General features: G+C 46.4%; 3 protein-coding genes across 4 annotated transcripts; all 3 read left to right on the top strand.

Moving 5' to 3' along the window:
- The first annotated feature begins 26,334 nt into the window (after nt 1-26,334).
- On the top strand, nt 26,335-49,361 carry MMP2 (matrix metallopeptidase 2). The gene is made up of 13 exons (XM_042919779.1): nt 26,335-26,531; nt 29,131-29,357; nt 30,301-30,449; nt 31,491-31,619; nt 31,855-32,028; nt 34,738-34,911; nt 35,756-35,929; nt 37,587-37,742; nt 38,934-39,069; nt 41,179-41,315; nt 42,415-42,574; nt 46,875-46,984; nt 48,456-49,361. Exons 1-13 carry the CDS (start codon nt 26,376-26,378, stop codon nt 48,557-48,559), a joined length of 1,986 nt encoding a protein of 661 aa, XP_042775713.1. The 5' UTR covers nt 26,335-26,375; the 3' UTR covers nt 48,560-49,361.
- Nucleotides 49,362-51,526: 2,165 nt separating this feature from the next.
- On the top strand, nt 51,527-120,343 carry LPCAT2 (lysophosphatidylcholine acyltransferase 2). 2 transcript variants are annotated; one of them, XM_042920866.1, is made up of 14 exons: nt 51,527-51,844; nt 64,357-64,496; nt 67,570-67,787; nt 69,937-70,049; nt 72,237-72,297; nt 73,207-73,265; nt 74,531-74,565; nt 77,628-77,682; nt 87,463-87,545; nt 90,184-90,309; nt 92,088-92,241; nt 112,364-112,462; nt 116,065-116,200; nt 120,023-120,343. In XM_042920866.1, exons 1-14 carry the CDS (start codon nt 51,674-51,676, stop codon nt 120,205-120,207), a joined length of 1,635 nt encoding a protein of 544 aa, XP_042776800.1. In that variant the 5' UTR covers nt 51,527-51,673; the 3' UTR covers nt 120,208-120,343. The 2 variants fall into 2 exon arrangements, with proteins under 2 accessions (XP_042776800.1, XP_042776801.1); XM_042920867.1 differs by lacking the exons at nt 72,237-72,297; nt 73,207-73,265.
- On the top strand, nt 96,238-105,084 carry CAPNS2 (calpain small subunit 2). The gene has a single exon (XM_042920868.1). The coding sequence runs from the start codon at nt 103,212-103,214 to the stop codon at nt 103,965-103,967; it is 756 nt and encodes a 251-aa protein (XP_042776802.1). The 5' UTR covers nt 96,238-103,211; the 3' UTR covers nt 103,968-105,084.
- Nucleotides 120,344-121,896: the final 1,553 nt, after the last annotated feature.

Raw genomic sequence — 121,896 nt, forward strand, 5'->3', positions numbered from 1 at the left:
AAAATCAAACAGGTTTAGCAAGGTATTTCTCAAAGCTCTCCTTAAGCTAGCAATGACCCAGGGTCATCCTGAGGGACTTAAGTGCTGGGCTGACAGGGAGGGGGGTGGTAGGAGGGAGATTCTCAAAGAAGCTGAAACTTTAAAACTTTGTGACAGGCGGGCTCTGCATTAAATTGTCCCACTGTGACAGTCGTACGTTTGTGTTGCTCCGTGTGTTATGCTACACAAAGCTAAAAGCCTCTCTCATATTGTGGGTCAAGGGTTTTTCAGCTGGGTGGTTGGAAATGGTTTTCACAGATCTGTGAAGCACGGATGGTAACGCAAAGCCTCAGAGTGTCCATGGGCAACAATGTAGCGGGGACTGTATGTGTTCGTGTAGACAAATTGGATCCGCCACTTGGGTGAGCGCCAACTGTGGGAGCTCCACACCCCTTGCCTTTGGAGACCTGCTGTCCTCCTCTGCTGTCTGTTACATTCAGCCCACCTATGTGTTATTTTGGGGAGGCTGGTAAGAGCTCAGCAGTTGCTGGGGATCAATTTGACTGCTTTCTCCAAAACAAAACAAACACAACCTCGCATAACTTGATTGGCTCAGTGTGGAAGATCAGAGTCTAAGGAAACGAAGGAAATGTCTAGAAAAGACAGGGGGATAAAATCCTGGCGACTTCTTCTAATACCAATATTGGTGACTTAGTAATTACCAACGGATGATCAGTAAAAGGGGAAAGAGTTTCCTATCAGGGTCTAATTAGTTTCATTGTCTTTTCTCCGAGTTCCATTGTATTCCACGCTACCCATCCATCGGCTGCCGGTTTTAATTAATTTTGCACTGCATTCAAAGGTTTTGCTTTTGTGCCTCTCTGTTTGATTTAAATTCCTTTTTGCAGATAAATAAATAAATAAATATCAAAGCTAATGAGGCTCTGAAGATTTGAGATGTAAATATCATATGCAGATTCTTTTTTGGGTCCCAGCTCAGCGGAAGACCAAAAATAACACTTGGAAGTTTGATTAAGAAATCTCAGGCTCCCCTTTCCACGGCTCCCTCCAGACAATCTTTCTGCTGGCAATTTCAGTTATTTGACAAAAAAAATCATGCCCTTCACACTCAAAATCCCAGAAGCAAGTTCCTTTCAAGAGCTCAACCGGGCATAAGATTGTGCTAAGCTATTACCTAAGATCCATATCCCGCTGACTATCCTGAGAGGGTTCTATCTACGTGTGTGTGTTGTGTCCACACACACTCACATATCTTTCCTACACACACTCACAAATGCACGCACCACAGACGCGCACACTCACACACAAGTTCTGCACACACAGACGCACACACATTCTCCCACACGTGTGACACCCGTATCATGCTTTGGCCAGGGAAGGTTTCCCGTTTCAAACTTATGTCTTCAACATCCCCCCCAAAGACACCTCTGCAGGACATCCCGGGGGCGGGGGGGGGGGGGGGGGGGGGGGGGGGAGGGGCCCTCCCCCCCCCCAGGCGCACACAGGGCTGCAGTTATTAAACTGTATCCAAAGCGCTCTTGCATTGTGCAATCTGCTTCCACCCCCGATATTTGTATCCTTTACCAAGAAAGTCTGATTCATTTCCCAGAAATGTTCATCTGCTATTAATCTTTCAGGATACAGTGAGTGTTGTGATATTTTCAGATATTGTTTTCGGGTGGCGGGGGGAGGGGAGGGCGGATTTCGCCGGGCTGTCCCCTGGTAGTTTGTGAGATTACTCAGTGCTTATAAGCAGCTCAGAATTGTGTGACAGCATTTCCATGCAAGGGACTTACAATCATGTTTCATTAATTCGACGTGAATGAAGCCTCATTTCTGGCCTTGAGGAGCTTAAGATTTATGTGAAATTAATAACAGAACAGATGTCTTCACAATTTGGTTCCTCTGGAAAAAAAAAAAAAAAGGAACCTGATTACTTTGAAAACTTCAATGCTTTTAAAATGCAGACCCAGGGAGTTTTTACTCGGGGGTAAAGAGTTATGCCTTGAAACTGTCCACATCGCAGAACTAAGTGGAATTTAAATGTTAGATTTATATTAAATAGTCTTAGTCCCCATTATGACATATAATAAACAACAGCTTATTACTTTCATTAATAAGATGTGTTGGACATTTAAACTAAAGCTTCCGAGATAAAGCCCGCACCTCATAAGCGGGAGACACTGGGGAGGTGTGAGAAATATACAAGCAGCCTGGTTTTTAGCTTGGTTTCTGATAATTTAATCATTGATTCCTCCTAGGAAAACAAAATGCATCTGTACTCACTCGAAACTCACCGCTTTATACAGGAGTTGAGTCATCTCCCACCGACAACGTGTGCCGGGGGCCAAATGCTCTCCATTTCACAGGACATTTTAAGTCTTGCCTCTTTATTTTATTTTTTCCTCTTTTGCCTGAGATCCTTTTCCTTTATCTGGGCTTCTGGAGGACTACGTGCCTCTCCAGCTGAATTTTAACACTCCTCGGGGCTCCAGTGTGGCTGCGCACCAGTGGGGGCTGGGTTTTCACTTCCCAAAGTCCAAAGAGGGCGAGTGTGTTGGAAAGATCCCCCAAGGGGAAAAGGCCAAGGGGCAAGGGGGCGGAAGTGAGAGGGCTGAGAACCCCACCCTCTCTCTGCAAAGCAGGGTAATGAGGTTTGCAGGGGGTGGAAGGTGTCAAATGGCAAAGCCCAGAGTTAACTATTAGGTTCCAGAATCTGTTCCCTGTAAAGCCCTGTGATAATGGCCTTTTTCTCTATTCCAAACAACCGTGAGGCCTGGAACCTGGGACCTTGTCCACTTTCCCCACGGAGAAAACGAGAACCTTGAGCCAAATAATCCGAAAGCCCCTCACTTTCACATGTTCCGTCTACTCTGATTGTTGGCTTTTTGCTGGTCGGTCCTTGTTCTCTTTTCTTCCTTCCCTCCCAGGTTGGGGGGGGGTCCCCCAGTCCAGTCGTCTCTGCTGATTGACCATCCGACGATGGTCCAGAGCTCAAAAGGGATGTGACTTGCCCCAGCAGTGTCTAAGGGTGTGTGGGCTTGGGCAAGACGCACGATGTGCTCGGCCCTCTGTCCAAGCTATGGTTGGTAGCTCACAGCTCGGGGAGACGGAGGTAGCCGGGAACGACTCGAGGAGCCTCCCCGCAGGCCGCCACAGCCCTCACCACCTCCTATGAAAAGAGGATTGTCCAAACTGTCTCTACTCTTGGGTGGTATCGGATTGTGAACCCACAGCAAGGGGCAGGCTCCGTGCAAGGGAGCAGAGGCCACTGTCACCCCAGGGGTGCATACCGATGGCGCTGTGGGGCAAGGCCAGACCTTCTACCCCTTCCAGGAAGCCAGAAATGTGGGAACACTTTTATGTGAAAGCTTCCGTGTTTCGAGTAGAGGTCACTACAAGGCCACCAGCCTTTATCTGAATCTGTCGGGACCAGACATATTTCAGTACTCAGAAGTTTTCAGGTTTTAAAAAGATTACACAACAAGGGGCGCCTGGGTGGCTCAGTCGGTTAAGCAACCGACCCTTGGTTTTGGCTCAGGTCACCATCTCGTGGTTCGTGGGTTCGAGCCCTTCATCGGTCTCTGTGCTGGCAGTGCGGAGCCTGCTTGGGGTTCTCTCTCTCCCCTCCCCACTCCTCCTGTTGACTCTCTCTCAAAATACATAAAATAAACTTGATTCAGAAAAGATTATACAACACGACTGCCATGTATTATATGATATCCCCAAGTGGGCTGTGGACCAAAGTGACACAAACTCATTAATACTTCTGCATCACAGGACTGGTCACCACTTCCTTCCCTCCATGGGGCCCCAGGGCAGGGAAGCCCTCCCCACCCCAGCAGGTCAGGAATGTCTTCTGGCAGAGCGGGGCAAGCGTGGTTGAAGTCTTGTGACCCAGTTTCCTTAGAGCCAGCCCCGCTCCCTTCAGGGGACTCACACGAGCCACTAAGCTTTCGGATTCCTGAGTCAAAAGGCACATGATGATGACTGCATCATTCAAGACTAAGTCACTGGGCTCTAAGCGATGGAAAGCCGAGTCAAATAAGCTTCAGCAAATAATGGCGGTAGCAATCAGGTTCACTAGCTCACGTGACTTATGAGTACAGAGGTGGATCCAGGTGATCTGACAAGGTCCCTAGGATGCAGTTTCTCTTATGTCTCTGCTTCACTTTTGATAGTGTTGAGTCCAATCAAATGGATGTCTTCCTCATGGTGACAAAATGGCTGCCAGAAGCTCCAGTCACTCATGTTTCTGAGGTTGGGTGCTCTGATTACTGATTACTTCTGTCCAGAAATCTCAACAGCCATTGGGCATCTCTCCGGCTCTGATGGAGTCACTTGCCCATTGCGGAGCCGATCCCAGTGCCCAAGGTTGCAAGTCCACCTGGACCTGGGGGTGGATTCTTCTCGGCCCAACCTGCCTGGACTTGAGAGTGGGGGATTCTGAATGGAGGCTGGGGCTGGGGGCAAAACCACAGATGCCTGTTACCATGGTGACCTACGCGTCTCACCGAAGGGATTAGCAACCTGCTCAGGTCAGCAGAGGGGATAAGAAAACTGAGGGAGGAGAGACCTGGCCAAACACCCAGCAAGGCACGGGCTAAACAGGGACTCTGACCCGGATATCTCAGTCTTGGAATCTCATGGCTACACCACCAGGGCTGAACTGTCAGGCCCCCAACCGCCCCAGGGCTGCTCACCAGAGCCTGCTCCAAAGCCTTCTTCCCACTGTGTCTTCTCACCCCTCTGGCTGTGGGGAAGAAATGGGAAGAAGCCAACACTCTAACAAGCATGCGCGCACACACACACACACACACACACACCGTAATGAGGGTCAGAGCCCTCCTGCAGCAAGTTTGCTCTGAAGTAGCCATAATTTACCTTCTTTTCCCCTCTTGGACCTCCCACACTCAGGACCAGCCTCCCCTGACTCTGGTACGGAGTTAGCACTCAACACACATCACTACTGCAATTATGTTGCTGTTGCAATTATTATTATTATTATTATTATTATTATTATTATTTCTAGTTCTATTGCTTACTCTTCTTTGCACTCTCCTTGGCCAAACCTATTTATTTGCCCCGAGGCACACATAATTAAGAGCAGGGGGAAATACGAAAGGCAGGGCAGGAGGACCAGAGAGTTGGTGTTTTTAACAGGAGCCAAAGCCTGAAATTGAGCAAAAGGCAGGAAAGCCCCGCTAATTATAATTGCGTAGGTCTTTGCAAGGCGCAGAGTGCTTCCTCATCCATCACCTCATTAGATTCTTTAAACAAAATTTTTTTTTAATGTTTGTTTATTTTATTTTTTAATGTATGTCTAGTTTAATGTTTATTTATTTATTTAAGAGACAGAGAGTGAGTGGGGGAGGGGCAGAGAGAGAAGGAGACACAGAATCCGAAGCAAGCTCCGGGCTCCTGGCTGTCAGCACAGAGCCCGACACGGGTCTCGAACTCAGAAGCTGTGAGATCACGACCTGAGCTGAAGTCGGACGCTTAACCGACTGAGCCACCCAGACGCCCCTAGATTCTTAAACAGAAAGATAAAAACACTCTGTAAAGTGAGGTCAGGAGGGAAATTTTTCTCTATTTACAAATGAAGAAACTGGCCCCAACCCTCAAAGATTTTCCAGGTATGAGATAGCAGAACGGGAATAGAACCTGAGACCTGGTTCCAGTGCTTTCCTGCTAACTATGCATGTGTATGCATGAACGCACAGGCGTCCACACAAGTGCATGCTGTTGGGAATACAGACACACAGAGATCCACATAAACAGAAGGATCTAAAAGTCTGCAAAGTAACAAACACTCATAGCGTCTTACATTTCTGATGTCTTGACTCAACTTAGCATAAAAGTATCAAAAGCTGCCTGGGCTGAAGTTCTGTAAGCCCTTCATAAACCCCATTCCCCACCTACCCCAACATTTCTGCTTCCAGCTTGTCTTCTGTCACCCCCCCCCCCAGACCACCGCACAGACCCCCTACCTTCCTCCCACCCTTAAAATCTCAATTGTGACCTTTTGCTGGTAAGAACTCTATTCAATTTAGTTAGCATTTGCTGATCATGTTTAAGAGGTAATTCTTTTTTTTTTAAATTCATTTATTTATTTTGAGAGAGAGACAGACAGACAGACAGACAGACAGAAAGTGCACGCGGGGGGAGGGACAGGGAGAGAGGAGAGAGCAAGATCCCAAGCAGGCTCTGCACTGCCAGCGTGGAGCCCGATGCGGGGCTGGAACTCGAGAACCATGAGATCATGACCTGAGCTGAAGCTGGATGCTTAACTGACTGAGCCACCCAGGTGCCTAAGAGGTAGGTCATACTGGGGACCTGGGTGCCTCAGCTGGTTAGGTATCTGACTGTTAGTTTCCGTTCAGGTCAGGATCTCACAGTTCGTGGGTTTGAGCCCTGTGTGGGGCTCTGCACTGACAGTGTGAAGCCTGCTTGGGATTTCTCTCTCTGCTCCTCCCCTGCTCTCAGCCTCTCTCTCTCTCTCTCTCTCTCTCTCTCTCAAATTAAATTTAAAAACTTAAAAAAAAAAGAGGTAGTTCTTATTGTCTCCATTATACTGACAAGCAAACAGAGACTCAAAGAGTTTACGCAGCCTCTATGGAAAACAGTATGGAGGTTCCTCAAAAAATTAAAAATAGAACGACCATATGATCCAGCAATGCCTCTGCTGGGTGTTTTTCTGAAGGAAACAAAATCACTATCTCAAGAAGATACGTGCACCCTCACATTTACTGCAGCATTATTTACAACAGCCAAGACAAGGAAACAACCTGTGTCCATTGACACATAAATGGATAAAGCAAATGCAATACACACACACACACACACACACACACACACACACACAGGAATATTATTCAGCCATGAAAAAGGAAACCTTGCCATTTGCAACAACATGACTGGACTTCGAGGGCATTATGCTAAGTGAAATAACTCAAACACAGAAAGACAAGGACTGTATGATCTCATTTACACGTGGAACCTAAAACACCACAAACATATAGAAATAGTGAATAGATTGGTGGTTGAATAGTGAATAGATCGGTGGGCAGTGGGAGTGAGCAAAATGGGTGAAGGTGGTCAAGAGATTCAAACTTTCAGGTATACGATAAAGAAGTCCTGGGGATGTAATGTACATCACGGCGACCACAATAGTTAACAACACCCTATTGTGTATTTGCAAGTTGCTAAGAGAATAGATCTTGAAAGTTCTCACCACAAGAAAAAAAATTGTCACTATGCGTGGTGACGGATAATAACTAAACTTGTTGTTGTCATAATTTCCCAATATATACATATATCAAACAATTATGTCGTCCACCCAAAAGTAATGCGACCTTGTACGTCAGTAGTATCTCAAAAAATAAATAAAAACAATAACAAAAAACCCACAGGGTTTAAGTCACTTGCCCAAAGTTGTATAGGTAGACTAAGCCATTGCTACCTGTCATTCTCTGGGCCAAGTGGCCTGGCGTTTGTTTCCACCTAATTTTTCTCTTTTTGAAACTGAGAAGGCTGGATGTTCGGGTCCTAGTCTTATAAAAAGTGGGAAGAGAGTGGTGTCCGTTCTTTTCAGCCTGAGGTTGTGAGGAGTCTGGGGGGAAGAGGAGAAAAGCAAAGAGAGAATAGTGCTGTTAATTAATATAGAATTGGTTCCGACACGTTTCTTCTTGAGCTAGAGCCTATATTATCAACCATTCTCGAAAGAAGAAGTTCCAGCATCCAGCCAGAAGTACTGTGGATGCAGATGTGGGTGCCGGTCTATATGTAGACCCAGATCTTCTGTTTTAGTAGGTTATACATATGTAAGGCAAAAACGAAAACAACGACAGCAGCAAAAAACACTTCCTAATCACGAAAGATATCTTTCACATACACTAGCCAGCTACCCAGTTTCTCTCCTCAGAGACGGTGACCTTAGTTTCTCACGAGTCCATCCAGAAAAGGTGACGAATGTACCAAGAGACTACTTACTCCTCCAGAACCTCCCGGAACAAGGTTTCATCAAATTTTGTGGTATTTGCCACTCTGACCAATGAAAAACAGTATTTGATTTTTCTTGACTTGCCTGTCCACAGTCTTAAAATACATTTCTGTTCAGTCTATGGCTTTTTCTTATTGATTTATAGGAGCTCTTTGTATATTCAGTAAATTCGTCTCTGTATGATAGGAGACGCAAATATTTTTCCATATCTAGATTGCTTTTAATCTTTGTTTTTTGTTACGCATCCTTAAAAATACAGCCCAATTGGTCAATATTTTATAGCTTCTGGTGTTTCAGTCGTATGGTGAAAACTCTTACCCATCCTGAGATTATTTGAAAGTTCCCCTTATCTGCTTCCAATTCGTTTTCATATTATTGAATGTATAAAACCTCGCACTCATCTGGAATTTATTTGGATACAAGTTGTGACGTAGGGGTCCAACTGTACATTTTTTCTCGATGACGACGCAGTCCTTCCAAAGACATCTATGAAATTAAGCCAGCTTTCCCCTACCTCTTCAAGACTCCCAAACCTTGGTAGCAGCTTCGGTATTCCACATGTATTTCGTTGTTTGGAGGCTACATAATTATTTCGCAATGACAATATCACTCACAATGCTTGTGGGAGCCATCCTCCACACGGTGTAGGTGATGCAGCCAAAACACTTTTGATAAGGAACAAGGGCCGTGGGCATACGCCAACCAGAAAGCTACCGCAGACCGATGTCGTCAATAAAAACGCTGTGGGACTACTTCCACATTGCGAACCTCTGTGTTCGGGTGTTGGCCAGGAAGTGGAAAAATCTGAATACTAGAGCAAGATACAAAAGTGCATAGAACAAAAACTCACACGACGTGAGGGTTGAGGAGGTTCTCGTGTGGGAGTCAATTCCTAGCACACCTGGATTCACCCCCAGCTAGGACAGCTTCTGGGACCTTCTGTTACGTTAACCCCGTAACTGCCTTCTCAACTGGAGGTCACCTCACCAGCAACAATGTTAACTCCTGGGACCTCCTTCCCACGGGGTAAGGCCTGGGGGTCCTTTAATCTTCTTAGAGCAAAATCGACTGAGTAAAATTATGATTTGCTATGGCTGCACTTAGCCAATAGAAACTCATAAACCGTCTTAACATCATAATGCATTGTGAAGAGGAATCACTCAGTGCCAGGAAACGTATGAGAACCCCAGGCCTCCATTCATCTAGCTTTATGCTAGGGCAGCATATTAAAGTGATTTCAACTTCAGAGCAGAGCTCCCCAAAGAGTGCTCCAGCCTTAATTAAAATGTCAATGAAATACAAAAGTGCATAGGGGACGTTCTCAGAAATCATTCCCTTTTAACTTCCGGCTGGCTGGCTGTTCCTTCCCTTGGCTGGCTTCGCCGCTGGGTACCCGACCCACCGTTCTACTCTGCCGTGGGGGAGCCCTTGTCTGGACGCTTAGCATCCCCGTGGGAGACCGGAGGCAGGTGGGCTGCAGGTTCCTGCTTGGGGCTTCTCTGTCTCTTGAACTGCCTGAGTTGGAGGCATGGATTAGGAGTATCTGGGTGCCCGGCCCCGAACTGCAGAACAAGGAGGTGGGGTGGAAAGGTGGGGGGAAATAAGAGAAAACACCGGCCTCAGACCAGCTGGGTGTAGCATCAGTGAACTGAGGGGAAAAAGAGAGACATAGGAGGTTTTTGTTTTTTTTTTTTTAACTCAGGAATCCAAAATGCGGATACCTATGGGGCTAGACCAGTAATGGAATTGAGGATGTGGGGAAGGTGCCGGGTAGGAGGGTGTGGTGGGGACTGCCTAGCGCTAGAAATCATCGTGCCCTCAGAAGGGGCAGTTGCTAGGCAGTTTTGAGATTGTTTCCATGTGGGAGTGCAAACCTGCCATCGCTCTGCCTTCTGATTTTTTTTTTCAAGAAAATCTCGAAATCTGCATTTCTTGAATGTGAAATCTCCTCATTTTGCATTGAGTACTTATTAAATATTCAAAACCTTTGCATGGGTCAACGTATGACCAAAATAAAACATGTGTGGATGAACTCCAGTCTGGGAGGGGACTGTTGGGCCCCAGGCTTGTCCCTTCCTTAATCTCTATATCCATCCATCCATCCATCCATCCACCCATGTATCATCATCCATTGAATATTCACCAATGCCTCCAGGTACCAGCAAATACGAAAGAAACAGAAATGAGTCTAACCCCAAGTTCAGTCTTATCTCCAGTCCCATCCTGGTCCTATCCCGGCTTCAGAGAGCGGGAGGCAGCCAAATATAGTATTTAAATAATATTGTGTGTGTTTTCAGCACAGACCAGGAATTAAAAGGTGACGTTTTGTGATAGACCTGTTTTGGCTTCTAAGTTGCATAGGACCTTGGGTTACTGCCTTCCTCTCTTTCTCATGGCACAAGCTGAAGATTCTCTTATGAGACTAAATTGTCGCAGTGACCATTCCTGGTCTGGTTCGTCACCTCACGTCAGGCCCCAGGCCGACGCTAACGACATCACCTCTGGTGAGCTGGCCTTAAGAGGCTCACCCGCCTGAATGTGTCAGGACTTCCTCCCTGTGTCCTGCCTGGACCATAACCACAGGAAACGCCTCCATAATTGCTGAATTGTTGGCACTATATGCTTTTCGCCAAAGGAGAACATAGGAAAGTGGCATCCATCGTCTCAAAGATAAGTGACTTCCTGGAGTGCACTCAGAAGAGATTTTGCTCACCCGTCTGTTGGGAAGGCGGGGAGGGGGGCGCGGGGTCTTTTAATCGCTTGTGCAAGGCGGGCCCTGCTCTGTAGGTGGTGGCCTTCCTCATTGTTGCGGTGAGGGCCTCGGGAAGATGTGAGCCCTGGTGTCCCCCTCCCTGACGCCACTGACCCCTTGTGAGGGCAGGGACTGTGACTTGTCACGTCTATGTCCCCAGCGCCCAGCACAGAGACGGCACGTAGTAGGTGTGACATTTGAGATTAACTGGCCCACGGGGGGGAAACGCCGTTTTGCTGACGGGGGATTAAGGATCAGAGAAGAGAAGGGATTTGCCGGAAGCCTGTTCCTTTCTTCTGCCTCTTACCATCTTCACACACACATGCACGCACACACACGCCCTCTCAGATACGGATACACACGTACAGACCCTCATGCTTGCACAGACAGTGAACACGGGTACGTGGACACATGTACCCCTATCTTCAGCTCCCAGAGGCCACTCTTGCGGCAATGCTCGCAGGTTTCCCACGCAAGCTCACGGTCCCAGGTGGCAGGAGATGCCGTTTCCCTCACACCCCTCTCCAAGGAACCCAGTTGGTGCTTGACTGTCATTCAAGCCGCCCCTCGGGAAAAACTGTCACATGTTTAGCAAGGAATAAACCTGGAAAGACATTTACACTGATGGAGAAGAAAAAAGCTGCCATTCCTGACGTCCCATCTTCGAGGAAGCATTTACTTCTCTCGAGGCACAAGGAGGGAGCACGCACACCCAGTCGTGGGTGAACACGGCCTTGACCTCAGGCTGACTAGTAAAGCATTGGCTCAAATATGCCCGGGGTTGCAAAAATGCAACACGGCTTCTAGGCCATTCTGTATCGAGAGCTCAGGATGCACACGCACGCCTGCTTTCTCTGTGTTTGTTGCTCTGAGTTCGAGATTCCTATTTGCTTTATCTGCTTGTCTTTTCTTTTGTGTCATAGGTGGTGGGTCTACATTTTCTCTTGCACTGGTTTGGGACCTTCGAGGGTCTGTTTTCTGGTCATCCAGCCTGGGGTCTTTATTCAACTGTTTTTCCAAACATGTGGGTCTGCACGCTCTTCGACAGATAATTTGGCCATGATTTAACATTTGCCTTCTTTCAACTATTTCAAACACTCCTTTGATGGGGCTCGCTGCCCATTTTGAGAGGCAGGGATGGGGAGAGAGGCTTGGGTTTGCCCTGCCTCTGTATGAGCCTGCTGCTAAGAAATAGTGTGTATTCTGTTCACCTTATCTGTCTTTCCAGCTTTCGATCGGTAGCAGAGTGTGTGTTTCTTATATAAGAACTAACCAAATTTATTCAACAGATTACACATTAATTTTACCATCATGACATCGTACGAACAGATAATCTACCAAAAAAAACGTTTTGGATTTCTTAAAAGTGAATTTAATTATAAGTAGTAACGTGTGCTGGAGAATTATAATTATGAAAAGTCATGTTCTGTAAGTCTGAAATGACAGATTATATTTCAAAGGCTTATTGCAGAGGAATTACAGGACCCAATTTATTAGTCGTAAATTTACGATTATGGCAGCTTTGCTTAAAAAAAAAATACACACACAAGATCACGGCATATTCTAGTTGGACTTAGTGTGTCTAATCCTTTCGACAAGAATCGTATTTTGCGCCAAAAGCTGCCACTCCATTAATTTGTTTGTGAGACAGAAACAGGCAAGTAACCTTTGTCTTCTGATCCCCGCCTGGCAATGATTTCAAGTACTTTGTGGACATGTTTTGCGTCCCTCACTCCATCCTCGCAAAGTGATTAAGAAATTGACATGGATCAGAGAACAGAAATGCTGTCGTCACCGAGGAAATGAGGAGGGTTTCGTGGGTGTTGGTGGGAAGGGCGTGGGGGCGGCAGGGGCTTCCAGGCACCTGGGACGGAACCACAGGTTGTCCACACAACAAATATTTACTGAGCATCTCCTACGTTCCAGGCATCGTACTGAGTATATTCTGGGTGTTGCCTCAATGAGGCCTCCCAGAACAGCCCCTCGAGGTGGATATATTGTGAATTTATTTTACAGGTGGGGAAAAACTGAAGTTCCGAGAGATCATCAAACAACTTGCCCAAGGTAACTGGGTTCGTGAGTACTGCAGCCAGCACTGGCTATGTTGTCACCATAGCTCCTCATTCCTGGCCCATGTGGGACTCACAGGCTCACTTCAGGGGAAGAGAGTGGCGGGCAATGGCAGGAAGTGAGGCGAGAGGGCTGTGTTTATAGTACTCTTGGAGACGGCGGTGGGGGGGGGGGAAGGGAAGGAGGGATTCATTGTGCTAGGTCAGGATGGGGAGGGTGACATCCAGGGGGCCCAAAAGGATCACGCAGGACTCTGTAGACATGACCCTGAGCCCAGCCCTGCAGGATGAGTAGGTTTCTCCAGGCAGAGGAAGAACATTTCCAGCGGAAGGAACAGCCTGTGAAGTAGACAAATTCCGAAGTGTGCGAAGAAAGTTTCTTGTGTTTGCAGATGTGTGATGAGGGCTTATGGTGTAAAGGGAAGCAGGGGAGGGGGGAGGTGAGGCTCTGGGGCAGAGGCAAGAGGTAAGCCCGGCCTAGTCACGATGCAGAGCCTTCAATGCCAAGCTAAGGTGCGTAGACCTTCCCCTGTTGATAAGAGGGAACCAGAGACGGTCCATGACCATGAGTTGGTGGCACTGGGGACAGAGGTAGGCAACTCTTTTGCCTACACTTGGGTAACACAGGCCTGGAGAGAAGCCGAAGAAAGCACCCCCTATCGAAAGAGATGCCACTACGTGGCTCCAGTCCACTGTGCACGGAGAATCCAGATCTCCCAGCTGGATACGAGAAGCTAGAATCTTGGTAGATCGATTGTGGAAATAGCCCCACGTCTTTCTGGATCCAGGCCCTTTTCATGCGACTTCATAGCTCCTCCCATCATGTGCCGGGGTCTACTTTCCCACCACTGAGTCTGCTCCTTGACATCTCCTTGACTGTAACGGAAATGAAAGGACGTCTGTTCAGAGCCTTGGCTTCAGGCGGCCTTGCCTGAACCCGTCGCCCTTGTGGGAGTCTGTCTCCACTGTGAGGACAGGCCCAGGCCTGCCTGCTGGAAGGTCGGAGACCACGTGGAATGGACCATGTGGCCATCCCAGCCTGGCCCACCTAGACCAGCCCACTCCAACAGGAAAGAGCCACGACTCAGCCAGCCAGCCTATAGACTAATGACAAATAATAAATGTTTGTTACAGACGCCTGGGTGACTCAGTGAGTTAAGGGTCCGACTCCTGACTTCGGCTCAGGTCATGATCTCACGGCCCCCACCCCCCCTCCCCCGGCTCTCTTTCAAGGTAAATAACTAAACTTAAAAAAGATAAATAAATTGTTGTTTCACACCCCTGAGTTTTGGAGTCATTTGTTACGTGGTGATAGATAACTGATACAATAATTAATTCATGTTTTAAACAGCAACTTTATGCTGACATCCTTCTCCTCCTCCCCAAAAAAATAAAGGGACCAGAGACTCAGGAAACATTTCTGGCTCAACAAAGCATCAAGCATCATCAGTTCAAAGTTGCTGGGGTCGGGGAGAGGGGAGGAAGCCTCTGAACTCTTCACACCCTGCCACCTGCTCTGTCCTTCCCACAGGAGGTCATGCTGACTGCAGGGGCCACGGTGGCCTCAGTGACCCCCACTCATGCACAGCCACCGGGACCACCTGTGCACTCAGCAGGCCCCATCCAGCCATCTCTCCCTCAGCCCCGACCCCGGGCTCCATATATCTGGGGCTGTGACACCCAAGAGCTCTGAGCCCCAAGATCTTAAACTGAAATCTCTCCCTCCTCGGATACAACATGGTCCGAACACTCTGAACACTTGGGCAGGCTGCGTCCGGTCCTCCAGCCACCCCCACACCCCCGTGTCTACAAAGCTCTTACTCCAGAGCCTGCATCCCTGGCTCAGAGGGCAGAGATGCCCAGAGGTCGAGGCGGGATCCTCTCGAGCTGGATCCTACAGCTAGATCTTTCTCTGTCACCAAGGCCTTGCTGTTGTGTGAATTAGAAACAGCCCCCTCCAGGCAGACGCCCCTCCAGCAGCCACAGGCAGACACGCATGTCAGGTCTTGTCTTAGCCGGACGTAAACCCCACTCGACACCCCAGCCAGGGCCCTTGGTTCAAGGCTAAACGTGACCAACATCAGAACTTGAATCAGCCCAGGCTTTCTCGACCCCTGTCCCCCAGTTTGGAAAGTTCTTCCCCCTCGTCAGCCTTCAAGGCTCCACTCCAGTGATGCCTCCTCTGGGAAGTCCTCCCTGATCCCCTCCCTTGACTGAGATTGTTCTTTCTGAAACTCTTGAAGCCCTTGGGATCCCCCCCTTCTTCAGCCTCTGCTTTGACCTGGGGGTCCCTTGGCACCTGTTGGTCACCACCCCCTCCCCACCACGTAAGCAAGGAAGGGTATTCACCTGTCAGCCCTGTGAGTGCCCAGGGGCTGTGTGGCAGGAGCTAAGAGGGAAAGGTGGTACTTGTGAAGGAAGATGTTAAAACTATCCCTCCCCTTTCTCATCACACTTATTGCCCCCCACACAGGGGCCCATGACAGTCCCTGGCCGCGAGGTGGGGAGGGGGTCCCCTGGGAATCTGAATTAAGGGGAGGCTAAAGACCTTGCAGGAGGCTGGGTTCCCTCACTCCCGCTTTGCCCCGTTGGGGGGACGTGCCTGGTGATTCTTCCCTAGGAAGACAGGGCATTGCCCACAAGGTGCACTGTGGACCCCCCCCACCCCCCGATCCCAGGCCCCCTTTCTAGCTGCCCATCTGCAATCCCACCGCAAACCCCTCCTGGATTCTGCACAGAGGCATTTATTCAATGAGCCTCCATCAGGTAAAGAAGGGGAGGTGTCAACCTGTTAGAGCTGGTCACCGAGGGGGGAAGCAAGGACTAGGCAAGTTTGATGAGTGGGAACAGGACACAGAGAAAGTTCCAGATGTGGAGACTAACTTGGGCATCAGAGTCGGGGTTCCAGGAACCCGAGCGGGCTCTGGGGGTCTCTGGGCTGAGGCAGCGAGGACAGTGGACTGAAGCTGAGCTACAGGGAAGGAGGGAGCTGTAGCCTTGGGCGGCAGAGGGGAGGCAAGCCGCATCTGTGGCCGACTGGGGGAGGGCGGGCGGTACTTACAGGAAAGGGATTTTCTGGATTCTTAGAAAAACAATAGGCAGGGCATGTAGCTGGGGCAGAAGGATTGGGGTCACCAGCTGTCTGTTTGATACGATGACTGGTTCCTGATGCTTTGGAATTCAAGGGCAGGAGGCACTTCGGGACCCTGGGTCAACCTCGGGCTCCCCAGCCCTCTCCCCAGCCCCCACCTGGGACCCACAACATGCAGGATGTTCTGATTGTCCCTTTTCCTTCCTTCTCACTTCGCTCTTCATTTGCTGGGGTGTGTGGTGGGGATAAAGTCTCAGAGGCATTTACCTGAGCCGTGAGAGACCACAGGCAGACAAACCATCTCAAAGCCATTCCTTGTCCTTTGGCTGGGCGCTTGCTGAAGGCAGGTGCTTGTTAGTTGTAGAATGGGCACAAGCCTGGGCTTCCGTGGGGGAGTGGGCATTCTGGACGGGGGCTGGTGGAATGAGGGCACCCCTGCAAGGAAGAAGCCACCGGCACGCCGCCGTGGGACCGCAGAAGGGCAGTGTCAGAGGCACCCGCGGCTTCCCATTGCCCTCGGAACACAATCCAACTCCTTAGCTCAGCCAGACAGCATGATCTGGCCCCACTGACACCCCAGATTCATCTTCCTTTATCGCCACCCTGAACCCCTAGGGTTGTTTGGGTGCAAGCAATAGAAATACACTCTAACTTAAGGGCAATGGGGGTTCTTGGGGTGATCACAGAGGTGGGGGCAAGAACCTCCCAACTGGGGCAGATGCCAAGATGGAAACACCAGTCCGTGGGGCCCCACAGCCGGCAGCGCCATTGATGTTTGTGTTACTGAAGATTTCCTGGGCATCCCCTTGGCTGAGCCTAGGTCGCAAGCCCACCTGTAGGGTAGCGAGAGGAAAGGCCTGGCCAAGAAGGCTTCAAAGACTCACTTGGCCTCTGAAGAGGGAAGGCAAGTGCCCCATTTTACCTTCCCAGCAACACTGTCCTCAGTGGGAAGGGACAGGACTCCCCAAAGGAAGAGGGGAAAGATGTTTGGCGGCCAAACCCACAAATGTCCATTGTGCCCTTCACTCATTTTGCGGCACTCATTTGCCCTTCTTTTGTTCCTCAAATATGATAAGCTTGCTGTCACCACAGGGCCTTTGCATATGCCATTCTCTCGATCTAGAACACTCTTCCCCTGGTTCTGCACATGTCTGGTTCCTTTCCTTTCATCAGGACTTTCCTTTCCTTTCCTTTCCTTTCATCAGGACTCATCAGATCTATAATGAATCCCCCTCAAAGCCCCCCCCCCCCACCGTCACCACTCATTCCCAAGTTTTCCGCATCAGATCATCTCGATGCCACCCTTCACAGGCCTTCCAACCATCCAAAATTACCTCATCTATTAATGTGTCTGCTTTTGTTGCCTGTCTCCTTCCACTGGAATGTAAGCACCATGAAAACAATGACTATGGTTAACCAGCTGTAGGTCCAGTGCCCGGCACAGGGCTTAATACGCATTTACTAGGTAAATAAGCAACTCGGAACAAAAAGACCCAGACGGGGGAGTGGGTGGCTTGGCCAAGGGTGTCCAGAGAGGAGACCATGATGGCATTCAGGGTCAGAAGCCAAGCCTCGCCTGCCCTGGGGCACTGGAAGTCAGCTGACTAGGAGCGTGGGCTCCAGAGCAGATTGCCTGGGTCAGCGCCCACTAACTGTGCCTCAGTTTCCTCCTGGAGGTGAGAATCCCAGGTGTGAAGCGGACGGCTATTTCATTACTGAACAGGTGGGGAGCGGCTACAAACACACCTGCAGAAGTCCCTTTAAAGTCATGCTTCTCAAACTTAACCTTTCCCAGAGCTTAATAACCTGCGAATGTTGTCTAAAATGGAGGCTGTAAGAAAGCATCCCCCCCTCCACCCAAATTCTGATTCAATAGCTCTAAAGTGGAATCTGGAATGTTCAAAGAGCAGCTTCCCCTCCTTTTGAGGTTCACACTGTGATTGCGCATTAATGCCACTAGATGGAGCCATGAGCCCAGAGAAAGGGTCTGACCCCGGCCGCTCGGAGCCCTGAGGCCGCTTCGCCAGAAGCGGCCACCAGATGGCGTAGTCTGTCTTCAGAAGGAGCCACACCTCCGCCGGAGCAGGGAAGGGGACCGCCCCGCCTTACGGAATAGGTGGTCTGAGGGCTGCACACACATCCTTCCCTGCTAAGGGAGCCGCAAGAAGGAGCCTTGAGGCCAGGGGAGGCCCGGTTCTATTTCAGGGTGATGGGAATTCAACCCCCTGTCCCAATCAGAACCCCATCTGCCCCTGGTCTTAGCACCCGCGCCTAGTGTAAAGACTCTGGCCTCAGTAGGCACTCAACAAAGACTTTTGCTCACTTGAACAGATACACACGCATCCATACAAGCCGACTCGGTGAGTCCTGTGGAAAACAATTATCATAAAGATAGTGATCATTTAATTATTAAGTGCCTACTGCATGCATGCCGGGCACTGTGTTAAGTATTCAATCTACACTCACAGATCCTTCCCACAGCCCTGAGAGATAGTTATTAGGAGTATTGGACAGATAAGGGGAGTGAGGCTTCCTGCAGTTAATCACATGGTCATGGTCATGGTCAGGAAGCCAGAGGCAGCACAGGAGTGTGGTTGCAGAGCAAGGGCTCTGAACCAAGGAGGGCTTCCTGGGGGTGAGTCCTGAGCAGACTCTAAAGTAGGGGAGAGCCAAGGACCGGCAAAGCGAGGCTGTTGGAAGAACACCCCTGAGCGAAGGAGAAACCAGTGGGCTGAGGGTGGTGAAGGGGCCAGAGGTGTTTGGCTGCAGGGGTGCTAGAAGCGGGTGGAAGACGTAGGTCGGGGAGCCGGCTGACAGAGGACCCAGCAGCTGCTGCAAGGGAGTCAACAGACTCACGTTCCAGCACTACATTTACATGCTGTGTGTCCTTGGTCAAGTTTCTTAACTTCTCTGGGCTCACCTTATCTCCATATTAATAGCCTGGTCACAGGTTCCCTGGGAGGACTGAGTACAGCGACCTGGGTGAAGGTGCCTGCCACAGTTCCCAGCTGCTGGTTTTCTTTCCCTTGTAATGTGGCCTGGGAAAATCCTTCTCTATGCCTCAGTTTCCCCATCTCTCCAGGGCAGCAGTGTAGTGTCATGGTTGGGTGCAAGGCTTCTGGCGTCAGCGAGCCCCAGGGGGTGCTGATGCTGGGCGTATGGCCCTGAGCAGGTATCCTCTCTGCACCTCAGTTTTCTCCACTATAAAATGGGGGCGCTAACCACACCACCTGCTTCAAAGGAATCTCCGGAAATTCCACGTCTCTAAGACACCCAGCGCGGCACCTGGCATGCTATCCGTGCACAGACTGTTCTCCAGCGGTGACCTCCCAATAAACAGAGAGGTATCATCAGACCGTCTCTAGGATCCGTCCAGATCTGACACGCTAGTTAGTTTTTCCTTAGCAAGTTCTTTTTCTCTCCTTCCTTATACCCGCCTGTCATAGGTATTCACGATCAGTGCCCCAAGTACGTGAGCAAGTTCCAGAACTTCTGGCTATGCCCCTCATCTGGGCATCCCCCTCCCCAGACCACATGCGGCCTTCCCTGCTCCAGGAAGGCCAGCCGGCCATACAGCATATACAATGCAACGGATACATGGGCTCCCCAAACACTCCTTTCCTCTGGAAGAACATCGTCCCCAGCCCCATCCCACCCAGGGGACAGTGCCTTAACCCAAAGGAACCCATGCCTCATGGTCCCAGAGACTAGGACGCCTTAGGAGCCATCCAATGGGGCACAGGGATGGAGGCTGTATATCCCTGCACCAGCCAATGGTAAATGCTGCTCCAGGAAGAGGGCGTGGCCTTGGGGGGCCGGGGTGGGGAGGGGGGTCCATGCACTTCTGCCAAGACAGCTCCCAGAGGGTTGACCGCTGGCCTGCAGCTGGGGGAACGGGTCCTCTGGGCCAAGGTGGATGCGAGCCCAGTGGTACATCCGCACTCCCACTGCTGAGGACAGTTTTCAGGAGTCCTCTCTGCAGGGAGCCCCAGCCTCCTCGAACACATCCAAGTACGGGGAGCTCACTACCTCTGGTAACGTGTGCTTCTCCTCGCCTGCTCAAGCAGCGGCGGGAATGTGGTCCCTTCCTCGCTGATGTCCTGGGACCCACGGAGGACTGCACCCCTCCAGCTGCACCCCACCCGCAGAAGCAGCTCAGGGCGGACCATTCTCAGATATCACATCCATTCCTCCGGGCGCTTTTAGGTACAAACAACAGAAAGGCGACTCAAACTGCGTGAAGTCTAAAAGGACTCATCAAATGGAAAAATCCAAGACGAGATTGGTTCCTAGTGAGGCTAGATCTGGGGTCTCACAAAGGGTCCCCAAGTCTGTGTCTTCTGTTTCCCGGCTCCGCCCTGAGGCCTGAGGCCGGCATTGCCCCCTCAGATAGAAACTGCCAAGTGGCTTCTGTGCTCCCAGGGGCTCGGTGCTCCCGCCAGCCCGGCCTGGGCCCCACGGAAGGAGGTGAGCTGTGAACACAAGAGAGAATGGGCTGAGCAGCCCCAAAGAGCGCCACGTTCTGTCCTGACCATCCCAGCCAGAGACCACACATCTGGACCAAAACAAAGGCAGAGGCTGTGGCTAAACGCTCAGGCGGAGACACAGGGGAGCTGGGCAGGGGCAGCGCCCTGGGGGAGGCAGTGACTCAGGACTCAGAGAACTCATGTTGGCGTGGTGGGGAGCGGGGGGGGGGGGAGAATGAAGGGCCAACGGGCAAGGTGGGGGCGGCAAGAAAGGAATCCAACGGCCCACTTGTCTTTCCCAGCCCAGACGGGATCTTTAAGCTGTCTGAAGGTTTTTGTGCCCATCCATCTAGTTCAAGAAAGGTCAAACGTGGTTTGGCTGGCCCTTTGTGTCTGCCTCTTAGGGAAGCAATCGTTTCAGCCTACCTCATGGACGCTTTAAGGCCTCATTCCATTTTTCCACGGTTGGGAAGTCCTGCCTGAAGTCTACCCTAAGTTTCTCCTGCTGTTGGTCACAAATGAACAGTTCTGCCCTCAGACTCCGCAAAGTCTAAAGCGGTCTGCCCTCATCTGACTCCATCCACATGGCAGGACGGGGAAACCTAGGACGGAGTCCTGGCCTTTATAAGACAAGAGAAGCCCCAGAGTTTTTGAGTCAGCCAACATGACTTCTCCATAGCCCAAGTCAGGGCCCCCAGGTGCTCATTGTGGCCTTCCCTTTTTCTCTGGGGACCACCCCACCCTTCCCTCCCCTGATTACTGAGCCCTTCCATCTCCCCACATCTAGGGAAGAAGCATTAATTAATTCAACGATCTATTTGACAAATCTTCACTGAGTACCTGCTTGGTGAAAAGCCCTATTCCAGGTACTGGGACTGCGGCTGACATTCTAGTGCAGGCAGCAAGGAACAAATAAGAAATTAAAGTAACAACGTTGGTCCAAGACAATTGTAGCTGACAGGAAAAAAATAATGCGGGGTGGAGGAGGGAGGTATCCTGTCGGGGGATGGTCAATCAAGGAGGGCTTCACAGAGGAGGCTGTATTTCAGCTGAGACCTAACGGAAAAGAAGCTTGCAGGCCCGGGGGGTGGACAGGGTGTCAGTTGCGCCTTCCGGGAGGTACGTTCCAGGATGGAGTTGGGGGTTCCGTGTGCTCCTGCAGACAGTGCCCCCACCGCCCACTCTGTCCCCTCCAGAATGCATGGCCCAGCTCTGCGCCCCTGGCTTTGCGCCGGGGGAGCCCAGTAAAGGATTGGAAGGAAGAGACCGGGGAATTCATTCCCGGACCCCCCTCCCCCCTCCCCCACCACCAGAGGGGCTTTTGGACTGTCTGCTTTGTTCAAGGCCCCTGCTCTGTGCAATTCTTTCTACTTTCTGGTTCCTATAACCCCTCTCCTGTCAACCCTCTGGGCCTGCAAGTCGCAGTCCCAGAGCTTCTGGCCCAGGTTACTGCACCACAGGCTGGCTGGCTCGCCCAGCGCTCCGCACACATGTTTTGGATTTAATCCCTTTTGTCATTAAGCTTTCTTCGAATTATCCTGGTCCAGGGGTGCCATCTGCTCCCTCCTGGGTCCCTGACTGCCGTGGAGAGGCCACGGCAGGTCATGTAGGGTTCCGCAGGCTGCAGCGAGGAAGTGGGGTTTTTCCCAGGAGTGTGTGGAAGTCATTAAAGGATTTGAGGCAGAGAGTAGCCAAACCTTCTGAGCTTCTGAGCCTGGAATCCGTAGGCCTGGGTCTGGGTCTGGGGTCCCAGCAGGAAACCCAAAGGGACCGGGATTTCCTGGCCCCAGAAAGTCCCTGCCTCTGCTCCTGCAGGGCTGTATGTGCTGGCAGCCCCCGTGTGCCCCCAAGGGTGCTTCTCAGATGTTCCTGGGACCAAGAGTCTGTACAAAATGAGGGCAGCCCATGATCTCAGGCAGAGGGTTTGATGAGTGAGTCCTACCTGGATTCTCAGCTAAGTCTTCCCCATGTCAAGTCAGGACTCTCGGGTGGCAAGAAACTCAAGACAAACAGCCGAAGAAAAACAAAACAAAACACAAAGTTAGGAAGAGAGGATGTATTGGCTCTCACAAAAAAGCTAAGGACGCCCTGGCCGCAGGCAAGGCTGGATCCAGGAGCTGACGGCAATAGCTCGGGGTTGGGGCGCCTGGCCGGCTCAGTCAATGATCTCACGGTTCATGGGTTCGAGCCCACATCGGGCTCCACGCCGGCAGTGTGGAGCCTGCTTGGGGGATTCTCTCTCTCCTTCTCTCTCTGCCCCTCCCCTGCTCTCTCTCTCTCTGTTTCCCTCTCTCAAAATAAATAAACTTTAAAAAAAAAAAATTTAAAAAGCCTCTGTCCTTAAGGGCACCTCCCCCTCTGAATGACACCAACTTCATTTACAGCTTAAAGTGTAGGCCGCATCTCAAATTTCTCCAGCGAAAGTTCCAGAATCCATTTTCATCGGCTCTAGTGGACTCACAAGCCCATCTCTGAACCACCACCCGGCCAGTGGTATTGGATCCGCTTTTTAGCCGGGCCTGGATCACGAGGACCCGGGGACCAGAAGGTAGGTCACGTCCCCCGGACCTCCTAGACCAAGAGCTGGGGAGAAGAGGCTCCCCAAAGGAAAATGAAGGGGCAGCTTCCAAAAATAAGAGAGGACAGGGCATTTGGAAGGTATAAACCACAGAGGGCCGCCACCTCCCCCGGTACCACCTAATGCTTCGTATTTCACACTGTTGTTTTTGATCTTCATCAATGCAACCTTTATCTTGACGCCATTATGCCCCAGCACCTGCAACCGAGCTCATTAAAGTTTTCCCAAATGGTTGAATGAATGACAGAGATTGATGCCCTCTCCTGGGGTCTCCTAACTGCAGCCCGGATCGATTTTCTAGGGCTGCCGTAACAAAGTAGCACACACTGGGCGGCTTAAAACCTCCAAAATTTCATCTCTCGCACTTCTGGAGGCTCAGAGGTTGAAAATCAAAGTGTTGGCAAGGGCCAGGCTCCCTCGGAAGGCTCTAGGAAGGATCCTTCCTCGTCTCGTCCAGGGTCGTGCAACCGCATGATTCTGACCTCTTACCTTGATTATATCCGCAAAGACTACCGTTGACCCTTGAACAGCTCAGGGGGCAGCCAGGGTCACCCCACCCCCCCCCCGCCGTGCAGTTGAAAAAACATCAGTATAACTTTTAACCACCACCACCCCCCCCCAATAAACTCAGCTACTAATAACCTATCGTTGACCCGAAAGTTTACCAACCAGATAAACAGATTAACACCGTGTTGGTGTTATATGTATTACATACTATGTTCTTACATAAGGGAAGCTAGAGAAAAGAAAATGTTGTGAAGAGAATTGCAGAGAAGAGAAAATACATTTACAGTACGGTCCTGTGTCTGCCTAGAAGTGGACCCACATGGGTTCAAACCCATGCTGTTCAAGGGTCCACCGTATTTCCAAAGGGGGACACACGTACAGGCACCGGAAGTTACGATTGGAACCTACCCTTTTGGGGGGACACCGTCCTACCCACGACACAGCCCCTCTACACCGACCTGCATTAGGGTTGGCTAGAAGACGTCGAGGTGACATAGCTCCAACTCTTGGAGGACGTCACGCAAAAGTAGGTCTGGCTGCTTTCCTTTCGTGGTTCTACCACACCAGCCTGGGGCTACCAGGATAACCACAACGGGTTCTTGCGGGAGAGAGTGAAAGGGGTACACAGGGATTTCATGTGTTCGCCCCCAAGTCCATGACCGCTAGAGGCGACCTGCGCTCTCCTGGCGCCCTGCGCTCTGGTCTCTGCAGGGCACTGCCACTTGTCTCTCACGGGCAGCGGCTTCTGCCAAGCAGCAGAAACATCGAGCACCTAGGCTGGACCCCAGCGCCCTTGGAATGCCAGAGCCACACAGGTCATGAAGAGGCACCGCGAAAGCTTCCCTCTGCCGGAGGAGCCCCAAAGCTCTGCTGTTTAGGCCCCAGCGTCTCCCAGAGCCTTGCGGGAAAAGGTTAAACCTTGAATGGGGCGAGCGACGTAAATGAGCAGAACTGAGCCGAGTCACGTGCGAGGCAGCAGAGAACGGTGGGGACTGTGGCAAACCGAAGCGCGTGCCTCATCTCAACCGGGCGGCTGCTATTTAGCGCCATGTGAAAACTGGCACCCAGGGTTGCCAGATCTTCGGGAATTTTTAAAAGAAACACCAGAAAGTCACATTTTTTTTACGTGAAGTTTCCCCCGTTTCAAAATGCTGCTGAGGCTGGATTCAGCCCACAGGCCACGGGTTTGCAAGCCCTGCTTTAGTGAGACAACTTTTTCCGTCTTGCCAGCTCTCCGCTTGACTCCCTGGCCGTCCGCGGGACATGGACGTGTGTCAGATGGGGCAGAGCCAGGAACAATCCCCCTCCCCCACCGCCCTGGGATTCACCCTCCCCCAAATAGCCAGGGCCTCTCCCTGGGTCCGGCTCCCTCCTGCGGGACAAAGTCCCTCTCAAGGGACCCCCTTCAGACCGAGTGCTGGCAGACCAGCAGCACAGGCCTGCCAGGCAAGCCTGAACATGCCGGGAGCCCACTGAGACCCAAGCTGCGGGGGCTTTTCCGGTTCTCAAGAGAAAGTCCAGACTTGTCACCGTGGCCTCCGAAGGCCCTCACTGGCAGACTGTTCCTGGCCCTTTCAGCCCGTGACTTTGTTCTTTACGTGGGTCCCTACTGACTGACCCCTAGTCCCATCTCTTCACCCTGCCCCCCAACCTTTTTTTAGACAGCGCCGGCTTTCTTCTCCAGGACGCCTTGCTCTCTTCCATCTCTGGACCTTTGTGTGTGTCATTCCCTAGACTGTGCCTGAACCAGCCCTCCCACTCCAGCCCCCCCCCCCCACCTAACACTCCTGTGTCTCTGTAGGTAGCTCTTCAGGTCTCAGCTCAGAAGCCCCTTCACCCAGGAAGCCCTCCCTGACCACCTCCACTAGTTTAGGGGCTGAGGGCAGGTGTTCCCACAGTCTGCTGGAGTTCTCCTTCGCACCCAATTCTCTTTCCTGAGAGAGGGAGGTGACCTTCCTCGGGGACAGGGACCACAACTGCTGTGTTTCCAAGTGTATATACCTCTAGCACCCAGCATCATGCCTGAGGCCAGGCAAATGCTTAAATATTTGCCTTAGAAAGAAAGGAAGGAAAGGGAGGGAGGGAGGGAGGAAGGAAGGAAGGAGAGGAGGGACCCTCCACTTCTGTTTCCATCCCTCTGTCTCTTTTCTTTTCTGTCCGGCTCTCTCACTGCTCTCTGTCCTCACCTCTAAAGTTCTAAAATCTCTTCCTCTGACAATCTCTCAATCTGAAGATGTTTCGGGGTTTTCCTCCCCATCTCGGACGGAGGGCAGCCTTGCCCTCGCCCCCACCCCGGGCTTCCCTCCAAGAACCGCTGCTCTCCAACCTCTGGACGTCACGAGTCTAGAGTGGTCGCGCCAGATGTCCCCCCGCAGGGGGTCCTTAGTCTTGGCGCCCGCCCGGATGGGGGTAGGGGTGGAGAGGTCGCGCACTGCCGGTGCCCGCCAAGGCCGGGAGCGGCTGGCGGCGGGGCGAGGAGGCGGAGAGAGGAGAAAAGAGGAGGAGGGCGAGCGGGGGGTGGGGTGGGGTGGGGCGGAGAGGGCCGGGCCTGAGCGCGCCCCCCTCCCAGCACAGCCAGCGCCCTCCCAGCCCAGCAGGCCACATCTGGCGGCTGCCCCCTCCCTTGTTTCCGCTGCATCCAGACTTCCTCCGGCGGTGGCTGGAGGCTGCGCATCTGGGGCTTTAAACATACAAAGGGACTGCCGGGGCCGGCGGGAACGGGCGGCGGCGCGGGGCTGGGGCGCGGGGGCCGGACCATGCGCCGCTGAGCCGGGCGAAGCCCAGGCCACCGAGTCGAGCGGCCCCTCGGAGCGCAGCGCCGCGCGGCGGAGCAGGCGCCAGCCAGGCGGCGACGCGGCCACCCGCACCGAGCCAGCGACCCCCGGGCGACGCGCGGGGCCCGGGAGCGCGATGACCGAGGCGCGAGGGGCCCGGGGCGCACTCGCCGGCCCGCTGCGGGCGCTCTGCGTCCTGGGCTGCCTGTTGGGCCGCGCCGCCGCCGCGCCGTCGCCCATCATCAAGTTCCCTGGAGATGTGGCCCCCAAAACGGACAAAGAGCTGGCCGTGGTGAGTCGCTGCGCTGGCCTCCAGGAGTCAAGTTCAGAGAAACTTCGGAGGCCGAGGATTTGGGGGGGGGGCGAGGGGGGGGTCTCCGGGTCTCCGGAAAAGCCACCCCCGCGGTGGGCACACGGCTTGGGGAGGAGCTTCAGGAAACAACTTGGGGGGTCTTTGGCTAGCTGAAAGAGGGAATCTCTTTTGCAAACCGTGGGGGATCCTCGGTAATTGGAGAAGGCCTTTGATAAACAACTTGGCAACTTTTAGGACACAGCATGGGGGGGGGGGCGAGAAACCAGCGGGGGTAGGGCAGGGAATGCTTTGGCAAACAGCTGGAAGGGACCCCTTTTGTAAATAGCAGGGCCATTGTGTAGTATCTGGGGGATCTGGCAAGGGGGCAGCTTTGTAAACAACTTTTGGACACATCTGGGGGGTTGGCTAACAGGCCCCTGGCAAGAGTCGGAGACCTTTGGCCAAAGGCCTAAAAGGGGTCTCTTCTGAAAATGGAGAATCTTTCGAAACCTCTGTAGGACTTCGGGAAGAGGGTCCATTGGCACACAATTTGGGTTAACTTTTGCACACATGTGGAGAGGAATTCAGGGTAAAGCAGAGCTTGGCCAACGTCGAGGAACCTTTGGCATACATCTGGAGAGAGGCCTTGGAGGGGATCTTTTGGCAGATATTTGGGGCAGGAGGGAAGCAGAGAGCGCATCGTTTTCACCTGGCTCAATGGACAAGTTGGTCAGGAAGGTCAAGGGTTGCACCTCGGAAAGTTTCCTCGAACTTCTCCAGAGAGGGTTGAGGACCCGAGGAGAGATCTGGCCGCCCGGCGCAGGGAGGGGCGGCGCGGGAGGGCCTGGGCGCGTGGGGCGGGGGCGGACTGAGCCTTGAGCGCCAGGAGCCCCGGCCGGCCGGAGAGCCGCCAGGCAGCCCTCCCTCCTGGCGGCGCTCCGAGCTGTGGCTCAGACGTTGTTTTGCCAGCGCGCTCACTCACTCGCTTGCCTGGCTGGAAGGGCTCCCTGACCGACCGCGGCAGCGTTACACGTTACACAAGGGGGCTGGGGGCCCCCGAGGGGCACCTCTCCTCACCTTGAGAGCCCCTGGGGCTGAGGACCCCTCCGGATGTTCCTTCCCGCTTTCCAGACATCTGCTCCTTTATTGCTTCACCTACCCCGGAAATCTCATTCTCCTTCATCCTGGTCCCCCATCCTGCCCAGGACAAGACTTTGGTCCCCTCTGGTCACCCTAGGTGCCCCTTCTCAGGATGTGATAACACCACTCCCATTTCCTATATATAGGCCTCTGTCCCAGCTGGGTAAGTGGGTTGGGAGGCCTTATATTTTTAGGGGGCTACTTTTTTTACAAGGGTCTGGAGCTGGCCGGCATGTTGATGTGGCTGTTGGTTGGGGGTGAAGGTGAGCTTTGTAGCACTGACAAAGCTACCTGGGTCCCCACACCTCCTACAGCACCTGGAAGGAAGTCCGTGTTGCCCAGAGGCAATGCAGTGGGAGGCCTGAGAAGCCTCCTCTAGACTTAGACTGGTTAGGTTCACATCAGAGAGACTCTAACAACTGACCTGCTTGGGCAAGTGACTTAAGTTCTCAATCTCACCTGCTTCCGCAGACAAGATAATAGTGATGCCTGTCTCAGGGCTAAGGGGGAAGTCCTCCTAGACACCTTGAAGGGTACCTGGCACGCGGTAAACATTCAATAAGGGATAACCTTTGTTATCATTCTCGTTATCACTAATATTATACCCTCTATTTCCCTTTCCTAACTGCTCCCCAAACAAGGTTAGGGCCCCCATAATAAGGTCTCCTGGCTGTCTTTACAACACAGATCACATATTTAATATTGCACCCACTATGGTCTGTCAGCCTCCCCACACTGGGATTTGAAGCCTGGAGACTAGAAACATCCGTCGTGTTCACCAGTTTATCCCCAATAATACTGGCACAGGGCTGGGCACATGGCAGCCGTCAAAAAAACATTTGGTGAGGAGACAAATGAGCTGGTTGGTCCCTGCGACTCCCCAGGGGTCTGTTTGGTTTAGGCCTCGGTTAGGGCAGAGCTGGCTGCTCAGATCCGGAAAGACAAGATGATTTTCTCTTTTGGAAATGACAGATCTAGGATTCGTACCCAGGTCTGTCTGCGACTGGAATCCGTGCACATAAGCCATGAAACTCCTTATAAGAAAAGCGAAAGAACAATTTCTATGTCATCAGCTGTTAGGTGAATTAAAAGAGATGACAGAGGAGAAGAGGGGCAGAGAGTTAGAGTTCCGAGTGTGGACCCAGGAGCCGGATTGCTTGGATCCGAATCTAGCTCCTCCGTTCATGAGCTGTGGGATCTTAGGCAAGTTTCTTAACCTCTCTGAGCTTTAGTTTCTTCATCTGGATGATGGGGATAGTAACAATAACCATATAGGGCATATAGTAAGCACTCAACACGTGCTGCAAGCCATGCTTTACGATGTGACTCAACCAGTGGGTCACAGAGCTGGCTGGGGAACCCGGGATTCTACCCAGTGCTGTTGGATTCCCTGACTACTTTGGTCAGTATTGTGCCACCCTAACGTGGCTGCTTGTCTCCGGGTGTTCCTGTCTTCCAGCAATATCTGAACACCTTCTACGGCTGCCCCAAGGAGAGCTGTAACCTGTTCGTGCTCAAGGACACACTAAAGAAGATGCAGAAGTTCTTTGGGCTGCCCCAGACGGGTGACCTTGACCAGAGCACGATTGAGACCATGCGGAAGCCTCGCTGTGGCAACCCTGATGTGGCCAACTACAACTTCTTCCCCCGCAAGCCCAAGTGGGACAAGAACCAGATCACATACAGGTGCCAAGGCAGGGCCCCTGGGCCGTGGGGACAGTGGGTCTCCGGGCCTTGCTTCTCCCTTCTTGGGGACCCAGGGGGTATCCAGCGAGGGGCCTGGAATTCTTACGAAATGGAGTCAGATGGACCACAGCTTGAATCTCACAATAATAGCCTTGGGGCATCAGCCAACTTAGTTTCTAGTGCTCTGAGCCTTGGCTTTCCAGTCTCCAAAATGGGGCTAAAACACAACCTTCCTAGTAGGTTGTTGGGAACTAAGCTTGGTCATAAATAAAGGGGATTTCACAACGTCCAGCATACGGTAAGAGCGTAGTGAATGCTAGTCGTTCGTCACATCGTATACACTGTTATTACAATAATACGCTATTATTATTAAGTGGGGTCGTTGGAGCAGGTGGAGGGAATTTGATGATTGGTTGCTAATTGAGTTTTATATGATATTAAAGAATTGTTATAACTGATTGTGAACTGGGCTGCGAGCGCTGCTCTGTCTGGCTCGTGCTGGATTCCAAGGGGGAGATCTCTGCCTTGTGCCCCTTAACGCGTTATTCATGCCTCCTCGCCCGCCAGCCAGAGGTGAGGAGTGAGACTTCTGAGCCAGGGCATGGAGGCATGGGCTGGGCTAGGGCTCCACAGAACCCCAAGGCATTCTGGGTGGGCTGTTCTCCCAGCAGGCTCTGCTCAACACGCACACACATATACCTGCCCGTGCATCCAGGCTCATACACGCTCGTATGTGCGTGCAGAAGTCTGTGCACCCCTCATGTGCTTAAGCACACACTCGCACACCTGTACTCATGCGTGCACATCCACACACGTTCAGGCATGGTCACTCACACAATTGCATATACACACTTGCACCTATATGTCCGTGCTCCTGTGCATATGCACACTGACATTCCTTGGTACACACAGGCACACTCACACGTGTTTCTATCTCCTCCAGGATCATTGGCTACACGCCTGATCTGGACCCCGAGACAGTGGATGATGCCTTTGCTCGTGCCTTCCAAGTCTGGAGTGATGTAACCCCGCTAAGGTTTTCTCGTATCCACGATGGAGAGGCGGACATCATGATCAACTTTGGCCGCTGGGGTAGGCAGAAGAGGGGTCAGCGGGGGGCCAGGGTGGAGACCAGGGGGGGCAGTCTGACCATTAGAGGGGCACCAGAGTCCTGAGCATAGCTTAGACAGGAGAGTAGAAGATATAGACACTGGAGAGCCACGCTGATGTGGGGGCAGGTGACATGACAGGGGAGTGTGCCCTGAAAGCAAGTGGTCTACCTGCATTGCCCAACATGGTGGCCACTGGGTACATAGGGCCGTTTAAATGTAAATAAAACTTAAAATTCAGCTTCTCGGCCACACTGGCAACATTTCAGGTGCTTAGTGGCCACAGGACATTAGTGGCTACTGAATTGAACAGCACAAAGAATATCCCCATCATCACAGAAAGTTCCATTGGCTAATGCTGGGGGGACACTGAGCAACTCTGGATGTGAGGGTGGCTCGGAAACAACGGAGCAGTGTAGACACCAGAGTCAGCGGAATAGAACCTGGGATCAAGGACACCATGTGGGTTGGCCTTGTGAACACTGGCGGTAGTGTAGACGTGCAGGGAGGGAGCGTGGACATTGTGAGCGGTGTTGTGACGTGGGTGAAGGCACCGGCGCAGGCAGCAGTGTTGACGTGTGGGTGGATGGTGCGGGCCTGGGCGGCAAAGTAGGCATGGGGGCTACTGTTGTGGATATTGGTGATGGTGTGACCTGAGGGTAAGCCCTAGGGCCAAAATGGCAGGGAACGTGCGGTAGGTGATACAGACAATGGTGTAGAGGTGGGGACAGTGAGTGAGTGGGGAGGACGCCGGTGTGGCATGTTAGTCTGTGTGTAGGTGTAACGTCGTTAGTGAAGGTCGGTGGTAGAGATACTGGGGGCCACATAGACTTGAGGGGTACTGAAGACCGTGGGATGGTGATGATCAAGTTAGGAGCCCTCTGCGGAGATGCCGTGTTCCCGGTGCCGGATGACCGTACCGGGACAGGGAAGGGGACAGACGTTAGGGCAGCTATAGGACCGTGGTCTGGGCGTGGCTGGGTGTGGCCGGGGCAGCTAGAAGCTGAGACCCACTGTGTTGCAGAGCACGGAGATGGATACCCCTTTGATGGCAAGGACGGGCTCCTGGCTCACGCCTTTGCCCCGGGCCCTGGCGTCGGGGGAGACTCCCACTTTGACGACGATGAGCTGTGGACCCTGGGAGAAGGGCAAGGTGAGAAAGTGAACATCCGCACGCCCGGGTCTCCTCCCCAGTCCTCCGCGAGCCTCGCCGTCCCTAGCAACCAGGACCGTGGCTTCCTGGGCCGCCGTGGGCACCTCCATCTGCTCCGATGGGACCGGAGAGACGGCAGGGGGAGGGAGGTCACGTAGCCCGGTGAGTCAGAGTCCCGGTCTCCAAAGAAGGGCCCAGAGAGGCTCACACTCCATCCACCCCCTGCTGCCCTCAGTGGTCCGCGTGAAGTACGGGAACGCCGACGGGGAGTACTGCAAGTTCCCCTTCCTGTTCAACGGCAAGGAATACACGAGCTGCACGGACACGGGCCGCAGCGACGGCTTCCTCTGGTGCTCCACCACCTACAACTTTGAAAAGGATGGCAAATACGGCTTCTGCCCCCACGAAGGTGAGCGTCCACCTGGCCCCGGGGTTTCCACCGCAGCCTCCACCTTCCCAGGCTCCCCACTACCCCCTGCGCTCCCCCCCACCCCCGCCAGGCCGGACGCGGCCAGTGTGCCCCACTTCATTCGTTCGTTCAGGCCCTACCAGCCTCGTCTGAGCCATTGCTGTGTCCTTCTCATCGGCACGATTACGTACGTAATCCTTGCAGGAAATCAGTTGTTTTGTTTTGCCCTTAGCAGAAATACTTGTGAAATCACAGGTTTGACGTGCTAGTTATTTTTTTTTTTCTAATGTGCATGAGAATGAATTTAGAATTACTAAGATGCCCAGTGGTCCTCCGGCCAGAACTGGGGATTCAGGGACACGAGGAGAGGCTGGGGGGGGGGGGGGTGGATCGGAAGCCTAGCAGTGGGATTCAGAGGCGGGACTCAGACACCGAGGCCGGTACCCAATCTGGCTTGGGGACACCAGCCCTGGGAATTTCAGCCATCGTTTCCAGTTCTGATGCTGACTCTTCCAGTGTGTGTGTGTGTGTGTGTGTGTGTGTGTGTGTGTGTGTGCACACGTCTGGGTGTGGGACTGTTCCATGTGCCTCTCGGGGTCTCTGTCTTCCCTTTCTTGTGTCTGCATCTCTGTGTCTCAGCAAAGGCATTAGGCTTGACTCAGTATCTTCGTGTTTTTGCTGATGCTTGTGACAAAATGTTTAGATATTTTGAAGCCATATAGAGCAAGGAGTTTCCTTAAGGGGTAAGGGTATTGACATAACACACCCAACCCTTTTTTAGTAGATCCTTCACGATGACACACACTTCATAACCAGAAATCACAAAGAGAGTGTGTATACATCTTAATTCTAGATCATATCATCTTAGTGATCTGGAGATCAAAAGCCCAGAAAACTGGAAGGGAAATGGGAGAAAATGCAAAACTTACTTTTTTTTAATACTTGGGAGAAAATGCAGAACTTAACTTTTTTTATTACTTGTTTCTTCCTCATCCCTTGAAGGCTCTTTGATCTATATATATATATATGCCTCTGTCTTTTTGGCTGTAATTTTACATGTTTGTGACTTCTCTGACCCCATTGCAACTGAACACCAGCCATCTTAACAGAGGGAAAGAAACCAAGAACTAGTTAATGGCGTTCCTGTTTACACTTTTAATACCAAAGCTCATGCGATAGTTTGTATTAAGTAAGAGTTCAAGTCATTGACCATTAATAAGTCAAATTTTTAAACAAAGATATTTTATGTCTCTTGCATTTCCCAGTAGGGATTCGAGCAGAGATAACCTTGCCATGTGTCAGTCCCTGTGATTAGAAGAGAATGCCTTGATCATGGAAGTGGAAACAGCTGTAATTCATAAGTTTGGTTTTTCCCTGCATCGGACATTAGCCATTTACTTGGTGTTTAGCCAGATTCAAGTACATACAACACGCACGTGTTCGGTCTTGGGATAGAGGTTCTGGTTACTCAGCCCCTCCTGACTGCTGAGTCAATGATTGCTTTTCTTCATCCTCGTTGGGGGCAGGATCTGAAAGGGGATGGGGGCTTCCTGGGTGGTAGAAATGCAGCTGTTGGGAGACCAGAGACAGAGGCTGGCCTCCCTCAAGGTTAACACGTTGCCTTTCCCTCTCTGAGGCCACCAAGGCGTCTGGCTTCAGTTTTGGCTCTTCCCCTGGTCTCCTTGTTTCTGGTATTGCGGGGGGAAGGTCTCTTGGTTGGGGAGAGGGGAGTAGTGAAGATATGGGACCCTGATCCTGTGGTCCCTGGCCCCCATTTTGGCCATGGTGGAGTTAATGAGGGCTGATGAGGTCACCTCTGGCGCCGTTGTGCACAGATGGTCCTTGTTACGAACTTGTGGTTTTGCTAGTTGGCAATTTCAGAGATACACCATTTTGTAGCTTTGGGGGTGGATGAAGGCATGGGGGAGCAGGGGGAAAACCCAAGACAGACAAGCCCAGACTCTGACTCCCACTCTCCCCAAATTCTCCAGGCATAACCTCTGTCTTGGGGAGGTCAGAGTGGGAGCTCGGAGGGCATATTAGAAGGTGTCTGGAGACGCCACCTCTTTTCCATTCTCCCCCTCCTTTCCTCCTCTCTCTCCTACAGAGACCACAGGAGGGCCGTCCAGGAAAGCGCCTGGGGTTAAAGGGAGGTGAAGCTTTCTCTGTGTGTGTGTGTGTGTGTGTGTGTGTGTGGCAAAGGGTGTGAGCAAGAGAGAGATGACCATGAGCAGTTCCAGAACCAGCCTTCTCAGAACCTCAGTTTCCCTTATTCTCGAATGCAAAGATTTGTGGTCCTGCCGACCACCATGGATGATATTTTTAGCAATCTGCGTGGCTTCGGCACAGACCAGGCAGAGTGGACAGTCACCTTGGGGTTGGGTCAGGGGCAGGGCTCTGGCGGCCCCATGCTGTGTGCCAGGTTTCAACCATTTCATTGGTGGGAGGAGGGGTGGCCCATAAGGTCCCAGGGGAGGGATCAAGGTGGCTGGGGAGGCAGGAGTACCCTCCAGGGGACCAGAGGAGCAGCAGTTCAGCTACCAGCATAGACGGGTTTTAACAACTTAACAATGCTGTATCTTCGCTGGTGTGAATTGGCAGGTTGGCCCCCAGCCAGCCCTGCGCCCACGCAGGTGCTGAGCTCATTCCCCGTTGGGCGGTGGGTGGCCTCTCACATTCATGCTCTCTCCGTCTCTCCCTCACCTCCAGCCCTGTTCACCATGGGTGGCAATGCTGACGGACAGCCCTGCAAGTTCCCATTCCGCTTCCAGGGAACATCCTACGACAGCTGCACCACTGAGGGCCGCACCGACGGCTACCGCTGGTGCGGGACCACGGAAGACTACGACCGAGACAAGAAGTATGGCTTCTGCCCCGAGACCGGTGGGTGTCTCCACCTCTGATGGAAAAGTCTGTCCTCTGGTAGAAAAGCTACCAGAGCCCCCTCCCCCTGTCCGGGGCAACTCATCAGAGTCCTTAGCAGCTGGTACAGCATGAGCACCAAAATCCAAACAGATGCTGATCAGAACAATAGCCAGTTAAGCCGAAATGGTGATCCCTAATGTCAGGCCAGCTCAGGACCCTCTGTGAATGGCCCACCCACTCTCAGCTTCCTTGTAATCGTTTCTCTCTCTCTCTCTCTCTCTCTCTCTCTCTCTCTCTCTGTCTCATCTTGAAGTATGTCTTCCCTGCCTTTCTTTGCTCTAGTCTGTGTCTCTGTCTTTTGGCTTCTGTTTTTCAGTAAGGACTCCCTTCCTCCCTCCCTCCCTCCCTCTCTTCCTCCCTCCCTTCCTTCCTGATTTTTACTGAGCACCTGCCTTCTGCAGGAGACACAGGTAGGTCTTCCACAGGAGCCCGCATGATGGAGCTCACTGTCTAAGTATGCTGGCCCTGTTGGCTGTGCCCAGCACCCTTTGCCTCTGGTCCCCTCCAGCCCCATCCACGGGAGGCTAATAAAGCTCTGGAATCTGGCTGCATGGGTTTGACGCTTCCAGCAGTATCTGCTCAGGCACGTTTCTTAATTTCTCTGAGCTCCAGTTTCCCATCCACGAAATGGGGGTGACTTACAGTCCCTACTGCACAGGGTTATAGAGACGTGCTTGCTCCGGTGCCCAGGGCTGAAGCGGGTGCTCCATAAGCGTGATTTGTTAATGTCCACATCGTGTGGTTCCCTGGTGGTGGCTTCAGATGCCTTACTGCCCCCTCACCCATGTCCCTTGCTCCACAGCCATGTCCACTGTTGGCGGGAACTCAGAAGGTGCCCCCTGTGTCTTCCCCTTCACCTTCTTGGGCAACAAGCATGAGAGCTGTACGAGCGCGGGCCGCAGCGATGGGAAGATGTGGTGTGCGACCACAGCCAACTATGACGATGACCGCAAGTGGGGCTTCTGCCCTGACCAAGGTACAGCGCTCCGCCCGTTGGGCAGAAACACCAGATGCTGCCCCGCCCCTGCACTGGAAACCTTCCTGGGCCCCCACCCACCTCTGGCATAGACATCACCCCCAGACACCTGTGCTTGGCAGACACACTGTTTTGGCTGAGGCCCCGCCCATCCGTGGAGATGGCGCTCTTCTCCTCTGCCTTGACCGCGCCACAGGCGGGGCTGTGACTGTGCGAAACATCCCAGTGCTGAGCGCAGGGTACCCCGTTCCAGAGAATGATTCCCCTGCAAGGCATTCCCCTCCAGTGGGGAGCTGCCTGCAAGGAGCTGGGTGGGCAGGAAAAGAGAGGAAAAACAGGAGGAGCGTCATCCTTTCTCCAACACCACCCTCCAGGTAGCACAAGAGAGTCCCCAGAGCCCCCGTGTCCCATTGGCACCCTCTTTTGCCAAGTTGTGAATGGGTGGGGGGACCTTGACAGTGCTGCCCCCAGGGCTCACAGGCTGGGGCAAGAGCATGACCAGGAGATAGGCCATGACCTTACTATGTGGTCAGTGCAGTGAGCGAGGTGTTTGGGGGCACTATGCCCACTCTAGTCTGCAGGGCCCAGTGGATTGGGCTTAAAGCTCCCCAATGGCGCCAGATGGCCAAGTGAGAGGTCTGGTCCGGGGCTGGCCAGAATTAGATCAGCCTCTTTTTATGTTACTTTTCTTCTTTTTTACTCACAATGGGGTGGTATTTGGGTAACGGCTAACCGACAGAGACTGGCCGAAAGACGTTTTCTTAACCCCTGCCAATGCCACTCTAGGACATATCCTGATACTACCTGCCCTGCTCCAGCTTCTACGTAAAGGTGGGATTCTCCATCTGCTGGAATGGCTTAAGACCCCAGAGCTATTGTGGCACACTTGCGTTCCCTAAGACTGTCATAACAAAGTGCCACAAACTGGGTGTCCTAAAACAACAGAAATGTATTCTCTACAAGTCTAAAGTCAAGGCATTGGTACGGCCACCTTCCCTCTGAAGGCTGCATGGCCCCAGTCTCTGCCTCTGTTTTTACGTGGCCTTCTATGTATCTTCTCCTCTTATAAGGACACGGGTCACACTGGATTAGGGCCCATCCTGCTCCAGTGTGACCTCCTTTTAACTTACATCTTAATTTATCTGCAAAGATGCTATTTCCATATAAGGTCACACACAGTCACGGGAGCTCAGTCTTAGGAACTGAACCTATCCTTTGGGGAGACCCCCCTCATCCTACAGCCTGCCCTCTGTCTGTGGCTAAGCCTGGGCAATCATTCCAAGTGGGAATGGTTGTCATTACTTCCCCTGGGGCAGGAAGGGTGAGCCCACTCTCTTTCCTCTTCAGAGACCCTGTAATGCAAGTTTTTTTTTTTTTTTATCAAATGGGACCCCAAGTAGAGGATTTGCAGCTGCTATTTGTTCTTTATAGCACACAGCAGCCGCCCACCATGGGAAGGGACAAAGGGACTTTGGCTGACCCGACTTGGAAGCAATGTGCATAGTATCTCAGTCCCAGAGCATTCGGGAGAAGGAAAAATCAATATGTGCCATTTGCAAGGCTCTCGGCCCTACCATGGGGATGTCCTCAGAACCCTCATCCTCCCTTGTCTCTCTCCCCTTGTCTCTCTGCCCCCCTCCCCTCCTACGGCCCTTAGGGTACAGCTTGTTCCTGGTTGCAGCCCATGAGTTTGGCCATGCAATGGGGCTGGAGCACTCTCAGGACCCTGGGGCCCTGATGGCACCCATTTATACCTACACCAAGAACTTCCGCCTGTCCCACGACGACATCAAGGGCATTCAAGAGCTCTATGGTAACCCTCCGTGTGGGGCTTCGGGATGGGGGTCTGGGGAGGTCACGCAGCCCAGGATGGAGGCCAGGGCTTGGGGACCAGCAAGGTCCCGTCTCTCCAGGACCGCAGGAGACCAAAGGCAGGAGACAGGAGCGCTGATCAGTCCTGGGGGTATCAGAGCAGCCCTCCAAGGGGACCCCTGGATAGTCCCTTTCCTTTCCAAATAGCACCAGTATTCATGCCCCTCTTGGCTCCCCAGAGCCACTCTGTGAGGTCGGCAGGGGAGAAACTGGCTCTCCATTTTCTAGGTGAGTAAACTGAGGCCTGAGGAAGGTAACCCTTTTGGCCCAGGGTCACCAGGAAAGCAACCCAGTTAGGTTTAGAATCCAGGAGAAGGAGCTACATACAGAGCCGAATGTGCCAGCGTATGGAAGATCCTGATGAGACCGGGAGGGGACCCAAGGTGTCTGGTTTTCATACCCAATTCTTTTATCTTGATGTGTAATAGGCGTAATTAAACCAGAGCTTGAAAACAGTGATTTATTTATTAATGCTTATGATGAGGCTAGAGTAGGTCCAGTAAGAAAAAAAAAAAAAAAAAAAAAAAAGGTATCAAATGGTCCCGGTGCCCGGACCAAGTCAAAGGGAGAGATAACAAGTTCAAGTGCTTCTGCCCCTCACCAACAGCAAGAGATGGAGCAGGTCTTTACCTCCTTGGACTCACTTTTCTCTTCTCTAAACTGTGACGGGTTGCCACGAGGAACAAAGGGATGAATGCTTGAGAAGGTTCCACACCCCCGATGCTGGACACACTGGTGGCCGCTGTTGGCCTTGACTCTCTTTTGGCCTTAAGAACCTGAGCTCTGGGTTTGAATCCTTGGGAAGGTCGCTCCACCTTTCTGGGCCTCAGTTTCTCCGTCTGTAAAATGGCAATAATAACGGTGCCTCCTTGCAAGGGCCATGGTGAAGACAGGTTCGGGAGATGTCAGTGAATAACATTTGTTAAGTACCAACCAGCTGGTTGGGACCCTGGTCTCTCTTCACTGATCTGCCGCGTCCAGACATCATCTCTGTGTCTTGCCCGGCCTCACTCCAAGGCCAGAATACTATTTCTTCTGACCCTTAGCAGGTTGGGTGGGCAGCTTTGGGGGCTCAGCCCGGTGGGGAGAGCCCCTGGAGCTGGCGAGAGTCTGAGGGCATGTCCTCCTCCAGGGGCCTCCCCTGACATTGACACTGGCACCGGCCCCACCCCAACTCTCGGCCCCGTCACTCCTGAGATCTGCAAACAGGACATTGTTTTTGATGGCATCTCTCAGATCCGGGGCGAGATCTTCTTCTTCAAGGACAGGTGAGTACAGGAGCTTGCTTCTCGTCCTTGCCCTCTGCCCATTTCCCGTTACCCCTGTGCCCCCAACCTCTGCTTCACAGAATGGCCCGTACAGACAGCTTGTCCTATGTATTGGACAGCCTCCAGATGTCAGTGGCTTACCGCAATGGGCATTTCTATTACTCTTTCCTAGTCTATGGGTCTTGTCTAGGTGTCTTGGCTTTGGGCTGCGGTTTGGGTTCGGGGATCTTCTGCGTATCACTCACTCTCCTGGGATTAGCAGCTGCTCGTGGCAGATGACAAACACAAGAGGCCAAATCAAACCACACAAACGCATTTAAAGCCTCCACTCACATCATGTCTGAGAATGTTCCATTGACTGAAGCAAATCACATGGCCAGGCCCAACACCCACTATAGACGGTGGTACTGAGAGGTCACATGGCAAATGCATGTGGATGTGTAATTCTGAAATAGGGGTGGAGGGAAGAATTGGAAACAGTAATCCAGGCTCCCGCAGGCTTTCTCCTGGAATCGCCTTGACCTCAAATAGCCAAATCATTCTTTCTATGGGGATCAAGTAACCGCAGGGGAGAGGTGGTATCCTTTATGCTGTAGATAAAGGCCTCCGCTCAATCGATCAAGAGCTGAGATTCACCCAGCTGCCCTACCCCTCCTGGAGAATGGCAGACAGTATCTAGGACTGCATTAAAAAATATTTGCATCGTCCATCTGTACATACACATATACATACACCCATCCATCATTCATCTATCTGTCCATCATCTATCCATCCATCATCCTTTATCTATTACCAGTCAGTCATCATCCATCCATCATCCATCCATTCAACAGTCTGTCGACCCATCCGTGCATCCATCCATCCATAGAATGTGGTAGGTGACAGAATGAGCTTTGGAGCCAGATTCCCTGGGTTGGAATCTTGGACCTGCTCCTAACGGTTGCATGATTATAGGCAATTTAATTATGTATATGTGGTATGAAGTCCAGACGTAGGGCTGCCTCCAGGGGCAGGACTCAATGATATCTTTGTCCACAGCCATCCTCCGCGTTGATTTCATCTCAAGGCTGGGTCCCTCATGGTCACACAATGGCTGCCAGTGGCAGCAGGCTTCCTTGCCCACATCCGGCAGGAGAGAGAGAGAGAGAGAGAAGTCCCCAGATAGGAAATACAAGTCTATCCAATCTTGTCAGGCTCACATGAATCATATAGCAACTACTGAACCAATAATAATTGCCAGGAAATGCTAAGCTCTGATAAGCTTAGACCAGTGGTTCTCAAAGGTTGGCACATATCAGGATCATCTGGAAGGCTTGTTAGAACAGATTGCCGGGCCCCAAGCCCAGGGAATCTGGCCCATAGGTCTCGAGTGGGACCCAATAATTTGTGTTTCCCAGTCCCCAGATGATGCTCATGCTGTTGGTCTGGGGAGCACACTTTGAGACCGGTGGCTTAAGCTAATCGGAATGGGGTTTGGGTCCACCGGTGGGCAAACTTGGATCATGAATACCAGAGTTGTGTGAGGAAGGATGCAATCTTGTGACATTATGAAGGTTTCGTTTTATAAGACACACAACGTGCCTGGCACTTAGTAGGCCCTCCAGAAGTAATAGTTGTCACTCTTGCCAAGGTGCACAAGTCCATTGCCTTTCAATTCAAGACATTCTGTGAATACCATAAGCCCCTGCCTCAATTGGCTTCTGATCTAATAAAAGATATTTGAAGATGTTTTTAAATAAAAGATATTTAAATAAAAGATATTTAAAAACAACAACAACAACAATCAAACTACTATTCCAGGCACCCAGTGTTGATGATTTTGAGAGACTCAGAGGGACAAGAATATGGTATGGACAGAGGTAGTTAGGGAGGGCTTCCTGGAGGAGGAAGCAAGACAGGGAGCAAAAAAGTGGCTTCTCTGCCCTGGCATCTTGCAGAGGGGGCTCTGCCCATTCTCTAGTCTTTCCAACCTTCCTTTTGATCTTGGCTCCTCCAAGGGCGTCATCTCTGGGAAGTTTTTGAGTGGGCTTGGGGAGCTAATATGACCTGTGGTAATAGCTGCAGAGTGACCCAAGGTGTGGTTTTCTGTGTCCCCTGCCCCAATTCCAGGTTCATTTGGCGAACAGTGACACCACGTAGCAAGCCCATGGGGCCCCTGCTGGTGGCCACATTCTGGCCTGAGCTCCCGGAAAAGATTGATGCTGTATACGAGGCCCCACAGGAGGAGAAGGCTGTGTTCTTTGCAGGTGTGTGGGAAGGGGCCTGCCTCGCCCTCAGCGCCACGGGGGTCTGCACCGTGGTTCTTGTGCACCTGTGGGTGCTCCCTCTCTTTTATGGATCCGTTCTCTCAACCATGACTTCCAAAAGCATGGGATTCATCTGGGAGATTGGCTCAGACACCCAGCATCAAATACATTAGCCCACGTGTGAACGTTTCATTACTTTTTAATTTTCAATCCTTCTGATCCGTTTTCTAGAAGGAAAATTACAGTTCAGTGCTGGTGCCTCCAACGCTTTCCTAAAGCTAGAGCCTTTGACTGTTTTGAGTTAGAATTTTTTAAAAGGTGATTTCATTTTTAACATTCAAAACTTAGTTCAAGAAAATACAGGTATTTTCTATGGATTTCAGGATGAATTCCCTGAAAGCCAAATACTAAGCAAACAATAGTAGAAAAAGTCTCTGTAAGTGGTTAAGAATCATCAAGGGAGCGTCACACGGCTGACATCGGGGAAACCCTGCTCCTTCGACATTCATTTGAACCTACAGCGTGCCAGGGATCCAGCCCGGCCCTCACGGAGCTCACAAGCTAGCGGGGTGGCGGGGGGTGCGGGGAGAGAAAAGCGGGCTGTCAGGAGGAAATGCAGTAAGGCTATGATCATAGGGGAGGGAGGACTGATAGGAAACTGCCCTGGTCCGAGGGGTGGGCACAGGGACTGCCTCCCAGAGGAACTGAAGTCTTAGCAGCACAAAGGTACAGATTCCGCCAGCCAGCTCCCCGCCTCCTCCGTCCCAGAGTGCTCGTGGGCTGTGATGCAATATTAGGAAAAGGTCTTCATGGTAAATGTGGCACTTAGCGTGCGTGGCCTGGTGAGGGAGCAAGGCATGCACCTCCCCCCCCCCCCACCCTCCTCCACTCTCCTCCTCGGCCAGGCAACTTCTATAAGCAATTTGTGAAACCGTATATGTGAGTCTTGATTCTGGGCACTGAGCCCGAAGTGAGCAGGACCTGTGTCCCTGATGAAAATGGGCACGGTGGGGTCCCCGGCAGTCAGAGGACGGGAGGGATAGGCCAGCCTGAGGGATTTCAACACCAGTCACCAACGCACGCTTTGCTTCCGCCGCAGGGAATGAATACTGGGTCTATTCAGCCAGCACCCTGGAGCGAGGGTACCCCAAGCCGCTGACCAGCCTGGGGCTGCCCCCTGACGTCCAGCGGGTAGATGCTGCGTTTAACTGGAGCAAGAACAGGAAGACCTACATCTTTGCTGGAGACAAGTTCTGGAGGTAAGGGGGGTGGGGCAGAGTAGAAAGGAGAACAGCACAGCCATCTGTGTGGACGAAGAGAAGACACTCTGTGGTTTCCTGTTTCCTGGGTCAGAGTCGGAGGTTTGGGGCCACGGGTGCCCCCTCCCTCGCCTCTCCTCTCCCAGAGCTGCAGGCCCTGCGAGAAGTCCCTGAAGGATGAAGCATCCTTGTGTACATGGCTGCTAGGGGTCTGGTCAGAACCTCCTTTCCTCCTCAGAAGTCTTTCGATTGGGCCCATGTCTGTCTGGTGTGGGGCCTCCGATTTGGGAGTGACTCACTGAAGAAGAGGGCAATAAAAATAAAGGCAGCAGCTGCTACTAATAACACTGGATGCCAGACATTATTCCAAGGGGCTTTATGAGATAAGTATTGTTATTATTCCCATTTTACAGATAAGGAACCGGGGGTCCAGAGAGGTTAAGTATCTGGTTTAAAGTCACACAGCCATGTCGTGACAGGTTGGGATTCGAACCTGGGAATTCTGGCTCCTAGAGACCATGCTATTTATTCTTCCCTATTCTCTATAGTACCTGGGATAGTGGGGTCCTCAGAAATGGGGGTGGTGAAGGCGGGGGTGGCAGAGGGCAAAATATGATGAAGACAGAGATAGGTCCACCAGTTGCCCGCAGAAGCATCCAGATCAGGCCCCATGGGAAGCAGCAGGCACCCTGTGAAATGTCTGCCATGGGGCCAGTGTCTGTGGGTGCAGGCTGGCAGTGGGCCAGTTCAGAAGGAGGTTACTCACCGCTCTGGGTCATCAAAAGGAAAGGGTTCAATTCCAAGAGGCCATGGTCAGGGCCATGGGTCAGGAAGCCCAGTATCCGTGAATGGTCAGTGAAAGGCCACCCAGACTTCCGGAATTTGATTAGAAAGCTTCCACATTTCCCAGACAGGGAAGCTGTGGTCCAAAGAAATTAAATACCTTGTCTACGTTATTTAAATGCAAGTGTGTTGGCCACAGAACCAGGATTGTAACTGCTTCTCCTGGCCCCAAACCCCAAGCCCCTCCACTCTACCCTCCGCGTCATTCAGTCAGTGGAAGGGGTGGTTGGGGCGAGGGGTGGTTGGCACCTTCCTCCTGTGGCTGCTCCCGCATCCGGGCCCTTTGCCGGCCATCCCTGCCTCCCAGGCCTTCCTCTTCTCCCCCTTCCCTGCCCTTCCCACCCGCCCTGCCCCCAGCTGCCCTGCATTCAGAAGCTGTTTGCCTGTGTCAGGGAGGAAGTCCAGACATATTGCTAAGATACTTAGCGACTTAAGCTGATGGATATCTCAAGCCTCAAGAAAGAACACAGTCAGCCAGGAAACCTCGGAGCAGGCTTTCTGCCCGTAGGCTCCCAAACACTCCTCTGCACAAGCACGTACTACAAATAGCATCTCAGCGCGGTAGGCGCCCTGAATCTCTAAATCTTAGAATGCGGACAGTGAGCAGCACAGACAACACAGAAACGTGAATCTTCGAACCATAAAGCAGCACTTGTGTCTACAAACCATGGTGTTGGAAGGACTTTTGTGCTCCGCCTCCAGGGCCCCCTGTGTATGTGAACATATAGGACAGATGTAGCCACGTGTGAACGCGAGTGTGCCCAAGCGTGCATGCATACACACACACACGGACACACGGGCTGTGGCGGCACCTGGCTGGGATTCTGGCAGAGTTATCTGCTTCCCAGTCCCTTTCTGCAACGAGCCCACCTTCCGAAGCTAGGGTCCAGAATGCACAGGCTGCTCTGGAAGGTCAGTGAAACTGACTTAAAAGCAGCAGAGCTAAAGGCCTTTCTGGAAGCTCTGGACTGGGTTTCCAGAAGACGTAGTCAATGAGCTTGAGACGTTGTTTCTGGAGCCGAGGCTTCAGAGGCCTCAGGGGCCTCCCTGCTGGAGAAGGAAGGAGAGCCCCAGATGACAGAGGACAGGCATCTGCCTCCAGCCTGGCATGCCCTCGTCTGTGCCAGGGCGTTCTCAGCCCCTGCTTCTGGAAGCTTCCACCAAGTGCACAAATGTATACTCAGTATCTCCTATGTGCCAGGCACTTAGCTGGGTGCTGGAAGACAGTGGTTAAGAAATAGTCACGCTTTTCCTTGTGGAGCTTACGGTCGAATGAGGGAACTAGATATAAACATGTTTGAAAAGAACAACGATGGCTTCCGTGACAGGCTTATCCCAGGCCTGAGGCTGTGCATTTCACGTTTATTTATCTTTTTGAATGTTCACTTATTTTTGAGAGAAAGAGAGGGAGAGACCAGGGGAGAGACAGAGGATCCAAAGTGGGCTCTCCGTTGACAGCAGAGAGCCCGATGCGGGGCTCGAACTCACAAACCATGAGATCCTGACCTGAGCCGTAGTCGGACACTTAACTAACTGAGCCACCCGGTGCCCCTCACCTTTATTTCTTTTTAAAGGTAGATCCTATTTTAGCCCCTTTCTCCAGGTGTGGAAACTGAGGCTGAAGTACCTCAAGGGTACCCCCATGGAAAAGCTGAGACAGAAATGTCTGTGTTCTTAACACCTGCTCTGCACTGCCAGTTTCCACAGCGGTGGGGAGGCATGGAGTGTCACAGAGAAAGAAACCTTTTCAGGCAGTGTAGGAACCTGCAGACAGAGAGGAAGACGAAGAGCTTCGGGCCCCTTCAGAGCCAGCACCTTCTGATGCCCTGATGCCTTGTTCTTCCTGGCCGAAAAGAACTTGGAAGCAAATTGGTTCACTTCTCCGAGCCTCGGTTTCCACATCTATAAAATGGGCTTGCTTCCTGCCCTGCCTACCCTCTGTGGGTAGACTGAGAGAGAAATGAGGGCGAGTTCAAGCATAGGACCCAGAGTCGGAGCCGTTACCACTCTGGGAGAATGTAGTGTTGGGGGCCTCAGAGGGGGTGGTGTGGATGAGGTGCTGGGACTTTGGGCTGAAGACTTGGTTTTGGTAGACCAGGTCACGAGGAAGCATATTAGGTTTTGCAAGAAGTCTTATGATGCAGCTGGGGTTAAGAAGGGCTTTCCCGACGGTTCCCAGGGTGGTGGGCAGAGGGGGAGGTGGAAATGGTGGTTGGTGTGAGGGATGGAAAGGGAAACCCACAGGGAAAGCTATTGTTGGTGTCTAGGATCGGCTGGTCGGGCTGGCCTCGGGGAAGAGGGTCCGCTCTGAGGCACCACAGAGGAAAGCTCGGCTGTCCCCAAAATGGCATTTGAGCACAGATCTGTCTAGAAAATCAGCTCCACAAGGGCAAGACTTTTATCTTGATTGCTGCAGTATCCACAGGCAGGCAGAGTAGGAGGTCATTAAATATTTAGAGAATAATGAGTAGGTTGAGTGTAAGTAGAAAACCAAAGGAATCAAAGTGGCCCCGGCATTTAAAAAAAAATCCCCAAAAAAGGAAAACGATGGAGGTATCGCTAGCCAGGAAGAAGACTATGCCAACTAATTCTCAAAGTATTCATCTGGATAAAAGGCACGGCCCAGGATAACTATGTGCCCTGTAAGCTACATCAGGGACGGAGGGGGCGGGAGGCCCGCCCTGTGACTAACAGGGCTTGGATTCGCGTGCCACTCATGTAACCTGGCTGTCCCAGATGAGATCATCTCCCAGGATGCGGACGGTCACCTCCACCTGGAGAAGCAGTGGTTTGTCAAAGCCTCTCAGTGAAAGAATGTGGAGGCGGGACCCCATCCCTGGACTCTCAGTCCAGTGCTCCCCACACTGCAGCAGGGATCAGAGTGTGTAAAGGAACTAACATTTCCCAAATACCAAACAGCAGACAGGGAGATAGGCATTTTGCATATGTTATTTCATTTCCTACATACGTTAATTAAGATGCTCGATACAACCCCATTTTATAGTTAGTAAAGCGGAGGTTCAGAGAGCACCTTGCAGCTGGGGGGCCAGGCAGGCCTGGGTTGGATTACCACTTGGGAGCTGGGTGCACTTTCTAAGCCTCTGGTCTGTAAAATGAGTATTCCGGTAATAACCGTGTCCTGGGATTCTCACAAAGATTGACAGGAAATATATGGAAAGTGGTTAAGGCACTGCTTACACATTAGCAGTAATCACAAGATTGCTTTTATGGGACTTTTAAAGGTCACATAACTAATGAGTAGTGGGGTTGGGATCCAGACCCAGTCTGGCTCCCTGGCCTTTGACTCCAGCCGGCCGCCTCCCTGCAGGGCTAGGTCTGGTTTTCCAGGCTCAGCCAGGAGCCAGCCGCTGGGCCTTCCCATCCAGGTTGGTGGGGGGGGGGGGGGGGCTGGCCTTAAGGGACGCCCCCCGGTTCCTCATCTGCTGTTTGCTTGCAGGTACAATGAAGTAAAGAAGAAGATGGACCCTGGCTTCCCCAAGCTCATCGCGGATGCCTGGAACGCCATCCCCGATAACCTGGACGCCGTGGTCGACCTGCAGGGCGGTGGTGAGCGGCCCAGCCCCCTGTCCGCTTTCTAGGACCTGCCTCCCCGCCCCCAGCCCCGGGGCCCAGCTCCTCACAAGCACACACTCCCTCATTGTGCAGAGCAGCAAGCGGAGCCCGGGGAAAACAAACCAGCCCCTTCAGCCCAGGGCTGGGAAGGCATCCAGACCCCTGACCTCTGCTCACTCAGCTGGCTCCAGGCAGTAAGACCCAGAAAGGCCCCTCACAGCTGCAGGGCCTGGAGCCAGGGAAGGGGAGGGCAGGAGGCCTGCTGGAACAAGAAACATGGGCTCTGTGCCCTGGATTCATTCCGGGGTTTGGTCCAGGCCCTTTCAGGTTCCACAGGAGGCCTTGTGACTGCCTCCCATTAGCAGAAGGATGGCTCCATTGGAGACAGGACAGACTTTTGTCCTGCCCTCTTGCTGATGTGGCAAAGTTCTCCCACTCAACTCAATCTGCCCCCGGTCCCTTGCTGAATAAAATACAACCCCGTATCAGCAAGGGATAGAATTTGGAGTTTGAAAACCATATTCTGAGGAGGCTTCTGTGAGGTCTGCAGGGTCCTGGAAATGAGTCCAGTTGGCTTTTTACAGGAGGTTTCAATTAAACTCCACAAAGATTTCTTTGGAGCCCCTATCATATGCTAAGCACATGGCCCTAAGCTCCGGTGGTGAAAGATCTCACATGTCCAAGGAAGAGCAGCACATAATCTAGGGATTAGGTTAAGGATTGTCTTTGAGAGTAAACATCTATTGAACACCTACTGTGTGCCGGCCTTTTGAAAGAAGGAAATGAGATCACGTACGTCAGGAATCGCACATTTTACAGCCCGTAGGGGCCAGGCCAATAGCATGAATGAATGAAGCAGGCAAGGCAGACAGTGGGGAAGGGTGAGGTCTGTGGTGAACCAGAAGGCACTTGGCTGATTTACAACCACCTCCTTCTGATGGCTGCTGCAAGAATGGGGGCCCAGTGTCGTTCAGATAGTCTAGCTGTTTTAAAAGGGAGCAAGAAGTGCGTATTTTCATGTGAAGTTTCCAGATGTTTGTACGCTGGCAACTCATTCAGAACAAAACAAAACACAGAATCTGTGTAAGCCAAATAGCCAGCTGTCGGCCTGAAAGGCCTGGGAGCCTCCTCATTTGCCCCCTCTGGGAAGTGCTTAGTTTGTGCCTGTGCTCAGTGGAACGGGGTTATTTATATTAATAATAGCATGTATTAGCCGATTTAATCCTCGCCCAGAGGTCTAAGAGGTCCGTATCTTCACCCCCATTTTACAGATGAAGAAACAGGGACTCAAGAGAGCTTAGCTCCCCAGCCATTCCCCTTCCTCCGGCCTCAGAGGTTGGGGCGGGGTGGGGGTGGGTCTTCTCTGGTTTAAAGGCTTCTTCCCTACGGGAGGCTCCCAGGACCCTTTCATGTGCTACAATGTCCAAGGATGGGGTGGTCACCACCTCCCTTTGTCTCGTCCCAGGTCACAGCTACTTCTTCAAGGGCGCGTATTACCTGAAGTTGGAGAACCAGAGTCTGAAGAGCGTGAAATTTGGAAGCATCAAATCCGACTGGCTGGGCTGCTGAGCCGTCTCTGGCTCCTCCAGGCCCCGCGCGTCCATGTCTTCTGCAAAACCAGGCCCTGAGCGCCAGGGAAGGACCCGGATGGGCCTGGCAGCCTTCAGCTCTGTAGTTAATCAGCGTTCTCACCCCTACCTGGTAATTTAAGATTCTGAAGGGTGGCTCTGCCCTGTGCCCCAGGAACGGTGCTGCTTGTACCCCTGCCAGGTGCCCTCATCCCCCTTCCATACCCCACCAGCCCTCCAGAGCCACCCCCAAAGAGATGCTTTGATATTCTCAACGCAGCCCTGCCTTGGGCTGCCCTGGTGCTGCCACGCTTCGGGCTCTTTCTCCCTCCACAACTTTCTGTGGCTTACAGCACCCTCGGAGCCAACAGAGAGAGACTGTCTCAAGAGGGCACTGGTGGCCCGACAGCCCAGCCTGGCATGGGGCAGTGGGACAGGGGCATGGTCACGTGGCCACCCTGCACACCTGGCTTCTCACTGCTGGACGCCTTAGGACCTCTTCTACGTTAGCAGTTTGCTTTGTATGCACTTTGTTCTTTTCTCTCGATCGACTTGATTGTTCCACTTTGAATTTCTTGACAGAAGGACTTCAGGTTGTCTGAAGTCACTCCATGATGCATCTCAGCCCACATAGTGATGGTTCTCTTGTTCACTCTGTTTAGTACGTCCCTGACCCCATCACTTCCTCCACTGGCTGGAGGAAAACCAAGCCATGGCTCCCGCTCAGCCCTCGCCCACCTTCCTTCAACAGTTCCCCATGGGAAATGTCAACAAGTATGAATAAAGACACCAATGGAGTGGCAGTGTTTGCAGGGGTTTTTTTTGTTGTTGTTTTTTGTTTAATCTGCAGAGCCTAGAGAGGGGCTACAGCCCCCGGCAGAAGAAGAAACTTAAAAAGTCTATAAATCTCTGCTCCCTACAGGGCCCGGGAGACATTTGCGGCAAAGGTCAGAGCTGCCAAAATAAAGAGCAGGAGACCCTCCAAGTGGGTGAGCTGGAGTCCCTCTGTCCTGAAGGAAGAGCCTTTGAAATAACACTGGTTCTGTCACTGTGCTGGCAGGGTCTCATTCAAGGTCCCCTTCCTTTCTGAGGCTCAGTTTACTACTACTGAACCCCCAAAACGCCTCTCCATTAATAGAGTGCTTACTATGTGCCAGGCACTTGACATGCAGCATTTCATTTAACCTTTACAACAGCGTAAAGAGGGGGAGGCTATGATTAACTCAATTTTTACTGATGAGGAAACAGGCCCAGAGAAAAGCAACTTGCCCAGGGTACCATAGCTATCAGGTAACAACCCAAGTCAAGGCCAAAGATGACCTAGAGAAAGAGCTCTAGCCCCAGCCCAGAATCTCCGTCAGCAGCATTACCCTCTACTGCCCCCAAAGCCACCCTAAGTAAACATAACTAAGGGAGAAATAAAGTGGGCCTTCAAAACACAGCTTCTATTAATGTTTAAGCTCTTTATCTATCCTTCCCACCAAGTTGCCCACCCCTAATCCCCTTCCATATAGGAAGCTTGGAGTTGCTGGGAAACGAATTGAAAGCCTGGGATTATTTCGGAGGCCCTTTCTGGCTCTGACAGACTGGTTGCTTCAGGCCTCTCATGGTGAGGCTGGTGATTGGACAGGACTCTCTAGAGGTGACCTTTGTGGAGTCATCTTTTCTCCTATGGCCTGCCCAATGGCTCAGGTCCTTGAGGGTCCTGAAGAGATAGCCTTTTGTGCAAGTTCCTGGCTAAAGAGACACAAGGGACTGCCAGCCCCTACTTGAAGACCCCCGAGGCTAAGGAAGCTTACATCATGACTATAATACACTATTATTAGCATGCTCTGTTACACTGAGAACATTCCACTGCTCCACAATGTAATACCTAAAAGGGGCCATTTCTTGACTGCTTTCCTATGGACACTACATGTTTCATTTTGTTTTAATTGTTACTACAACTTTATGGAGTAGAAATTAATTTTTTCCCATTCTTAGATGAGGGTACAAGCTCAGAGGTTAAGTGAGGAGCTGAAGACCACACATCTATCCGGTAGGGTTGGAAGATTCTGAGATTATGCAGTAGCTAAGTGTGAAGCACCAGCTGTCCCAGGGTCCTGATTCGGATTCTCACCAGGCCCTCCAGCCTGGTGTGAGTCGTTGACCAGTAATTATAAGTTACCATCTCCAGTATTTGCTTGTCTGCACCCAAGGCTTGACCACCTGGCCTCAGGTCCTGGGAAACTGTCTATCTTCCCCAGCCCCACCACTACTCATATAGTTCCAGATAGGCCCTTGAACTTCCTCAGGGTAAAACAGAGCCATGGCCCAAGTGATTTCCCTTTTGGAGGCCAGGTTCCTCATCAAGCGTGGAAGGCAATAGTTGGCAATCATTGTCTTTTTCTATTAACAGCATTGGGAAAGCTCGATTTTCTTTTGGAGAACCATCTTCCACTGTTGGTCCATGTTTTGAGGGGAAGATTCCACTCCAGGTACCAATATCTCTGTTGTCATGACTCTTTCAGCTGTAACTGGCAAACATCCACCTCAAACTGGTTTAAGCAAAACCGAAACATATACCAGAAATTAAACACATAAAACAAAACCTACCCTGGATATACTAACTCACTTAAATGGTACATCCTAGGGATGGCTGGATTTGGGTTCTGTTTATCTGAGTTCTGTTTATCCCATTTTACAGAAGGGGCCAACTGAGGCTCCTGGAGCCAGCGATTTGGCCAACAGGCCCCGTAAAAGAGATTGGTACTCCAGGTGGGCGTGACCCTCAAGCAGAGAACCCTGCCTAAACTGTCTCTCATTGGGGTGCCCTGCTCTGAAGGAGAAACTTTCGGGGCGGGGGGGTGGGGGTGGGGAAGAGTTATATGACCAAAGAGGAAGAGCCAGATACCTAAAGGGGTGGGGCTAGCGCTCAGGGGGCGGAGCCAGAGCTGGGGCGTTCAGAGCCAGAGGCGAGGCCGGATGGCCTCTAGGTGACTCGCGCCTGCGCGGTGGCCCCGCAACAGCGCCGCGGGCTGGGACTCCGGTGAAGCTCCCCCTAGGAGGTCTCAAGGGGTGCTCGCTCCGGCGTTTCGCGACGGTCGCTGGGTCCGGCCCGACGCCCTGCTGAGCCATGAGCAAGTGCGCGGAGGCGGCGGCGGTGGCGGCCACGGTGCCGGGCGTGGGCATGGGGAAAGCCGGGCTGCGTCCGTCCATGGTGCCCCGCCAGGCGTCCTTCTTCCCGCCGCCGGTGCCCAACCCGTTCGTGCAGCAGACACGGATGGGCGCGGCGAGTCGCCTCCAGGTGAGGGAGCCGACGGAACAAGGGGCGAGGAGGAGGAACAAGGGGAGAGGCGTGGGTCTGACGGTGAAGGCAGAGGTAGGTGAGGGGCTTGAGGCCGAGAGGAAGCAGATCGGGGGAGGGGCGTGGATCTGACAGGGGAGGCGGAGCCAGGAGAGAGAGGTGAGGGTTGTGGGTCTGAGAGAGGAGGCAGATCCAGGGGAGGGGTGTGGGTCTGAGAGGGGAGGCAGATCCAGGGGAGGGATGTGGGTCTGAGAGGGGAGGCAGATCCAGGGGAAGGGTGGAGATCTGACAAAGGAGGAGGAGCCAGGTGAGAGAGGTGAGGGATGTGGGTCTGAGAGAGGAGGCAGATCCAGGGGAAGGGTGTGGGTCTGAGAGGGGAGGCAGATCCAGGGGAGGGGTGTGGGTCTGAGAGGGGAGGTGGATCCAGGGGAGGGATGTGGGTGTGAGAGGGGAGGCAGATCCAGGGGAGGGATGTGGGTGTGAGAGGGGAGGCAGATCCAGTGGAGAGGTGTGGGTCTGAGAGGGGAGGCAGATCCAGGGGAGGGATGTGGGTGTGAGAGGGGAGGCAGATCCAGGGGAGGGGTGTGGGTCTGAGAGAGGAGGCAGATCCAGGGGAAGGGTAGAGATCTGACAAAGGAGGAGGAGCCAGGTGAGAGAGGTGAGGGATGTGGGTCTGAGAGAGGAGGCAGATCCAGGGGAGGGGTGTGGGTCTGAGAGGGGAGGCAGATCCAGGGGAGGGATGTGGGTGTGAGAGGGGAGGCAGATCCAGGGGAGGGATGTGGGTGTGAGAGGGGAGGCAGATCCAGGGGAGGGGTGTGGGTCTGAGAGGGGAGGCAGATCCAGGGGAAGGATGTGGGTGTGAGAGGGGAGGCAGATCCAGGGGAGGGGTGTGGGTCTGAGAGAGGAGGCAGATCCAGGGGAAGGGTAGAGATCTGACAAAGGAGGAGGAACCAGGTGAGAGAGGTGAGGGATGTGGGTCTGAGAGAGGAGGCAGATCCAGGGGAGGGGTGTGGGTCTGAGAGGGGAGGCAGATCCAGGGGAAGGATGTGGGTCACAGAGAGGAGGCAGGTCTAGGATGTGGGTCTGAGAGGGGAGACAGATTCAGGGAAGGGCCCTTGATATGACAGGGTCAGTTGTCGGAAGGGAGTGTGGGTGTGGCAGGGGTGGAGGGTTGCGAGTCTGAGAAGCAAAGGCTCTGAGGAAGAACGAGATGTGGGATCTAGGAACTGAGGGCTTTTGAAGGGACCACGAGTCTGGAAGGGGCGGAGGTGTAGGTGTGAGAATTGAGGACAAGTGGAGGATGGTCTGAAGGTGTGTGAGAAGAGCAAATGCAAAGAACATGTGGGTCTGAGAGGTGAGTCCTAAACAAGAGAAGACTGAGCAGGCCAGTGGCACAGGAAACATTCTGTGCTGAGAAGGGAGATGAATCTGTGACAAGAACTTCAACTCGAGTTTGTTAGTGTGGAGTGGGGGGGGGAGGGGGCAATCTATAGGAGAGTGGGCTTGGAAGTCTTTTTTTTTTTTTGCCTTAGGGAAGGAGAGGAGGCAGTCTGGGATGTGAAGAGTGAGGGAGAACGCAGAGAACCCGGGTCTGGAATTAGAACAAGGAAAGAAGTAAGGCTGGGATGATCTAGCTGAACAGGGGCATCAAGGGGAGGAAATCCGAATCTAGGAAAAGGGATAACGTGGGTCAGCTTAACGTGTTTCAGAAGTCATCACCCTGGATCATTCTTCACTCAATCACTTCTAGAGTCAACGCTTCTTGAAACTTTTTTCCACTGTTAAGAATTGCTGAACACAAAAAGGAAGTTTCCTTTTCTTTCCTTTTTCTTGTAAAGCGCTGCTTTTACCATTAGCAGTTACAACTCCCTCTTTGGACTTCCTCTTTGGTAAAGTTAGCGATCAAAGAACAAGATAGAATGTGCAAGCTACATTTGTCCTGTGTGTTCTGCATGAAAAAAGAAGGGGGGGGGGTTCATGTTTTCCTGTCCATCTCACACGTTTCTTTACTGCAACTTTGAAATCGTGCAATATTTGCATAGCCCTCTTACATGTGCTGAGACCATTGTCCTCCACAGTGGAGGCAGGTTAGAGTAATGGGCATCTGTTGAAGAAGGGTGCGAGAGAGGAAGAGGAAGATAATGTAGTAATACCTCTTTGTAAAGAAGCTAAATGTTTAAAAATTCGACCCTAGTGTCTTTAAATGGACAGATAGTCCCTTTGTATCTTAAAATTTCTGAAACACTTCTAAATACATTGACTATCACACAGGATTAATTTTAGTCTGATTTGGTCAAATCAGTCATTCTTCAATGAAAGTATGTCTATTTGGCTTTATATTTTGGAGAGAGGGTCAAAGTGGTATATATTTATATTTATTTATATTTATATTACATCTAGAGTAAATTGTTTTGTTTGTTTTTCTTTTTTATACATGACCTGTTATTGTTTGGAGAGCACTTTCAAATAACTCTACAAGAGCTGTAGTATAATGGAAAGATCACTGGTCTTAGAAAACCTGCTCAGGCCCTGCCATTTATTACTTGTATGACTTTGGCCAAGTTACTTAACCTCTCTGAACTTCACTTTCCTCATTGATTAAATTGGGATAGTCTTACATCAAAGGAGGGTTAAAATTAAGTGGGATAATGTGTGAAAGAATCTGGACTGTTTGCTGATCTTAATATTGATAGCTATGCTATTTGTTGTCTACAAATTTTATACTCTACTTAAAATTTACTACTTGTATTGAACAGAGTTGAATATAGTCTAGGTTTTTTGTTTTGTTTTGCTTTTGTTTTTTAAATTAAAAATATAGACCAGAGATACCAGAGAGGTTTCAATGTCTTGAACAGTCTGGGCAAAGGGAAGATTTAACTAGACTTGGTTGAAAAACAATGTTATCTATATTACCAAGTTTAAAAGGTGGATATACTTTCATTTAAGTATGACTTACTATGATCAATTCAGACTCAACTTAACCTTGAATAATGATCAATATCTCGCTTAAGGACTGTTGTCACTTGTGTATCTCACTGTAAGACTTAGCTTTGCCCTTCCTCTTCTCTTTCTGACAATTTAAGGGTCTGCCGCTTAGTGGCATGGAAATAAGTTGCCTGGCTTTCATTTCCTCAACAGAATATGGAATTGAAATGAGTGTTTGGTAGTAACTGTGGGGCACTTACCACACCAACAATATTTTTTGAATGTCTATTAGGTACCAGGCACAACTCTAATTTCTGGAGATACAACAGTGGACAAGAGAAATAAGGACCCTGCCTATCTAAAGCTTATGTTTCACTGAAAAAGTTAAACAAATACAAAAAATATGAAATTCCATGTTTTAGTAGTCCTATGAAGAAAATCCAGAGGAGATAACCCTGAGAGTGTTGAAAGAAGGCCTCCCTCCAGAGATGATGTACCAAATGGAAATATGGTGGAGAATCCTTTTAATTTGTCAAAAGGTTCCTCAAAAATGGTTTATTTACTGTTAAATACCATTATTTGTTGCAAACCTGGAAATGGCACATAAAAAAGTTGCCCAATGTTTGACAACTTAATTAAATTTTGTATTAGCTACTAATTGTGAATGTGTAAATTGTATGAATATACTATAACTTCATTCTAACTGTCTGTTCAGGGTCTATGCTATGGTATTTTCTTGCAGTAAAGGTTATTTCTAGGTCATTTGCAAGACTGTTTGCAAGGCTTATTTGACCTGCCTTGGAGGTCACCCAGTACAAACAGTCTTTTCTCCAGTGGTGTTTGTCAAAAACAATCAGAGGCAGTTGCTTAACATGACAGCTGCCTGAGGCAGTGAATAAAGATTGGAACGAACAATAGGCTTAACCAAAAACCTTACAAGAAAAAGCTAGGGAATGAGATGTCCTTAGGGGACTTTAAAAAGATTTGACATATTCATAGGAATCTAGAAGGGCATCCACTTATATCGGTCTGTGTGTATACCCAAGGCTATACATGTGACCTGAAAACAAAACAAAACAAAACAACAGAATACCCTAAGCTCTCACCTCTAGCTAATCTTTAGGCTTTGTACAAACAGGAAGTAAAAGCTAAGGCAGAGCTGTGAACTTCTTCTTGGCTGTGTGTTGAAGATATGCTCCAACATACACACAAGAGACTCTTTGCGAACACTGGGAAACTTATTGGTTCTAGGCATGTAAGGAAATCTTATTTAATCATTAGCTGACTACTAAGCTAACTGGTCAGAGACTTCAGTAGCCACACATGACACATGACAAAAAATACAGGCTTTATAGAATTAGTTCATAAAAGTCACTGAACAAACAAATAACAACAACAACAAACAGCAACAACAATAAACCCTGGTGATGGAAGAGAATATGATTTTCAGAGTTGTCATATTACTTAAAATGGTTTTTAACAAAAACAATTGCAAGATATGCAAAGAACAATAAAGTATGTCCCATAAATAGGAAAAATAGGAGTCAATACAAACTATCCTTGAGGAAGCCCAGATATTGGACCTACTATCCAAGAACTTTAAATTAGATACTTTAAATATGTTCAGATAACTAAAGGAAACCATGTCTAAAAAACTAAAGGAAAATATGAGACAATGTATCACCAAATAGAGACAGAGATAGAAATTATAAAAAAGAACCAAGGGACACCTGGGTGACTCAGTTAGTTAACCATCCAGCTTCGGCTCAGGTCATGATCTCACAATCTATGAGTCGAGCCCCACATTGGGCTCTGTGCTGACAGCTCAGAACCTGGAGCATGCTTCGGATTCTGTGTCTCCTTCTCTCTCTGCACCTCCCCCACTAGCTCTCTCTCTCTTTCTCTCTGTCTCTCTCTCTCTCAAAAATAAATAAACATTAAAAAAAAATTTTTTTAAAGAACCAAATAGAAATTGTGGAATTAAAAAGTACAATAGGTGACATGAAAAATTCACTAGAGGGACTCAACAGCAGACTTGAACAAACAGAAGAATCAGCAAATTTAAAGATAGAGCAATTGAGATTAACTAGTATGAGGAATATAAAGAAAAAAGGATACAGAAAAGTGAGCAGAAAAAAGATACAGAAAAGAGACCCATAGAACACCATCACGTGTATCAACATAAGCATAATGGGAGCCACAGAAGGAGGCAAAGAATAATTGAAGAAAAAATGGCTGAAAACTTTCCAGATTCAGTGAAAAAAACATTAATTTACACATCCAAGAAGCTTAATGACTTCCAAGCATAATAAACTCAAAGATAAACTATACCCAGACACATCATAATCAAACTGTTAAAAGCGAAAGAAGAAGAGAGAATCTTGAAAGCAGACTCATCATATACAAAGAGATCTTGAATAAGATTAATGTCTGATTGTTCATCAGGAACCATGGAGGCCAGAAGGCACTAGGATGATATACTCAAAGTGTTGAAAGTAGAAGGTTGTCAACCAAGAATTATAGAGTCAGAAAAACTCTCCTTCAAAAGTAAAAGAGAAATTAAACAAAAACTGAGAGAATTTGTCCCGAGCACACATTCCCTGAAAGAGATACTACAGGGAGAACTTTGGTTGAAATAATACTAGAGAGCAACTCCAATCCAAATGAAGAAATAAAAAAAATACTGGTAAAGATAACTACATGTATAAATATAAAAGACAATATAAAAATAATTTTTACTTGTAAATCCTTTTGTCTTCTATGTGATTTAAAAGACAACTACATAAAGCAATTAGAAATATGTGTTGATAAACATATAGTGTATAAAGATGTAATTTGTATGACAATATAAGCAAACAGGAGGAAGGAGGAGATAGAGATATAGAAGCACAATTTTTGTATACTATTACAATTAAGTTAGTATTAATCCAAACTAGGTTAGTGAAGATGGGAATTTTCTTAGCAACCACTAAGAAAATAATTTTAAATGAAGTGACAAGGGAATTAAAATGGTACACTATAAAAATATCTGTTTAACATAAAATAACTTTATGGAGAAATATAGAAATGAAAATACATAAGATATGTAGAAAGCAAATAGTAAAAGAGCAGATTAAGTCTTATCAGTAATTACATTAAGTATAAATGGATTAAACACACTAATTAAAAGGCAGAGATTGGAAGAATGGATTAAAAATATATAATCCAACTCTATGCTATCTAAAAAGACACACTTCAGATTCAAAGACCCAAATAGGCTGAAAATAAAAGGACAGAGAAAGATATACCATCCAAACAGTAACCAAGAGACAATTGGAGGGGCTATATTAATATTAAATAAAATAGACTTTAAGACAGAAATTGTTATTAGAGATAAAGGAGGACACTTTATAATAAGAGGGTTGATTCATCTAGAAAATATAACAATTAGAGCCATATATGCACCTAACAACAGAGCCCCAAATACACAAAGCAAAACAGATTGAAGGGAGAAATAGACAATTCAACAATGGTAGTTATAGACTTCAAGTCCCTACTTGCAATAGTAGAACAGTGAAACAGAGTATAAACAAGGAAAAAACTTGAACAACACATTAGCTAGCCCTAAGATATATACCTGTATATATACATGTCTATATATATACATATGTATATATATGTATATATATAGACACTCCATCCAGAGGCAGCAGAAAATGCATTTTTCTCAAGTGCTCATGGAACATTCTCTAGGACAGAGAATTACAGTAGGCCATAAAACATGTTTCAGTAAGTGTAAAAGAATTACAAGAATATAATGTATGTTCTTCAACCACAATGTATCTAAATTAGAAAAAAATAACAGAGGGGCACCTGGGTGGCTCAGTCAGTTAAGTGTCCGACTTCAGCTCAGGTCATGATCTCACAGTTTGTGGGTTTGAGCCCCATATTGGACTCTGCTGTCAGCTCAGAGCCTGGAGCCTGCTTCAGATTCTGTGTCTCCCTCTCTCTCTCTGCCCCTCCGCCACTCACACTCTCTCTGTCTGTGTCTTTCTCTCTCACAAATAAATAAACATTAAAAAAAATTTTTTAAAAAGAAAAAAATAACAGAAAAAAACTGGGAAATTCACAAATATGTGGAAGTTAAATTACTCCTAAAAAATCAATGATTCAGAGACGAAATCATAAAAATTAGTAAATACTTTGAGATAAATGAAAATGAAGACACTATACAAAAACATATGTGGTTAGCATCATCTTAATACCAAAATCTGGGGAAAAAAATGTTATAAGAAAAGGAAGTTACACACCAATTTCCCTCATGATCCTGATATAAGAACTCTTAAACTATTAGCAGGTCAAATATAGCAATGTGTGGAAAGGATAATATATCCTGTCCATGTTTGGTTTATCCCAGGAATACAAGGTTGGTTTAACCTACAAAAATTTATATTTCAATGGAATTTATCTTATTAGCCAAACATATGATAAGAAGTATATGATCATTTCAATGGATGCAGAAATTTTGATAACTCATTTGACAAAATTCAACATCGACTGATGTTTAAATAAATTTTCAGGAAAATAGAAATAAGAGGGAACTCTCTCAATGTAATAATAGGTATCTATGAAACCCCTGTAGCTAGCATCATAATGGTGAAATAGTGAGCCTGTTCCCCCAAAGTTTGGGAGCAAGACAAATATCTTGTTCAACACTTCTATTCAATGTTGAAGTGGGGGTCCTAGTCAGTGCAATAAAATAGGAGGAGAAAGAAACAAAAGACATACAGATTAAAAAGGAAAGAGAAATAAGCCAGTCAGAGAAAGGCAAATACCATATGATTTCACTTATATGTGGAATCTAAGAAACAAACAAACAAAATGAGCAAAGGGGAAAAAGAGACAAACCAAGAAACAGACTCATAACCTAGAGAACAAACTGATGGTTACCAGAGGGGAAGTGAGTGGGGAGGGTGGATAAGATAGGTGATGGGGATTAAGGCACCTGTCTTGATGAGCATCAGGTGATGTATGGAATTGTTCAATCACTATATTGCACACCTGATACTAATGTAATACTGTATGTTCATTGTATTGGAATTTTAAAGTTTTAAAAATTAAAAATAAAAAAAGCAGAAAAGGTATAACTGTACTTATTCACAGATGTCATGTTTGTATACGTAGAATATCCTAAAGAATCTGCAAAATGACTAACAACCAGAATTAATATGTGAAGTTGACTAGGTTGTAGGGTATAAGCGTAAAACTTAAAATCAGTTATAGGTCTATATACTAGTAGCAAACAATTGCCAAATAAAATTAAATGATTTTATTTATAATAGCAATAAAATAACGTTAAATAACTAGGAATGTATTTAACCAAAAATATGTAAAACCAGTACACTGAAAACAACAAAACACCATTGTGAGAAATTAATGAAACTTAACATAAGTGGAGAGAGATATATCATGTTTATGAATTGGAAGAATCAATATTATTATGGTGATAATTCCTTCCAAATCGATCTATAGATTCAATAAACCCTATAGATTCATTGAAATCTCAAGAGACTTTTTTGTTTGTGTGGAAACTGAAAAATTAATTCTGAAATGTATGTATGGATGAAATGCAAAGGATCTAGATTAACCCCAAAAAAGTTTGAAGAAAAACCTGCAGAACATTTACTACCTGATTTCAAGACTTACTAAAAAGAGTGACAGAAGTGGAGAGGATGAGGTATTGACAGAATAGATGAATCAATTATATCAACCAATAAATGAACCATAATAGAGAGCCCACACATATGTGTTCAACTGATTTTTAACAGAGTTGCCAAGAAAGTCATTATGGAGTATCAGGTCTTTTCAACAAATAGTGTTGGAACAACTAGGTAAAGCTGTGGACAAAAACAAACCATGATCCCTACCTCACACCACACACAGAAAGTAATTTAAGATGGGTCATAGATCAAAACCATACAGCTTCTAGAAAAGAATGTAAAATATCATCATGACCTTGAGATAAGTAAAGATTTCTTAGAAAAGATACAGAAAACTAAAACTAAAACTTGATAAATTAGTCTGCGTCAGAATTAAAATTCTTCTCATCAGAAGATAATCATTAAGAAAATGAAAAAGCAAGCCATAGAATGGAAGAAAATATTTCAATATTTTAATACATATAATGACAAAGGTCTTGTATGTGGAACATATAAAGAACTCCTACAAATTGATAAGAGAATGACTAACAACCCAATAAACATAGGCCAAAGATTTGAACAGACACTTAACATAAAAAGTTAGAGGAATGACCAGTAAGCACATGAAGAATGTGCTCAACATCATGGTTCATCAAGGAAATGTGAATTAAAACCACATTGAGATATTATTTTACGCCCCCTTGAATGCCTACAAAGACTGAAAACACCAAATATTGGTGAGGATATGAAGCAACAGAAACTTCCATGTTTTGTCAGTGGAGACATAAAATCATACAACCCGTTTGGGAAACTGTTTGGCAGTGTCTTATAAATTTATCCATTCTGACCCAATGGCTTCACTCCTGGTGAAGTGAAAATGTATGAGCACCAGAGATTTGAGCTTTAATGTCCATGGGAGCTATATTCATAATAGCTAAAAACTTGTAATAGGCCAAATGTCCATGAGCAAATGAATGGATAAATGAATCATGATATATTCATACAGTGGAATAATACTCTGCAATTTAAAAGACTTTACCATGTTATGTATTGACATTATGTCTTTTCGGTACATAATGACGACAGGTAGAATCTCAAAAATATGAAGGGAAAGAAGCCAGACAGAAAAAAATGCATACTGTGTGATCTCTATGTGACAATCTAAGACAGGCAAGACTAGGGTGAAAAAGAGCCTGTCAGTGGTTACCAAGGGCCAGGGAGGGTATACTAACTGCTGAGTGGCACAAAGGAACTTTTTTGGGTGATTGGACTGTTTTATATCCCGGTTGTGGTGGTGTTTGCATAAGGATATATTTGAAAAACTCATGCTGTCTACACTTAAAATAAGTGCATTTTATTTTATGTAAATTATGCCTTAGTAAAGTTGATTTTTTAATATTTATCTTAGTTTCGAGAAAGAGTGAGGGAGAGAGAAAATCCCAAGCAGGCTCTGTGCTGTCAGCACAGAGCCCCATGTGGGACTCGATCTCATGAACCATGCGATCATGACTTGAGCCAAAATCAAGAGTTAGACGCTTAACTGACTGAGCCACCAGGCACCCCAGAAGTTTTTTTTAAATGTTCATTAGTTTTTGAGAGAGAGAGAGAGCATGAGGGGCAGAAAGGGGTTCAGAGGATCCGAAGCAGGATCTGACAGCTGTGAACCTGATGTGGGGCTCAAACTCACAAACTGTGAGATCATTACCTGAGCCGAACAAAGTTGGGTGCTCAATCAACTGAGCCACCCAGGAACCCTGATTTTTTTTTTTTTAAAAGAATACCACCGGGGCACCTGGGTGGCTCAGTCGGTTAAACGTCCGACTTCGGCTTAGGTCATGATCTCACGGTCCATGAGTTCAAGCCCCACGTTGGGCTCTGTGCTGACAGCTCAGAGCCTGGAGCCTGTTTCAGATTCTGTGTCTCCCTCTCTCTCTGACTGTCCCCCGTTCATGCTCTGTCTCTCTCTGTCTCAAAAATAAATAAACATTTAAAAAAAATTAAAAAGAATACTAAGACCAAATGTTGGTAAGGATGTACAAATGACTGAAATTCCCATACATTGCCAGTAATACTTTAAAATGATACAACCACTGTGGAAAGTGGTTTGGCAATTTCTGATGAAGTTAAACTATCTATGACCCAGCAGTTCCACTCCTAGGTAGTTACTTAAGAGAAATGAAAACCCACATCCACAAAAAGTCTCCTAGAAGAATGTTCATAGTGGCTTTAGTCATAAGAGCCCACAACTGGAAACGACCGAAAGATTCATCAACATAATAATAGATAAACAGATTGTCATGCAGGCAATACACTGGAACTATATTCTGCAATAAAAAAAAATGAATTACTGATTTGCAAAATCACATAGTTGAATTTCAAAACACATTATGTTAACTGGGAGAGGGTCGACGCATAAGAATGCATGATGTATGATTCATTTATATGACGTTCAAGAACAGACAAAACTAATCCATGGTGATGGAAATCCAGAATTGGTTGCCTAAAAGGGTAGGGATTCACTGGAAGAGGCCCAAGATGACTCTCTGGATGGTAGACATGTTCTGTGTCTTGATTGGTGTTGCAAGGGTACATATTTATCAAACCTCACTGAATTATGTACTTAAGATCCGTGCATTTTCCTCATATGTAATTTTGACTTCAAACATGCACACAGGCACACAGATAACTTGATAGAGATTGAATTGTATGTTAAATAATTCGATAGAAAAGTGGAACAATTTTGGTGTCTCTCATAAATTGTTTGATGATGCTCAGATTTCCATCAAGGGGCAATAGAGGCAGAAGGACAGCACTGTGTGAGTAGTGTAATTGGCTAACAGAAGAAAGGTGATCTGGTATGCATAAGGGCCATGTATTTAAAAGTCAAGATGGTATAGGATGAAGAGCAAGGGCTTTGTAACCAAGCTGGGTTCAAACCCTGGTGCTGCTACTTGGTAACTGTCATCTTAAAGTAGCTTCACTTAGCTTCCTCTTTGCCATCCCTTCCTGGAGGTAAAACAAGCTAAGGTCATAGGAATCAAATAGGTCACCACCTGCCAAGTGCTTAGAGTGCCTGCTTCCTAGTAAGCCCTCATGTGTTGTTGGTTATTTTTAGTTTTCATTCTTCTTCCTTATTTTTTTTTTATTGTTATTTGTACTTTTCCCTTCTCCATCTCCTTATTGTTATTAATTATAAAGGACTGGCAGGTATAAAAATCATGCATTTACTCCTTTACACTCTAACACCTTCATTAACACTCTTCCTTCCACTCAGCTCTCAAAAAGCGATTTCCCCTCTCACCTTGCTAGCTTCTGCTTGTCTTTCTTTCTTTTTTTTAAGTTTATTATTTTGAGAGTGAGAGAGAGAGAGAGAGAGAGAGACAGAGAGAGAGTCCATGAGCTGGGAAGGGCAGAGAAACAGGAAGAGAAAGAGAGAGAGGGAGAATCCAAGCAGGCTCTCGCACTGCCAGCACCGAGCCCGATGCGGGACTGAAACCCGTGAACCGTGAGATCATGGCCTGAGCCAAACGAAGTCAAGACCCGGATGCTTAACTGACTGAGCCACCCGGGCACCCCTGTGCTTGTCTTTCGAGACCATTCAGCCTTCAACTCCTCCAGGAAGCTTTCCCTGACTGCTAAGTCAGATACTTTGTTTCTATCACCTTCCTTGATAAATAGATCAAGTTGTCATTATAGTACCTGGTTTTATTCACTGTTGCTTTTGCCAGATGTAGTTTCTTTTCCCTTGTGCTTAGATTTTCATGTCTGGTGCATGTTAATGTTCAGTTTATCCTTTAGTGAACACGTGAATAACACAAAACTTTCCTCTTACGTGTTTCAGTCTGATAGCCAGAACATTACAATATTGTCCACTCATCCTTTTTTTTTTTAATCAATTTTGACTTGCAGATTTTCTTTCTTGGAATTATCCTGCTTCCAATCCGTGTCTTACTGGTTGCATTAATTATATTACTGGCATGGCCATTTGCTGCAATTTCAACAGCATGCTGTCCTGAAAAGCTGACCCATCCAATAACTGGTTGGAGGAGGTAAGAAATAATAATGTCTAAATGTTAGCTAAATCAAGATTAAAGAAGCAATTACTGTGGTTTAGTCATCAGTCAGTGGTTTTATCTAATGTTCCTACTCACTATTAACCATTTATTTTCTTTTTCTCAGATGAAACGGTTCTCAAATTCATCACATATAGAAACTTTTGCCCAAGCGCCTTCTGATAATTTTCTGTTGAAGTTGTAATTTCCCAATATTAAAATATTGTTTTCCGAGTCATTGCCAAAAAGTGAGAGGTCCCTGATTCTGGGAAACCCAACTAGTATACTTGAAACCTTTACAGCTGAAAACTATGTGTCTTTCCTCTGCTGTCCCCCAGTCATGACATTTACTTTTGTCCCTCTGTAGTAACTACATTCTTTCTGCCGTGGTGCAAGTAAGTGGATGAGCTATAGTGTATTTTTGAATATTTATCTAATCAGCAGGGTATTTGAGAATAAACTCATCACCAATTGATAGTTACTGGTAAAAGTTCATTCCCACTGGACAGAGCCAACTTGTTGCTGTAAGTATGTCCTGAGAGTGAAGGTTTGTAAGGTGGACTTCTTGGAATAGAAAGCCGGAGGTGAGGTTCAGGGCACCATTGAACTCTCCAAAATTGTCCACCTTGCTTAAAATTTGTATGCTGCATAGGGTCTATTCCTTTCTTCCAAATCTCAACTGAGAATGTCCTCCAAAAATTTTGAAAATCACTGTTCTAGAAACTTTTAAAGAAATACGCAATTTACTATTCAGCTCATGTTCTAGTGAATAATGTCAACATTCAGCACAAGACTGGTTTCCAGTGGAAGTGAATACAAGGCTGGCAGTGTCCCCAGAGAATAACACCACCTCAATCCTTGCAAATCATAATCCTTTGCTTTATGATTCAAGGCCGTGTGTCCCTAAAAAATACTTTAAGAGAGATTTTTTTTCATGACTCGCCAATTCCTTTCAATTATCTCTTTGGTTTCTGTTGTTAACAGCTTATGAAGCCCTATCATGATGGAAGGAGTAGTCTAAGAATCCAGAAAACAGATTAAATAACTGTTAGAAAAGAACGTTCCAGGGGCCTGGGTGGCTCGGTCTGTTGAGCACCAACTTCGATTCAGTTATGGTCTCAGTTTGTGAGTTCAAGCCCCACGTCGGGCTCTGTGCTGACAGCTCAGCCTGGAGCCTGCTTCAGATCCTCTCTCTCTCTCTCTCTCTCTCTCTCTGTCCCTCCCCCGCTCATGCTGCCTCTCTGTCTCTCTGTCTCTCTCTCTCTCAAAAATAAAATAAATATTAAAAAAAAGAAAGTTCCATTTTTTCCAATTAAGTATTTCTACTTCCTCTCAAACAGGTAACATTGAAATTAATTATGCAGCCCCAAACTTTTAGCCCTTTTAAAATCCTTTAAAAAAGTATTTAACAGCTCTGAATATGGGATATTTTAGAATGCGGTTGTCAAAATCTACACCACTTTAAATCAAAAATAAGTGTGGAAATTCGGTAAAGGGGTGAGCTTTTTATCCTTATGTAAAATAGACTCTGAACTCTAAACAGCAAGGAGAGAGATGGTCATTTCCCTGTGCCCTCTGGAAAAGTACATTGGCTTTCTGTGTCTCACTTCTCCTTACTGTGGAATAAAAGTCAGAGAAACTTCCTCAGTGACTAATTGCTTAATAGCCCCTCGCTGTATTGTACTGAGAGAATTAGACAGGAAGTCTACTTTTTAAAGCTCTCATTAGATGTGTTACAGGAAAGACACAGGTTTTGTTTTTCATGAAAACTGCATGCCTCTTCACATACTCAGATATCCGTCCTGTGTTTGCATTTCTAGGAATGTGTTTCTGTTTCCCAACTCAACTGAGCTTATCAAGGACAGGGACTGGATAGTCTTAGTCTTCTGTGTCCGGCAGAGGTCCTGGCACAGTTTGATGAATTAATTAGTCTTTAACGGCATAAATTTTTAAAAATTTTTTTTAATGTTTGTTTATTTTTGAGAGAGACAGAGACAGAATGCGAGTGGGTTAGGGGCAGAGAGAGAGGGAGACACAGAAGCAGAAGCAGGCTCCAAGCTCTGAGCTGTCAGCACAGAGCCCGACGCGGGGCTGGAACCCACGAACAGTGAGATCATGACCTGAGCCGAAGTCGGACGCTCATCCGACTGAGCCACCCAGGCGCCCCTGACATAAATTCTTTTTAAAAAAGTAAGCAGTTAAATTTCTGAAATTGTGTAAGTGCATCTACTTCCAGGAAAGCGAGCTGGTGACTTTAGCTTTTAAGATTTTTGATGATGTCTAAGAGCTATAATGACATAGGTAATAAGGCTTTAAAAAATTATTCCTAAAATAACTGAGGACTGATGCAGCATGAGTGTTCTAAAAGTGTCTGGGGAGATAGCATCATTGTTACACAAATGTACATTCCCAAGGTCACTCCTGTGAAGAACAATACTGATTTGGATTTCTCAGTGGGGACGTGTGTTGAAGATTCATTTTTATCCGTCTGTAGTCATAGAATCATGGAGCCACTTAGTAGCCACATGTCCTTGGGAAATTGTACTTCTCTGTGCCTCAGTTTTCTGACCTGCAAAATGAGTGGGGCGCCTGGGTGGCTCAGTCGGTTAAGCGTCCGACTTCAGCTCAGGTCACGATCTCTCGGTCCGTGAGTTCGAGCCCCTCATCAGGCTCTGGGCTGACGGCTCAGAGCCTGGAGCCTGCTTCCGATTCTGTGTCTCCCTCTCTCTCTGCCCCTCCCCCGTTCATGCTCCGTCTCTCTCTCTCTGTCTGAAAAATAAATAAAACGTTAAAGAAAAAAAAAATGAGGATGCTAAAAAATAAAATCCATTTCGTACAATTGGGCTGAAGATTAAATAAATTAATAAATGTAAGGTATTTAGAATAGTACGTGGCAAAAAGAACCCCATGTAACTGTTAGCTGTATTCTTCTTAGCTCCTATCTTAAAATGAAGTGTTCTGACATGTTTGGGTTTTTGTATTGTGTTTTAGAGTAAAGCCCTGCTGTTAGTTGAGATTAACAAAGCTCATTGTGTCTTTTTTTTTTTTTTTTTAATATTTATTTCCAAAGGAAAATTACTCAACCAGTTTTGAAGTTTCTGGGTCATGCCATGTTCTTATCCATGGGATTCATGGTCACCGTGAAAGGAAAGGTGGCGGGTCCTGCGGAGGCACCAATATTTGTCGCTGCCCCTCATTCAACTTTCTTTGATGGAATTGCCTGTGTCGTAGCCGGGTTACCTTCCATGGTGTCTCGAAACGAGAACGCACAGGTCCCTCTGATTGGCAGTAAGTACTTGTAAGACAATATAGATATTTTCATGCTTGGGGTTCACATTTGCAAAAAATCATATATAGTCTATCGGTAGGCTTTTTAAAAACTTTAAAATAGTGAAACACTTCAAAGCGATTTATTCACTTTTTAAAAAATGTTTATTTATTTTTGAGAGAGAGAGAAATAGAGCAGGGGAGGGACAGAGAGAGGGAGACAGAGGATCCAAAGTGGGGTCCGTACTGACAGCGGAGAGCCCAATGCGGGGCTCGAACTCACGAACGTCGAGATCATGACCTGAAGCCAGATGCTTAACCGACTGAGCCACCCAGCTGCCCCTATTTTCTTACTTTTAATGAGGAACTATATTTTCAGAATGAGTTTGTGATAAAGTTTAGAGACTCCCCTACCTGTACCCTTATAATTCTTATTAAATTCATATCTTTATCAGGGTCCAGTCACTTCCTTTTGTTCTTATATTGCTAGAAAGACCGAGTTTCAAGTACCAAACATGCTTGATTTTCTGGAGGGAGAATTGAACCAAAGAACTGGTGAAAACACTGTGTTACGTGCTATTTCACGAATTTCTCTTGAGAGTATTAGGCTCACACTCACACGAAGTCTTTCCTCTTAACTCCGTTTTCTTATTATTGCCCCAGAATCTCCATGAGGGACCTGAACCTCTTTGAAAATTATGATGTAGAACAATAAGTACTTCCTGCCGTATAAAATAATGAAGCAAATGAAATGCTTATCCCACCAGGTGCTGTGGTCTCTCCCTAGGGTGTGAGTCTCTAAGTGACTGGTCCCGGTTGCCCCAAGGTTATTGCCAGCCGCAAGTGGTGACAGAGTGGGTGTGGAGGTTGCCTGAGGTTGCCTTGGCGCTTTGGAGAAACAGTCGTGTCCTCAGCTTTGTCATTCAGCTCAGAAAAATTCTCTCTCTCTTTCTTTTGCTCATTCTTTTTTTTTTCCCTCAGTGTAGCCGCAGTGCTTTGTATCATATGGCATTTTCCTGGAAAGGTGTTTAGCAATGGAATTTTGGCAAATTGAGGTTTATTTTGCGTGCCTGAGGAAGCTACCTACTCAGAAGACTGTCGTGCTGAAAATTTTAGTAAAATTAATAATTGCCCCTTATTCGTATGTACTGTGAATTCACATAATCAGTTTTCTTTTTTTTTTTTCAAAATTTGTTTAATGTTTATTTATTTTTGAGAGAGAGACAGAGAGACAGAGTGTGAGTGGGTAGGAGCAGAGAGAGAGGGAGACACAGAATCCAAAGCAGGCTCCAGGCTCCGAGCTGTCAGCACAGAGCCTGATGCGGGGCTCAAACCCACAAGCTGTGAGATCATGACCTGAGCCGAAGTCTGACGCTTAACTGACTGAGCCACCCAGGCGCCTCTGGAAGCTAAATTCTTATAAACTTTAAATTGGAGGGTTTTTAAGGGATACAGGAGTACTGATGCATAGGGGCACCTGTACCCCAATGTTTATAGCGGCACTCTCAACAATAGCCAAATTATGGAAAGAGCCTAAATGTCCATCAACTGATGAATGGATAAAGAAATTGTGGTTTATATACACAATGGAATACTACGTGGCAATGAGAAAAAATGAAATATGGCCTTTTGTAGCAACATGGATGGAACTGGAGAGTGTGATGCTAAGTGAAATAAGCCATACAGAGAAAGACAGATACCATATGGTTTCACTCTTATGTGGATCCTGAGAAACATAACAGAAACCCATGGGGGAGGGGAAGGAAAAAAAAAAAAAAAAAAAAAAGAGGTTAGAGTGGGAGAGAGCCAAAGCATAAGAGACTGTTAAAAACTGAGAACAAACTGAGGGTTGATCGGGGGTGGGAGGGAGGGCAGGGTGGGAGGGAGGGCAGGGTGGGTGATGGGTATTGAGGAGGGCACCTTTTGGGATGAGCACTGGGTGTTGTATGGAAACCAATTTGACAGTAAATTTCATATATTAAAAAATAAAAAAAATAATAAAAAAAAAATAAATTGGAGGGTTTTTTTTAAAAGTTCTCTTTGATTTGCTGTATTTTAATTTTACATAACACTTGTTTTATGATTCATACAGTATCATTGCTGTGATAGCTTTAGCCAAAAAAAAAAAAAAAAAAAAAGACTCAGTTGTGACCTTTTGTTTGTTTTCAAGGACTTTTACGAGCTGTACAGCCAGTGCTGGTGTCCCGTGTAGATCCGGATTCTCGAAAAAACACAATAAATGAAATAATAAGGCGAGCAACATCAGGAGGACAGTGGCCGCAGGTAAAACACACGGGACGTTCATTTAGAATACTGTGAGTTTGTTTCTTGTTTGTGTGCTTGGAAATCGTTTGGCTCCACAGATGGCAGTATCTGGGGACACCTATGCTAGGTGTCTTCAGCATAATAGAAGCAGAATAAATGAGTGAGTATTCAGAAGTCTTCTTCCCCAGGAGATATCCCGTGGGATTAAATGTATCATTCTTTCTTATTCTCCGGACTCTTTGAACCAATTTTTACTTTGTGTCATAAAAAAATACATTCTCTGAATTTATTTATAATCTTAAAGACAGCCTATCAAAGCTCAATTATACTCAACAGTATGTTTAAACAGTATGTTTAGTATACTAAACAGTATACGTTTATTGGGGGAAAAAAAGCGATTATGATCTTAGTCTTATCCAAAGTATATTTAGACAGAGCTTTTCAGATCAAGGGGTATATAAGGAATCACCTATAGAACTTTTCCAGACTCTCCCATCTCACGACCTCCAACCCCTGGAATGCCTTTGGAAGGTAAGGGGAGGGGCAGCAGTTACTGGATAATTCCGATAAGTATCGCTCTACCTTGGCCCTGTGATCTGGCCACCCATGATGATGCGTGGATGTTAAAATACTAAGAGGAGTATCACCCAGCAGGAGGTTTCAGAAACCCAGGGATGTGAGGAATGATTTAAAAAGTGACCAGGAAGAAGTGACACTTGGAATAAGGGTTTGACTCTTCTCTTTGGATCTTTGGATATCTAGGATTGTGGGCAAAAGTTAACAAATAGGTAAGATTTCAGCTCATTTCACCCACCTCAAGGAACTCTCTGTCCAGAGGCAGAATGATCTGATCTGAAATCCTTTTCTTTCTTTTTTTTTTTTTTTTAATTTTTTTTTTTCAACGTTTTTTATTTATTTTTGGGACAGAGAGAGACAGAGCATGAACGGAGGAGGGGCAGAGAGAGAGGGAGACACAGAATCGGAAACAGGCTCCAGGCTCCGAGCCATCAGCCCAGAGCCTGACGCGGGGCTCGAACTCACGGACCGCGAGATCGTGACCTGGCTGAAGTCGGACGCTTAACCGACTGCGCCACCCAGGCGCCCCTGAAATCCTTTTCTAGAATTTTCAGGCACTGGCTAAGCAACAACTTGAGCGGGGGGAGGGGAGTGTTGTAGAAAGAATTCAAGCACTGGAAAGGCTATATGGCTTTTAATGCCCCTTCCAGATCTGAGAGTTTATGATTTACTCTGTATCCGTTCATTGTTAATGGAGTAGCTGTAGAATTTCCGTTGAATGAACCACGTTTGATAGTGTATCTTGTTGTAATAGGAAACCTGTTTTGTTTGTTTTTAAATTGGGGGATGAAATTGCACACACTTACAATTTTTATTTCATAAATAGCCTGTCATTGTGGCACATTAGGCTGATTAAGTTTTCCCTTTCTAATTATTTAACGATACAAATACTAACTAAGTACACACACTAACTGCTGTGGGTGCAGGATTTTTCTTTTTTGTTATTTTATGTACTTGGCAATTTACTCGTTGCCCGATCCTGAAATCCTTAGCAAATCCAGCCTGTTCCGTTAATGGGGAAACTAACTGTGCTCTGTGTCTTTCACTTGAAGAACACAAAGGCCTATGTTAAATGCTAAAAACACTTTCTCAAACAAGGTACTAAACTCTATTCCATATGTCTACTAATTCAAGGGAGCATAAAGCATACTGCAAGTATTTTTTTTGCTTCCTTTTTGCTTCCTCCGTATATCCTTAAACTATGTGTTGTAGGAGTGAATATCATTTAACAGGGAAAACAGAAACAAGGAAGTAGGAACGATTTGGTTAAGGATGTATAGCAGTAGAGGAAAGAATCTAATATGCTCTTTGACCAGGTCTCCGGGTCTATATCTTCTTTTAAGTTTATTTCAGATCATTAGCATCATCATTAAGAAACATTTGCTAAGTGTATTTTCTATTCAAAGCTTTAATCCGTTTTCTGATTACCTTAATGGTCAGACGACAGTTCTTTTAGAGGAAAACTGAATAATCTGATTCTAGTTTTCGGTAGAATCAAGTGTTAGCCTTTTATTTCATTTTCGTCTTCTAAGAATTGGCAGCTATTTGTGAAGTCGTAAGAAACTGAGTAAAGAGGTAACCGATTGATTAGACTGAAATATTAAATCTACGTATTCTTTTTCTCCCAAGATACTAGTTTTCCCAGAAGGTACTTGTACTAATCGTTCCTGTTTGATTACTTTTAAACCAGGTGAGATCAATTAAATTATGTACTATAACAAACTGTGGAAGATTTCTCAAATGATTTGATACTAATACACAAAACAATCTGTTAGTTTGTTCTGGGCATTTCTTTTCCGATAAAAAGTTTTTAGCACAGTGAATCTGCAGAACTCCTTTACTTTCTCTTTTGGTATCACAACCCCTTCTTCCTTGGATAGTTGTGTGTGTGTGTGTGTGCACGCGTGTGTGTGTGTGCATGCACACGCACACACATGCACACACATATCCATGCACACGCAGAAACCACTGGCAGATTCTTCTTTTCCTTCAAGGCTACCCTCACAGACGCCCCAGGTCCTGTGTTTTCTAATAGAAAACAAGTGATCATTGTAATGCCTTCAGATGCCTTCTACACTTCACTCTTTTTTTTTAATATTATAAAGTCATAAATTTCATAGCGATGTATAATTTCATACGTAATTTCATAGTAACTGATAATACTTTAACATGTGTTTGTACTGGCTGCTGGAATGCTCAGAGCCCAAGTTAAAACTCACTTCTAGCAAGTGGGGCTCGTTCTTGCTACAAGTATTTGCTTTGATTTAGATTTTCTTCTCCCCATTTTCTCTTTGTCTTGACTTTGCCATTATTTTTATTTTTTTAATCCTGTTGTATAATAAGTATTTAGAAAATGAAAACACGTGGGGATGTACATAAATCTTTTCAGTGACTTGGGCATAACATTTAATGTCTTGGTTTCCTAATTCTGAATTTTAGAACTCTCTCATTTTGGTAAAGCACTGGGGATTCTACCAACATTTCACAGTTTGTGTGTATTCTTAAAGCAGTAAAGTATATGTGTACCATTTATTATTAATTCTCTTTATAGTAATCCTCATGTCCTATATGAAGATGTAATGTCTCAATGTGGTTTTAGGGGCCTTCATTCCAGGGGTTCCCGTGCAGCCGATCCTCCTTAGGTACCCGAACAAGCTGGTAAGCATAGTGTTTGACCGTGGGAAAACATCTCAGACATTCCGAACAGCACAAATCCTCTGGGACCCCTTTTAGAATTTGAAGAAAGCTCTGAATAGACAGAGGTTGGAAGCACATGGGTAGACCCCATTCCCCGTGCCACATTTCATTTCTAGAAGTTTGCCAAGAGAGGCACGTGTTTGTGGACACCAATATTACACGATGTCTCTGGTATTCCTAAGCTCCAGGAAGGCATTTCCCCAGTTTCTCCTCTGTTGTTACTGTGATGGTCCAATGAAGTCTCAGATTCAGGCTCTTATTGGCCTGGGTAGCAGGAAACGTGCATAGATTTGTGATTTGCACTGAGCCTACAAAGAGACTTTTCCTGATTCAGCGGTCATTACTGGAGGGATAGCTGGTGTCGCAGGATAAATCTGGGACTGGCTTGGGGTTTCATTACTGGCTCAGTACTTCCTAGCTGTGGGACTCTTGGCAAGTAACGTGAATAAGAAGATACATGAAAAGAAGCTGTCATCCTATAGAAGGTGCACGGTTGGCTCAGGAAACAGGGACTTCCACTCCAGCTGGGCACACCGCTGTCTTCTGGATATTATTGTGCCACCGTTTTCCTAAAGAAAGAATTTTTGGAATCTGTTTTGTCTTGAGAGGAACTTTCTCTACTAGAGACTTTCCATGAACAAGCAGAATGTAATGATTCATTATCTATGTCACTTAAGATCAAGAGTTCTCGATCAATTCAACTTCCTTTCAGTGGCTGTCTTCTCGCCTTTGGACATCCCCTAGTTAAAAAATTAATATCTATCAAGATTTACTTAATTGTACTTCTGCCTATTTGGCATTTATGTAAATCCTTTCACTATGTACTACTCTAATCTTTTCTCCCAAGCATGTACCCCCCCCCCCTCTTTTTTTTGAGAACTGATATAGTCTGGGCTTTATAAACAAATTAATTATCCAGATGTGTTCACATTAGGAGAAAAAATAGCTAACCGTGCTCAGAATTCTATTAAGAATTAAAAGCAACTTAATTTCATGAAAAGATAGGTGGCTACGTATAGAAAACAGATTTTTGCCATGTAGAGATATAATCCAAGAACTCATAGAGCAATTTGCTGTTGTTTAATAGGCTTGTTTTACTTTTCAACATACTGCTTTTAATTCAGCAGGGACGTATATGAGTACCAATATGAAAATAAGATTTTGATTTTATTTAGCTTTTTTTTTTTTTCTCTGAACTAACAGTCTAAACACCTTTGTTATTGTAGGATACCGTGACGTGGACATGGCAGGGATATACATTGTAAGTTGCTTCTCTCTATTATTGGTTTATATAAATTTTGTTCAGGGAAGAAAAAGAAAAATTATTTATTCCTTTTTTTTTTAAAGCCTTGTTTTCGCAAAAGTAAAGATTTCTAATCAAATCCTAGAATCTTGTAAAGGAGAAAGTCTGTAGAGAGCATCGCTGTCTTTCCTGTTAGCCCCCAGCGCCGGCCACGTGCAGAATTCTAGCTGTCTGCCGTGTTCTTGCGGGTCTCATGTGTGTAGCTACCAATCCTTAAGAAACAGTCCAGTGACCCAGTTTGCACCCTACTTAGCTTTAATCTTGTAGTTTTATTCCCTTTGCAGATTTAACATGTTATCTGGTGTCTCCATTGTTGTTTTACTATATCGGTTTAAGCAGTCCGGAGTCATTGCGTCATATGGCCTAAAATAGCTGTGATATGTCTGATCTGAGTTGAGAAAATAGCTAAGCTTTCAGTTCCGTTCTTGGATTTTAAAAGCAGAGGGATCAGCAGTTTCTATAAACATTTAAGACAAGAGAGGAATACAGCTCGCCATTAAGCAAGCTGCACTGAAACAGGCCTCTAAAAAGAACAGAGCATGTACAATCGTACTTTCTCTCAAGACGTTTTTGTCGAGTTCCCCCTGGATAAGTCTGAGCTGGTTTATATTTGGTGAGAGCCATGTAAAATGCCTGGATGTGAGGACTTTGCCTGGGGCTTACCCAGCAATGCCTTTTGATACTATTACATAGAGAGTTTACATAACGTTGTCGATGCACAGACAACCACTTGGACCTATTTAAAAGGGAGTCTTCATTCGCCTTCAAGTATCTTGTGACTTCCTTGCATACCTCTTAGATAATCCAAACAATGTATGAAAGTCAGATTTTTTTTTATGGTGCATACCAATTTTCTCCATTTTGTATGTGTGAATTGCATCAAAATAATAAATTTAAATCAGAATAGGTAACTGATGGGCCATTCACATGTGTTAGTGTTTATTAACATGTGAAACATGTATGTTCCTATTACGCTTCAGTCCTTCATAGTTGAAGTTAAGTAAACGACACTCAAAATAAAGACCACAAATTGTAAAGAATATCTAGGCATTATGTGGTCTTTAACTCTTCAGGAAATCAGTTTATTTATTTGGCTAGAATACGTGTTTTGTGCCACTGTTGATCTCGTGTTCTTGGTTTTCAGCTTTTTATACGAGAGCAAGTGAGAAGAAACAAATAGTATGAGAGTATTTTAGAAAAAGGAGTGCCTACAAACTGGATATAGTGTGTCTTTATAGTTCCTGAGTTGTGTCATCCTTAGGGCCCTGACAATTTAAGTGCCTTGCAGAGATAGTGACTTCAGATGCACAGTGCGCTCAGTATGGCTTTTTCAAACGTTTTCAGCAGTCCAGGTAGGCATGAAGGTCAAGTAGGAGAAGGCCTTCTTGGAAGGGGGATCAGGATAGAAAATGGAGTGTTCTGGTTAAACCAGCCTTCTAACAAGTGTGACAAAGGGAAGAAGAAAATAGGAGAGAGAATTCAGAAAACAGAGGAAAACACTTTTTGAGGAGTTAAAGATTTCTTAGGAGTGATAAACACAAAATCTTTAAAAGGCACAGCTTTGTTTTGTCCAAATGCCACATTGTGCTTGGCCTGTGGTCACTCTCATTTCTGCCCGAATCTTCCAGTGGGCTTCATACGATATTTAGCACTGAATCTGTTACTCTTAAGTCAGTTTTCTCAGTTGCTCCTGATCCCAGGGCTAGTCTAGACTCAGATTCTAAGGAAGATATTCTATACCAAGACAGACAGCCTAAGGGAGAGAGTTAATAAACTTGGGGAATACACTCAGAGAAAGGGCAGCTATGGAAAAGCCATTTTGTGTGGGTCTGAGAAGTGTTGTTTGGACAACACAGGTTCAATGAGATCTTATGCTGGTTTGTTTTCGTTTTCCTTCCTTCTTCCTTCCTTCCTTCCTTCCTTCCTTCCTTCCTTCCTTCCTTCCTTCCAGCATTCAGAATTTTCAGAACAGATTTGTCTGTGTGAATCACCAAATTCAAAAGTTCAATTTAAATAACTCAGGGACAATTTACTTTATAGTAGACAATGTGGATTGATTTTATTTGCTTGGGGTTAATAGTAAAATATTTTTTTCCTCTCAGATGCGAAGTTTGACAACCAATACTTAACAACTTATAATTATATACGGAATTGGTACATCTATTTCTTAAATTCCTTCTTTTAACTAAGTTCCTTGTTTAAATTTCTAAATTTCGTGTCTTAAGTAAGCCCCTTTAAGTAATTTTTATAGCTAAATCATATTTTAGCTTCTTAAACACAAAAAAAGGTCGGTTGATTTCTTTCATGTAGTATGATCCACTCTGCCAGATTTCTGGGTCATCTGTCTAAATGAGGTGAAATAAAAATCCCATAGAAATCCTATCCAGAGAATCTAAATATATATTAGAAAGGTACATAGAAACAACTATTTCAGAAATTATCTTTGAGAGGGTTGGTTTTAACCACTTTAAAGAAAGCCTTTATCTGGTTTTGCAATGAAATTTGAAACATTTCGGAAAATTTCTCCTTAAATAAAATATTGATTATTAATTGGGACAATTATGATAAAGTTTCTGCTTTTAGGGAAAGGCCCACTGGTTTTTTGTTTTGTTTTTTTTTTTAATATCAGAGAAGGGTTTCGAAATGTAATGTTCACTTCAGGAGTTTTCCTATAAGCACATGTATGTACCTTAAAATGTGGCCTCGGTAGTTTCTCTAGGCTCGTAGGCCTACGAGCCTGAGTTGTCAAGGAGACTTCACATTTGGGGTTTAGTCTGCCGAGCTGCAGCTCTGACTCACAAGTACATATTTGGTGTTGTACTTGGTGATTTAACTTTGGAATATCAAGGATACTTGCTTACGCCCAAGGAGTGTTACAGCTGCCGTGTGGCATTTATAAGCACAAAATATATATATGAAGCGTGACGTGGCAGTGTTTGCCTATAAAGAAAGGATCGTCGGGTAATATAGATGATGCTTGTATTACCGTATAAAGATGGCCTGTTCTTTTTTCTCCTCAGCATTCAGCTCTGTATGCTCACTTTCTGCCAGCTCTTCACAAAGGTGGAAGTTGAGGTAAGTCATTCACAAACAGTCTTGGAACTGGAGATTTGGCCTCTCCTTTTATTTTGCACTTGTAGTCTCGAGAGCCCCACTGTACAAAGGTTGGCGGTTAAATCCGCCATCTTTAAAATAGGCGCTGGTCTTTTACAAACTGTCCACCTGGCTGTCAGATCCAGCCCTTGGAATCCTATCAGGAGAAACCTCTGGCTTCTGGGCACTTTCATAGGCGACCACCCTGGCTGACCAGATTTGCATAACTGGTTTCCATCATCCTCCTTTCAATGCTGACCTCTGCCCGGTTGAACGGTGTGGTATGCTTCACATCTTGACAAAAGGGGCTACGTACAGCAGCCGATGGAGCCCCACGGCTCCTGGAAGAGTACGTTCTGTCAGAGCGGAGAGGTGCTACTTGGACTCTGGGGAGAGGCACAGACGTCAGAAGCCCTCACTTTGGACTCACTCTGCACCTGGAAAGCCTGCGGAAATCCTCTCTGGGAGGCAGCTCACGTCAGCATTCTTTTGGTCTGGTTTGGCCGTCTTTGGGCTTGAGTTGCAGAGACAGGCAGGGAGTGTGGGAGCAATTAGATGGTTCTGAAAATCCTGGCCCCAGATTTTTAAGACTCTGAACGAAGGTTCCAGAACCGTTCTTAGATGCGAGCAATGATGAGGAATGGACTCATAAATGCAGAGTCAGTAGAGTTGGCTCTAGTGATACCCTCAGGGAGCCTCTGAAGAGAGAAGGGTCCGAAGAGTGAGTCAGGCTCTTGCCTTCATCTTCCAGTTGCATCCGTAGATTGTGCAATGAGAACTCTAAGTTTGCATATGTTAATTCGGAGTCCTGAGTGGGGGCCCATGCTCCCAGTGACAGGACACGGAATTTAAGTCACAAGAATACTGGTTTTTTGTCGTTGTATAGCTTAGTCATTTAGCCACATAGAGGTCGGAAATACCAAATGATGTAGGGGGCAAATTGCATTTCAAAATGAGTTTCACTTTGGTGAAATTTTTCTGGAGACTTACAGGTTGTCTGCTTGCCAGGAAACGATCTAATTATTAACTGTATGCCACACTTCCCCACCTCTAAAACCAGTTCAGTCTCTCTCAATGTGATCAAAAAAACACTACTTCTTAGAATATACTTAGATGTTTCTAGAGAAAAACAGTAATCTGTACTCCAGTAAGTTTGAGAAATACCAGTGTAAATAAAATCAATCAGATTTCTTTTTCTCAAGACCTGTCAGTGCCTTTGAGATGGTGTGACCACCATATCCCTTTTTCTCTGGATACCTCCTGGAAGCGGTGTTCCATAGGATATATTTTGGGAAGCCCTGTCAGGAAGAAATATTATATTATTTCTAAGTACTCCAAGCGTGTTCTTCCATTTTCCATAGCTGTGCAGATAGACTAGCTCTGTTTGCTTTCTCTAAAAGAAGGAAGGAAGGAAGGAAGGAAGGAAGGAAGGAAAGAAGGGAGGGAGAGAGGGAGGGAGGAAGGAAGGGAAACTTATACTTAAAACACCCACCCTGTCTTCTCTGCAAAATTGGAAGATATTGTTTATATAATATATATGCTGCCCCTTCCTCTAAATTTACCCTTCCCCAGCTAAAACGAGATCTAGCAACAGATGTGGAAATGTACCTAGAACTGTCTAGCACATGTCTCAGTGGTCAAACTATTACAACAGAGGTATGCAAAGGCCTCATTTTTTTGTCCTGACCATTATTACCACATTTCCTTTCTGTGTCATAGCCTTTTTCCTTTTCTATCTTTCTTTCTTCCTTTCTTTCTTTCTTCCTTTCTTTCTTTCTCTCTCCCTTCCGCTCTCCCTCCCTTCCACTCTCCCTTCCTTCCCTTCCCTTCCCTCCTTCCTTTTTCTTTCTTTCTTTCTTTCTTTCTTTCTTTCTTTCTTCTTTCTTTCTTTCTTTTCTTTCTTTCTTTCTTCTTTCTTTCTTTCTCTCTCCCTCCCTTCCACTCTCCCTTCCTTCCCTTCCTTTCCTTTCTTTCTTTCTTTCTTTCTTTCTTTCTTTCTTTCTTTCTCCTTTCCACTCTCCCTTCCTTTCCTTCCCTTCCCTCCTTCCTCTTTCTTTCTTTCTTTCTTTCTTTCTTTCTTTCTTTCTTTCCTCTCTCTTTCTCTCTTTCTCCCTCTTTCCCTCCCTCCCTTCCCCCTTTATTCCCTCCTTCCTTCTTTTCCATTACAGTGTTTGCATTCTCCAGCCAGTTCTTAGACCTGTTTGAATAATATTTGCTGGCAAAGAAAGAATATATCCTTTGATAACTTCACAAACAAAATGGCTAGCACCTGGTTTAGAATAGCTGAATTGGTAAGATTCAATGTGTTCGAATTGTGGTGCAGGGCAAGAGGATGGGACTCTGTGGCCTTCACATGTAGTCTTCTTATTTTAATTATGTTTATTTTAGATTCATGATGCTACCTTTCACCTTGGGGACTTCTCACCACTTTATGACTTTTGAATATTTTAATTCCCCCCGGTTGGGCACAATTGAAAAATGTATCCCACAGCCCGTCTGGTGCTCTCTGTGTCCACACCCTGGCTCAGGGCCCTGGAGAGTTGGGCGCTGTGTCAAAACTCCGGCTTCTGCACCACATCTGGGGATGCCCGACTTGAGCTGCCACACATGTAGCTTAGTTAGAAGGCTCGGCGTGTTTAGTTGTGCCAACTACAGTCGTGTTGGTTGTTCAGAAGCACCCCCTCCCAGCGTCCATGTTCATTACAACTGATGGAAATCCTAGTTATTATTTTTTACATATGTTTTTAGAACTTTAGAACTTCTAGTAACCAGTTAAGCTTAATTAAGATGTACTGTTCAAGAATGTGGTCTTAAGTTTTGCGGTTTTTATTTTTATTTATTTTTTATTTTTTTAATGTTTATTTGTTTTTGAGAGAGAGAGAGAGAGAGAGAGAGAACAAGCAGGGGAAGGGCGGAGAGAGGAGGGGACAGAAGATCCAAAGCGGGCTCTACAGTGACAGCAGCAAGCTCGATGTGGGGCTCGAACTCGTGAACCGTGAGATCATGACCTGACCTGAAGTCAGAAGCTTAACCGACTGAGCCACCAGGCACCCCAAGTTTTGCAGTTTTTAAAATGAACTTGAGTGGATCGTTTGGTATCCTTTAGACCTGTTAGACCTCCCCTTTTGGTGAGTCATAGGACATCTCTGGATGCTGAAGGCTGTATTCTTTCCTTTTACAACTCACTCCTCACTGATGATGATTTTCCAACTCTGTAGTTACCAAAACCATTGGATAGCTAACACCTAGGGAGTGTAATGTCTCCTCCCCTCACTCCCTCTCTGCTTTCTCAAGCAGAGAACTTGTTTTTGAAAAGGCCATTATTTCCTTGACTCTTGAGTCTTAAAAATACAATCAGGTCCAAACCTCACACCCTCTATAATTGGTCTTCCGGCATCCTTGAACAATGATGCCATGTGTGTCCGCAGAAGGTTCTCCTGAAAGTTATTCTCTGGATCATAGTGGCATAGTGGATGTGTTTAAACTGTCTTTGAGTGGTTACTTTTATTGGCCAGCTACCTCACACGTATGTCTTTATAAGCATCTGGCTTAGGGGCATAGGGAAGAAGATAGCTAGTAGGAAACATCCCCAAATGTGACATAAATCAACAGCCTGCTAGTGAATCTCATGAAAGAGAATCCAAGCAAAGCCAGATTATAGGGCCCTATGTGGACAGCAGCTGTTTTATGAATGGAAACAGGGCATTCACAGTGATCATCAGTCTGTTTCCTCCTTCATAGGTTACATCTCTATTTGTATTCAGAGCTATCCATTATAATACAGGTACAGAAAAATGATTTGTAGGCAGACAGAAACATTTTGTTTTAGTAAATTCTTTTGCAAAGCTTAAAGCAAGCTTCTAGCGGCTAAAATTGGACTTAGAGTACTTTATGGTGGGCAGTCCATTGTCACAAGTAAGAGAAGGTCATTTTTTTTTTAATTAAAAAAACAATTCTGATTTTGGAAAGGATTGTAATAGTGAGTGTTATGACCAATCCCTATAGATAGATACAACTTTTTATTTATTAAAAAAAATTTTTTTTTAATCTTTATTTATTTTTGAGAGAGAGAGAGACAGAGCGTGAGCAGGGGAGGAACAGAGAGAGAAGGAGACACAGAATCCATAGCAGGCTCCAGGCTCCGAGCTGTCAGCACAGAGCCCGACACGGGGCTTGAACCCACGAACTGAGAGATCATGACCTGAGCCAAAGTCAGACGCTTAACCAACTGAACCACCCAGGCGCCCCAATACAACTTTTCAAATCTCCAAAGAGTTTATTACTTAGGGAAGGTTCAGGTATGTTTATGTAGTTTATTTAATTATCTAAACACACTCATATGACTTGTAGTTTTGAATCTAAAACAAACAAGCCTTTTAGAAAACCTCTATCATGCAAATATACACACACACATAAAACCTATATATGTGCTTGTTTTAACAAAGCTAATTTCTTCTGGAACTCGGTAGAATTCTGAAATTTCTAAGTAGTAGCAGAGAAGTAGAATGTTGTATGTGTTGCCTAGGTGGCACAGTCAGTTAAGCGTCCGACTTCGGCTCAGATCATGATCTCACGATCCGTGGGTTTGAGCCCCGCGTCGGGCTCTGTGCTGACAGCTCAGAGCCTGGAGCCTGCTTCTGATTCTGTGTCTCCCTCTCTCTTTGCCCCTCCCCTGCTCACACACTGCCTCTCTCTCTCTCTCTCTCAAAAATAAATAAACATTATTTTTTAAAAAAAGAAATAGAATGTTATATAAAGAATATTAGCTGGGGTTTTCTTCCAATTCTGCTGCTACCAACCTGTATGTGCTCGAGTGAATGACTTAAGCCTCTCCTAGCCTGTGTTCTCAGTGGTAAAATGGGGATAATGGCACCTCTTTTATAGGGTGGTTAGCATTTAATAAGGTTACTTACGTACTAGCACGTGGTAGGTGTTCAATAAACATTCACTTGTATTTCCTTATCCTCTAAATGTCTCTGTTCTTCAGGGAAGAAAGCAGCGAATGTTAGTTCGTAAATGCCTTCCTTGATTCGCATTTGCTCTTTCTTGAAGACTTAAAAGAAGAATCACGAGAAGAGCCAGAACTCCACGTTTGTTGAGAGTGATTCGTTAAAGTCCTTTCCTGTTACTTGGAAGAAGAAAAGACTGATTGTAGTATCGTCACCCATCAGTCTTTCTCTTTTTCACGATGGTCCATTTGGTAGAAAGGAATGTGCCCCGCGTGGTCAGGAAACAATGAATAAGGCAGTTTTGCTGGGCCTGAGTAGCCATGTAAAGGGTTGGCTCTGGATATTGGATCGCCTTCAAAATGGGCTGAAGAATTCTGACTTTATCTTGCGTGCAGCCTAAGGCCCCGGTGGAGGTAGGGCACTCCCAGACCAGCAGGACAAATGAGGTGTTAGCATGGGAAATATGTCGGTTAGCCTCCCCTTAGATGGGGCAGGGTGGTGCCGAGCCTGCGGGGGGGAGGAACAGAGCACATTGAAGCGAGGCCCCGAGCCAGTCTCGGGAGCAATGGGAAAGAACTGGGAAAGCTCACTTGGGCTGTTGTGGGGAGGCAGTGCCTGCCGTCTCCCCACCGAGGTTCCATAGCTGGATCTGTGAGATAATCTCATGGCGGGCAGATTAATAGGGGAAAGGATACACACATCTATTCATTTTTAATATGTGTGCAAGGCGTCATGGGGAATAAAAAGTGGATACCACAAAAAGGAGTGAGGAAGGGGAGGGAGGGGGTAGGCCACGCAGGGGAGAGTCAGTGGTTTTTAGGAAAGACTGGTGGGCCCTGGGAAGAATAGACCGGGAGCTATGATAGCGTGTGATCACGTTTGTCTGTGTGTGATGTCAAATTCCAGTCGTGTCACCTGCAGTAAGAGCCCATCTTCCCTGTTGGATGAAACTCCCCAGGAGGGACTTTAGGACAGATGAGGGACAACTGAGTTCCTTTCAGAGTAGCTGACTTTAGGGAGGTAAGGGAAGTTCAGAGAAAACGTCTCCCCACATTGGCTATTTTCCAAGCGCCTTCAGCTCAAAATAATCAGTATACCAAAGCGGTATGTTTTGGGGTCGCATGTCCTTAACTCTTTCACTGTCTTCCTTCAAAAGTTGAGCGTGAAGTACCATTGGGATGAAAAGCAGGACTGCAACCTGAGAAACACAGACCGTGTTTGAAACATTTAGATATGACGGCAGCAGGTGCAGCACAGATATCCAAGCCGCAGTGAGGTTCATGTTAAGTAACTTGATCCTCACCTGTCACACAGACACTAAGGAAACAGACTCAGTATTGAGATCACATTTGGGGGCACACTTGCATGATTAAAAGGAAAAGGGAAGACCTTCAGCAAAACAAAACTATTTCTGAGTCTGGAGGCGGTATGGTCACCTGGGGAAAATCACATAATTTTCAAGCAGCTGTAAGGACCCTATGAAGCTTCCCATGGATCCGAGGAGCCTCAGCCCGTAAGATTGTGCACCTTTCTTTAGCATCCCGCAGTGGTCTCTAGCAGGGATGGGAAGGCAGGAGCAGGAGAGGCGATCATGGGTATGTGGTTGGCGCCATGGGTGTGGCAGAAGGGGGAGAGTCTGGATGACAGAAAGTCCACATGGAGGTGTCTGACTCCTGAAGGGCAGTGGGGACAGGCAGGCAGCTGTTGCCAGGAAGGGAGGGACGAGCATGTCCTGAGGGTCACTAGCAGGTTCTTACAGTCTGTGCCGGACCAGGTTAGAGAAGTAAAAGCTAATAGGCGACGAAGGGAAATTCTCATGGAAGAACTTGCCAGAGAAGGTTAGCGTCCTATGTTTGTCGCCCTGGCTGAGGCACAGCTGAGAGCACCTGTGACCAGGTGGAGAGCCGTGAGATCAACATGTCTGACGAACCGTCCGTGTGGATACTCGGGATGGTGAGAGAAGGTGAAGGTAGAAAAGAAAATTTGGGGTCCTGAAGACCCTGCAGTATTGAGCTGTGTATTAGGGGACAGTAGCAGACAACGACAATCACGTTTTCCTGTCTTCAGCCAGTCACCCTACCCACATAGAGGACACGTATATGCTGTGAGCCTTGAATGTCTACATGCAAAATGGAAATGTGTTAAAGAGGGCTAGGTCCGCTCCAAGGAGAAGTGACTTCTTACGAGAATTTCCATTGAATTGCTTCTCAGGAGGCATGGGAGGCCTCCAAGGCCCGTGAGGGTCAAATACAGGCTTTTAATTATTTTGTACTCCCAGTGGGATTTTCTTCATTGAGAATAAAATGCCATGCCAATATGAGAGTTATTAAAAATTCTTTCACGGAAAATATTACCTGCAGTAAAAGGAATTAAACCCACAGTTCGTCGTATTATGTTTGGTTAACAGTGTAGCCATAATTTGTTTTTCAGGGTTCTCAAGGATGTGCTTTTATGACCTACAGATTAAGCGTGTGTCAAATGATCGTGTGGCTTTTTTTTTTTTTTTAAAAGTGAAGAATTATATGGCAATTTAAAACGTTTTTGTATTCTTTTGTTAGAGGTTTTATGAACATTGATTTTTAACGTCCTGTTTGCTTCCTTGGATTTCCTACTAAGCACGCATAAGAAATTCAAATCTAGAACAGGATGGAGGGACACTTGAGAAAGATTTATCTGCAAAGATCGGATGTTGCTCTGGATACATAAGTGATGTGGGGACCTCTGGTGGCTTAGCGTGTTTTTCCATCTTAAAGAATAACGATCCTAAGTGGAAAGCTAGCCGTCGAATTCCAGTTGGAGAGGGCTTTCGAGAACGTCGAGTCGAACTTCCTCGCTTGACAAGAGGGGGAACTGAGTCTCATCAGGGCTGAATGACTTTCCTGGGACCTCACGGCGGACACAAGACGGCAAGCAGCCGAAACAGTGTTCTTTGCACAGCATGCCACCGTCCCCTGGGAGAGGCTGTGTCACCTAGCGGTCAATGACGGTCAATGTCACCTAGCGCACGGTCCTACCATTCCTTCCAGTTTGTCCTCCCGTACCACTTGCATCCATGCTCGCCTCTGCACCCTCACTCCCTCTGTTCGTGGTCTTTCCTTCTCTCACGGGGTGATTCCAGACCCCCCAGGGCTTCTCCCTGCTCTCTTAGCCTTTTCCTCTTTGGTTTGTCCACTCCTACCAACCGATGTTTCTGCTCAAAAGCTTGGACCTGGTCACGCCAGCCCCTGGCTCACACTTCATCTCTGAATCACCCTTGCCCAAAGGCTTCTTGATGCGATGAACAGGATTTGAAAACAGGTCGACATGAGTCCAAAAGTGGTGTTCTTTATACAGTCTTCTTTCTCTTTCAAATCGTGATCCTGCCACTGGTGTGTGGTCTTAACCTCTTCAAGCTACTTTCTTCGCCCGTCAAGTGCAAGTGGTAGAACTGACCTCAAGGAATTGTGGAGAGTTAATCTTATAAAGCCCCTAATATACAGTACCCGGCACGTACCCAGCCTATGGTACGTGCTTAATGGATGGGAGCTCTCGTTGGTAGACTGCACTCATCTGTCATAACTTTTACCCCACCGCATGGAGAGCTCCTTGAGGGCAGGGGCTTTGCTGTCCTGTCTTCTGGGTTTAGTGCAATGCCTGGCATACAGGAGGTGCCTCAGCAATATTTATTGAATGAAAATGGGCCATGAAGTCTTAAGCACGTCTTTTAATGTGAGTCCCAATCCTGTGACTAAAATCAAGAGGACTGGTGGAATGAAAATAATGCATATAAAACCCCTAGCACGGTGCCTGGTTCATAGTTATAATTCAATGAACAGTAGCTATTGGCGAGATCATGTTTATCCTTAAAAAGCCAAGATCAAGTATTAGCTCTTCTGTAAAGCTTCTTTGGCTGCCTTTCCCTGCCCCCTGCCAAATTAATCATTTCCTATCCCTTGCTCTCATACTCCAGGAAGGATGGTTGAGTGGGGAAAACAAGGGTTTTAGAATCTGATAGGACTTGGGCTGAGTCCTGGTCATGTGACCTTTATAACTTGAACCTAAGTTAGTTGGTCTATCCTAGTAAAATACAGATCTTTTTTGGAGCAGGAATAGAGTCCTGTTAATCTTGCCTGGTATATAGTAGGTGCTCAAAAAATATGCAATGACTTCAATATAGCACCAAAATCTTGTTAAATGTTAGAAAACTGTAAATAAAACAAGAACAGTACAAATGAGACATTACGGAATATCAAGTAGAGAAAAAAAGTAAAATTTAAAATGATAACACATGATACTCTGCAAAAGCTAGAAAGCCGATGCTAAGGGTTAAAAGAGAGCAGAAGAAATGCAAAGCGTGACATTTGAACAAATGATAAAAATATGGCTGACACAGGTGTGGGTAGAGAAGATAAATCATAAGAAACAGGTTGCTTCTGGTACTAACATTTTCACACAAAGGGCTGGAAGTGGTAGGAAGTACAGCTTGGAGAATAAGGTCTCAGAACCTACAGCTTTACAACTTCCAGAATATTCCAGGCACTGGCTTCTTTCATCCTCATCGCACTGAAGTGAGTGGGTGATCACAGCCCTCTTGTTAGGGTCCAGGCAACAGTGAAGAAAACTCCAGAGACCTACCAGTTAACACACAGAAAGACACAGGGCTGGACTACGGATCTGCTGAGTGGCACACAATGTTGTTCCCTGTCTAGCATGTAACCCATGCGCCAGGAAGGTGGGGGATTTAATATAATGACAGAAAGCTTATAAATTAATGTATGTAGCATTTAATGCTTAGGCCTAACAGTTGTAATGGAAAGGTATGTTTGTCTTTCAGTTTATGCCTGTTCAAGTACCAAATGATGAAGAAAAAAGCGATCCCATCCTTTTTGCCTGTAGAGTCCGGAGTCTAATGGCAGAGTGAGTTTCTATGTATCATCATAATCAATAAATAGTTTTTAAATGATTGGTAAATATATGGTTTTTATATAGTTTTAGGATTTGTTTTTGTTTGTTTGTTTGTTTGTTTTTTGTTTTTTTAATTCCGAGGGTCTCATTTCTTAACTCATTCTGGTTAGAAATTTTAAATGTGCCCAGGAATGTGGTAAAACAATCTACGAATATTTTCCCCAGATGCAGCCCCAAACTAATGGATATGTGTCTTTGCCAGAAAGGGAGCAGGGAGGATTCAATAACCAGAAGAGACCAGTCAGTGACTTCCACGGGGTGGATTCTCCTAAGCTGGCCTGTGGCTGTCTGACAAAGCCTTGTGACGGTCTGAGCCCTTCATGGTCCGCTTCCTATGGCCCAGCCTCCCCAGAGCTGCCAACGCTGGGTGTTTCAAAGGCATTAATGAATACAGCAACAAAAAGGAGGAAGTTTGCAAGGGAACGTAATGGAGGCACAGAAACGGGGGGGAGTCACCCCCATTCGGAATGGCTATAAGTTTAGGATTTGTAAATCGCAAAACGGGAGGCAAGTATTGTCCTGAGCTTAAGGGAGTTTTAGCTGCCCATTACTCTGATTAGATCAATCTCCTCCCGTCCTGTAATGAAAGCATGCGTGTCATACTGTCCGACCTCCCAGGCAGCCCTACGGGGTGCTCACCCTCATGCCAGGTGCCACCTCTTTCTGCCATTCCAGTAGGAGGGTTGACGCTCATAGGCCGGCGATATTTATCCCCAGTAAACATTCAAATGAGAACTCTGAATTTAGCTTCATGACTGAATTTGGTATTATAAGCAAGATTATATTTTTTATTACGTATATATTATATATATATTAATATTTCACAGGAGAAGAACTTTATTTTCAAAACAATAAATTTTCAAATGTTCAAAAAAATTTTACTATGTGTACCTATAGGTACTTGATTTTCCCAGTTTCTAGATTAGCTACAAAATTTGCTTTTATATTGTTTTCTTCCCTTTCTCCTTATGTTTTCATATGAGCTCATGTCCAAAAGTTAGGAACTAAGATACATTTGGGGAATGGAGGGAATTTATACCAGGTATTTTGACCTCCCAATAATTTGCCTAAAAACAGAGCAGGGATTTGATTAGGCAGCCATTTTGGTTTTTTTCTGAATTTGGAGCCGTGGAGATTTAAGGGTCTTGGATAAAGAGTAGGAAAGACCTCCATTAGCTGCACAACCATGGACAGACAAGTCCCTCGAGGGGTCCTTTTCCTCCAATGTAAAGTGGGAGTTAGAATACTCGTCTCTCCTGTCTGATGGTTTTGCTTATCCTGAGAGTCACCTAGGAAAGTGTATGACAGAAGCATTTGAAAGTGGTAAAGTGGGGTTGCTACTACTCTTGATAAATACTTACCGAGTACTGTGCCAGGCTGTTACTCTGGGTAGCTAACGTGACCCTCACAGCACTTCTAGGAGGCAAGCGAGGGACCCGAGATTCAGAGAGGGAAGTCGTTTGCCCAAGATCATAGCAGACAGTGAGGGTCTGGGCTGGGACTCAGATCCCCACTTGCTACCCAAACCCAAAAGCTCTTAACGAGCATGCTATACCCATGGAGCATGATAAATTATACATTCCTAAAATAGTTAAAATGTTTATTTTCCCGCTTACGTATTCTTATACCAGAATGTTTACTCATCAAAAATAGCCTAGTTGTAGATAGAAAAAAATATTTTATTCGTATCCCATTCATTGAAAATGTCACGTTCTTCACGGTGATTCAACAAAACCAAATACCGTTGAAGATCTAACTTCATGAGTCTCGCTGAATATTTGTGAATGAAAGTTTTGTGAAGAGGAATCTTCAGGAAATTATTTCATGTTCTGGCCAGGCTTTCTTCTCAGTACTCAGTTCTTTTTCAAGTCATTATATATATATATATATATATATATATATATATACATACATATATATATATATATATATATATTTCCAATCTAATTCATTATCAGATCTCTGAGCAGGAGGGAGCTAGTAGGGGTCATGTGCTCCTTCGAGGGTGAAGGATGTTTAGGTTTGGAAGAAATCTTGAGCTTATTATCAGTTCTCTTTAGTATTTTCAGAAGATTATGTAGCAAGAAGTCATCTCCAGTTTCGAGAGATGGAAAAACGCAGATGGCTAGCGATTTGGGTAGATTACTCACTTACACTGTGTACAGACAAATGTATCTGTTCAAATGGTACTCCCACAGGCATTTTCGGCCCATCTTTACGATAGATAACCCTGTAGAGTAAGTAGGGTAATTATTCCTATATACAGATGACAAGAGCAAGGCTTAGGTTAAGAGCCAAAAGGTCCACAGCTGGTGAAAGACTCCACCGGACTGGAACATAAGCCTTATTCCTTTCCCTGAGACTGAAGTCAACTATTGTCACAGTTAAAACACAAAACAACCAGGAAGTCTGTGCAGAAGGAGAGAAATACGTCTCTTTTGCAATAATAAGCCAAAGCTACTGGTTTAAAAAGTAGTAAATACTTCCCTGTTTACTGTTGTTCGTTCACCAGCTCAGGCCTAATGAAAAAATCATTACCTTTCTTAAAAAAAAAAAAAATTGAATTTGTTTGCTTTGAAATGCCGTTTAGAGCTTTGGGAATTCCAGTAACAGACCACACTTATGAAGACTGCAGATTAATGATCTCAGCAGGACAGCTAACATTGCCCATGGAAGCTGGGCTGGTGGAATTTACCAAAATTAGCCGGAAATTGAAGTAAGTATACCTTTAAATTGCTACACTTTTGTAAAGGTGTCCCAAAGAGATCTGAACTCCTCTATGCTTATTTTCCCTGGTTTCATTAATGCTCGGCTCTCGAACCTCCATGGTGTTTATTAAGGAAGGCAGAGTTGTAAATTTATCTCCTGCTTAGTTCATCCAGTTGTGTTTTTTTGAGGACAGTTAACTCAGAGACATGTGTGTTGGTCACAGGAGGAGACTGAGAGAGAGTGGATATGGACCAGCACAGATCTGCCTCCACCCAGAAGGGTCTCAGAGCAGTCAGCCTACCCCGCTGCCCTTTGCAAGGATGGCGTAATTAGATGGGACTGGCATGCGGCGGTCAGAACTTCTCGTGTGAAAAATGAATTGACTTGTAGAGAAGCAATTCTGACCATCACTGAATTTTAAGTACTTACCCTCAATCTCCTTTTTCTTCTGGGTACATACTTTTTTTTTAAGGCCAAGACACCCCTTTGTGCTTTTATGAACAACCCATTTGAACCATCTGCTATGAAAGCTGTCACCCCTCGTTTCCCACTTACTACCAGTCACTCTGTTTTCACTCCTATTAGGGATTTGCAGAATGTATTGATTCCCTTGGCCTTGGCATCCTCCTTAGGAGGGAGCTGCAAAACCAGTTATTGTGTTAAAGGTCAATATTTACTTATTTTTTAAAATATTTTTTTGATACTTATTTATTTTTGAGAGAGAGGGACAGAGTGTGAGAGACAGAGAGGGAGACCCAGAATCTGAAGCAGGCTCCAGGCTCTGAGCTGTCAGCACAGAAACCCACAAGCCACAAGATCGTGACCTGAGCCAAAGTCGGATACTTAACCGACTGAGCCACCCAGACACCCCAGAGGTCAATATTTAAAGATAATAGATCAAGTATTATTTATATCTTCTAGATAGCAAACACATTTTGATGTTATATTTACAAAATTCGTATAAATTTGAAAAGTTTAGATAGTTACTGAAATTGGATACAGAAGAAAGCAGTTATGTGTTAAGTCACCTGTTTAATAGTACAAGACAAAGGCAGATGTGCTGTAAGCTACGTTACGTTTTCTGGTGTTTTAGTGTTTTTATAACTAACATCGGAGGAAGTGTGTCCTATCTAATGAATCTCCCTGACACAACATTTTGTGAAATGTGTGTTCATTATCAGCCTGGAAACTCCTTAGAAATTAACAGTGGCATTTTTTTTTAACAACTCAATAAGTACTTTTGACTTAATTAGTAATATTTGGATTACAATATGATTTCTTATTTTCTTTTCATGAGTCATTTCTTTTTCTGTCACATTGCTCTTCTCAGTTACTTTTCTTTTGCACAGGTATTTGGGGGAAATTGGTCTTACCAATATCCTTTAAAAGACTCAGAAGCCTGGGGGGCGCCTGGGTGCCTTAGTCGGTTAAGCGTCCGACTTTGGCTCAGATGATGATCCCATGGTTTGTGGGCTCGAGCCCCGTGTCAGGCTCTGTGCTGACAGCTTGGAGCCCGGAGCCTGCTTCAGATTCTCTGTCTCCCTCTCTCTCTCTGCCCTTCCCCCTCTTGTTTTCTCTCTCTCAAAAATAAATAAACATTAAAAAAAAAACCCCTCAGAAACCTGTATACATGTTCCATAAGTATCCCAAAATACCCATTTTATCTTCATTTTCAAATGTAACGATGTACGATATTTTTTCCCTCAGACAAACGAATGTTCGTAAAATGTCCTTGTGGATTGTAAGGGGCTGACAACACGCATCTCTGATTGTTTGTTTGCTTAGGTTAGATTGGGATAGCATTCGTAAGCAGTTGGACGAGTACGCAACCATTGCCTGTTGTTCCAAAGGAGGAAGAATTGGAATTGACGAATTTGCAGAGTATTTAAAGTTGCCTGTTTCAGATGTCTTGAGACAACTCTTCACACTCTTTGACAGGGTATGTTAAAACGTGATCTTCAACTTGCTAACATTCATACTCTGCCCGTCTCCATAAATCAGTATGGCATTAGAAGAACTTGGCAGGTCGCTGTTAGAGGAAGCGAGGCCGAGTGTGTGGTTTAATTTCATGATTTTGTTTGTTCCCCTTAATAAACGAGAGCAGTAGTAATATCATGATGTGCGTGTGTGCGTGCACGTGTGTGTTGCAACAGTTATGATAGTATCTATTTATTTTAAACACCAAGTCAGAAGTAAAGATTGTGACCACACAAAACCGTGTTTGTAATATGGAAATTGCCAAGGCCTCTTTAACTGACAGGAACTTAAATATTTATGTCAAAATTCATACATTGATGACAGGGGTGGTACTGTTCTGTTCTGAAGGTTTTGGACTTCCCCCAAAATGTGTGACCACCAAGTAGATTTTCTTTTCAAATAACATTTTATGACAAAGGCTTCAATTAAAGCTTGGCTGTTAGCCATTGTATTGGGGGTACAATTTTCTGCTTATGAATATGTCAGTACACGCAGTCAGATAACTGAATTGTCACGGAGTCTCCTTAGGAAAAATGTATGAAGGTTTCAAGTTCTCTATTTTTAATGTGTTTTTTAACATATAAAATTGACAGTGAAGTTTCCTCTCTTGGTTACAGTTTTACGAGGGTTCATAAATGCATCGAGGCATATAACTACCACTCCATTCAAGATATATCACAGATGCAAAAAAGTATCCCCTGGGGCTATTCTTTTACAGTCAAATCCTTGCCCTACCCTTAACCCTCAACAGTCACTCCAACCCTACAGCTTTGCCCTTTCTAGACGCCATATAGATGGAATCGAAGGGTACATATCCTTTTGAGTCTGGCTTCTTTGGCATAATGCATCTGAAATTCAGCCGTGCTGTTGTGTGTATCAGTAATTTGTTCCCCTTTCTTGCGGAGTGGTATTCCATTGTATGGACGCAACATTCTTGGTGTATCCGTTCCCCAACTGAGGAGGGTTTGGTTTGTTTCCAATTTGGGGCCATTAAGAATACAAACTGTGAATATTCCTGTATAGGTTTTTGTGTGAATGTAGGCTTTCGTTTCACCTGGGTACATACCTAGGACTGTGGTCTTGTTATTCCTTATCTGAGAGTGACTTTATGTTATGTGGATTCCTGAAGGCTATTTGCGTGGTGAAGAGAGCTGAGTTGCTGCTAGCTCTTCCCTTTCAACAATTTAATGATGACGTCATACTGCCTTCGGTCTCCCACAACTTTGCTCCTTACACTCCTTGTTCTTTCGCTGTGGCTTTCCTCACCAACCCTCCTGCCGTGGTGTCTTGTCCAGAGGTAGTTGCTTTCTGTGTTTTGATGAGAGTTTCTGATTATAATTGGAAGGAGAGGGAGGCTCAACTGGACTTAGTCCCTCCTGGCTGGCACCGGAAGTCCCCGTTCTCTATTGACCGCTGGGAAAAGATACTTCACGAGGAAATGACAGCCTGATGACAGCAACCAGGACACGGCTTCTTTTTCCCTTTACCCAGAGCACACTCACGTTCCTAATGAGCTAGTCTGTGATCTCTAAGACTCATCATTCTTTAACGTGACTCACTTCAGCCACCTTCTCTGGGTAGTGCCCAGTGCCCTTTCCTTGGCTTGCTTGCGGCACACAAGTAATCTTTCCCTGTCCCTGACACTGCAGTGGCACTACTAGAAAGCATGATGAAGATTTAGGAGAAAGGAGAAGTAAGTCATCAGCTCCACCCATGCAAGTTGGGAAAACAGAAGAACTTCTCGCTTGGACTGTTACAAGTCTTTCTGTGGGATTTGTGTCGCATCCTCCTCTTTGACTCTAGATACCAGGCAAGTAATTTTAAATGAAGCTTCTATAAATATGAACATGGTGACAGGAAAGAATATGGCAGGGATGTACAAATGAGGACAGGAGATGGGGAGATGGGAAGCGCCGTGAAGCAGGAACCAAGGAGGAAGTTTCGAGCGCATCTTAGACCTTGTGCTCATCGGGATATTTGATCAAAATTAGACACAATATCTGTCGAGGTGGCCCTCCCTTCAGGTGTCAAACTGTCACCGCCAGCAGTGACCTGACCGTCGTCAGGACAACAGATCATGAGGATCTGGCTGTCGATCACTGATAGTCCCTGCCGGCCGCCCCGGCAGTGTTAAGTATGGGCAGGTTGGAAGTGGGGAAGGGAGCAGCACAAGGGTCACAATAACCCCCGGTGAGCCGGTTCCCTCTGAACTAGAGGGTACAGTGGGCTCCAGGCACTTAGGAGACTGGTGAGTGTTGGCAGCCAGTTTGGGCAATCACATTCCCGCGTGGACCGCTTCCACGGGTTCACACATCACTTACAACTGGGTTTGTCGCTTCTTTGTATAGTGCGACTTGGCTTTCGCTGCAGACAGTGAAATGGTCTCTCCAGCACTTTCCTTTTGATCTCCAAAGGTAGACAAAATAGTCTGGGGAGTTAGTGACTAGCGCCTGTGACCTTCCTTTCCTCTTTCCTTCTTTTCTCCCCTTTCTGTCTTTGTCTTTCTTTCCTTTTTTTTTTTTTTTTTTTTTTTTTTTTTTTGTCTTTAACACATCCGCATGTCTGTGCCTGTGAAGATTTGCTTTGTTTTGAGAAGGCGAATTATGCAATTGTTGCCACGCCCTGTGCGGGTGAGCTACTCCCACCCTAGGCTTGTTTTCTCAGTCTCTCTAAGTGATTTAGCTGGGGAATGTTCCAGGGGAAAGACAAGAAGTTCAGTAACGCCATAGTTTGTTTCCCTCAGAGTAGCTTATCTTGCTAAACTCAATGTTTCATGGGGGGGGCGGGGGGGGGGGGGAGGAGGAGGGGAGGGGGAGGAAGGGTGGGAACAAGAAAGGGCGGGGTGTTCCTGTGGCTCTTCCAGCAGCTGGAAATGTTTGCAGTGCAGACAGCTGCCCGAAGCCTCTCTCAGTCTCTCCCAGAGTCTAATGTGGTTGTGTTGGTATTTGGGGGATGGGGGAAGAGACCTATCTCCCCACATTCCCTTACTCTTTCTATGTGCATTCTTGGCTAGTCTATAAAAACTTTGTAATTTTTTTTTTAATTGAAATTCAAATCCGTTAACATACAGGGTAGTATTGCTTTCAGAAGTAGAACCCAGTGATTCATCCCAACAAGTGTCCTCCTTAATGCCCATTACCCACTTAGCCCATCCCCCCACCCGCCTCCCCTCCAGCAACCTCCAATTTGTTCTCTGTATTTAAGAATCTCTTATGGTGTGCCTCCCTCTCTGTTTTTATCTTGTTTTGTTTTTCCTTCCCTTCCCCTACTGCGTGTTTCTTAAATTCTGTTGTGTTTCTTAAATTCCACATGTGAGTGAAATCATGCAATATCTGTCTTTCTCTGCCTGACTTATTTCACTTAGCATAATGTACTGTGGTTCCATCCGTGTTGTTGCCAATGGCAAGATTTCACCAAGTAGCATTCCATTGCATATAGATACACCACATCTTCCTTATCCATTTGTCAGTCACTGGACATTCGGGCTCTTTCTATACTTTGGCTATCGTTGGTAACGCTACTATATACATTAATGGTTTTGTCTCAGTTTCGTCCCTAAAAAATACACTGTTGGTCCGGCCCCCTGTTGACACTCTGACAGGTCCCTTCAGACTCCCAGGTATGTATGTGGCAGCAGGTAAGGTCCCACAGAAGCATGGCATTCGTGATCCAAAGCGCACCAGAGTTACCTAGTTTAGGATCATTTCCTTCGGAGAGGTCTGATCTCTTTGAAAGATAGAAAAGACCTTTTTCATCTTGGCGTCGAATTTAGCTTCTTTATTTTTTTTTTAATTTTTTTTTCAACGTTTTTTATTTATTTTTGGGACAGAGAGAGACAGAACATGAACGGGGGAGGGGCAGAGAGAGAGGGAGACACAGAATCGGAAACAGGCTCCAGGCTCCGAGCCATCAGCCCAGAGCCTGACGCGGGGCTCGAACTCACAGACCGCGAGATCGTGACCTGGCTGAAGTCGGACGCTTAACCGACTGCGCCACCCAGGCGCCCCTAGCTTCTTTATTTTTATGAATGCCCACTGAACTCTGCCTCCGATGAGTCGGGTGTCCAGATGAGTCAGAGTCGAAGGCTGAGACGATGGTGGTGTCTCAACATTTTTTATATTCACAATCCCGTTTTCAATACTAGGGGTTTTTTTTGCCAGCACTCTTGAAGGGATTGAAGTGTACTTAATGGGATTCGGAAACCACACTGGCTCAACCAGAAATCATTGGAACGCCGTCGTGTTTACAGTTACAAAGGGGTCTCGGAGTTGTCGATTTCATCCTCCTCCAGCGCGGAATCCCCAGCAGACCCGTGTGCCGCCGCCTCACCAGCAGTCTCTGATGTACCTGTGAGATGGAGTCCTCACGTCCCCCACAGCACAGCTCACCTTCGTTGCTAGCTTGGCAGTGTGCCATGTCATCTGCCCTTTACCTCTCACTGGTAGCGAGGCCCGTGTCTCCTCGCCGCATCTCGTGACACGCTCAGCTTAGTATGTCGTCGGCATCCATCACTCCAATACTATGCAAGCTCACTGGTGGCAGAAGCTGTATGTCAGGGGTCAGCAGACTTTTCCTGTAAAGAGCCAGATGGTAAATACTTTTTGCTTTGCGGGGCATATGGTCCCAAAGTTTCAGGGCAACTTGTACAACGGAACAGAAAAGTTCATCTCATCCTACTCAGAAAGGTTTCTCTATTTACGGCCAGTCACGTCAGCTGCGCAAGCGCCCGGTCCTGACTCTCAGCGTGAGCAGAAAACCCGCAGGCTGCAGCACCCCACCTTGTCTGACAGGAAGGGGCAAGCCGAGATGCTTGTTATTGTTGGCACTCGTGATTTAACGCTGGCACTAATACCGAGAACCGGGCAGACAGGAAAGAACTCGGGATAAAGGAACGCATTCATTCCACATAATGTGAAACGGCAATAAAAGATCTACAGAAGCTTACAATAGCCAAAAATGCCGGAGTGTCAAAGAGCTGAAGTGCACACACGCTTTTCCTGTCTAATATTTCAACAAAGGACATAGTGAATGCCAGAAGAACTAAGTACCAGTTAGAAGGCGGACAGAAAGGGGAAAAATCACGATGGTTTTCAAAACTTTTTTACCGAATTGAAAGAATCACCACCTACCTAAATTTTAGCAGGTGGTGGTCTGTCAGGCAATGTTGTTGGTAAAACAGGTAATGAGCTCATGTTGGACTATCTATAGCTGAGGAATTCGAAATCAGTCTCTCTCATCTCTAAAGACAACACGAATAGCACCAAGGGAGGGTATCAGCAAGAGGCAGACAGAGGAGATGAGAATAAAGATTCAGAGTGATCGCTTTTAAATCAAATGTGGGGCATCCTACAAATTAATATTGGGCACTCTAAGGACGGACTCCAGTCTCTCAATCAGTCCTTAGACCTTACCAACATGTTTTGTTTTCATCAGCTTAGGAAATAGAGCAGTAGTCAGCAGACTACAGCCGATGGACCAAATCCAGCCTGATGCCTGTTTTGTTTAATAAAGTTTTATTGAGACACAGCCGTGCCCATCCGTCTATGGATTGCCTATGCCTGCTTTCTCTCTACAGTGGTAGAGGTGAACACTCACCAACAGTGAAGTCTTCTATCCTTTAAATTTCCAGTTCTGGGTTGATTTGTAATGTAGTTTCTCAGAGTTCCTGTTGATTCTAAACAACTCCTGTTGATTCTAAATCTCAGTTAATCAGGATTTGTTATACGAAATGTACCTATAGCGTTTATGACACAATTAACAGAAAAAGGCCATAACCTTCTTCCTGTGCAGTCATACAAGTTGTCCTAAATGTTTGGTGGTCCTGTATGTCTGACCATTTCCTTCTTCACGTCTCAGGTTGACTGAGCTGCTCCATTCAATCTATTATAGTATTTTCTCTCACTGAGTGTTGTTCCGTTAGGAATATCCACTCAAGCGTGAGAATTATACACTTTATTTTTGGCTCCTCAATGCAAGTATACCTAGGAGGTGCTCAGAAGAAACAGAAGGGAGGCTGCATGAGTTAAAGCTTAGCTTTTTTTATTAGCACAAGCGAGCAATTGCTGGCCTCCTCTGTGAGCATCAGGAAGTAAAGAACAGAGCTTTGTAAAGAGCAAATTGCGTCCGACCAATTTAATTTCCTCCTATGACAGAGTGACGGTCCAAGATGATAAAGAAGAAGGAATAGATATTATCTATATGGGCTCTAGAAAGGCTTTTGATTTCATCCAACATGACATCTTCATCAATAAATTAGGCAGGTCTGGTCCAGATCATGGTGCAGTTAGGTGAAAGCACCCCCCACCCCGCCCCGCCTCCAATGGAAAGGATTCCCTGCAAGTGGGAGCTTGTATGTCCTTCTGGGTTCAGCAGCCCCATCTCGGCATTCTCTTTGGAGGAGGAGCACCATGCTTGGTGGGTCACCACCAGGAATACTTCTGAAAAGCAGACAGTGTGTCAAAGTGGAGGTGAGGGTAGGTATGTCCTTAAAAGTGGTGCAGCCAGACCCAAGACAAAGGAAGATGAAGTCAACATGTAGCATAAAAACACTTGGGCACGAGAAGGAAAGGAAATGCAAGGTAGAAACGACACCACCGTCACCACTGCAGGACACACGAAACTCTAGACTCCTAGAATTCTAGCGCTGGCAGGGCCTTCCTGTCAAACTGGCCACCTTCCTCATTTCGCAGAAAGCCGCCAGCCAGAAAGAAGAAGTATGGTGCTCAGGGCTACAGGGCTGGTCAGTTGCAGGACTGAGACTAGAACTGCTCGTCGGTATTCTTTTTACTTTAAACCATCGCTGTTGACTTTTTTGTGTATGTCATATATGTATGTGTGTGTGTGTGTGTGTGTGTGTGTGTGTGTATTTTTTAAGTCAAATGTGGGATATCCTACAAATTAATAGTAGGCACTCTAAGCACTGACTACAGTCTCTCAACCAGTCCTTAAACCTTACCAACATGCTTTGTTTTCATCAGCTTAGGAAATAGAGCAGTGGTCAGCAGACTACAGCTGATGGACCAAATCTAGCCTGATGCCTGTTTTGCTGGTTTTACTGAGACACAGTTGGGCCCTACATATGTATATATGTATATGTATATGTATATGTATATATGTGTGTGTATATATAACTTTCTTGAGGCATTATTTTGCATATCATACCATTCACCCATTTCAAGCCTACAATTCAGTGATTTTTAGAGTCAATTTGCCAAGTTGTGCACCCATCACCGTAAATCAGTTTGGGAACATTTCCACTGTGTCTCCTCGTGGCATTAAGTGTTAGCTCCTGTCACCAGCTGTCTCCCAGCCGTAGGCAACCACTACTGAGTTGTGAGTCCTAAAGTATGATTCTAGACCTAGTCCAGGAGAAAGACTTTCTGTCTCTACAGATTTGCCCTTTCTGGACGTCTCCATATATTGGAATCATACAGTATATGGTCTCACGTGTCTGGCTTCTGTCACTTAGCGTAATGTTTTTTGCAGTTCGTCCTTGCCACGGCATGGATCAGTATTTGTCCTCTTTTGTTGCCAAACAGCCCTCCAGTGTATGGATATACTGCGTTTGGGTTATTCACCAATGGTTGGTACACGTTCAGGTTGTTTCTATTTTGGGGCCATTACAAATAATGTTGCTAATAGCATTCACGTATTACTGTTTACAATTTGAGTTTGGTAGCGTTTCCCCCTCAAATGGAGGCTAAATTTTCCAGCAGATGTGTCTTCTTCCCTTACTCTTTCTTCCTCCAGATATGGACAGTAGAGTTCCCACAGACAGCAACCAAAGTTACTATTAATGTTCTAATAAATAGCCTCAGGGGTTAAATAGTCCAGAGAAGAAAAAGCCTGTTAATCTAATAGCAGTGTTTTATTCCAAGATGGCTTATGAGAAACTGGTAGCCAAATGCCCTCCATCTTCATGGAAAGTAAAGGAGGGGAATTGGATTTAAACCTCAGTGAAAACCACTTCAGCCGGGCCTGAGGAGGCGTGTTTTATGTGGCGGTGGCTGCTATCAGGTTAATTTGCAATATTATAAAAACAAAGCCCATGTAATTTCCTCTGAGAGGAGCTCATGTGAATGGATTCAAATCTGTCCGAGGCCAGATGGCCCTGTGATCCCCTATAAGGAAGATGGTCCTTTTGTGGTGCTTTCTTCTGTGTGGTTAGGGAAGACATTCGGCCTTTGGTGTTCACAGAGGCCATTTCATTGTGCCCATGAGACCAGTTATTGGAGTCGCTGTGTCATAAAACCAGTTGTTGGGAGTGTTTTACACAAACCACTGGGTGTGGCAGAAGGAGACATCGCTCCCATGTCCTGAACAGAGCAGTGTCCCCCAGCTACTGTTCTCTCCCTGACACTGGCTAGAACAATCATAATTCAGTTCTAGAATTGCACAACTTACAAAGTAATTTCACATCTCATCTCCTTTCGACTTTATACACGAGCTTCGGCAGCTCCCGCTGAGAGGTAGACTGTCACCTGGCGGTTCAAAGCCCTTGCCAGCCTGAGTCTGTTCTGTGGATCTGCCGTTATGGCCTGTCGTGCCGGGCAAGGGACTGTCATCACGTTGGTCTGTCACTTAAAGACCACGCATCCTGTCAGCTCCTCTGTATTTTTACTACGCTGTCCCTTCACATCCGTCGTCTGTTTGAAGCACTCTGGCTTGCCCTGTAGTCAGGCCTGCACATTACCTCGTGTGTAGGTAAATGCTCTACTTGGCAGAATTCATCGCACCCCTTTCGGGCACCCACCATGCTTGATAATACAGCACCATACCTTTCCTCAGTAGCCTACCTTCTCTGAATTTTTCTTTACTCATCGCGACTATTTTGTCTTTCAAAGGAATTCTGTGATACCTAAATACCAAAGAATACTATATGCAGATGTAATAGCTTAGTATTAATAGTAGAAATGTGAACATAGATGTCAGGTTATAATTACAACTAGTTTTCGGGGGGCGTCCTCGATCCTTGAGCACAGCAGTCCTGATGGATTCACCTCTGGATCCTAAACACTGAGCCCACGTCCTGATACCTAACAAACGACCCTGAGTCATTAGGAAATAGGCGGAGAGATGGTATTAACCATCATTTTGCAGATTTGAAATTGATTTCCAAAATGCTAAGCAATGTGATGGTTTAGTTATTATGTCCTGGCCACCTTTCCTAGAGTTCACTGGTAGACCTTCCAGAGACTTCTGACGGGCTGGTGCCTTCCCTCTCTAGCTAGCATCAAAGATAGGGTCTCTCAAAGTATTGTGCGGGACTGCTCGTCATAGACTGACTTTGGATACTTATTGAAAAAAATCAAACCAAATCTCCCAAATGCAACAAAAGCCAGACCCAAGATCAGAAATGAGAGGACAGTCTATTATCATTAGGGAAACGCACATCAAAACCGTAATGAGATGTTAGCACCTCATACTCATTACGACTGCCACCCGTCAGGATGGCTGGAGGAAGGGAGGGCAGGAAGGAGTGTTGTGGAAAACAGTATGGAGGTTCTTCAAAAAATTAGACACCGAGTTACCATATGACCCGACAGTTCTGCTTCTGGGTATATATTCCAAAAGAACTGAAGGCAGGAACTTGAAGAAATACGTGTCCACCCACATTCGTAGCATTATTCACAAAAGCCAAAAAGTGGAAGCAACCTTTTGGTTGCTTCCCAACAGACGAGTGGATAAACAAAATGTGTTCTGTACATACAGTGGAATATTGTTTAGCTTTGAAAAGGAAATAAATTCTGACACATGCTACCACACGGATGGACCTTGAACACATCATGCTGGGTGAAGTAAGCTAGTCACAAAGGGACAAATCCTATGTGATTCCTCTTACACGAGGTACCCTAGAACAGTCAAGTTCATGGAGACAAAAAGTAAGAATAGTGGTTGTCGGGGCCTGGCAGGAGGTAGGAACAGGGAGTTAGTGTTTAACGGGGACAGAACTTCAGTTTGGGAAGATGAAAAGTTTTCTGGAGATGGATGGTGGTGATGGTCACACGATAATATGAAGGTGCCTCATGCCATGGAATTGAGCTCTTAAAAACAGGATGGAGAATTCTATGTTATATGTATTCCACCACAGTTTTTAGAAATTTAATTCAAATTTTAAAAATAGGGCGCAAAGAGGTGTGTACTGTTTGACTCCATATATTTAAGGCAATTGATCGATGGTGTTCGTCATCAGAATAGTGGTTACCCTTGGGAGGGACGAGGCTCTGGGGGTGGTAATATTCTATCTCTTGATCTGGCTGTGAAGATATGGGTGTGCACAGTGTGTGAAATTCTCTGAGCTCTACATATGCCTGTCACACTTCAGAAAAGACTCCAAAAATGTACATCATGAGCCCGACAGCAGGCTACAGAATCAGAATCTCTGAGGATGGGACCTAGGGACCCTGCATCTTAATCCCCCTACCCTCTTCCAAGTTTTTCTTGAGAACACTGGACTTGGGGAATCTTTGCTAAAGGAGAGGGATTAGGGAACTATCCTCCCGATGATCAAGAATTCTGTTCTGCTCTAACAACAAATCTTCCTTAGGAAAGACATGCTTGACATCTTTGAGTCATTTAGCTTCTGTTGGGGAAATGCATGGTCATCTTTCAGATGTGGAGAAGTCAATGATGTATAGAAGCATGTATTTTAATATATTACATTTTAAAATAGTATTTTTGGTAATTCGCCATGCACACAATAGCTTACGAATATTTTATTGAGGTGCTGTAAAAACTGGCAGGTGCTAGGACCTAATGGAAATCAAGTATTCAGTAGGAGGGGAGACATAGCACCATGGGGCGTGGTGCCCTGTTAGCAGGTACAGAAAAGCCAGTTCTTCCACCTATAAGCTAATGAGACTCCATTTCAGCTCTCTCCACGCCATCTGCAAGGTATCAGCAGCTTTTACACTTGCTTGTTAAACCAAAAGCATGTTTCTGGCAAAGGCTTTATTGGAAGGGGCTGATCGGGGTCTTGGGGAAGCTCTTGGAGGCCTTCTTGGAGGAGGCGGTCAGAGAAGAGGAGGAGGAGGTGGAGGAGGAAGAAATATTGGCGGGATAGTCGGAGGAATTGTGAATTTCATCAGCGAGGCTGCCGCAGCTCAGTACACCCCAGAACCCCCTCCCACTCAGCAGCATTTCACCAACGTGGAGGCCAACGAAAGTGAGGAAGTTCGTCGGTTTCGGCAACAGTTTGCACAGCTGGCTGGGCCGGACATGGAGGTGGGTGCCACCGACCTAATGAATATTCTCAACAAAGTCCTTTCTAAGCACAAGGACCTGAAGACCGACGGCTTTAGTCTTGACACCTGCCGGAGCATCGTGTCTGTGATGGACAGTGACACGACCGGCAAGCTGGGCTTTGAAGAATTTAAGTACCTCTGGAACAACATCAAGAAATGGCAGTGCGTTTATAAGCAGTATGACAGGGACCATTCTGGGTCTCTGGGAAGTTCTCAGCTGCGAGGGGCTCTCCAGGCAGCAGGTTTCCAGCTAAACGAGCAACTTTACCAGATGATCATCCGCCGGTACGCCGACGAGGATGGAAGCATGGATTTCAACAATTTCATCAGCTGCCTGGTCCGCCTGGATGCCATGTTCCGTGCCTTCAAGTCTCTGGATAGAGGTGCAGGCGGCCTGGTTCAGGTGTCCATCCAAGAATGGCTGCAGCTGACCATGTATTCCTGAAGCGGGCAGCGAGAAGCCAGCGCCCTCCCGGAGGACGGGACCGCCAAGAGCCTAGCCGTGCCGCCTGCACAGAGGCTGATACCCTGCCCAACAGCTGTCATTTCCTGCGAGCTCTTGCACCGGCCTGAATGCTTCTGAACTGGGGCGGCCCTTTAAACAGCTTCATTAAAACAGATTTTCTTTTTTTTTTTATGAAGGATGTTCTGAGTGGTTTGTATGTCAGCTTTTTGAGGTAGCGGACATATATGGACATATGCATGTGCGCTGTGGGGCGGGGCGGGGCAGGGCCCCAGCGGAGTAGATTTTAACGGGCCGTCGCTTATTTGGCGAGTGAGTTCCAAGGAGCAGGAAATTTGTTGTTATTGAGAGTGAAATTTTGAAAAACTCCTGGAACAAATCAAAAAAGCCCTCCAGAGATCTGTTTTCCCTTTAAAAAGGTGAGGAGGAGGAAAGTTCAAAATCTGTTTTCCTCTCATTTCACATCTGCTCTTTACATTATGTAAGAAAAAAAAAAAGATGTATTCCTGGAAACCTATTTAACTGTATAGGAGCAGGTTCAGAAATGAGGAAAGAAGCAGTTTCACAGGAGGGGGGTAGATACATGTAGCTCTCTAACATTCCAGAATTCTTTTATTCCTGTTTCTCTAGTAAAATAAGCATGCGACAACCTTGCTTTGATGTATTTGTAAAGAGGGTCAGGGCATTGGAGAATGAAGGGCGGACCTGTAATCTGAAATGTCACTCTTAATCATTCTTACACGCACGTATGCAAAATCAGGCATGCCACGTTCATGTTGGCTGGCTCTTGTCACGTCTTGCCCTGCCTCAGAGCTAGGAATATTTGTTTTGCTCCTCTTAGAAAACTGCAGATGGAAGAGAAGTAAGCAAAGAAAAACAAAACGAAACAAAAAGTAGAGCTTACCTAAATTGCCGTCAGTTATTTGGAATATGAAGCGATATAGAGATACGTAAAGATTTATAAGTATTGCTGAGGATTATTATTATAGTGGTTCGCAGCCCTGACTGCAATTCAGAATCAGAGAGAACTCTTCACGGATACTGATATCTGGCTCCCTTTCCAAATGAGTTAGAGAAAAATCTATCTCTAGAGGTAGGGCCCAGAGATGAGGTTTTTTATTATGAATATTATTATTATTATTACTATTATTATTATTATTTTTAAATGTTTATGTATTTTTGAGGGAGAAAGAGAGACAGAACACGAGTGGGGAAGGGGCAGAGAAAGAGAGAGAGAGACAGAATCCGAAGCAGGCTCCAGGCTCTGAGCTGTCAGCACAGAGCCCGTAGCAAGGCTCGAACCCATGAACCATGACCCGAGCTAAAGTCGGACCCTTAACCGACTGAGCCACCCAGGCGCCCTGGAGAGATGAGTACTTTTAAAGCTCCCCCAGATGATTCCAGCAAGCATCCACGGTTGCCAGGCAGGGCAGCCGTGCTTTCTTGCGTGTGGCCCTCGGTTTGGCTCTTTCATTTTGATTCAGGTGATTATGGTGGGGCAGGCAGGATCCAGTAGACTCAGCTACGGGGGCTGCATGGGCAACCACTCAGTCCCCTCGCCTGCTGTTTAATTGGCTTCTACCCCTCCTGCTTCTCTGGCTTTTCATGCGTTCCCCCTCTCTCCAAGGCTACCTTGGAGGGTCCTCCTGAGGTTGAAGATAAATTCTTCCTTCCTCTGTTGACTCATTTAGAGGAGAGCTTAACTATAGACCCGACGTAACTCCCCTGTTAACAGCCCGCGGCTGCCTGGGAGCAAACCTCAGTGAAATTAGGAGAGGTCGGCATTTGGCCTCTTTGCTCACCATCATCACCATCATATCATATTTATGCACCACCACGTGTGTATAATCCTGCCCTGAACCAAGCACAGAGACTGCCACGTCCACCTTCCGCCAGGGGCTTTGTAACTTAAGCCTGCTCTGGTGTGCTGCTTAGACCAGGTATGGTCATATCAGAATGAGGCTGCCACCAGCAACCACACGTTAATGTCAGGATCCCTATTTTACAGTCCGCCCATTCAGATGTTAGGCATGAGTGTAGGAATATAGCCAAGAAAGGGGAAAGCCGCCAAGATGCCTTTTAAGGTCTCAGAATGTTAAGCTTATTATTTAACCTTTCTGCGTGATGGTTGTAGAAAGGGCAGCATAACTGCACTGCACTTTTTTTTCCTCACTTAATTCTAAATATTTTTTGGAAGTTAAGACAGTTACCTCAAGTGGGAGGCGGTATTAAGTATTTTTCTTGCTCCTCACGGGTCAAGGGATTATCTGCCCTTATGATTCTCTTCCTGACTGCACAGGGCAGAACATCCCACAGTTACTTACATTTCTCTTCTCTTCTCTTCTGAATTTGTAGAACATTTGTACAGATAACCCCAGTCACTAGAGTAGACATTGGAAAATCCAATCCAAACTCTGGATTTTTTTTAAGTACCCCAAACTTTGGCATTGTGCAGAAGCAATAGCCACAAGTAACTGAATTTCTTAGTTTTTATCCAACAGTTGATGTTTTAATTTTTTTATGTTTATTTATTTTTGAGAGAGAGAGAGACAAAGAGCATGAGCAGGGAAGGGGCAGAGAGAGAGGGAGACACAGAATCGGAAACAGGCTCCAGGCTCCGAGCTGTCAGCACAGAGCCTGATGCGGGGCTCGAACTCGTGAACTGTGAGATCATGACCTGAGCTGAAGTCGGACGCTCAACCGACTGAGCCACCCAGGTGCCCCAAATGTTCTTTTTTCTTAATGTTTATTTATTTTGAGAGAGAGAGAGAGAGAGACAGAGAGAGAGAGAGCATGAATGGGGGGAGGGGCAGAGAGAGGGAGTCGCAGAATCCGAAGCAGGGTCCAGGCTTTGAGCCATCAGCACAGAGCCCGATACAGGGCTTGAATTCACAGACTGTGAGGTCATGACCTGAGCTGAAGTCAGGTGCTCAACCTACTGAGCCACGCAGAAACCCCTAAAGGCACATTTTCAATGTAAGAGGGAGTATTTATGTGATACACTTTTTTAAATTTACCATTTCTACATGGAAGACTACATGTAGACAGAGGTCTTTGATTCATATCATTTCATCCCATTGTTTTTCAATTTCTAACATTAAGCTATACGATCGATGTTTTAAGTTGAAAATAATACCCAGTGGGGCGCCTGCGTGGCTCGGCTAAACATCTGATTTCTTGATTCCAGCTCAGGTCATGATCTCATGGTTTGTGGGACAGAGCCCCGAGTCAGGCTTTGCATTGACAGTGCAGAGCCTGCTTAGTATTCTCTCTCCCTCTTTCTGCCCCTCCCCTGCTCACACACTCTCTCTCTCTCTCTCTCAAACTAAATAAATCAATAAATGTTTTTTAAAAAGAGAAAAGAATACTCGGTGATTTTAAAAAAGCAAGTGAAATTGTACCATCTACACTTTTTAATTTCAAAATCTGCCACTTGATTTTGAAAAACATCTTTATCTTGATATAATCATTGGATTCTGTAACCTGTAACAGCAGGAAAAAGAACCACACGCTCTGTACCTAAGGAAAGCAAACCTCTGAGAATGTTCAAAATGTATACATCATCTTAAAGGTCACTTAAAATATCTTTTGAGTAGTAGTGCTTGTGTTTTTAAAAACTGTTTTTTTAAGTCAGAAATTCCATCAGTAATATTGTGCAACTAACCCATAGTGGGGCCTTGAAAAATATTCACAGATGCACCTGCAGGGTCCTGATATTTAACATGTTTATTGATTTTGAGGTGCTTTTAGAATCACTTCTTAAAAGTGTCTGCATTTAATGCTAAGTGGATTAAAGCAATTTAATTCCTGGAAAATTGGTAATACAATTACATATGTGGGTAGAAATACGCTCTTAATAAGAATATTTGAGCCAACAGAATGCCTCTCCCCAGAATCCTCTGGGAAACTGAGAATTTACTGTATTTTAATAATAGAACTCCTTTGGATTTGTAGAGTATCTTCAAGGACTCAAGGCCTTTTTCTGTTGACTGCTGCATAGTAAGTTCTGTTTTTATGGAAGCATTTCTAAATTATTTTGATGGTATTGACGATCTCTCACCTTCAGGGGTGGTACCAATGAGAACATACCAAAGAGAATATAGTCCTGTCCTTGGGGGTTTGCCATTTCAAAATGTATTCACACCCATATCCTTAAATATTGCTGGACTTCAAATGTTGTTAAACATACCTGCTTCTGTAGAAATAAAAATGTTGAACGAATCCAACTATGAAAAGCTTTAGGGAACGGATACCTGAGAATCAGATGCAGGAAAATCACCATTTGTCCCTTCTGCAATTTTAAATGGGCCGTGTTTGAACATGTGGTTTGGAACTTCCCGCTGGTCCTAGAAGCTAGTGTTGAGTGACGGTGGGACTGGCAGGGCGCTGGGGTGCCGTGAGGTCACGGTGACCGTCAGCCCTCACTTCCATGCTCTTCTGATCCTGCTGACCACCAGGGAAGGGACGGGGCCCACCGTCTGGAGCTTCGTCCAGGCTTGGTCACCCCTTCTTTTTGCAGTGATCCGCACAAATCCGTGGTTCCTACTCGGGGCTGTCCTGGCCTCCAGATTAGGACAGATTACGGAGGGATTAGGGTCTCCTTCCAGAAAGCTGGTCTCCTCCTTCGAAATGTGGCCCTGAAATATTCTCAACCCTAGATTTTTTTTTTTAAGTGTATAATTTTTCCAGAGAAGTTCAATAGGTTTTTAAAGAATTAACCCCACAGATTTGAGGGTTAACCTTTACCCCGGAACTGATTTGAAATTAAAAAATGAAAGGAGTGTCCCTCATCGTATACTTTTTTATTATTTGTTTTTGGAATCTATTTTATTAAACTACTTGCTTGAATTTGAATGATTCGGAATCCAGTTACCTAAATTTTAATTGTAGTTGATGATAATAGCAAGTTTTGTGATGTCAAGTGAAGCGGGATAGAGCCCCACGTCGGTGCAGAGCCTGCTTGGGATTCTCTCTCTGCCCATCCCCTGCTCGCACTCTCTCTCTCTCTCTCTCTTTCTCTCTCAAAATAAATAAATAAATAAATAAATAAATAAATAAATAAATATTTTTAAAAAGAGAAAAGAATACTCAGTGATTTTTAAAAATCATGTGAAATTATGCCATCTACATTTTTAAACGTCAAAATCTCCCAATTTTTTTTATTAGTAAAAATGAATTCGTTTTTTTATTAGTAAAACTGAATTAGTCAAATGGATGATTTCTAAGGTTCCTTCCAGTTCCAAGTCTTATTATTTTTTAATTTGGAACCTTAACAATGTATCGTTTTATTCATCCAATAATAAAACACCTAAGAATGATTTCCACACTGCTTTCCCCTCCTTACACTACTACGATGAAAATTTAACATATAATTTCTCATGTGTCTGATTAGCAAGGTCTGCTTTAACATCCTTTATCAAGGGTCTGCTTCTTTTTGTCAGCCAAGACCACTCCTGGAGAAGAGGTCCAGAACATTACCTTGTTTTGTGAATAGTGGTAATGTGAAGAGTCCTTTATATTTCTCTTTGTCCCTCCGAAAAATGAGTTCTGATACTTGACCTGTGTTTTACATAGGGTTCGGTGGTAAAGATAAAAATTGGATGCTTCACAATAGAGAGAAAACATAAATTTAAAAGCACAGGCCCAGGCACACAATCTATGACGTCTTCAGTGTCCACAGACCATTCTTCTGTCCGTTTTTCCAAACTTCTATCCAAGGCCCTGTGTTGCTTCATCAAGAAAGCCACCTGCGGAATAAATGTGCCTATATTGAATAACGCATCTACGGTTTGGAAAGCTGCTCTGCTCGGCCTCTAAGGCTGATGAACAGCAGCTCTCCATGGTGCATAAGGAAGTAAACTGGTGCTGGCCCAAGAAGAAAATGACGTCACTTAAAACTCTACCGTCTCTAAAATTTCTGGGGTGATGAAAATGTCATAGATACTGGTTGTGGCAGTGGTGGTTACCCTGGTATATGCATTTGTCAAAACACCTTAACTGCACATTTAAAATGGGTGCTTTTCAGCACTTTCAACGATAGCCAAATGACAGACAGAGCCTCAATGTCCATCAACTGATGAATGGATAAAGCAATTGTGGTTTATATACACAATGGAATATTATGTGGCAATGAGAAAGAATGAAATCTGGCCCTTTGTAGCCATGTGGATGGAACTGGAGAGTGTGATGCTAAGTGAAATAAGTCAGACAGAGAAAGACAGATACCATATGTTTTCACTCATATGTGGACCCTGAGAAACTTAACAGAAGACCATGGGGAGGGGAAGGAGAAAAAGAAAAAAGGTTAGAGAGGGAGGGAGCCAAACCATAAGAGACTCTTAAAAAGTGAGAACAAACTGAGGGTTGATGGGGGGGGGGGGGGGTTGGGAGGGAGGGTTGGGTGGGTGATGGGCATTGAGGAGGGCACCGGTTGGGATGAGCACTGGGTATGGAAACCCATGTGACAATAAATTTCATATTAAAAAAAAAATAAAACGGGTGCTTTTCATCAAATGTAAATGATACATTTTCTTAAGTCAACTTATTTTCAAACAAACTGATTCAAGAAAAGGAAGAAATCGCCTTTGTAGATAACCAGACAAAAATGGAAGTCAGAGGACCTGAGTTTTTGTCTCCGGAATAAACCGTGTTACTTAAGGGAAGTCTTGAAATATCTTTGTTTCTATTTTCTCTGATGGGAAAGGGAAGTTAAATTGCTTCTCCTTTTAGTTCCCACCCTGCAGTAAGATAAAGCAGCATGCTAAAAGTGACTCTTGATCCTTTGAGTCCTGGTTGCTTCCAGAAGCAGGCAAAAGTTGCAATTTTCTTTCCTAGAAAAATGCACACACACACACTGCACACCGTTTCAGGGGCTTCACGGCCTCCCCTTTCCCCAAGCTCATCCGTGGAGCCCCAGTGAAGAGCACTGACTTCAGTTCTATTTATTTGTTTTTAAAGTTTTTACTTATTTATTTTTTAGAGAGAGAGAGAGCGTGCAAGGGGGAGAGGGAGAGAGAGAATCCCAAGCAGGTTCCACACTGTCAGCACGTAGCCCGACGTGGGGCTTGATCTCATGAACCGTGGGATCGTGACCTGAGCTGAAATCCAGAGTCAGACGCTTCGCCATCTGAGCCACCAGGCGCTTTAGTTTTTAAAGTGAACTCAAAGTAGGTGAGAGTCAAGGAGAAAAAGCAGTATTGTTTTTAGTGCCTACCTATGTGCGCTAAGCACTGGAAACACAGTGCCGCACAGAGAAAGCAATCCTTGCCCTAGGGGAATTCCTCATGGTCGAAATGTAGATACTCGGTCACAGGTAAAGCTTACGCTCTTGGTGATGCCGAACACCATTTGTTCAAGTGCGAAGTACCACGCTAGCTCTATTGTTACCAGTTCACGCTTTATCTGGGAATTCATCGCTTGAAGACTTTGTGCCGCCCAAGTGCTTCTAAGACCCTGGGGTTATAATCGTAGGGGCCTCTTTGCAGTTCTCGGAATCTCCTTCTCCCCACTTCGGCCTCAGCGTTCCTGTTGAGACGAGTAGTTCATGTGTAAGAAACAGCGCACTCAGTCAACCTGGCTTAGAATTATCCATGCCTTCTTTTATATTGCCATGCCACACCTCCTGAGGTACACAGATAGTAACATAGTAGCTAGATGCTTCGGAGTTCTGGATCTTCTGGGGCCTCACATCATCATGGGGCCATTGAAGTGGCTCAGATTTGCACACTTGCTTCTGGCTTATTGCAGACAAAGTCTGCAAGGAAGAAAGAATCTGTCTGCAATTGTTGCCTGAGTCTGCCCTTTCCTTTCCTTTCCTTTCCTTTCCTTTCCTTTCCTTTCCTTCCCTTCCCTTCCCTTCCCTTCCCTTTCCCTTCCCTTCCCTTTCCCTTCCCTTCCCTTCCCTTCCCTTCCCTTCCCTTCCCTTCCCTTCCCTTCCCTTCCCTTCCTTTCCTTTCCCTTCCTTTCCATTGTCTACACATAGAGAGTTGCTTAGTGACCTTGGTCACTCTCTAGTGACCTGTTGGTGTTGGCCATCATGGCAGGGCCACCACCAAGATTCTAAATCCTGCCTCGAAGAGGGGCTTCCATCAGGCCTTCGCTCAAGAACCCACGCCAGGTGCCCCAGAGCCGCTCTACATGGCCTCAGTGATTAAATGTTTCTATTTCTTACTAAGCAGAAATAGATTTTCCTTCCTTCTGAACTGGGAATGGGCAGGCCACTGGCCTGCTGTTTCCTCTCAGTAGGAACTTTTTTTCCAAGTAAGCTCAGCAGGTGATGATGCCAAGCTGTGTGACATACCTGGAGTCCACCTTTGCCCTGTGATTAATGGTCATTCAACTGGTGGCTCTCCTAATTGATTTCTCCCCTCCTTTCACAGAACCATGATGGCAGCATTGACTTCCGAGAGTATGTGATTGGCCTGGCTGTCCTGTGTAACCCTGCCAACACGGAGGACATCATCCAAATGGCATTTAAGGTACTGTCAGCCCCGCTGAAAACATCTTCGTCTGCCTCGTGAACAAGTGTTGACTCTAAGTGCATTATGTGAAAACCAGTGAATCCATTACCTGAGTTTATAGATCTGCTGGGACGTGTACACAGGGGTAATGTGATTAAGACAATTGCCACTGAGACTAAAGAAACCACAAGCATCCGGTTAAGCAAAAAGGAAGTCTTTGGGAGAAGCTTAACTAATAGCATCGAAATTGAAGAGCCGGTGAATTTAACAAATTCGCTTTAAAAATTCTTTCTTTCCAGCCTGTCTGTTTTGGAGCCCCGAAGTGCGGTGTATAAATAAACACCACCTGCCACTAGTCATCCTAATTCACCATCCGGAAAGTTCTCCTCTATCTTCACATTTTCTCCTTCTGTGTGTCAGAGCTATTTTAAGTGCTCTTTTCCTGATGGAATTTATTTTATTGTGGGATGTCAGGTGAGCGTCATGCTAAATGTCCCAAGTTCCCACCCTGTGTGTTTTCCTGGGGTATCACGTGTACTTTCACAGCAATATCAGGGAAGGGGGGCGGGGCAGAGAAATAGCACACATGGGCCCGTGCTCAGCAGAACCTGGTGGAGGTTTGAGCTGTGACGACCCCGACTCCCATGCCTGCCCCAAGGACCCTGCGTGCCCCCAAGAGGAGCTGGAAGAAGACATTCCCAAAGTGTTTTTCGTTTTTCTGAGATAAAAGGTGCTGCATCTACTGAGTATTTATGCAGGATGTTCCCTTCCCGTTCTAAGGCTGTGTCGTCTGCTCTCAAGTAAAACAAAAACTTGATCTCCCTGCTTGTCTTGGTACCTAGCTGTGGGTATTGACTCATCCTTCAGCCTCGTGGAGGTCTCCCTGTTTCCACCCACCATGACCACCGAGGACCTTCCCTGTTCCTGCTCCTACTTCCCTCTCTTCCGGATTTTCTGAGAAGAGCATCCCACAAGGTTTTCTTTCCCCTCTATTGTCTAGAAAAGACTCTCTTCCTCTGAGAGTCCTTTCTCACGTTTTAGGGGCCACCAGGGCAAGCCTCAGGAATGTTCACGTGCTCTGTCATCGACGGCGAGGTCCCCAAGCCAGCTTTTTATCTCAGATTGGTTAAAACTGAGTTAACTGTTAGGCCTATAAAGAACCCAAGTGGTTGATGCTTAGCAGATGGTCAGAAGGCAAGGGCCAGAACTTTTTCCAAGTTTAAAACGTTTGGCTTTTACAGACTTATTCATCATAAAACCTAAAATTATACACATAGCTAACTGATTCCAATTCAGATATTTCTGTTTCTGTTTCGGGACTGCATACATAATTGTAAGTTTAGCTGAGTAAATGGTCACTTTTGGTTCACCGATGAAAGACCGGTAGAAAATTTGGCCCTCAATCACAGTAATTATTGTTTTTAAAGACGCCGAGAGATTTTTCTCTGGCCTAGACCTCGGTTTGGTGCAGAGGCAGGCAAGGAGGACCTGAAACTATAATTAACTCTTTTTCCAGTAAGACAAGGGTCATGCTTTCCTGTGGTTATTTTTCAACCTCCTTTTCCAGGTGTGTTTGGTGTTTAAAGAAATATTTTGGCACACTTTTATGTTTCATTTAGAACTATCCGTTTATACGTACGGGATCCAATCCTTTACTTGGGAAGCACTTCCCAGGTAACTCCCCGTCCTTGATCCCATTCCGTGATCACAGTGACCTTCAGGGGTAGAGTGTTAGCTAGCGTTCTCTAGCCCTGAGCAAACAGGCGTGGACGGTGGCTGCAAAAATCACCATATGGCCGGGGAGGGGGCTCAAGGGTGGACTCAGAGGCAGCGACCCCAGAGGCCAGTTAGAATGAGCACCTCCGATCTGTCCTCTGTCCTCAGTCGCGTTCCAGGGAGGGTCCAACTGGTCCTGCTGTAAAGAGCGTGTGCTTGCTGGAAAGACGGGGTGTTTTGGCTCAGAGTCCCACCGTAGTCCATGCAGTGGGGAGATACCACTCCCCCTAAGGAAATCGGGGTGCTGAGCTCTCTACTGGAGTCCAGAGTGTGGGATTTACTCTGCAGCAGGGAGACTACTGGGAGCGATGAGTAGTTGAGGGAAATTGAACATTTCAGTGAGGGGCGCAATCTGGAGTAGTGATGACAGAGGCCAGATGGAGAAGAAGTAAAGGCCCCCAGTATGGACACGTGAAGGGAACTGTCACAGAAGTGAGAGCCACCAAAGCACCAAATGTGACAGATGAATCGCCGAGGATTGTTTAGGGATGGAAGGCCCGGGAAGGAAGCCGCGCTCGCACTTGTGAGGAGCCGGGTGTGACGAGATCCTTGGTAGTTACCGCTGAGCCCCGGGCCACCCTTTGCAAAAACAAATGCTCATTCGCTTTTCACTTTGGTGCTGTTCTCCCTCCTATTGGGGCTGAGTCGCATGCTCTTCATTTCCGGTTCTCCAGCTCTCTGGCAGCTTCTTCCAAAGTACTTCCCCTCGTGCTGTCCCAGGGCTTTGCCTTACCGTGTGCGTTCCCTGCAGATAAGCTCCGACACACCCCTCGTCTCAGCTCTTTGCTGAATTCCCGGCTCAGGCCTCGCCACGGTCCTGAGCTGAGGCGCTTCATCTCCTCCCACTCAGGTTTTACGCCCCCAGGTCCAGCTCCTAGGTCTCGGGGGACCCCTGTTCTCCCGTTCTTGGTAGGGCACCCACTTCATCCCAGGTGCCCAGGCTACAACACCCCCGCCCACTCACACTCCTTCCCATCCATCCCCGAGGGCCCCGATTGCCATGCCAGTCCTGCCCCTGCTTTCTTATAAATCCTGCCCCTTCCTGTCCTTCCCACTCCTCCCCCTCAGACTCTTTTTTTTTTTTTAAGTTTATTTATTTATTTTGAGAGAGAGAGAGCATGCGAGCATAAGTAGGGGAGGGGCAGAGAAAGAGGGAGAGAAAGAGAATCCCAAGCAGGCTCTGTGCTGTCCGTGCAGAGCCTGAGGCAAGGCTCCATCTCACGAACTGGGAGATCACGACCCGAGCCGAAATCGAGGGTCCGAGGCTTAACTGACCGACCGAGCCGCCCAGGCCCCCCTCCACGCCACACTTAATTGGCTCTCCCGCCTCTAGTCTTTCCAACCTTCTGACCCCAATCCACCCTCCTTGTTCTGAATTCACATATGATCGCAGCGCGTCCCCCACTGTCATAATCCCACAGGGTTAGGTGAGGTGTCACACACCCATCATGGCGTGAGTCCTGCTTGTCCGTCAGTCTCCTGGTTCCAGCCCCCGACACTCACCTGCCAGTCCTTGTATGTTCCAGGAATATCCCTTTGTGCTCTGAGACCCACCTCATGTGTCAGCTGGGTCAAGCTTCCCCCGACCTCTCCCGTAGGATTCATCTTGTTCTCCACAGGCCTCCCACGTCCTCTGTACTTACTGTTGTTGTCACCCCTGTTTTAATTCTGTCTCTTTCCATGCCCAAGCTACATGGACAGCAGAGACCATTCTAACTTCACGTACATCTCCCTTGCCCCTGGCACAATAACGGTTTGAATTATTAAAGATTTTCTGGGATTACTCCATCCCATTTCTGTTCTGCCGGCACTCATTCCTATATTTTATTTTCCTCTTCCTTCAGCTCTTTGATGTTGATGAGGACGGCTTCATCACAGAGGAAGAGTTTTCCACCATTTTGCAGGCCTCCCTTGGGGTGCCCGACCTGGATGTTTCCGGTCTCTTCAAGGAAATAGCCCAGGGGGATTCTGTTTCGTATGGTGAGTGGGCAGCTTGGTTTCTGCTTTAGTTTACCAGGAGCCATCCCTGACTACAGATGGACCCTCGGGCGGGAGGTCCCTCCACTAATTCTATCAACAACAGAAATAACGGTAATAATGATGTTGACAGTAATAATAACAGGGGTAGTGGTGTAAGAGTAGCTAATTACTGAGGGCTTAGATGCTAAAGCATCTTCTAAACATCTTCTAAACATTTTTTAATAAATCTTTATTTATTAGCAGGCCTATTTAATCAGTACTCTTATTTTTTACTTTTTTATTTTTTTTAATGTTTATTTATTATTGAGAGAGACAGAGCATGAGCAGGGGAGGGGCAGAGAGAGAGGGAGACACAGAATCCGAAGCAGGCTCCAGGCTGTGAGCCATCAGCACGGAGCCCGACGCGGGGCTCGAACTCACAGACCGCGAGATCATGACCCGAGCCGAAGTCAGACGTTCAACCCACTGAGCCACCCAGGCACCCGTAATCAGTACTCTTAATTATTATTTGATTGAGATGCATAACATTTAGCTAAGTTACCTAAGGGCATCAGCTAGAGAATGTCAGAGCCAGGATTCAAAAGCCACGACAGTCTGGTTTTAGAGCCTGCCCTCTGCCCTCCCCACCTTACCTGTCATCCGCTGCCCCTCCCGGAAGGGTCTTTTCCCTTCCACCGTCTCCGTGGCTGAGCAAAACTGGGCAAGTCAACTGAAGTGGGTGTAACCACAGTAGAGCGGTGGGGACTGAGGTGCCAACAAGGATAATAGCAGCTAAACCATCTATTGATGCTCACCGTCAGCAGCTTAGCTAAGCTTTCACACAGGCTTGTTTTCTCCCATCATGTTGATGGCACCGCTGTGAAGCTGGGACTTGCACGGCAGAAGAAGACCCTGTGGCCACACGGCACATCCATCCATCAGTGACCAAGCTTTCTCCAGATGGCTTGAGTCCACACATCAAAACAAGTCCCCTAGGGCTGAAGGATGGTCCGTCGGTTTCCGCGTTATTTCCCGGTACAGTTGTTGAGAAACAGCTGAGTGGAGAGGCCCGGGTGACTCCTTCCCTGGCTTGGCTCAGCTGTGCCATTCAGGTCAGGCTGGCGTACCTCCCCCAGCCTCTCCTGCAGGCTGCAGGGGGATTCCTCTTGAGGGCCTCTTTCCTTATGGTACAGAGAGTTTCAGCTTGTTAAGTTTCATGGGATGGGGGAATTAGATCGCAAACTTCTTTTACTCTCTGTTTTTAATTACTATCATTCTGCCTGCCCTTCATTCTAGGTTAGGTAATTAAATGCCTAGGGCACTTACTCTATTGAGTTCAAGGAAGGAAGGAAGGAAGGAAGGAAGGAAGGAAGGAAGGAAGGAAAGAAGGAAGAGAGGGAGGGAGGGAAGGAGGAAAAATGGGAAGTACATACGGAGATAAAATGTATGAGTCATAAACCCCCTGGGTACTCATTCTCTGACCATTTTCCTTTCACAAGTAAGACTGCTTACTGAGCTGCCAAATTCAGAACAACTATTTGGAGTAACTATTTCAGTGGCAGTTATACCAAAAATAATTTGTTAGGTAGTCATAACTTTACCTGTCAATTTTAATAATTTTATCTGCTTTGTTTTTCGGTGTTTAATCTTTTTCTTTTTTAGAATACACACCGTATCTCCCTTTCCCCGATATTATACCAGTTTCCTTTTTTTTGCAAAAATGTTTGGAAGCATTTAAGTATGATTTTATAAAAGAATAGCTATTGAAATGTATCAGAACGTGACCATTTAAATTATTTTCCTTCTCGGTTTTCCATTAGCCAAATTAATGCCCAAATTCCACGGGTTAGCCAGGTCACAGCACTTCTTCTAGAAACGAGTTACTTTTTAATGCCACTGACATCCCCAAAGAGGACAGAGACCTTGACTTTTTGAATAGAGCACAAGTCTTGAAAGATCTTGGTTTCAGTAGATCAACTCTCCTGTTTACTTTCCGTAAAAGTCACTTAAGTCCCCTGTGCCTTCATCACTGAGACAGACTCCTGCAGATGAACCTTTATTTTGGATGTTAAAAAAGAACATTCAAAGAACATGTTAATAGCTTGCCTGATTCAGAAACATGAAGTGGTCTATTAATGCAAAATAATGTTGCTGTTGCAAAGCATGATTTGGGCTCAGTCTGGTAGCTTTCTCATCACTGAGACCTATTTCTTTCCCCAGGAGTTGTTTGTTAGTCTAACGTGCTGTGAAATAGACTCTGGGTTATCAGAGGATTTTTAAAAAAGAAATAGAACTAGAACATGGGGTTAAAAATCCTTTTATTTGGAGAGCTAGCTGATTCAAAGTCTAGGCTCCTTTTGCTGTGTAAACTCAATAAAGTTCTCTCCATCCAAGCAGAAGAGGATAGAGGGGCTTCAGAATTGACGGTGGCATTATACTTCAGAAACATGAGGTTATCGGAGGCTTGACATGCAAACTCTGATGGTTAACTTAGTTAGCCTTCTAAACCTCTACCTCAGTTCGTAAATCCAAGACCCCAAAGATAGAAAGAGGCCCACGACTCAGGGATCTCATGATAGGATGATTATATATTGTACCTTCTACTTGTCTTTATTGATCATAAGTCGGGGCTCAGCTTCTCAAGACTGTGAATTTGTATACCAGAATTAAAGGTTAAAATCGTTTGAAAAGCCAGTAAGAAAAAGTCATGAGCAATAGCCTTTTTAAGCATTTTTTTATTATAAAAAATAACAGCAATAGAGAAAATTGAATGAAACATAAACATAGAGCATCACAAGCTTTTGTAAAGTGAACACTTATGTTACCAATGTTCAGGTCAAGAAATAGAGCTTTTCGGAGGGCCTGGGTGACTCAGTCAGCTGAGAGTCTGACTCTTATTTTTGGCTCGGGTGACGATCTCACACAGTTCAGGTGCTCAAGCACCACATGGGGCTCTGCGCTGTCAGCTGGGGAATCTCTCTCTCCCTGTCTCTCTGCCCCTCCTCCCTTCTCTCTCTCTCTCTCTCTCAAAATAAATAAACTTAAAAAAAAAAAAATAGAGCTTTTCAGGAAACCCTTGTGCACCCCTTCCCAGGGACAACCCCTTTCTCTCTCCTAAAGCGGGCATGACGGACCTGACTTTAAAAGTCCAACATGGGGTTTGTTCTCACGAACCATGAGATCATGACCTGAGCCAAAATCACGAGTGAGACGCTCAATGGACTGAGCCACCCACGTGTGCCTAGCTAACTTGACGTTCAAAGGACTCTCTACCTCGCTTTACTTGTTAGCATCTCACCACAAAGTACCATCGTTAAATATCATGTGTTAGCTTTGGCCGAGCTTTTGAACTTCATCTAACGGACTCATACGAATATGCATTCTTGTGTATCTGGCTGTTTTCATTCAACGTTATGGCTTTAAGATCCGACCACATGGCTACAACACAGCTGTTTGTTTATCTTCTCTGCCGTAGAGCTGCTCTGTTCCATGAAAATGCTACGCATCCCCATGTCTGCTGCCGACAGACTCGGGTCGTTGGTACTGTCACCCGTCATAACTAAGGTCGCTGTGAACAGTCTTATTCATGTCTCCCAGAACACACCATGCACAAATTTCTCTAGGTTATAGACTTCGGAAGAGAATCGACAGGTCACGGCCTATGTACATCCTCGACTCTACTAAATGATGGAAAAACTGTCTTCCAAAGTGGCTGTATGATTCCTAAGAGTCGAGTAACGGGAGTTTGCAATGATCCTATCATTAAGGTCCTATATTAATCGGCATCGTGCCAAAAGAAGATGCGTCTCTATTTACGGGCTTTTTTTTTTTTCTCTCTTCTAGAGGAATTTAAAAGTTTTGCCCTAAAGCATCCACAATATGCGAAGATATTTACAACCTACTTAGACCTCCAGACGTGCCATGTGTTTTCATTACCAAAAGAAGCCCAGGCAGCTCCCTTGATCGCCAGCAATAAAGTCAGTCCTGAAAATCACGACGAGAGCACCTCAGACAAAAAGGATGATTAAAAGCAAATATTCACAAGGAAAGTCATTTACTTGAAGTTGTAAAGGCATTTATTGATAGCGTTTTCAGTGTGACTTTTGAGTAATGATGATGCTTAAAATGGAAAGCTTTTCTGAAATAAAAATGATAGATTTTTTTTATTAAAAGGCTTTTATTCTTATACATATATGAAGTCATATACGTATGAAGGGAATACGTATATTCCCTTTCTTTTATGTTGTGCTGTGCTGGTTGGTTTACTGGTGATAAATACGTTTTTATGGATTTCCCAGCTTAATTTGCATATGCAAATGAATACAATGGTGTCACTTATTTACTGATGAGTGCTAATCAACACTGTAAAAAGTCTTAAAGAGGGTAAACACTTTTTAAACCTACTTCCCTCTAAAGAAATGAGGTAATATTGTTATCTCGAATCCCTTCCCGTTCTGGAAATGAGTGAGAAGTCTAAGGAACATTGTGGAATTTCATGCCTTTAACTTCACAGATGCATTATTTCTATTTCCAATTCAGTTTCTTGGATCACTGAATTTGCTGGATTGGAAGGGAGGGAGAGCTTCGTTAATTCAGTGAGCCTTCTTAAAACTCATATTCTCTCTCTTGCACCTTTATGGAAGATTTCCTTAACCGCCTGCTAAGGAAATTATACCATTTTGCATGACCTACAGTTTAGAACCTTGTTTTAAAGACCCAGGCTACGGCCAAAGGCCAAGTGGGAATTGCCTTATTGCAGGTAACCTTAATTACCTGCTGAGAAAATGAATCATTTGCCACAGGGTCTAGTTTGAGTTGCATAGTTCAGAATGTAGGGCTTGCCCACTAAATGAGTCAGATCTGCCTTCCTTATATAGTATTAGAATTGACATATTTTACAATCCAAGTGGGATGGTAAGTGTCCTCACAAATTTTACAGCTTGTCTGAGATGTCTACAGGGAAAACACAAAGGGTTCCAAAATATCGAAAGTTAGGGATTCTGAAAACCTACTTTATTAGTGTAAAGAATTTAACCCCCATGCGGGAATCTGGCAGTGACATCTTTCCTTTAGGTTAGGCAGCAACTTCCTTCAAGTGCCATTTTGATTGGATGTCATGCATCCTACATATGGTTAATATCGCCTGTGTTTGAAATTTTGAACGAAGACCCAGTTACTATAATGTACAAAAATAGTTGGCTCACTTCTGAATTCTGTCTTTGAATCCAGTCTCTTTGTTTGGGCTGTGTTTCCGAATATATTGGCGATTTACCCCCGAACTCATTTTTTAATGCCATTATTGAAGTTGAAAGCCTCATGAGAGGTGGGTGATCATTTCAAGCCAGTTTTACACATGAAGCAGTTGGTGCTCTAAGTGAATGAGTACATTCGGAGCATCGCTTCCCGAAATGTTTTATACTTAAGCACGTATGATCGTTTGCTTTTTCATATGCCTTAAAGCTGCTTAGACAAAGTATTGAATGAGCTGGAAAGCATTGCTTAAGTAATTAGAAAAGTATCTGTCCCGAATAGTGTCTGAGTGTGCGATAGAATGCATGTACTACTCAGGTACGACGATTGCTGTTTATCATAGAAAGGCTGCATATTACTCCTATTAGTTACGAAAAAGTAGCATTAAAAATGGAAAGTTTCCTATGAACCTCCTGAAAACGATCCCACTGTTTTCCCATTTTAAGCTAATATTTTGTGCTCCTTAA

Source organism: Panthera leo, chromosome E2, assembly GCF_018350215.1.
Source record: "Panthera leo isolate Ple1 chromosome E2, P.leo_Ple1_pat1.1, whole genome shotgun sequence".
NCBI classification, from domain to species: domain Eukaryota; kingdom Metazoa; phylum Chordata; class Mammalia; order Carnivora; family Felidae; genus Panthera; species Panthera leo.

Coding starts and splice junctions, on each gene's coding strand:
- MMP2 (XM_042919779.1), top strand. CDS start 26,376: ATGACCGAGGCGCGAGGGGCCCGGGGCGCACTCGCCGGCCCGCTGCGG. Junction 32,029..34,737: donor CGGCTTCTGCCCCCACGAAG/GTGAGCGTCCAC, acceptor CCTCACCTCCAG/CCCTGTTCACCATGGGTGGC. Junction 42,575..46,874: donor GCTGGAGACAAGTTCTGGAG/GTAAGGGGGGTG, acceptor GTTTGCTTGCAG/GTACAATGAAGTAAAGAAGA.
- LPCAT2 (XM_042920866.1), top strand. CDS start 51,674: ATGAGCAAGTGCGCGGAGGCGGCGGCGGTGGCGGCCACGGTGCCGGGC. Junction 67,788..69,936: donor ACAGGTCCCTCTGATTGGCA/GTAAGTACTTGT, acceptor TTTGTTTTCAAG/GACTTTTACGAGCTGTACAG. Junction 77,683..87,462: donor TCACAAAGGTGGAAGTTGAG/GTAAGTCATTCA, acceptor TTTGTCTTTCAG/TTTATGCCTGTTCAAGTACC.
- CAPNS2 (XM_042920868.1), top strand. CDS start 103,212: ATGTTTCTGGCAAAGGCTTTATTGGAAGGGGCTGATCGGGGTCTTGGG.